General features: G+C 42.7%; 2 protein-coding genes across 7 annotated transcripts; one reads left to right on the top strand and one right to left on the bottom strand.

Moving 5' to 3' along the window:
• Positions 1-9343: 9343 nt before the first annotated feature.
• METTL21C (methyltransferase 21C, AARS1 lysine) lies at positions 9344-17320 on the top strand. Its single transcript, XM_044250697.1, has 4 exons — positions 9344-9547; positions 12805-12956; positions 15559-15676; positions 16635-17320. Exons 1-4 carry the CDS (start codon positions 9415-9417, stop codon positions 17027-17029), a joined length of 798 nt encoding a protein of 265 aa, XP_044106632.1. The 5' UTR covers positions 9344-9414; the 3' UTR covers positions 17030-17320.
• A 6487-nt stretch (positions 17321-23807) lies between these two features.
• TPP2 (tripeptidyl peptidase 2) lies at positions 23808-93734 on the bottom strand. 6 transcript variants are annotated; one of them, XM_044250055.1, is made up of 31 exons: positions 93502-93734; positions 86395-86523; positions 78577-78672; positions 76728-76832; positions 74164-74288; positions 69385-69548; positions 66300-66454; positions 65596-65672; positions 63160-63287; positions 61026-61125; positions 57572-57720; positions 55828-55943; positions 55105-55273; positions 54242-54399; positions 53877-53953; positions 51909-52015; positions 50160-50314; positions 48686-48802; positions 48346-48446; positions 47653-47749; positions 46653-46790; positions 44446-44690; positions 44114-44192; positions 41947-41985; positions 36225-36376; positions 33960-34056; positions 32602-32732; positions 28097-28304; positions 27932-28003; positions 26762-26881; positions 23808-24790 (listed from the first exon to the last, which is right to left on the bottom strand). In XM_044250055.1, the coding sequence occupies exons 1-31, from the start codon at positions 93664-93666 to the stop codon at positions 24701-24703; spliced, it is 3861 nt and encodes a 1286-aa protein (XP_044105990.1). In that variant the 5' UTR covers positions 93667-93734; the 3' UTR covers positions 23808-24700. The 6 variants fall into 6 exon arrangements, 4 of the variants coding, with proteins under 4 accessions (XP_044105990.1, XP_044105992.1, XP_044105991.1 ...); XM_044250057.1 differs by lacking the exon at positions 27932-28003; XM_044250056.1 differs by lacking the exon at positions 41947-41985.
• Positions 93735-144179: the final 50445 nt, after the last annotated feature.

The following is a 144179-nucleotide window of genomic DNA, read 5'->3' as shown; positions in this document are numbered from 1 at the left end:
AACCCACAGCAAATATCATTCTCAATGTGAAAAACTGAGAGCTTTTCCCCAAAGGTCAGGAACACGGCAGGGATGTCCACTACCACCACTCCTGTTCAACATTGTACTAGAAGTCCTAGCCTCAGCCATCAGACAACAAAATAAATAAAAGTCATCCGAATTGGCAAAGAAGAAGTCAAACTCTCATTCTTTGCATATGATCTGATACTTTATGTGGAAAACCCAAAAGACTCCACCCCAAAACTTCTAGAACTCATAAAGGAATTCAGTAAAGTGGCAGGATATAAAATCAATGCACAGAAATAAGTTGCATTTCTATATACCTTACCAATTACGGGTTGTAAAGATAAATGTTATCAAAGTATCACTAGTTATAATAAATTTAAATTAACCATGACAATAGAAAAAAACTTAATTTATGGTTTATCTTTCTTACAGAAATAGGATAATATGTTGTTTCCATCTAAAGTAATCAAAAAGTAGGGGGCCAGTATTTTAGGAAATAATATTTTTAAAGCATTGCAGAAAGTTAATTGATATAATATTTAAAATACTATTATATAATCATTGTTATATTGTAATAATCATGTGATACAGTTATAATAATTATTGGTAATATGTTATTAACATTATTTTTAAAATATAATTTTGTATCTTTCAAAATTTTATTTTTGGGATTATTTCTCATCTTAAATAAATATTACTTTTGTATCCAATTCTTTATGTTTTTCTTTAAAGAGGATACTCCCTGCTGATTTATATAAATTTCAGACTTCCCAAACCTGAATTTACTTTGGCCCCAGATCTCATGTTCTGTCAATCCAAGGACATATCTTTTGTCCCCCAAGTGCACCAAAATCCCAAAGACTTTGGATTCCAGAGCCCCAACCCAAATCTAACACACCCCAGGCTTGTGGTGACATGAACTCATTCACTCACTAATGTGGCTCTAATTCTCTCTTCTTTTATGGTAGAGAGGAGGGCCTTACCTCCTTTCAAGAGTAGACAAGCATTTTCTAATGTCAATTTATTTTTTAAATTTCTTTTTTAATATAAACTCAATTAACATATAATATATTATTAGTTTCAGAGCTAGAGGTCAGTGATTCATCAGTCTTATATAATACCCTGTGCTCATTACATCACATGCCCTCCTTAATGTCCATCACCCTACCCTTCTTACCCTATTCCCCCATCTCCTTCCTCCAACAACCCTCAGTTTATTTCCTGTGCTTTAGAGTCTCCTATGGTTTGTCTCCCTCTCTGATTTTGTCTTGTTTTATTTTTTTTCTCTTCCCCTATGATCCTCTCTTTTGTTTCTTAAATTCCAGATATGAGTGAGATTATATGATTATATAATATACAATTATAGTTATATATAATTATATAGGACAATTATTACATACAATTATATATAATTATATAAGACAATTATATAATTGTCTGTCTGATTGACTTATTTCGCTTCGCCTTATACCCTCTAGTTCTATTCTTGTCATTGCAAATGGCAAGAGTTAATTTTTTTTATGGCTGAGTCATATTCCATTGTGTATACATACCACATCTTCTTTATCCATTCATCTGTTGATGGACATCTAGGACATCTTTCTATAGTCTGGCTATTGTAGACATTGCTGCTATAAACACTGGGGTGCAGGCACCCCTTCAGATCACTACATTTGTATCTTTGGGGTAAATACCCAGTAGTGCAATTGCTGGGTCATAGGGTAGCTCTATTTTCAGCTTTTTGAAGAACCTCCACATCGTCTTCCAGAGTGGCTGCACCAGCTGGCATTCCCACTGGCAGTGTAAGAGGTTTCCCCTTTCTCTACATCCTCGCCAACATCTCTCCATTCCTGACTTGTTAATTTTAGCCATTCTGACTGGTGTGAGGTGGTATCTTGTTGTGGTTTTGATTTGTATTTTCCTGACGCTGCGTGATGTGGAGCACTTTTTCATGTGTCTGTTGGCCATCTGGACGTCTTCTTTGCAGAAATGTCTGTCCATGCAGAAATGTCTTCTGTCCATTTCTTGATTGGATTATTTGTTCCTTGGGTGTTGAGCTGGATAAGTTCTTTATAGATTTTGGATACTAGCCCTTTATCTGAGAAGACATTTGCAAGTATCCTCTCCTGTGCTGCACATGCATTTTAAAAGCATATTTGAAAACACTTGACCCAGTACCTTATGTGTTCAGAGTGGGGAGGAACATCTGTATCACTTTGTCAGCAAACATGGATGGAGTGAGCTTTTACTTTCTTCTGTAACTTTATGGATGCACACATATCCTAGGGTCCAAATTCCTCTCAAATGAACTAATGATAACGTGGACACCGTCCCTGTAATGTCCAAAAGCGTTGCATGTGCTCTGCCTTTAAGACCTTTAAGAGAACCCGGGGCATGGTAGAGGGGTTCTCGCGCCCCCACCAACAGACCAAGGCAACAGAGCCTAGAGATGTGGCTTCCCTGCGATCCCCCAACTGGAGCCCAGGAGGGCGGGTTTCCGGTGGAGCTGCCCTGCCCTCTCTGCTGCTTTCCACCCGCAAGAGACCGAGATACCTCCGCATGTTTTCCCCCATCCATGACACCACAGCTGCAGATGAAAACATGCATTTCTCAGATTAGCCCGCCCTGGAGTGGGGGGGGAAAGAATGAAAGGAATTCCCTCTTTGTGCCCCATCCCAGAATAGGGCCACCAGGTAAACATTCTTTCCTAATAGAAATCTGTTGGGGAAACATTATTAGAAACATTATTACCTTCCTGAATGCCAGTCAACTGCTGTTGCTAAAATCGGAGCATGATTCGTTACCACTAAGTCCCTCTAAAAAGTGCCATTTCCAAGCAGCTGATGGCCATGTGGAAGGGACAGCTGGCGTTGGAGGCGCCAGTGTCTGGGGGAGGGCAGCTGTCAGGCTCCTTCTCGGTCACGGTCACTGGTGCCCGGTGGGCCTGACTGGAACCCTGGAACCGAGGGACTGCTTCTCGCCCTCACTCTCCAAGTTCAATCACTGTGAGCTTTTCTATGCAGATAGATTCATTCGGTTCCCTAAGCCGTTATTTATTAAATTTTCAATTAGGAGGAATGTTATTCGCCAACTAAACCCAAATTCCTAGACGTTCCAATGTCGGAATCCGTGATCTAAGCCCGTTTCCCAAGTGTGACATTCCTCCCTGTAATTAATATCACAGGCTTATGACTCAGCTCCAAGGCGTTCTTGGCTGTGTTGACGACATGACCCCTGGCCATTACCAATTGTGATTTACACATGGCTGCAGGGAAAGATGCTTCTAAAATAACAAGAAGTTTTCTTTGAGGGTGCAATCTGTTTGGAGAACCGGCTTGGGAAAAAATTAAAAATAGCAACAAACACCTAAGTTCCCCTGCTCTCCAAAATGCAGGTAAGGCCCTGGAGGCTGTTCCCAGGCATCCAGCGAGAGCCGCTCTGTAAGGCCGTGATTTATGCCCTGCTGCTGCGTCTTTCCGTGTGGCTGGTGGGGGAGCAGCCATGTGCTATTTTTAAAATGAAATGACTACAGCTTCACTTGTCCTTTCCGAACAGGTTGGATACTTTCACTCGTGTTCTCCTCCCTCCCTGGTAACGTTTATTTATGGAGAAGATATTTAAAAGGAAAAGGAAGGAAATTCTTCTATGTCCACAAGCCTGGCAAAACTTAAGTGGTGCTTGAATGGTTTCTGAAGACCGACTGTAACTTTCTGATGGTCTTTCTTTAGCATGAGGGGAAGCCATCGTGTTCGCAGCCCAGCCAAACCCCGACGAGAAGGGTCGCGTTCTATCCCCCGACATGGGCCGGCGGGCCGTGTGTGCACCTGCGCCTCTGGGGGCTCTGAGTCCTTTCATTCCCCCCAGGCAGCCCTGGTGGACGCTCTCCCCTGGCATCTCAGGGGCGGCCCCCGGGGTCTGGCCAGTGAGGGGGTGTTGAAGCAGCCTACAGTCCTTTGACGGGAAGAATTATGAACTTGGAGCCGCTGTGTTAGCAGAGAGCAGAGGGACCATAAATTAAGGAATTAGGTTTCACTCTGACCAAACACACTGGAAACCCCACGCATCCCTGACTGTCGGTTACCAGGGTGTTTAGAAAACATCTAGTTCTGCAGTGACTCCCCAGCCCCCTGGAAGGGAGTCCTCACACAGTCTCCCCTGTAAGCAAGTACAGGGGACACATCTTCTATTTGCCCGAAGAGCAATCTTTCCTTTGTAGAATTTTGGTGACAGTCATGTGAAAAGCAGTGAGCCTCCCCTTCCCAGTCCCGGGGAGCAGCAGAGCACGGTGAGCTGTGATGAAACAGCCACGCGGGTTCTTGTCCGCGGTCACCTGGGAGCACATGCCCACTGAGGGAGAGGCATGAACCTCCTCTGCTGCTTCCCAGTTAGAGAGGAGTAGCTCTCCTCCCTCCAGAGGCGACAGCCGGTAGGACTCAGGCCACCCTCCATCCTAGAGAGATGGGTGTCCATTTTGAAATTGTGTTGATGAAAATAAGAATGTACCCACGGGGCGGCCAGGATGGGGAAGAAGGCCATCCAGTACGCTTGCTTGTTGTAGGGCCAGCACACCTCCTTCAGTTCCCAACCCTACTCCTCATGTTTCGGTGGGATATTTCTCACGTGCTCCAGCCCTACCTAGAGGGCGAGCTCATGATCAAGTCAGACCACTCAGAACTTGCTCCCCAGGATCCTGACGCTGTTGGGCATCTCACCTCTCTCGGACGCATCTCCATCCTCCAGCTGCTGGTTTCTGCCTCCGTGCTGTAGTGCTGGAATCCTCCGGAAGCCCTTTGAACCTGGAATGGGATAAGTCTGAGCTGTGTATTTTGCCTCATCTCCCAGCCTTGCCCCACGGGTGCAAGTTGTCTTGCCCTGGCAGTGGCTGGCTGGGCAGAACACCTCTTGCTGGCTGCCCGCCTTTCCCGGGATGATTCTTCTCCTCCTCCCCCTCCCTGCACATCCCAAATCCTTTCTCAAATCCTTGACTCTGGGTCTGCTCCCAGGAGGCACCTGTTGGAGCCAGAGGGTGTCACGTTGGCTCGATCTATAGGACAGTCTGGAAACACTAATCCACTGCATTTTATAGGCGAGGACACTGAGGCCAAGGAGGCAGTGATCACCCAGCTCGCAGACAGCATGTGCAGGATGGAAATTAGAATTGACCCTGTGGCCCCTGACAGGCTCAGGTGGTAGAGCATGGGACTCTTGATCTCAAGGTCATGAGTTTGAGCCCCATACTGTGGGTAGTTTACTTACCAAAAAAAAAAAAAAAAGAGAGAGACAGAGAGAATTCACCCTGCAACCCCTATCCTGCACAATACAAGCGTTTTTCAGGCTCAGCCTGGGTGACATTTTGGGCAGGATCGCTCTTTGCTGTGAAGGGTTGTCTTGGGTAACGCAGAATGTTTGGTAGCCCCCCTCACCCCCACTCGGGCCTCTATGCACTAAATAACAATTGCTCTCTGCCCTCGCTATGACAAGCAACAAGACCTCCAAACTGCCAAGGGTGTCTGGGAGGAGGGATGGATTCCTCCATGGTGAGGACCACTGGCTGAGTTAGGTTCAGTTGGAAAAATGCCGTGAGAGATCAGAGGTCTACACCGCTGAAGAAAGGCAGACAGACCGCACCTGGCCTGTTTATTGACCCTGTATAAACCTTTGGTCCAAACTGGTGTCCTCTAACTCCAGGTCTGGCCCATTTTCCGTTACGCCGGCTCCCTGAGATCAAGTGTTCCATTGTTCTGCTTGTTGAAAAGTTCTTTCCTGTTGAGACCAAATGTCCTTCTCAGGCACCTACTTCATCCATGTGTGCTCCAGAGCCGTGCCCGAAGCCTAATCCCTCGTCAGGGGCTGACATTTCAACTACCTGAGGATCGGTCGTGTGTCCCCTGCCCTATAGGTTGGCGCCAGCCATGTGCCAGGCGCTGAAAACACACAGGGGACGGCTGTTGCACTTGGAGCTCGAACCTGTAGGCTCTGTCCCAACCTCTGAGCCAGAATTTCCAGAAGCCCAGAGTCTCTGTGTTCTAAAGCTTCCAGGTAATGCTGACGTAGCCAGTATTTAGGGACACATTCATGTCCATTCCAATCAGTTTTTAGAAGTTATTTACACAATTGTAATGATGACCACCTTTTTGCTATTTCTTATATCTAGGGGTGCTTACATAGTGGTGCTGACCCCTGGTGGAAACCAGTTACCCACGTGACACATCAGAGGCCCGGGCCACTTGGGGAGGATGACAGCGTCCTTATGACAGATTTGAGCAAGGCTCTGTGTCACCTTCCCTCATTTAAGGGAATGGGAGAGCAAACCTAATGGACACGGGATCACAGCGCAGTCAGAGGAAAATCCTAACTTCAAAGAAATGCACATAAAGAAAAAAAAAAATGACAGCAGCAAAGAGAGTACCAGGCTGGAGTAAAAACACAAAAATAGGCTCTTGTATCCACTCAGACTCAGTCGCTATTCGCTCAGTCCCCCACAAACACGAGTGGTTGTTTACTTCCCATCTGCTAAGGTTTTAATTAACATGCCCTATATTCTATTTTAAGGGTTTCCAGGCTTCCCAAATGAGCACACTATTTTCCTCCTTTTTAAACTGCCCTTTTCCTCAATGAAAGAAATTGCAATGGCTTCCTTTTTTCTTGGAAGAGTTTTTCGGGCTTCCTATTCATTGTTGCACCAGCTAAATACTCCTCATGCAAGCTGAAGCCTTTACCTCACGTGCCTTCTAGCTAGGTGTTCTCCTCTCTTAGCAGGTAGAGTCCTGTGTTCCTTCCCGCTGCTCGGGGCAGGGTCCATCCAGGACCGTCCACGGCAGGTGTGACTCCTCCCTTTGGCCACAGCAGTCCGGCTGATGAGCACAGAGGAAGTCTGCGCGTCTGTATGAAACCCCAACCGGCCCCACCCCCACTTCTTTTTAAAGTGAAATGTGTCTACATTTTAAACTCCATCACGGCAACTGCACACCATAGAGGAGAGCCTCTGTTCTGCTGGAGGCATTTTCTGGATCTTTTGAGGGTGATTCCATTCCATGTTGCAAGGATTGCATGTGAGTATGTAGGGAAGAGAGAGAGAGAACATTGAGAATTGAGAGAGGGAGAGAGAACAGATATTTTAGCAAGGTAACGTGCCTGAGTCCTGGTGGGTCATGCTACCCTAAATAACTTGGGCTTGCACTGGCTGGCTTTTGTTCATAAAATGTTAATCTTTTCAGGTGCGGATCTATATAAAACATTGGGGATTCAAGGGTGCACAGAAATCTCACCCTCTCCTCTGCTACATAAGGTAATGTGTAAACTAACAGTTTGAAAAGATTTCGAGGGGACTAACCTTTGAAAAACTTCCTGAAGCTTTATCAAATACTAACACGGGCCATATGGCACATGCTACATCAGACTAAAGGCACCAGGCAGGGGGCACGGTCACTGTTTTCTAGATTGCCTTTCAAGGCACACGTGTCAGGGGGAAAGTTGCTTTCTCACGTCAACTATGATGATGGGAGAGGGAGTCGTTTGCTTTCATAAGGAAAAGCGCATCCGGTATTGGAAAATAATTCACCTTCGCTTGCAGGCAAAATGGGAAATGTCTGAAATGTAATGCCCAGAGTCCCCAGGTGCGGGAGGCGTGTGGCTGGCATGACTGCCCTCCTGGCTTCGGACAGACGGTCGCTGCTGGGCGTGAGATGCTTTGCATGGCTTCCCTCCCCTCGCTCCCGCAACCGCCGCCGGAGGTAGATCCCCACGATCTCCAGCCTCCACGAGGAACGCACACGGCCGAGCTGAGATTCAGAGGCAGGGTCCTCCCCACCGCGCGGAGGCTTCCTTCCTGAAGTCCCTGTTGACTCCTCAGCAACCAGGCTGCCATCTTTCCGGGGAGCCGTTAACCTCCTGGCGTTGGAGGATGCTCGAAAGGAAGGAATGGGTAAGGATCTGCCAGAGAGAGAACTTGCGCGAAGCACAGACCCGCACGGGAAACTCTGGCTGGTTTGGGGAGTTGGAGAAGGGGGCCCAGTATTTGATCATTCAGTTCTGGAGCCGATGAAGAGGTTCAGTGGCTTTCGCAGCGATCTCAGTCGTTCGCAGTCCTGTTGAGAATTAACGCGAGGGACGCGCGACCTGCCCAGGTGTGCAGTGGAGTGACATCTGCTTCGGGGGCTGCGCCTTCTTGCATTTTGTCTGTTCGCCACTGGAGTGAGCCAGGGCCCGAATGGCTGTTGGTCAGCCGGGCAGTGACGGAGTGGCCGGCGTGTCTGGTTGCTCCCCCCGCTTGCCTGGAGAGATGGGATGGGGCGGCTCTGGGGTGTGGAGACTGAGGATGGTCAACGCAGGGGGTGGAAAATCATTCACATTTTGTAAACAAACAAACAAACAAACAAACAAAAAACTAGGAAACATCACTACGGTGGCCAAGTATTTTGAGTCATTTCAGAGGAAAGTAGGCAAGGGAACCCACGGCTGCCCCAGCCCACCCAAGGTGCACCTGCCGGCCGGGCGAGAATGTAGGTTCTGCAGCTGGACCTTCTGGGTTTGGCCCCACCAGTGTCTCGGGCTGCTTCTCGAGCTCTCTGGGCCTGGGTTGCTCGCGTCTGAGAAGAGGCACAGTAACAGGCTCTATTACAGAGGGGCGATTGCTGGGACTAGATGAATCGCACTTCCGGCAGAACAGGGTTTGGCAACGGTGCCCGCCCTGCAGTGATGTCATGTTACTAATTTGGTACCGATCAGTGATCCCTACAGCCAGGTCTCCTTTTCTAAATCAGGTGCTTTTCCTCATTTTCACTCTCCTGCTTTTCACTGTGGCCCTGGGAAGTGGACACATACTATATTATCCTTTTTGCTGATGAGGAAATGGCGCAAGGGGATTAAGTGAGTTGCCAAGTGCCCCAGTGGGGAGCCAGGTCAGGCTCCTGGCTCAGCCCCCAGCACTTTCTATGATCTTGCAATAAAGCCTCAGATGGGAAGGGAGCAGCCCGGTGTTTGGTCCAAATCCTGCCTTCTCATCCACGAGATCATTAATCCTTCCATCCACACGGTGTCCCCCTGAGGGTAGGATATGCTCCTGGATTAGAGTCTCTTCATTAAGATTCATTTCCAAAAGCTATTAGACATTTTAGACCCCAGCCACGCCGTGCCTGTCCCCTGGCAATGCTTGCTCTGTTTTTGCATTTCTTGATGCCCAGAACAGGTGCGATGTTGTTTAATGGTCCCCCTCTCCTTTGCTCTGCAAAACTAGGATGGCAGCTCCTTAGGTAGCTGCTTTAGTAACGGGCAGGGGGCGGGGAACTAAGCTGAAAAGCAGGGATTCTTTTCAGCTCAGCAGATGCTAAGGCGATAAGCTGCACCTTTTAGAGCCTCTGGGAGGCTCAGCCAGCCTGTCTGGTTCTCTGCTCTCCAGCGGCTGCGGTTATGGACGTGTGTCTGCACTCCGGGCAGAAGCAGCCCAGGCGCCTGCGGGAAGCAACGTGCGCCCCAGATGGGGGCTTAGAGCCGGCAGCGGAGGGGGCTCTCCAGGAGGATGGCACCGGCATACCCCCAGGAGGTAACCTCCGTCCTCACCATGACACCTTGTCACTTGCTTCCCTGGCCATGGCATTTACCAGTTAACTTCAGTGACAAGATTTCCCATCTCCTTTTAATTCTAGATTGTTCCTATTAGTGAAGCTTAGTGGAAAAGTGCCTGTAGGCAAGCGTGAGCAGAGCATTAAAAGTAATTCCTATTTTTTCATTATTTGCTTATCTAAATTTGTCTTGTCCTGTGTATAAATCTCAAATGGTTATATTTTTGTCACAAGAACTTTTAAAAAGAAAGAAAATCTTGATTCATGTTGTTTTTCACCGACATGTTCTCCTGGCAGCTGTGTTGTATGTGGGTTGCATTTCTGGACAGGGGCGCGGTAGTAATAAATAATAAACCGAACAAATAATGTCAGAAAAGCCAATGTATGGCATTTCAAACATTTATCATCATTTAACACGATAAAATTATATTCCAACTCACTAAGACAGGATGCTATCTATTTTTACTAAACTAGTTTACATTAAAGGCAATTCTATCTCTAAAATCTGATCTCTCTAAAACTCTCAGACTAACATCGATAAATGAAAACATTATGTGTAATAAGCATAAATTTCTTTATCTTTATCAAACACGAAGGGTCTTATGGGAGAATATTATTTATTATTTATTATTATATTTATGGCCACGTTTCTTTATAATGTGGGTTGGTAAAATAGATCAGCTCCTTTGCCTGTAAAATGATGAGCCATTCCAGATCAGCCCACTGACTTTTTCTACCGTCTTGAGAGAAAAATATGTCCCCAACTGGTGCGCTGTGGAAGGGGAGAAGGGCGGACAAAGCCAGGGTGGGGGAGGGAAGTCTGGAGGGGCTGGCACGGGTCCCGGCTAGTCTGGCTGCTGTGAGTCACATACCCAGTGATGAAACCTCAGAGGAAAAGGGAGCAGCCCTGTCCCAATTCCTTGCCCCAACCAGCCTGCACCAGCCCCTGAATTTCAGGGACTTTTTTTTAAGGGTCGTTGTTAAACACGGCCATTATTGAAATGTAAGTTATGGAAACTTACTGCTAAATAGATGGTATAAAACACAAAGGTAGGGACGCCTGGGTGGCTCAGTGGGTTAAGCCGCTGCCTTCGGCTCAGGTCATGATCCCAGGGTCCTGGGATCGAGTCTCACATGGGCTCCTTGCTCGGCAGGCAGCCTGCTTCTCTCTCTGCCTCTGCCTGCTTGTGTGCTGGCTCGCTTTCTCTCTTCTTCTGTCTGACAAATAAATGAAATATTTAAAAAAAAACCGCAAAGGTATATTTAAAAACCAAGGCGATGAATACTCACAACTCATCACGCCTTACTTTACTACGTTTTGAGGTTGTCTTCCTGGAGCTCTTCTGCTTCCTGGCGCCTGCTGCGCTGCCCGGTGGAGAGCGGGGCGGGGTAGGGGGGAAGCACCCGTCTCGGTGGGCAGCCTGTGTCGTCTCCCGGGGTGGGCAGTTTGGAATGGGAGCACTCCCACCGTGGTGATCACCAATCTTACAAATCAGTGCTTCTTCCCCTCGCCCCGAGCTGGTGGTTGAACATTTCCCGGCCGCTGTCTATTCCTCTGCCTTCTGACCGTCTCTCCAAGGGGTCTGTCAGCCTCTCAGCTCGAGGGGACAGGCTAGGGCCTCTTTGATCATTCACAGATAATGAGTTGGTGGTACTAGATGTTAGTACCCCTAATAAGAGGTGGGTGAGGGCCAGAGTCTCCCTCCTGCCCCTCCAGCCTCCCCACAGCCCCTACCAGCACAATGTCTCCCGTCTGACTTGCTCACTGTTTATGGGCAGGTTCCGGCACGGTCCGTGAAGTCCTAGGTCTCTGGAAGCTCACCTTTTAGGTCGGGGCCCAGGATTCTCCCCCGCGGGTAGATCTCACACTACATTACACCGGTGGGGGGGTGGGGAGGCGGCAGCTGCCCCTCCAGAGCTGTGGACATCTGTCACGCTTCTTGACAACCCTGTCGCTGTGCTCAAAGACCGTTTCTCACTTTGCTGCTCAAGGACACTTTTTGGGTAAAATACAACAAAAATTCACGTCTAGAAAAACCCAATGAAAATGCATGTGAAGACGAAACACAAGCGCCGTGTTTCGGTAACGGGACGTGGTCAGATTGCTGGAATCGTTTCTAGGAGGGGACTCCGGACGCCTGCTCTTCTGCGAACCCGTGCGGGTGTGCAGACCCGCAGCCCAGGCTGGCTCTCGCGCGGGTGCTAATCAGCAGCCCCCGAAGTCGCCTGCCCCCAGTTAGGCTTCTGCAAACACCCTCCACCCCCACCCCAGATCTGTGCCCCGGGCCACCTCCTCCTCTAACGCCTGCCTCGAGGGGACGTTTCTGATTAGAGCAGCTCCAAGGTGGAGCGACCACTCCTTGGGGCTGCCGGAGCCCGCCCTCCACCTGCGGCTAAAGAGGTCCCCGGCGGGTCCCAGGGAGCAAAGGCAGGTTTCCTGCCGGTTTCCCTGCAGCCCCTCCCTGCCCACTCCTGCCCACCGCGCCACCCGCCGCTTCCCTTCCGCGACGGCCGTGCTGCGCTTGGGCCCGCGCCCGCCCCTGACACGCCCACCCGCGGCTCGTCTTCTCCCGAAGGACTCGGCAAAACCCGCACAGGCTGCGCTTGCGTGACGTCAGCCGCCATCAGGTGCTCTTTCCCACCCATTTGATGTGCTGCTTGAGAGCTGCTCCTGACTTTCAAGGGTATTTAAGGCAATTGTAACTTAATAGGCTGGGCTCATCGGACCGCCTGCCCCGGGACCGCGGAGCTGCCTAGTCTTTGGGTGACCTGCGCCTTTTGAGGAGCAGTTGTAGGAAGGGTTTAAGGCACACGCTCCAGCCAACGTGTGGGAATGTTACTTTGCTTCAAGACCTAAAAATAGTCAAGTCTGGGTTTGCCCAGGGCCTCCGCCAGACGGCTCACTCTTGCCCTCCTGCTGGCAAGCTGGTTTTCTCCGGGGGCAGAACAGAGGGCTGGGCATGGAGCCGCACCTCTCTGGCCTCCGCCACGCAGCCCATCGGACCCAGAGCATCCCCTGGTGTCTCACCATCTGGAGGAAACATCACACCTGGACTTCGTGTCCCTGTCGTCCCGTGTCACTCTGTTTCGTGCTAGTTTGCAGCCACGGTCACTGCTGGCGTTACCCCGTCTCCGTGGGAAAGCCCGTTCCCTCCCCATCTTACCCGTTGTGCCCCGTGTGTGCTTGATCTGGATCAATAAATCACAGAAACCGTTTTACTCCCCCCCACCCCCGCAGGTTCTAACAAGATAGAACCATCTCTTCGTAGCCTCCAGAAGTTTGTTCCCACCGATTACGCCAGCTACACGCAGGAGCACTACGTGTTCGCAGGCACAGAGATCGTCATCCAAGAATCCATAGAGAGCTACGGAGCCGTGGTGTGGCCAGGGGTGAGACAGCCATTACCTTTGGGATGTGGGGCTTCTGGGGCGACAGTTCCACTCGGCAGGGCTGCCATGGACAGGCTGCTGAGTGCTCTCACTTTGGGCTTCTGCAGGGGAGGGTAACTTGTTGGCCCGGAGGTTGGGGGTTCACTTGGCTTCGCAAAACCCCAGCATCTCTCCCAGAAGCCATCATCCCCTCTGGGCCATGTTTCCTGAAACATTATTTCTTTTACATTAAGGTCAGCTTGACTATATCAGGAAGATGAAAAATTCATATGAATTTTAAGAAAAAAACAAAAAACAACAATCAGAGCCATGTGCTGGCTTCCCTTCCCCACTGGGGTGTCCCCAGGGAAGCAGGTAGGAAGTTGCCTTCCTCTCCTCCCAGCAGCAGCCCCGCAAGGGGGTGTATCGGGAGTCAACCTGCTAGCTTTGGCTGCTTGCTGGCCTCCCTGACCTTGTTTCTCTACGGGGACGGTGGGCGGTGTGAGCACGCGTGGAAACGCTCACGCCACTACCTGGGATTACTCACACACACTGCACCTGCCCGCGGGGAGGCAGCGGCTCAGAAAAGAGGACTCATTTGGGAGAGCTGTGCCACCGGCTTTGGGACAGCGGCCCTCCGAGGCCCGCTGTTGTTCTTTGAGACGCTTCGGATCCAAGCTGCTCTGTTGTTGGTGGGGGCGGCCTGGGGTTGGGGTTCGAATACAGACGGGGGACTCGGAGGTGCTGCCACTCCTGGGGTGGGAGTGGGGGGGCAGACGTGCCATGGAGCTTCGCGGGGGGGGGGGGCGGGCGGCCTGGGTACCAGTGGCAGGTGATGGGGGACAAGGAGGGTGGCCGAGGGGGGAGTGGCCGACAAAGGGCTCCAGCTCCTAGAGCCGCAATCCGCCCTGCCCGGCATTTCCCCCTTTGCCGGCAAGTAGGATTTCCTTCACGGGGAAATGCTCTTTGGTGTAGTAACAAGTTTGAAAACCACCACACTGCTCCCAGCTTCCTGTTGTAATAGATTTGGCGAATCAATGACCACAGCAGGTGCCAGACCAGGAATGGAAGAGTATCTGTCCACAGGACGGTTTTATTCTCACTGAGGCCTCCATCGTTCAGGCCCCAAACCCCGGCCTCTCCTGGCACCTCAGTGTCCCGACAGCTGCGAAGGAAGGGTTCGCACGAAGTGGGAAGACACCCCTCCTGGGGGGACTCCGAGGGCAGCGGTCTGAGCAGGAGATGGCTCTCCCACGTCTGCTCCCGGGGCCGGGAAGGTGGGGGTGTTCGCAGGGCCCTGGTTCCCGAGAAAGGCTTTGTCTCCAGGCCGCTCACCAGGCACGCACTGACTTGGGAAACCCTCCAAGCACGTCTTCTTGGTGGCTCTCGGTGAAACTCTTCGTCATATGGAAACCCTGTCATCACAGATCACTGTCCTTTTTCTTCTCCAGAAGCTCCTTTCCCAGCGCCCGAGCTCTTGCTGCTTGTTTCGCCCCCGTCCCCCGCCCCCACCCTCCAGCGCCCAGGACACCCCTCGCTGCCCGCCCCCCGCCCGCAGCGTGTGCCTCCTTGACGCCCCTCACCTGTCTGAGCCCCGGCTACAGGCCCTTCCCCAGCCCGGCCTCAGCCCCCGGAGCGGAGACGCGACCGCACGGTGGGGCCCGTGGGCTCTTCACTGCGAGCACCCGGGGATGACAGGCAGCACCCGGGGGCCGGGGCTCCTGTGGCGTCCCCACAAGTTCAGAGCAGCCACGAGAAGACCAGAGGCCGGCTGCTCTGTCCTCTCGGGACTCACGTCCTCCCGCCGAGCCCCCCCGGGTCCCTCCCCGGCAGCGCGGCTGAGACCCGCGGGCGCACACGTGAGCGGCCCGTGCGGCAGCGCAGATCCACGGCCACCGGCTCTCCCGAGAAAGGTCGGGAGAAGGCGGAGGCGGAAGACCATGAAGGGAGAAGGAAGGAACGGCTGCGCTTCTGTCTACAGAGTTATCTTAACTCGTGCACCGCCTTTTTAGCATCTCCTTGCTGCTCCGCGGAATGCGGTTGGCCGTCGCCCCGGGGGCTGTAGAAACGCCTTCTGGAACCTCCCCTCCCCCGCCGCGCCCCACTGCCCCGAAGGGTGCACACCCCTCGCAGCCCTGTATTGATAGGCCGTATCGATCGATGACCGCCTAAAGGAATCAACTGCCCAGCTGTCCAGGGTAGCAGACACAACTTTGACCCACTTGAACTTGGAGGAAGGAGTCGGGAGGGAAGCGGTGAAGATGTACCGCTGTGTTCTGGAAGCAGGTGGCAGCTAGTGAGACCAAACCAGAGCAAGAGGGGGCTGCTCTCAGGCCTCCTTCCTGGACTTGGAAGAGCCGAGGGCACCTTCCTCTTCCTGGACCCCGACCCAGGGCCTTGGCTAGAGGCGAGTCAGCGACTCTGTGTCTCCAGTTCTCTGCTGCGGATCCCGCCTTTCCTATGCCAGAGGGCCGCATAGGGCACTGAGGGCATAACTTCTCATGAGCCCCTCAATAAACCGCAACTACTGTTAACATCTCTTGCAGTAGGGAAGCGGGGCTCGGGTCGCCACTGTTTTCCGGTGTTCCAATGCTCGGTGACAACTGCAAATACTTTGTTTTAGGCCACGGCCTTGTGCCAGTATTTGGAGGAACATACAGAGGAACTGAATCTCCAAGATGCGAAGATTCTTGAGCTTGGTGCTGGACCAGGCCTCGTCTCCACTGTGGCCAGTATTTTAGGTTTGTCTCTCGACTGCTGACTTTGTTTCAAAACACCCTGGCTTGGGCAGCTTTCTGTCTGGCCTGCTGCGACTCGGGTGCTTGGCCATGATTTCACTCATGGAATTGCCCAATGTGTCATGAACTAGGAATTGGTACTGTTGGCCCCAAAATAAGATAGTCACCCGTGAGAGCGGCTAGGAGACCTGCCTGGCCCAGCAGGGACCGAGGAAGCTGAAATTCTGGAGCTGTGACTCTCCTGTTGTAAACAGCCACGTTATGCTGTCTCCTGGTTTTTGCTGCGAATGTCATAACCAACATTTTGAAGAAAAATAAGTGAGCTAATCCGAGGTAAAGGCAGGTTTATACAGTAGACGTAGGTTGCGAGCAGGAGGTGGGCACAGCTGAGGCACACCTGGGCCTACCCTATCACAGAGCTTCTAGCAGAGCAGTCTAGACATGGGGGATCTGCTTTGTGAACTCCTGTCACGAGCTTTAAAATGCCTAACAACGAACAAATCTAGGTTGGAGACAGGCAGTCCTACAAAACAGATCCGATCTTCAGATAAAGAGTTTTACAAAGAAAAACATGATGAAGTATTAGGCAGCTAATTATCCTGAAATCTCCCAACTCCACTCAACTGTTTCTTAAAAAATGATAACATTATTCTATTCCAGTGGTTCTCAGCCAAAGGTGATCTTGCCCCATAAAGGACATTTGGCCACATCTGGAGATATCTGTGACTGCCACGAGCTGGGGGTGGAGTCAGGGGGGAGAGACTTGGGACACGGTCAAACGTCGGGCAGCGCACAGGGCAGGGCTTGCACGGGAAGTTATCCTGCAGGACTGGGTCAGGGATGCCCAGCCCACATGTCAATTCGGACAAAGCTGAGAAGCCCAGTTCCATTTCTGAGCGTCTGTGTCCACTATGCTGCCTGCACATTTCCAGGTAATAAATACAGTTTTTCTATCTCTTAGGAGCTCAAGTCACAGCAACGGATTTGCCTGATGTCCTAGGAAACCTGCAATACAATCTTCTGAAGAACACGTTAAAGCGTGCGGCGCACCTGCCGGAAGTGAGAGAGCTGGTCTGGGGGGGGAGCCTGGAGCAGCACTTCCCCAGGTCCACGTTTTACTACGACTATGTTCTGGCCTCGGACGTGGTCTACCACCACTACTTCCTGGACAAGCTGCTCGCCACCATGGCGTACCTTTGTCAGCCAGGAACAGTATTGCTTTGGGCAAACAAATTCAGGTTCAGCACCGATTACGAATTCCTAGATAAATTCAAGCAAGTTTTTGACACAACACTCTTGGCTGAATTTCCAGAGTCATCAGTCAAAATTTTCAAAGGAATATTAAAATGGGATTAAATTAAACAGAATGCCTTTTGAAACATCAGTGTGTCTTTTGAGCAGTTTTAGAAATCATACTGTTAACAAAGGACTTTTTTGAGATGGGGAAGGTAGTGCGTAATAACGACGTGTATGCCAGAACAAACATTTAGTATTATGGCAGCTTTCTAAAATAACCTGCTTAGGATTATCTGGTTAATCTAAACATCTACAAAGAGTAATATGCAAACTTAAAAGTAGCTGTGTTGGCTTCCAAAAAGTCTCAATTGTTTAGCAGAGTGTACGTGAATAAATTCATAAACAAGTGGATTTCACCCTTGTTCTTTCTACTGCAAATCTGTCAATACTATACTTTGGTCACATGCTTTTTGAAAGTGAGCTTGAAAGCGTTCTTCAGTCTTAAGTTTGAAGAATCTACTTACACAGATTTTAGTTGTAGCAAAAGGAGAGGCTACTGAGTGACAGAAGACAGTAACATGGACTAAAAGTGAAAAATACAGGGAAGGTAAAGGAATATGGAAATTTTAAGGATGTTGTCTTCGGAACCTCCTAGGAGAATCCACTCTACAAATACCCTGCTTCCATGCCAATGAACTGTTGGGATCATTTCAAGTTAGATTTCCGGATTGTCTGTTTTTCTCTCATAGATTTATGATTAAAATTTCTAGAAAAGTAGGAAAGAATGGAATTTTTTTTTTGTTCTGATAAAGGAAGGCTACAAAAAATCTAAAGCATCATGATTATAAAATGTTAAAAGCTTCTTCTCTGATAGGGGAAAACAATAAATAATTCAGCTACCACCATTTCTCAGCATACATACTTGAAGCTTTAGCCAGTGTGGGAAAGCAAAGGAATAAATCGTGCACATTTAGAATGTAAGAAAAGGGACACTATTTGTGGATGATAAGACTGTTGAATGTAAGCCCGGGTCAGCAAACCTTTTCTGTAAAGGGCCAGCTAACCAATATCTTCAGGCCATATACTGTTTCTACACAATATGTGCATTATATACATATTTACAGCCAATTACAAAAATTCAAGACCTACTCTTAGCTTGTGGACCCTGCAAAAAACTGGCTACGGATTGGATTACATGGCGAGGGCTCTGGTTTGCTGACCCCTGGGACTGTGGACAAGCTACAGTGGCATTACTGGAACTCATGGGTTTAGCAAGGTTGTCCAATATCAATATAGAAAGCTCTTGAATCATTAGAGCGCGGAACCTGACCCTTAAATCTCTTCTTAGACTTATAAGTGGATTTCTTTCACATTTCCGGGACAAAAGGATATGATGATCATATGCTTATTTCATTATGTTCTAAATGGACACAGGTCTGCTCTTTTAGAAAAGCCAGACTGTTTACAATCATAGAGACTGTTTGTTTTCAAACTTTTATAGGAAAGTTTACATATATTGAAGGTAGATGAATCGTACACTTAAAACACGTGCAGTTTATTGGGCAGCAACTACAGTTCAATAATGCTGCTGAAGTAAGTAGATGAAAAAATCATGAAGCACCCCCAGCCCCGCCATGGATTTTAAACTCCTGGCAAATCTTATTTTATTTATACCTCCACCTACTTCTCCAAATATGTGTTAATTTGAAGAAATAAGATACACTTTCTTCTGTAGATTTGGCATATATATATATACACACACACACGCATATATGTATATGACACATAACCATAATAACCACCCTAAAATTGTTTTATGTAATATGAAATTTTATACTAAGCAATTTAATATTACATATTAATATGTTTTAAAAGCCAGCGTTCCAATTCCCATTTGTCTCTTAAATGCCATGACATTAGTTCTAGAGTTTGTCTGAATCGGGCCCCAGGGGAGGTCCACGTTGGGCTCACTGGTTGGCCGGCATGTGTCTGGAGTCTCTCTCAACCTGCGGCTTCTCCCTCCCTCTTGCTTTTCCCTCTGGCCATTTATCTGCTGAAGAATCCGCTGTCCGTCCTGTAGCGCTTCTACCAACTGCGCTATGCTGACAGTGTCCCGAGTATCTTTCAAGACGGCCCTCCACGCTGTCCTTCCTGTAAATTCTACATTTTCATGACTCAGCTTTGGGACCACCCAGAGCAGCTTGGACCAAACTCCAGCCAAGTTGGACTCATGAGTGAAATGAAATGTTGCTAGAAGCCCCCGAGTTTTGAGGTAGCTTGGTAGATCACAGAGGCATATAGGTTAGTACCTTTTAGAATCACAAATAAGATGAAAATGCTAGAAGAGATTTCCAGCTGCTTTATATTCTACTCACATTTTGGATAAGACTTGGTATAATCAGATTCTAGAACTTTCATGTGATGACTGGAAATGCAGGCAGTCTTGGACATCTGTCCTTGATCCTAGAACTGTCATTATTCATGTTTGACCCTAGAGAAGACATGGCTTCAATAAATTATACACTTGCTTATTGAGTTTTTGGAAACCTCTCACAAAAGCAGGGGTTTGAAGCGAAGCGCCAGAGACAAGAGACCTTCGGGGGAGGGTGCAGCTGGCCTGCTGCCAGGCAGTGCGCAGCGCCATCGACTGTCTCTGTCCCTCGCCCCGCCTGCCGCCCGCCCTTGGGCTCCCGGAAGGCCGCTCTTGTGGCTGAGACACCCCGGGTGCTTCATCGGAGAGCAGTACTTCCACCTCCCCCTTCCTTCCTAGCCTCCTGCTTCACTTAGGACTAAGGCAGTTTTTTCCCTCTTGTTAACCATGTTCAGACTAATCAAGTTCAGTTCTTATTCTTACTTTCTTATTCCTTAAGGAAGTCTCTGTTCAAGAGTGTTTTTGAAGATTGGGGGAATGAAAAGGGTCCCTCCTTTCCATCTCTGCAGGCTTCTTTTAGATCCTACAGAGAAAGACAAAAACATACCTTTTATTTTTTATTTTATTTTATTATTATTTTTTAAAGGTTTTATTTATTTATTCGACAGACAGAGATCCCAAGTAGGCAGAGGCAGGCAGAGAGAGAGGAGAAATCAGGCTCTCTGAGGAACAGAGAGCCTGACACGGGGCTCGATCCCAGGACCCTGGGACCATGACCTGAGCCGAAGGCAGAGGCTTTAGCCCACTCAGCCACCCAGGCGCCCCCAAAACATACCTTTTAATTGCTGGGCCACTGAGAGCAGAGAACGGAACACTGCAGAGGAAGGCGCAAGTTAATTCAGATTCAGTCAATTTTGGGTTGGAACAGACACACTGAATATACTGCCTGAATTTTCTGGATGAGACCCATGAAGGTCTAGTGACGGGGCACATCAGGGCCTGAGCCAGGACGAGAGAGCAGAGACACAGACTGGCAACCCAGACATCCGACAGTCAAGAGTGGGCAAGGAGGAGAGGGACTAAGTGGGAAGGAGCGGACCAGGCTGTGCTTTTCCAGAGCGAAGACAAGTTCCCCGAGGGAGGGGTGACAAATCCCAGGATGCCAAAGATGGCAAAGCTCCCGCTGATGACAACTGGGGAGCTGTCATGGGAAAGGCGCCAGAGACCTGTGCCGAGCACACGCTCTGTACCATCTCGAATGTTTCTTTAAGAAGTACCTATTTTGTTCAGTTATTTTCAGTGGATGTGGTACAAAAATTGGCTGCTATTATTGGAAACAGGAAAACTGTCCCTGGTTTTCTTTGCTTTTTTTTTTTAAAGATTTTATTTATTTATTTGAGAAAGAGACCATGCACATGAGAGAGAGAGAGAGAGAGAGAGAGCGCGCGCGCGCAGAGGGGGGAGGGGCTGAGAGAGAAGCAGGCTCCCCGCTGAGCAGGGAGCCTGGATGTGGGGTCCCATCCCAAGACTCTGGGATCATGACCCGAAGGCAGAAGCTTAACCAACTGAGCCAGACAGGAACCCCTGTCCCTGGCTTTTTTGAGTACTATTTTACAACCAATATGAACAGTAATGATTTTATCGAGGACACTTTCTTCTAGAGCCTATTCAGGTACAGCTGTCATCATGGCAGCAGCACGGTAAGGACAGAAGCAGAGGCTACAATAGCCAAACTATGAAAAGAACTTAGATGCCCATCAACAGATGAATGGATAAGGATGTGGAAACACACACACACACACACAAATGGAATACTATGCAGCCATCAAAAGAAACGAAATCTTGCCATTTCCAACGATGTGGATGGAACTAGAGGGTATTATGTTGAGTGAAATAAATCAGAGAAAGAGAACGATCATATGATCTCTCTGATATGAGGAATTTGAGAGGCAGGGCTGGGGGCCGGGGGGTTAGGGAGGGAAAAATGAAACAAGATGGGATCGGGAGGGAGACAAACCATGAGAGACTGTTCATCTCAGGAAACAAACTGAGGGTTGCCGGGGGGTCGGGGGAGAGGGAGAGGGTGGTGGGGTTATGGACACTGGGGAGGGTATGTGCTATGGTGAGTGCTGTGAAGTGTGTAAGCCTGACGATTCACAGACCTGTGCCCCTGGGGCTAATAATACATTATATGTTAGCAAAAAAAAAAAAAAGCAGAGGCTGACAAGACAGCCGCCAAGTCAGGGCTTCTCACCACGTGTTACACTGATGGAGCTGATCGTTCTAGATCAATGCAGATTTTACCAGTTTATAGATGTATATGCAACTTCCACAGCAAACTAACCAATATTCATTCTAAAATTTTACCATCTGCGGAAGACTTTAGTCCCAAAAGAGAAAAGTAGTAATTAGAGACAGAAGTTTTTCTTACAACCGAGAACTAGGATGTGGCTTCTTCAACCTTTAAAACAAAACAAAAAATTTGCCTGAAAATATTCATGCTTTATTAACTGTACTATTAAAAAGCTCCAATATTTACTACCTCCTCCTGAAAACACAACACAGGTCACTTGTTTGCTTTTCAGTACCGGAGAGAGGAGGGCCGGGAGGCCACTGACTCACGGCATCACATACCCGCAGGGGCCGCCAGCCGGCCTGTGGGGAGGGCCCAGCTGCTCCTGCTCCTGGACCTCCACACTGGTCTTGAAGCGAGTCTCCAAAACCCACCGGCGGCTGAATTCTTCTTCCACATTAAAAAATTTAGCACAAAGACCAAAACCTGATGTAGAAAGTAAGAAATCAGGGAGCTCTGGAGCAACGGTGTCTTTACAGAAGTCATATTTGAAGGATCCTAGAATTAATTGTATCCTCACCTAACTCAGAAGACAGTCTTTCAAAATAAATGTACTACCAGAAAGTTTCTAACCTTAAATTTATGTTAAAATTGGATGCGCTTAAGAGAAAGTGTGATGTCCTAGAAAATGGGGGACGTAGTGTGTCAGTGAAAAAGCACTTGTGAAGATTTTCTACTTCCTAAAGAGTAATGAGAAAACTGGCAAAAATTCTCAAAGGCAACTCTTTTCACAAGTGTGGGAACTGGGGCGCCTGGGTGGCTCAGTTGGTTACACGGCTGCCTTTGGCTCGGGCCGTGACCCCAGGGTCCTGGGATCAAGCCCCACATTGGGCTCCCTGCTTGGCGGGGAACCTGCTTCCCCCTCCCCCTCTGCCTGCTGCTCCCCCTGCTTGTGCTCTCTCTCTCTCTCTCTCTCTGTGAAATAAATAAATAAAATCTTAAAAAAGAAACGAAGCAGTAGTGTGGGAACTAACCAAAGGCCTGGAGCAAGCGGAGGTGAGTTGACTCAAGTCAGATGGCCGTTCTGGGACGTTCCCAACTGTCCTGTTCCATCCCATCTCCAGCTCCACGAATTGCCTGGAAATCGCCCAGCCTGGCAGTCCCTGGAGGGAGCCCCGCAGGAGTGGGAGCTCCTCCCACGCTTGTAATGGTTGTTCTCCCGAAAACCAACCGCAGCGGCAAGGCCACCTTCGTCTTACCAGACGCCGCTCTCTCTCAGGCCGAGGGGCCTTTTCCCGAAGGAGCGTTTGTCTCGACGATTACAGGCAACTGTGTAATTTTGTGGCTACCCGAGATGGTGAACAGTTGGGGCTAATCCAAAGGCTTAAAAGGAAAAGCTGGGGAATGAGACTTCACGGGGGCTTTGAAACCTGACGTCCGGAAGGCCACGCACATCCTAGGGCTACACATCCTCACGAAGAACCTAAGAAGGACCCGCGCTTTCGCCTGCGGCTGCCCGAGGAGCTCCGTGTGAGCAGGCGGCGCTCACTGGGAATGGCAAAACCTGCGTCACGGAACACATTCTATAATCAATAACCCGCCAGCCAGTCAGTCGTCCTACCCTTTTCTAACCCTCTCAATCTCCCGACTGGATGAACAGGTATACACGGGAACCTGCGTGACCGAGGATGAAAGTACGTGTGTTTGTGAGAGAACACACGTGTGCTTGTTCACGGACGGGCTCTAAATTCTGGAATGCTCAGAAACTGTATGCAAAATGCTGGCATACGTTATCTATTTTTTGATAAAGGCTCTAATGTTTTTATCATATCAAAGGGTCAACTAACACAAAAAACAGTTACCAGCGATTAGATAAGATTAACTGGGAGGTCTCTTATAACTGCAAATTCTAAGGGAACAAGATTTGAAAACCACACACACATACAAACAGGTTTGCTGTCAGTGAGTAGAGGCTTTTCAATATTATCTACGTGTGTCTTTTTATTTTATGGAGGAAGGATGAGAGAAGCAAGTATAGTAGCCAGAAAAATAATAATAAAAAGCCAAAAACATACACAAAAGTTAATCACATAAGAACTGGTGATATATTCAAATAATTGCATGCCTATCGGAAATACAAAGTAAATTACCTCACACTGAATTTTTTGTCTATTGATTTAATATATTATTTCTGTTCTAACCCCATATCTTATTTATGAAAAACTAAGACCAACTTTAAGAAGCTTCAATATTCACTTTTATTATTTGTAAAAAAAATTAAGGTATCAGAATGCATATGGTATATACGGTGATCTTGGTTTTGCACATTTATTCACGTGTTTTACATTATTTCAACTTTAATAAACATACCATATGTGTATCTTTACAATACCTGATAAAGATTTAGCTGTCTGGCACTTATACATGTATTATTAGTTCATTCTGATGCTCTGCATGTCAAGAGGATGTTAAAAATGACCTGAAATAACGCCAAGATGAAGATTTAGATTTAGTGAAGCAGTTACACTCCAGCAACTGCCACATATTTATCATTTATTTGTGCCGGTTTTATTTTATTTTTTTACCCTTAATTGAGTGTAAACTTTTGCAAAAAGAAAAAAAAAAAAAAAGATAAAAAAAAAAAAAAGTAAAATCCGGAAATGGAAGTTGTGTTACTTTTTAGTCCAATAAATAATTTTAGCTACGCTTAATGTAGCTTTTTAAGGCCTTCATACAATTGAAAAAATTAAAGTAGAGCATGTTAAAACCCTGTTCATTTATAAAATAAAAAATAGAATTTTACAGGTTTGCAGTTAAAAGTCACTGTTCAAAACTGATCATGCATGTATTAGCTGCAACCCAACCGAAAGTCCTTGGTGCCGGCAGGCAGGGCACAGCCTGCTGCCAGCGATGTGAGGCATTAAAAAAACACCATGATGTCAGCGGTCTAGACTTACATGTATTAAGCCACACGCCAGCAAATTCTCTGATAAATACACATCATTTTAATAATCAGTATTTGATAGCGGATCAAAACATGCATTAGACTAAAAATGCCACAAATTTGTTTTTATATCCATTCACTATAAAACTTTCTTTTTTAAAATTTAAAGTCTTGGTTCCTATTTTAGAATACACAATAATCAGGAGGATACATGATGGGGAGCCAGTTTTCAGTAAAAGACGCACAATGGGTCCATCCAAGTAACTTCATCAGCTATAATTAAACACAAAAACATATTATTAAAGAACAGATTTTTTAAGCTCAATATTCAGGGTAAATTCTGCATTTGAGAATAATAAAGTGGTAGCATGCAAAACTTTCCTTCCATCCAACCCACCCACCAACCACACTTCCTACCCCCTGATCCTCCTTACCATCAACTAAACTACCCAGTTTCCTACCAACCAACCTCTACATGCGATTATGACCATTCCGGCCAACCTTCCTTCTCTCCTGTCTTTCTACCAACCTTTCTGTTTTCCTTTCTTTCTTCCTTATGCCTAACTTGCTCCCTTTCTTCCTATTAAACCAGTTGCCTTTCTTTCTTTTCTTTCTTTCGTTCTTTCTCAGTCTGACTGTAAGCCAAACACTGTTCTAGACACCGGGAAAACAGCACTAAACAAAGTCACTTCCCACTTGCAGGACAGTTGTGTTCTATTCAGGGGAACCGAAGAATAAATAAGCTAATCAATGAACAGACGACCAAATGAGTATGTAGTTAAGCTGAATACATCAAGTATACAATAAGAATGAAACCTGATGAGACACCAGAGCCATTAGGAAATGAGATGGTCAAGAACGGGCTCTCCGGAGAGGTGATATTTATGGGGTAATTTGGAAAAGAAGAAACCTTCTATGAAAATCGGGGACGAGCTCTCCATACAGCTAGACTAGTTAGGTTCCTGGCAGAAAAGGGCAGGAAGGGGCATGGTGGCTGTTTCAGCCGAGCAGAGGAGGCACATTTGAGGGAAGCAGAGTCAGCCTGGGAAGTGTGACAAGGGATGCAGCTGGGAAGAAATGCAGGAGCCAGATCCTTTGGGGCCTTATGGGCCAAGGAAGGCGTCTGGATTTTAATTCAGACTTAATGTGATGGGGCTTCACCAGGAGGTGTCTTCAAGCCCTCTTTTCCAGCTGTGGTGTGAAGAACAGACAGGACAGGAACAGAGTGGAGGGGACACCAATTATAAAACCCCCTGATAGGAACGTCTGGGGCAGTCACCGGTTTTACCAATGTAAGAGCTCACAGATCACAGTCGACATGATGAGAATCACACTATACACATTAACAATTAGTTCCAGAAAGAGTTCTCTTAACCCATTCAAAGATCTGAAGACGCTAATTTAAAATGTCTTACAATCTCAACGGACCAGTGCACGGAAAGGTCTAAGAGGGAAGATAACCTATAGTTTACTCTAATTAGAAAATATTTCCCCAGGAACTTACTGATTACTTTTACATCCAAAGAATAACCTTAAATAGAGAGACCAGACCTTGGCCACACTTGGCATGACCGAGCTGCCCACCGGATCTCATATGCCCTTTAGGTACAAACTGTGTGTGTCCAGAGACAAGATGAGGCTACGATGATTTCTGTGGCGTTCATTAAGTTTTTGTACTTGACCATTAACTTGTCCAGAGAGACCAGAATTTCTTATCTAGTGTTTCTAGCATCGACCACAGAATTTCTCTGCATGTAATAAGGGATGGGGTAAAAATCACAAAATGGCCTATCATTTCAAATGAAGAATAAAATCAAATAGAAACTCTAAAAGTTCAAAACATTTTAGAATTGAGCCAACATGTATTTGAAAGGAATGATTTCTGTCTCCTTCAGAAAGACAACTCAGTCTTCTGACTGTAATTCTAAACTTCCTAATGTACTTTTTGCCTATATCGAAAACATTTGAGGCTAAGTTTAGGTTCTCTGGACAGGAATTTTAAAAATTTAATAATAAGAAAAGTTTAAAAAATGTAAGGAGCTTACTGGTTGTCTCTCATGCTTTTATTTTATAATTTGCATTACATGAATGAGAGTAGGAATCAGTCATCGTAAAGTCAGTATCGCTAAGTCACTACAAGAAGGCTTTTAGCTATTTGATCACTATGTGATATCGAGGTGACATGCAACAGTGAAAATTTATGAGACTGATTATGAGTAACAGTGAAAATTTAATACCACTTACTTGAATACAATTTTTCCAGTTTTCTTTTGTTGGTTTTTCTTCCACAAGTTTAGTTGCAAATTTAAGGCTTCTCCCATACAATTTATGTACTAATGCATGCTTGTATGCAAATGTTAAAACCTATAATGTAAAACAAGATAAGGCTTATCCATGAAATATTTACATTTTATGGTTTATAATTTTAATAATGAAAAAATTAAGGCCTCAACAGAAGTGCAGCTTTTAAAATGAACATTTTATATCAAGCAAATTTTAAAGATGTCTTGAAAGAACAAAAGCTGAATATCGCACCAATCAGCCTCTCTGGGAGGGGGGATTAAAGTGTGATAAATCACTAGCTCTTGGACTCTATACCAAACACCTCTTTATGCAAAGGAGAGCTAACATAAGTGATCATAAAAATGCAAATAAGGATAGAAGTACAAAACTATAAGGAGTCATTATAAATTACCAAAACTGCAAAGGGGGATAAAGTAAGAAAAAAAAAATTAAAATTAAAAAATTATATCGTATAAGCGTACTCTGACCCTGACTCCCTTTCTTCAGCATGAGCATGACTACACTGCGGTGGGAACACCTCCAGCACACAGGAAACCTTTTCTCCCTTCTCAGAGGTCTTTACTATAAATTATCGTAGTTCATCTAGAAAACAAGCATCTGTCTGTAAGACAAAACTAATCGCTTATGCTGGGTTAGGAGAATTCTATTTTCTTTATCTTCAGAAGAAAGGAAGATTGACAAAAACTTGTACTTACATAATCCCTACTGTAAGAATTACAGTAGAGAGCTAAAAGAAATTTGACTTTTTTATATAACCCAAATCCAAAAAGTTCGTCAATGTTCCCTTTTCTAAACTGGGTCTGAAAACTGATAAGCCATAAATCCAAATGATAATTATTTAAAAGTCAAAGATCTCCGAGAAAAATACATCTAAAGTAACCAGAATGCCCTCCTCCCCCAACAGATCAGTACATAAACAGATATGGGAAGGCATAAACGCAATTTCTAGATGTTCTTAATTCTAGCTTCATACATAACCGGCTTAACCAAAAGGCCACTACACACATTCTCAAACTGTTTTCCAAATTAGTTTGGCTAAAGAGCCACTGTGCAGACAAAGGAAATGATAGTAAAATGGTTCTAAAACAGGTAAGACAAAGGAGATCTCACTAAACACAATGTCTTCTTCAGAGCCCAGCTTAGCCACACTCCATATATTTTCTTCCTCTTCTGGCCAGGGAGCTGGGAAACAGTAAAGAGCAGGCAATGGGGCACAAAGGAGGTTTGTGAAGTAACCCCCAAGAACTGTGCCAGAGCAAGAAGCACAAAGATTACCTTATTGTCAAAAAGATCAGTCCATTTTGTAGTTTCCCAAAAAGTTTCCATCACAGAATCCAGAGTATTTTCTCTTTCCTCGTCCCTTCCTTCGGTATCGCTTGAAACAGCCCCATCTTGATCTTGGGCATGAAGAAGGTGGTCGGCGAGGGCGCATCCTTTTCTACAAAGAGCGTCCACGAGGGTAGACTTCTGTTTGTCCATGTCACTGTGCGCCAAATCAAAAAGCAACGCCCAGATCGGTAAAATTCCTTAAGAAGTAGACTTGTCTGAAACTAACAAACTCATGCACTATTTGCCTCAGATTTACAACGCAGAAATATTATCGTACATCAAATAAGATTCCTTATTTATAACAAACACCAAATGAGCCACTACCTCACACATACAGATTAAATGTGTTAGGACAGCCGTATGTGGTTGAAACAGAATGCCGTAAAGCCAAAGAAGGGAAAGTGTGTTCAGCTCTCAAGTCCGTCAGCTAAGTACCTCTTCCTCAGAACAGCATCTTTTAGAAAGGACTTAGATTTCTCATAAAGAGCAATCATCACACATTTATGCAGCGATGTAGACACGTTCTTTCAGCAGTGAACGTAACTCTCACTTCCAAACAGAGCAAACGCTGGCAGACGCTTCCTCCGCGCCAGAAACTGCTCTGGCACTTTTACATATTAACTCATTTACAGTCAGGACAGTTCTGAGTAAGAGACTTCATCATCGCCATTTGCAAAGGAGGAAGTTGAGGCACACAGAGATTCGTCCGAGGTCCCATGGTCAGGAAGCAGCAGATCCAGGTAGAGTCTGCTTCTAGAACCCCTGCTTTTAATCGCTACGGAAAAACCGCCTTGCGGCAGGGCAGGAATCTCTGTTCTGATGTATCCAAGTGCCCAGACAGCGCCTGGCACGGGAGAGAAACTCGGTACATCACTGCTGAATGAAACGCAGTCGCAACCTGCACTCCAGGGGACAGCGGTACTCGTTAGGACACTTGCTTATCTGAGGCATTTTGTCCAACTCATGTCCCACACGTGTGGAGACAAGTGCGGAGAAGGTGCCACGGGCACTCGGACATGGATGAACGGACTAACGGTACGAATGACTCTGAAGGACTCGGGACTGGAAAATGCACGTATGACATCTGCTGGCGCTACGAAATCAACAATTTGTACAAAAGATAATGAAAATGAGAAAACAACAACTTGTCACAACCCAACAAAATTACCCACCTTAATACGTTTGCAACGTAGATAAATTTAGGCCAAAAAAGAGGCGTGAGATTTTCAGCAAAGAGTTTCAAAGCTTGAAAGAACCAATTTCATTCTCTTTTGGGGGAAACGTGTCAGGGAACTGCTTGGTTACTTTGGACTCAGGAACAAAAGAATTTCTGAGCTGAAGGACAGGTGCCCAGCTTCTCATTTACTGAGCGCTCCCCCACCCCACCCCACCCCACCTTCTAGATGCCAGCCACCTTCTGAACTGTCTTACCAGTACTTCACTTACACATTACAGCATACAGCCTAGGAGCTGGGCACAATTATTGTCCCCACTGTGTGAGGAAGAAGGCGGGGCCTTGGAACAGAAGTGGGTCGGCAAAGGCAGGTGTGATCATTCAGGGCAGCTGACCGGTCCGAGCCGCCCACAGAAGGGCCGGCGGGACGCAGAGCTTAGAGGGCGACCCAAGCGTGCCGTCCGTGCCGGTCCTCGGTCCAACTACCTGCCAAACCCCGTAACCCAGTTCTCGGATCCAATAACCTAAATTCCACATATCTGGAATATTCCTTCCCTACCCTCATCTAACTCAGAACGGATCAGCTCAGATCAAATATTTTACCAATCCACGAGGCTCTCCCCAGTCAAATGAAATCGGCTCTTCCTACAGGCTTTCACGATCTACAATAGTTATCGTAACTCTTCAATCACATCCCAGCCGGCACCTTCACCTTCTGCATCAGAGCACGCGCTTCCCAAGAGCAGACCGTGTCTTGTTCCATTTTTTCCATCCTCTCAGTGATACTTGACCTACAGTGTTTGCTCAGTCAACATCCGAATCAAATCTAGTTAGAGGTACTGATCAAAGTGGTAATAGCTGTATTTTAGGAAGAGCCTCAATCAGATACTTCGATGGCCTAAAACTGCAGTTCAGTTTAATGGCAACTCCATACTAGATCACGCACAAAAGCTACTATCACATTTGAGATAACAAAGCGGCCGCCAGAACTTCCGATGCACGAGGGACTAGAGGAAAAGCAGCTTTGCACGGAAGCGAGAAACAGACGCTCCACGGCTGCTCCTGGTCAGCGGACGCGGCCTCCGGCGAACGCCGGGCCCCCGAGACCGCCTCGCCCCAGCACGGCAGCTCCAGGCCCGCACCGGCCCTTCCGCCCAGCACGGACAGCCGAGCCCGCGCCGGCGGGGCCCGCGGCAGGCGCCGTCCCTGGAAGTGCCGACAAGGCGCTCCAGGGCGGCCAGAACCGAGCCAGCTTCTCTCGGCATCTTCACGGGCTCGACGGCCCCTTGCTAGCTTTACCCCAGCGTGGCCGGCCGCCTCCGCAGCCGCCGTCTTTCAAGCCAGGACCCTAGTTACGGTTACTTTTCGACAGCCGCTGGAGTCAGGCTTGGGGAGAGGAACTGGGACGGGAAGAGGGACTCACGAGACGGACACCACAGCTGCTGGTCTGCGGCTCGCCCTCACCCGGAGTTAAGAACCTCCTCTGTGGCTAGAAGCCTCGGGAAGGACAAGCCCGAACAGCAGCAGCGCTAGACGGACCTGCACATTCACCGACATTTCTCATGTTCCTCCTAGACAGGGGAGTCCGAAGAGAGGACACTGCTTTCACAAACTAAGCAGCAGCCCAGCTAGAAGGGACGCGGCGGCTACCAGCGGAGGCCGCGGTGAGGTCAAGGAGCCGCAGCAGGGCCACGGAGGCCGCAGTGAGGTCAAGGAACCTCAGCAGGGCCACGGCTCCCGGCAAGAGTTTCTCATGGGCCATCAAGCCCGGACTCCTCCTGCAACGGGATTAGCACGGAACGGAATTCAGGAAGGAAGCCGGTGTAGACTGGTCCAGACTGGTCCAGCGAGAAACCAGGCGGCCCCCCCGCCCCGGCCACAGGAGATGCATGAAAATGACTGTGGGCTGAGGCGCAGACCCGCAGACCCTGAAGACCCGGAGAAAGGGGCTTGTCAGCAGGGGGCGGCCATGGAGAGGAGGACTCAGGCTGAGACAAAGGCTGGCCTCGGAGGGGGGTCTCTGCCTCCTGTGACACTCCTATGTCCTCCTAGGACAGCATGGCGACGGGCAAGGCGGAGCGGATGCCCTAGCTGTCTCTGAGAAAGAAATGAGGCAGGGAATCCTCTCAAGATGGGCGGGAACGCAGGGGCTGCTCACAAGAAAGAAAAGCCGCAGCTCGGACAGACCCGGCCTGAAGCCGGCTCTCCCGTTTGCTCTTCGGCAGCCGCCGGGTAAAAAGGCCCCTACTTGGCACGTTATATAGAAGGTTCAGTTTAAATGGGGTAATATACTCAAAATATCCCAAATAATTCCTTGCACGTCCCTGGCGTGTCAGAAATGGACAACGACGACACAGCCACGTTTGAATGATTCCCGCAGAGGGTGGGGAGGGTGCAGGTCACGCGCACAAGCCAACCTGAAAAACTTCATTCTGCCTGAAAACTACCACTTGCAGATTGCCAAGAGCTGCGGTGCCGGTCGGAGCGACGCGACACCCAGAGCTTCGGCGCTTCCACTCAAGGGCTCCACGGAGCAGCGCCTGACTGAGGCCGAGGGAATGGCTGAAGCAGCTCCAAGAAGACGCGCTCTTTCTACCCTCGCAGGTGACGGCCTCCGAGTGAAAATAAAGCAGGGGCAGGAGGGAAAGCTGCTCCCGGGAGCGCTCCCGCCTTACGGTCCTGAGAATTCCAGGAAGGCGGAGGCTCCGGTGGCTGAGGGACTGTCACACCACGTGCGGAGCCATAGCTCGCCCACCCGCGCCCGGCGACGCCGCTCTGCTCCACGCCCCACGCCTGCGCTGAGCTTCTTAAAGCTCAACCATAACCCCCTGCCCCTCACCCCTGCAATACCGGGACACCGGCTCCTAACTCGAGTTGCTGGTGACGGTTTCAACCTGACTTTACTTCTATTTGTGTTGCCGGACATTACAAACTAAATCTGGGCTTTTCATGCTTTTGGCCAACGAACAGTTTAGAAATTAATCTTTTTTGCCTTCTCCGTACGTCCGGCTCCCACAAATCCCCAAGGGGCGGGACTGTCTGATCACAGCTACTCAAGTCTCTCCACACAACGGACCTGGCGGCCGAGAAAGCAAGCTTCTTCTCTTCTGCTTCATCTCAAACAACTAAGAAAATTATCACGAAATAGCTAAGGGTGGAACATCCAAATACTGATAACTCCAGGGACAGAACAAGCCGGAATAGAAGAATATTCTCATTAATTTTAAAAAAGTAACTAAGAATGAGATGCAAGAAAGATTATTTACTGGTTAGGTACTTTTTTATAGTAGCTGCATCGGGCCTGGGGTCAGTCTTCATGGCCATATAAACCGCTAGGGCCGTTTGGTCTATATGAGAAATAACAGCATCCGCAGCTTCAACAATTTCATTAAGTCTTTTCATCCGCTCCTAGGGAGGAAAAAAAGAAGAGATAAGAAATGGATGTTTCGGGGTGCCTGGGGGACTGTCGTTAAGCCTCTGCCTTTGGCTCAGGTCTTGATCCCGGGGTCCTGGGATCGAGCCCCGCATCGGGCTCCCTGCTCAGCTGGAAGCCTGCTTCCCCCTCTCCCACTCCCCCTGCTTGTGTTCCCTCTCTCGCTGTGTCCCTCTCTGTCAAATAAATAAATACAATCTTTAAAAAAAAAAAGAAAGAAAGAAAGAAAAGAAATGGATGTGTCAACGAGTACACCAAAGTCCCTTCATTTCTGTCGTCCCAACCATGACAGTCCCAACCCAGCAGAGGGGGCGGGGCAGTCTGCTCTCAGCCCAGGGCGCTCGGTGCTGCCCCCCCGTGACTGCCACAACATCAGCATCACCAGAAAACCTGAGCTCGGATGGGAAAATACCCAAGACACATTCCCCATTGGGACTAGAAGGCGAGGGTAAACCAGATAAAGGTTTCCAGAAATGCAGTGTTTTCTACCAAGGCAACCGCTTTTCTGGGCATCTTAGAAACCCAATTGGCTAGATTACTCTAGTCACACACCACATGAAAACAGAAGGGAAAAAAGCACCTGCAGAGGAACATTCTCCCTCGTTTATTATTAAAACCACAAAGATGAGAGCAGACAAGAATAGACCCAGCAGAGTCGAACTACGATCACTGCGTGCTTGAGGTGCTCCCCTCGTGAGTCTTGGAGGTTTTCTTTCAACTTTCAAATTCACTCTGAACCCTTGATAATTTCTAATTGTTTATGGCTTGCGCTTCCCTACTGGCCAACATTATTAATGAGAGCTGTTAAGACAGTTTGGAACGATGGCCAATTCTTGAAAATTAGAACAGCAACAAAGTTAATGCAAAGTAGAGGTTGTTCCTCTGCTGCAGGTGTTTACATCTGCCGCATGACCCTGCCCTGGAGGTGAATGTCAGAAAAGCAACCCTGGGTATATCTTCCCTGCTACTCCTCCCACTGACCAAAAATAGGAGCGGGAATTCTAAGCTGAACTCATAGTAACAGCTACGTTCTATATTTACCTTAATGAGAATAGTGAACAGAACATTCAATGTGACGGAATGTTTGTGTTTGACAAGAACAAAGACAAATATAAGGCTGCACTTTTAGTCAACGTATAAACTTTTATCTAATGTTACAAACAAAATGAAATACTCAAATATTAAGAATGGACATGTCCCACCTTTTCAGCGTCCAACTGATGAAGTCTTGCAACATACAGAGGAAGATAATTAGGATATGTTTCTTTCAATTCATTATAAATGTCACTAGAATCCAGCCTATGTATATAAGAAAGAGAGAAATGTTCTATTTCGTTTCTGTTAGAAAGAAAACAATTTCCGTCTTCCCTATTATTTAACATTGCTTTAAAGTTCCCGTCCATAACATAAAGCATCAGTCTGAAATACAAGTTTCTTTACTGACAAGAATTATCATTATTTGCAGGTAGTATAAATATGCTTAACCTAGAAAAAAAAAATCAAACTGGAGGCATCAAGTTTTCATAGATGCCAGGTATAAATGTATAGAGAGGAGGAAAAAACAATCAAATAGCAAGAAAGATGAAAAGCTCTAGAAATGTCTATAATGTATAAGAAAAATGTATACTTTTCTGAAAAATCTGAAGTTTCAGATGAATGAAGAGTCATTCCATGTTCCTGGATGGGGAAGCGGAATAAAGCTGACGCCATGGGTGAGGGGAGCAGTGGCCCAGGCTCTTCCAGGCTTCCCTCGCCTGCCCTGAAACCACTTCCTGGGCTGGGGTGACAGGGGCCCTAGTGGTCTCAGCAGCGCCATACCCAAGGCAGGCCCTCTGCTCCCCTCAACCCCAAACATCCGCTCATCACTCCGGAGGTCTCGGCGTGAGGCTCCCACATGCCCGGCAGCTCCTCCCCAGAAGAGAGTCCTCTGTCCGGGAGCCGGGGGGCGAGGGAGCCCCGTGTTCCGGCCGTAAGCGGCCTGGACCCTGAGCTGCAGTGGGGAAGCAGGGAGCGGCCTGGGCTCAAGTACCACAGACTCTCACTTTTCTCCCTGAACTACAGGTGTTTCTTCATCCTTTGCTGTATGCCCTTACATCAACTCCGGAGGTTTTAAAAGGCTGATTTAAAAAAAAAAAAAAAAAAAAAAAAAAAAAGATTTTCACTGGTTTCCAGAGAAGTGGGCTCCTGGGACCCCTCACACTGCCGTGCCAGACGTCAACCTTTGCCATTTCGCTTTTGAAGGATTTACACGGTATTTTCAGCTGTTTACAACATCCTACAATCGATCAGAGACTGACTTACAGACTTTGGTTTCTGGTGGAGATACAGCCTAGTTTTAAGTGCAAAGGTCAGCCTGAATGTAGACGGACCCTGGAACTGCTCAATCCCTGGGAATTATTTTCATGACACGATGACGTCTGTTCTCTAGAACAGCTCAGGACTGCAAGGTCGCACCCGTTCAGCTGACGAGGATTCCCACAGGAACGCGGTGGTGACAGAAATACCGCATAACACAAATGGAAAAAGCAACCCCTATGACTACAGAGAATAAATTTCTACCATGTAAAAAGTAAGCTAAAAGTCAAAAAATAAGCTGAGGGAAAATGTGTACAAGTACAGCAAAGCCTTAATATCTTTTATGTTAAAAAGTTAAATGAAAAATCTGATGTCCCAATAGAAAAATAGTACAAGACATGCTCAGCTGACAAGAATGCGGTGACAGTTTTTAAAAGCCTCAAGTTTCGTAACTTAAGAAATGCAACTTAAGACCACGATAATGGCTTTTTCTTTTCTCGCCATCTATCAGCAAGGCCTCGTTTCCAATTCCACGGCATCACAGGCTCCGCCATACACCACTGGAGGGAGTAGAAATTCTGATATTCCCTCTAGAAGGCAATATGTCAAAACATAGCAGGGCAATTTTTAAGTGTTAATAATACTGATTCTCAATAATTATACTTTTAAGATGTGATCTGATGGATATTTAAAGAAACTACATGTGTAAAAATGTCCATCACAGCACCACAGAGAAAAGATATAAAAGTGAATGTCAATTAGAGTATTTAAGCGGGTTACATTTCATCAACAGGACTGCAAACCACATAGTCATTAAAATGGTACTTTAAAGGACTATTAAATGACCTAAGAAATGCCAAAAATCACATAGTAATTGGAAAACTAGGACACAACATCATTCACACTGCTACATGCATAACTACAGAGAAATAATCCTAGGACAATGATTACCTCTGGAGAGTAGGCAAAAAGGTGATTTTTATTTTTTTCTTTATGCTTTCCAGTAAAATTCTCTTCCAAGAGCAAATCAGAATTAAGTGGTTAAAATGAAACCCCCTGTAACCCTGCCACCCACTGTTAACATTCTGAATACAGTCCATGCACATATACACCACACTGCTTTAACTGGGAAAATAAAAGTAAATAGAGGCCGAAAATCCACTAAAACTTACTTTGTCATCCACTGAATTTTAAGATCTCGTAATGCTTCAGTAAACTCTTCTTTTAAATCTTTCTCCTTTTCTGAATCTTTTTCTTTGTCTTTGCTGCCATTCTTAGTCTTTGTTGGTGGAGGTATTAAGTAGTAATGAACAGGGATCACATCCTATGAAAGTGGAGAGAGTCTCAGATTAACACACTTAATTTTACATATTTTAAAATCATCTTCAATACTGAGTATCTCAGAACACACGTTGCCCTGAGTTGTGCTACATCATATTCCAGATCCTAAGGGCTACAACACATGAAAAATCCCAATCTGTGATCAAAGGAATTTTCTCCCAAACTTTAAAGTACTCTTGCTTTTAAATCCTCTTTAAAATAAAGATTTATGTAAGGGGCATCTGGCTGGCTCAGTCAGTGGCATGTGTGACTCCTGATCTGGGAATTGTGAGTTCCAGCCCCACACTGGGTGTAGAGATTACTTAAAAATAAAATCTTAAAAAAAAAAAAATAGTGGAGGTAAGAACAAACTTTCCTCCATGAGTGTATGCGACATTCTTAGCTTTACTTGCCACACTGGATTACAGAGAGTACTACCTACCAAAGACTACTACCAAGCTTTCACTTGTTCTACTTGAGAAAGGAAGGAAATAACTTGGAATTTTAAAAAAGATCCTCTTTTCTATATAAATTTAAAGGGAAGTTTCTTCATTTGATCAAGAGGAATTTCTGAGGGCCTGAGACATGCCACGTAATGCTCTAGGAGGTGCAGAGAGCCAAGCAGGCCCTCTCTCGCCCCTGGGGAACATGTCCCGGTGGAGGAAGACAGACAACATCAGGTGCTCGGGGTCTCAGAAGACACCGCGGATGTGCAGGAAGTGGAACGGGAGGCAGGGACAGAGAGTGGCTACTCGGGGAGGTGGGAACAACGCGGACAAAGTGGTGCCAGGAATTCCCGCTGGACAGGGAATATGCGACCTAAGTGAATGAGGCTCGGCGGCCTTAATTAACCAGACTGAGGAGAGGAAGTGTGTGAAGACAGCAGATGGGCGCATGCAAAGCCCTGAGCTTGAGCACCCAGCACGCGCGGCGGGACGCACTGGGCACGGAGGCAGCAACCACAGGCGGCGGGGCTGAGACCATCGGACCGAAATACAGATTTTACTCTAAATGCAGGGGGGAGTTGTAGGCAAGGCCGTGAACATGATTCAAAATTTCTGCTTTTTGTTTCATGACTCTGCGACCTATACGGATGAACAACGTTGGTTTGTTTTTAGTAATTCTTCCTACTATTCGGAGAATGGACGGTAGAGGGCGGAAGGCGAGGAGGAGGAAGACAAGTGAGGCAGTGAGCCTGGATTCCCAACACTGCTCGGACTTAAGAGCAGGCTGTACAAGAGGAGGAAATGGACGGATCGGGAAATCCATGAAGGCAGAGTCGACACTGCCTGCCGATGATGCTTAAACCGAGGGGACAAATGAAACTGGGCAGGACGGGGGAGGGGAGGAGGAAGCCCAGGCTTCGAGCCAAAGCATTCTGCGGTCTCAGAGAATGCCGGGGAGTAAAGGAGACGGACACCAGAGGGGCTCCCTGGACAAGCCAGCGGGACGAAAGAGGAGTGATCAACCAGTGACAACAGCGGAGGGGGTGCCAGGGGCAGAAGGACACGGTCGCAGAACTGTGCAGCAGTGGCTGGTCCCTGCCACGAGAGACGTGCAGTCTCCGTGGACAGTGGGGGTGAGGGCCGCCCGAGAAAGATGCACAGAGAACAGGAAGTAAAGCAGCACAGATACCACCTTTGAGAAGTTCTGCTTTGAAAAGAGCAGAGAAATGTGTATTTATAGCTAATTACATCTATTTTGATCTATTCTATTAAAGCACGGAAGTCTCCACTTGCGAAAAATAAGGCAGTGTCTGGGAAATGAAATCCTGTATCAGACTGGCTAGCTCTGGTTCTGGCACCATAACCAGCTGCCCTTAATTAAAAGACAAAGTCAATTTCACCAATTCAAGCTTCAAGTTTATATTAAAAATGTTTAATTAAAACCTTTTGTTTAAATTAATATTTCTAAAATTGGGGAAAAATATGTTACCAAAAACTTTTATTTTCCTAATCATAGTAATTTCAGAAAAAAACTTTATACAGGTGGAGACAAAAAAATAATATTTCAAGTCCCACCTTGCCCTAAACAGGATTTTTAGATGTAAATACAATGTGCATATGCCCATGTTAACAATTTTCGCAACTATATTTTATTTTGGGGTATAATTATAATAGCAAATATAAGGAACCACTGATGCAATAGTTTTAATAGCATTCCACCATCAAATGGTAACTGTTCCTTCAGTCTGACTCAGGTAAAGCGCCCATAAAACCTCTCATGTGACAGAACCACACAAACCCACTTTCAGCCACCTCAGCACCATGCTCGGAGGCCAGGAGCCAGCGCGCCTGCAAGCCGAGGTCGCATGTGCAGCGTGGGACGGGACAAAGCTGTAGGGCTCTGCTTGGAAAAGCTCCTTAGGACCCTGCTACCCATCCGTCTTCCTTCCTCTTGAGTTCACTTTTCTAGGTGGGCACTGCTGGGGTGAAAAGCGTCTGCAAGATCAGAGTTGCTGAAGAACCACGAAGCTCTTACGGGAACAGATCATTTCAGTATCATCTGTGCAGCACAGATAATATACTGAAGAATTCGAGGGGCAGAGACAGCCCCCAACAGTTACCCTCTGTTCACACAGTCCTGTACTTCCACTGTACTTGCGTGGGGATGCCGCCTGCCTGGAAGACGAGTCCCCACAGTTCATGCTGATGCTAACCTAACGTGAGCCTCCCTTAGTTCCCCTGCCTCCTTGACTGATTAGGGAGAGAGGCAACTTTCAGGATGGGAAGAAGTCTCATTGTGAGGCAATGCCTCTTCTGAAGCTCAAAGGTAAGGCATTTGCTATTATGTTTGAGTACAGAAGAGAGAACACAGAACTGAATTTAAAATAAGCAATCCATTAAACTTAATTTATGATTAACAATAAACTCTAAGAAAGATCTATAAACAGAAAGAAAACCTGTACCACGATAGTCATAAACTATCACTAAAGATTAAAAGCATAAGGGACAGGGAGAGTTTGTGATGAATGATCTTAGGGAGGAAATCAGGGTTTTGTGACCAGCATTTTATATATTAAATATCTCAAGTTAGCAATGATAACTGTTACTATAATCCTAAAAATATTTGAGGACAGTAACTTTATTACTATTCAAAATTACAAACATGGTAATTTTAACTCCTAATCAAAAGAAAAATGGAGGGTTTTTTTGTTTTATCATGTTTGCCTCTTTTTTTGGTATTTTTTCAACTCGCTTCTCAAGGGCTTAGTATAGGGTTAATTTAATGGAAATCATTTTGTACCATTAAGTCTTGAGCAACTTTGATTACGATTTAAAAAGCGAGTCAAGAGCAATCTTCAGATCAGAAATGCTGAAGTTCTCTATAGTAGATACTTAACAGTAAGTTTTTCTAAAAAACATATTATTTCCGCTATTCACCAAGTATTTTGACAGTGTCTGAACAATATCCTTGAAAGTCAAATCTACCTGCAAAACTCCAATTATTCTTTGGATAACATACTGCCTTTTAATTTTTGGTTCAAAAATTATAATTTCCTTAGTTCTTAAATTATTAACTAAATTCAAAACTTTAATATCTTTATACAAACTAAAACAGCTATTTTAAGGATCAAGATCATACTGGAATGCTATTTATCATCTGTTAAAAGTAACTATATTCTTTCATATGAAAATGAACTTAAAAAAGGTAACCTGCATTTTCCAAATGAAAAGTCACTGAGACCCAAAGGACAAACCCATGGAGGATTATGCACCAAAAGCTGGTTGGCATTTTGTCTGGCAATAAATTAATATATAGATCTTTTTGGTAATGAAACTGTAAGACCAGGAGAACCAGGAAGAGGTAACTCCAGTTGCCCAAGTTTGTTATATATAAAGCTTTCTTAACCATCAAATAATAAATTTCTTATTCACTTAAAATAGCTTCCTATCTTATACAACCTGATCCAAACAAAATCCACCAAAACGCCCCAAAAGATCAACCCCAAAATATACAATAGGAAAAAAAACCCCCAGCTATGCTTTTGTGATAAGCATCTTCTATTTTTAATGGGCTCCTAGAAAACCTTTTCTTCATTTTCTAAAGCAGTGGCTTTCAAGCTATTTTCAGGATGACCCAAAGATAAACAATCTATAAATAAAAAGAAATTTGTTTTATGAGTCTGATGAGTGACATTTACTACTTTATTTTGTTTTCATGTTAAAGCTGGTTATATTTCATTAAATGAATGTACATGGCTCAGAAACAGGCCGCAACGTTCAGCCCACAGCGAAGCAGATATTCCTTTAACTGGAAAGAGGATTCCCAGTGGGGCATTTTGTTTGAATAAAGTGTTTACCATTACATAACAATACAGACATTACAGAAGTTCTCTTTAATAAAGGCACTCCATCTGTTCTAAAATGGTGATCCCTAGTTTCACATCACTGCGAATTAAGAAAGAGCTATCTTTTATTTATACCTTAAAACACAAAATCTTGGGGCACTTGGGCGCTCAGTGGGTTAAAGCCTCTGCTTTCGGCTCAGGTCATGAGCAGAGGGTCCTGGGATTGAGCCCCACATTGGCTCTCTGCTCAGCAGGGAGCCTGCTTCCCCCTCTCCCTCTGCCTGCCTCTCTGCCTACTTGTGATCTCTGTCTGTCAAATAAATAATAAATAATAAAATCTTAAAACAAAACAAAACAAAACAAAACCAAAACAAAATAAAACACAAAATCTTAACGATGCTTCTCGTCTGAACAGGAGAAAGCAGTAACATGCTGAATGAAGCCAGACAGCTGAGTATGTATATCCCTTCCACTAAGTACCTAAGAAACAGAATTCTGCTTTTGTTTTGAGTGAAATTTGGCTCTCGCAGTCAATCAGAGATTGTCTAATAAGTTGTAGGGAAATTATGGTCTTAAGCCTGTTCGTATTCTTAGAGTCAATTTTAACCTGGGGTGGAAAGTCCTTCTTTCTGTTCCCACCACGCACTGCTCTGTCTCTGCTCCTCCAGCATGATGACGCAAGAGTAGGGAAGAAACTGTTTTCAAATTTCTTCATAGTATTTTAATAATCAAATCATCCAATTTAAGAATGTTTTTGGGGCGCCTGGGTGCTCAGTGGGTTAAGCCCCTGCCTTTGGCTCAGGTCATGGTCTCAGGGTCCTGGGATGGAGCCCCGCATTGGGTTCTCTGCTCAGCAGGGAGCCTGCATCACCCCCCCCAATAAATAAATAAAAATCTTCAAAAAAAAGTTTTTGGACTTTAAAAAGAATTGTTTTGACTTATATAGCTAAGAAAAAAATTACATTAATTTCTCTGTAGGATTTTAGATATGTAAAATTTCAAATACTATTTGGCATATCTGTAGCTAAGAAATGAATAGCATTAAATTTTTTTTCTAGACACACATAAAACAGGGGTCCTTCCAGCAGTTTATGGCAGGAAAAAAACTTCAGGAAAGCAGTACGTCAACACCGACAAGCTAAAAGCACTATACTGCAGAACTTAAAGAAAGGAAACTAAGAGAGAGATGTTTTTAGCAATTTATAATAGATGACAGAAAAAAAGTTTAACTAATATGCAAATAAGGCTTTAAGACATCTTTTTCAAGAACTGACAATCAGTACCTTTTTAAATTTTCCTTGTCGTTTTGCTGCAGACTGCCCCTGGGAGTTAGAAGGACATTCTGTAAGAAAACATGCACAATCTACACGGGATGGAGACACCGTCTGTCTAATTGTCTTCCAGTTTATATCCCACCTGCATTTGTCTCCGTAAGAAGGGTCAGGTCTACGATCAAAATGGCAGGCTTTTAAAGAAAGCGACATTGCCACTTTCACTTTAATAAAAATGTAATCAAATAGGTTATGCCTAAGGGCAAATGTTTTCAACTCTGTATTTAAAAAATTGAGCACAGCAAAATCTGTTAGTTATCAAAAAAGCTTTTAAAAACATTAAATTGTAGCTGACAGTCCAGAGTCTGATTTCAAGGAAGTCACAACAATCACACATGACCGGGCATCATCACATTCAAGGTGACCATGAAAAGCAGAAGTGAAAAAACACTCACCTTCCCAACTACCAAACCAGTGAGAAATGCACAGTATGAGGTAAGATTAAACAAACAAGGTGCTGACAAGTGCAATGAACTCTATGCCTTTAGGTTTTGCTCTCTCTCAAGAAAATCTATGCGGTGAGTAGTCACCTGGTAAATAGCAACTACAGTTAATCCCATTCTTTTACAGTTTACGCCTCTGGAAGAACACTAGGAAGTAGTAACTACCTCTGACTTGCTAAAAGTGTACTTTTAGTGACAATGCTTTTCTGTCATAACCGTCACAAGAAGTAGACACCTGAGAAGAGTTATCTGGGTGAGAACCCCATCTCCCCATCCAGGGCGCCCACAGTTGGAAGCAGCCCTGCTGCCCAGGAAGCGAAGCCTACAAAAAAAAGACCAGGACCTCTTAAATCTGTATGTCTATGAATTCCAGTGTCGTTGACTACTGATTAACTTCAAATGACACTAAAGTGTATCTATACATAAGTACAGTTGACCCCTAGACAACATGGGGGCTGGGGACACTACTGTCCCACCCAGTTGAAAATTCTTGTACAGACTCCCCCAAAACTTAACTACAAACAGCCTACGGTTGCCTGGAAGCCGTAACAATACATACACAGTCAAGTGACATATTATTTCATATATATTCTTAGATTAACAGTAAGCTAGAGAAAATGTTATTGAGAAAATCACAAGGAAGAGAAAATATATTTACAGTACGCTACTCTATCTACTGGAAAAGAGACCCCACAGGTAAGTTGACCGCGCAGTTCAAACCCGTGTTATTCATGGGTCAACTGCAGTATCGATTGAAATGACACTCAAGAAATGTCAGGGCAAACCGTTTTTTCAAAGCACAGAATTCCCAAGTTACGCCTCTAAGACAGCAGTAAGTGACCTGTGGTTCAATAATGGCAAGAAGTATACTTGTTAAGATGTAAGAAATCTATTCCATCTTGGTGTGGGTATTTATGATTCCAGAATCAGGTAGGAGACCACTATGTAAGATCTGATGCTAAGGAGAAATGTAAAACTGTAAGAATGACAACTTCTATCTGCATCGAGCTAGCGTGTGACAGAACATGACAGATCCACGTTAACACTATTCCCATAATAAACGTGCAATGAAAACAGATGGAAAAGTTAAAATAAGTACCTATCCAGTTGTGATGTTTATCTCTACTATGTAACAACCAGAAACGTGTTTTTAATGGCATAATTTTAAAGCTATAAAATAAAAGGCAATGCCAAAAGAAGTATCTCCTAATTATCTACACAATTACGGACAATTCCAACTAAGAGAAAGGTCTGTACAAGTGAGAAAAATACTGCTCGTTAGAAATGTTTTGACTGGTTTTCTAGAAGTAACCCAAGACCCGACTTATTTTTATATCCACGATATTATGTTGGTTAAAATTCCATAAAATGTTTTAACTTCAAAGATCCCATTCGCTTAAGCCAAGTTTAATCTGCACCTACATGTTTCAAAGGGAGCTTAGCCATGCAAGGTAGGACCAGTTCAAGGCCCAAGTACTTAGGCCTGGAAAAAAAATACTAAATATTTTAAAATACAATCAAATATTAATTGACCTTTGGGAAAAAACTACTCAATTTTTTTTTTCCCCCAGGAAGAGCTTCTCTTTTATGCGTTAAGTGTGGGATTAATTCCCATTTTTTAAAGGAATGGAAATTTTGGAATAGGTAATTTCAGTGTTAAAAAAAAAGATACTTACAGCTTTCTTCCCAAGTTCAGTCTTGGATAATGTTAAGGATCCTGCAAGGTAGCATCCAGGTCCCGCCCCTTTAGGTATTCTAATAAGAAAGTTCAAAAGAGAAATAAAAGGAACTAAAGAGAAAGTCTCAGAAAGATAATCAAGGGGCAAAACATCAAAACAATTGCATTCTGAAATAATTCCCATAGCTCGGTTTTCAAAAATCAAAGGGAGAAACAATCTTACTCTAAAATGGTTAAGTGACAACATAAATAAACTTAGCTCAATGTAATGAGCTCACATGAAAAGATTACAGTAGAGACACATTAAGTGTAAGCAACACTGTCACTTACTTGTCATCTGGTAAGGAGGTAACAAAGAATGGTTGGTTATATTTGGGTGGTAATGTCAAATTACTTGATTTCTTCTTTCCTAGAAGTGCAAGACTATGATTTTCATGAATATCTAAGCTCAAGGTATTAGACAACCTATGAGAAACTATGAATGGAAGATCTTTAAGACGTTCCAAATCGCTGATCTGCTCATGACGAATCTGTAGTCGGATTGTATAATCTCCTTTCTCCAGTTTCAAAGAATACTAAAAAAGACAAGGAACATTTGGAAGAAGAAAAGTCAACAGAAATTATAGCCAAGTCAACAGAAATTCTAGGAAGAGGATAAACAGGAACAGTCACCACTTACACTATGTGAGCACTTACACTATGTGAGGAACAGTGTGCGTGTGCACGCACACACGCACACACCTACACACAAGGGCCTGAACGTGCAGGTGAAGAAGCAGTCCCAGGAACATCACTTGAACAGCCCAAGGCCCCGTGCAGAATAAAGGATAAAGGAGCTGAAGGCAGGTATGGCTCCCAAGCCCTCAATTTCCCACATCAGGCCACGCCCATACTCTCAGCTAAGTCAGTGTCTTCTCAAGACTCATAAAAGCAATGTTCCTCTAGTTCGTGAGTCCTCAGAAACATGTAAAAACCACCACCAAAGGGGTGCCCAGGTGGTTCAGTCATTAAGCATCTGCCTTCGGCTCAGGTCATGATCCCAGGGTCCCAGGATCGAGGCCCACATGGGGCTCCCTGCTCCTCCCGCTCCCACTCCCCCGTTTATGTTCCCTCTCTCTGTCAAATCAATAAATAGTACCTTTGGAAAAAAAAAATAAAAAATAAAACACCACCAAAACGAGCAAAACTGAAGTGCCATATAACATCTAAGACAAATATATACACGTGTGTATACACAACTGTTCATCTTTATGTCACAACCAAAGTGCCACACACCTCTTTATCACAGACGGGAAAAACGGAACCGGCAAGGTGGAGGAGTACAGACCTACGTGGCTCCTCCTAGCTAACCTGCTCAGGAGCACGGCACGCCGTTTCCTCTGAGATTTTAAAAGCAACAAAGTAATGGCACTGCAATAACCCAGTCTGTACTGCGATGTGACCGGGCTTGAAGGGAATCATTCCCTGACTAGTTAACTGAAAAAAACCTGCACAAATTATTTTCACTATTTGGCATAAAATTATACATGTTACAGGAAACACCTCATTTCTTTGTAACAATGTATTAATCAGGGATGAAACTTCTATAAACTGCATGAGTCAGGGGCACCTGTGTGGCTCAGTCACTTGAGTATCTGCCTTTGGGTCACATCAGGATCCCAAGGTCCTGGGATCAAGCCCCGCACTGGGCTCCCTGCTCAGTGGCAAACCTGCTTCTCCCTCTCCCTCTGCCCCCTCTGCTCGTGATCTCTCTCTCACTCACTCACTCACTTTCTCTCTCAAATAAATAAAATCTTAAAAACAAACAAACGAAAAACCCTATGTGATTCAAAGTTTTTCTCCTTTCATACAACAGTGCCAAACACTATTGAGTACACAGCTGTCTCAGGAGGAAATCAATTTGGAAGGTCTAATAAACACTAATAAACACTTGGCACTGCCATACAGTGCGTTTCATCCCGTTCAGACCTTGGATCATTTCAAGATGCTAATATCATCTTAGATGATTTGCTCTCAGCCTTCATGTGGTGGAAGCAGTGGGGAGGAAGTAGAAATAATTAAAATTAAAAGCTACACCAGGGGTGTCTGGGTGCGTTGTCAGTGAGCGTCTGACTCTGGGTTTCAGCTTGGACCTGATCTCGGGGTCAGGAGACTGAGCCCTGTGTTGGGCTTTGTGCTCAGTGCATAGTTTGCTTGAGTTTCTCTCTCCCTCTGCTTACCCCCCTCAAATAAATCTTAAAAAAAAAAAAAAAAAAAAAAAAAGCGGCTATACTGTCTAGTGCTCCCAAGCTTCATCCATGCACTCCTCTATCCCACAACTTGATTTAGCTGACTTACATAGCTGAGAGGCTGTCAAGACAACTAACTGAGCTTCTAGCAGTTGTCAAAGAACCAAATACAAAACTATAGCATTAAAAAAAAAAATCATCAAAACACCTAAACCCACAAAACCAAAAATTATCATAAATAAGAAATCAGAGATTCATTAGTTCAGGGAAAGCCTCAGTTAATTCCAAAAATCACTGCCAATTTTATACCTGATGTGGATAGGCATCTCCTGAACCCATCTGTCTTTTGTTCTGGTCAAATATAATCCACAGTTGGCTGTCAAACTCGGATTCATACAGTAGTTCACAAAGTAGCGGGCAGCTTGGAGTTACTTCCCCACTCTTGGGCTATAAAAAAATAATAAATAATATGATTTATATGGTTTTTAATGTAGATTTGTAATACTGTTATTGATGAGATTTTTACAAGTATTAAAAACATTTTCTTCTGGTAACCAATTTTAAAACGTAGAACATCCAATACTTTGGCATTAATTAAAGGCATTTTTCTTTCACAAGATTTTAAAAATATAAACCTAGCTATTTTTAAGCATTAATAAATATTCTTCAGAACCTCTAATCACTTCATAAAATTGAAATTTGACAATTCACTGAAATCAATCATCTCAACATTAAAACCAAATTCATATTGTGCTTCAATGAGTTTCACCGAAATCTTACTGATCCTACAAAACTCTTGGATTCTACACTTACAAGTAGCCTCAACTACCTTTACTGCTCATTCAACTCAAGGTTATTCTGACTTCTCATTGTTTTAGCGCCTGCCTCAGAGGAAAACCACCAGACCCAGTAAGGTAATCAGACAGCATCCGGCACTGATGAGACATCGACCACTGGACAGCTAATACTGGACAGGTACCTCTGAATAGGCGAGTACAAAAACTAAGGCTCAAAGGCCCAAAGGCCAGGTCGCCACTAAATGAGAGTCAACGACTTCAGACCCGAATAGTTCCCGGACCATCAGAGAGTCAACGACTTCAGACCCGAACAGTTCCTGGACCATCAGAAATGATAATTTCCCAAAGACTAATTCCAAATTAACCAGTGTTAATTACTTGACTCTATTTTATACATATATATACACACACACCCCTATACTAAATTCCTTATCCTTCCGTTTTTGACTTTATGATTCATGAACAAAATACAGAAGTTCATTTTGAGGCTATTCTTTCTTACATAAACCCACCTGATGAAAGTTATATGTCAGGACCATCTCATAAAGCTGACGATTATTTGGCAACACATCTCTTGATCCTAAAGGTTTTGTTTTTGCACTCAGTGGGCTGTAATTAGACAAATGCAAAAGTAATGTGATTCAGGAGTTCATTTACTGAGAGAAATAAACATAATCAACAAAACCTATAACACAGCACAATAAGTGAAAATGTGCATCTCTAAGCTCTGTCCTTCTTGGTAGATTTTATAATATTTTAATCATCAGCTTCCAGAATTCTTTACTGACTGAACCATGGCAATACGCGATCTTTAGTTTAAATTCTGCAATATTATGGAAACATTTTCAAGTGTCCACAAATAGCTCTTAACATAACTGGATCCCAACATTAGGGAAACAAGCACTAACAGTGTTAAGGCCAGGCAGGTTTTGACTTGCAGCCTCCTGTCCACGAACTGCAGATGGCAAGGACATGTCACAGGAGGGGTTGTGCAGATGCCACACTGAGAGCTTCACGCACTTGTCTACCTAAGGCTCGAAGCTACTGCTGGGGCTGTGTCTTAGAGAGCTGCCAAGATGCCTAGGCTGCGAGTCGGAAACTGCATTTTCATCTCCAGCACTGAGATGATGTACAGAGCGTAAGAGATGGCCCCGCTCCCACCACGCCGATGCGCGACACCGGCAGCCCTAACGCATCAATGATACCGCAGTGTCTGCACCCAGCTCTTCAGGGTGATGCAGGGAGCCAGATCTTCATACTTCAGGGAGGACTGAACATCGAAACGATTGATGCCTTCCGATGCATGCTACAAAAGATATTTATCAAATTAGGTTCTCAAACTTTACTGATAATAAACCACATTTAAAAAAAAAAACATTTGGACCTAAAATAAACCTCTGTAATGCCAAGTTTATAAGCGTCCATGAGCAAAGACTACTGTTATTTCAGAATCACTGCCCTGCTAACGTTTAAATAAAACCAGTGAGATTATTTTTCAATAACACCAATAACTGACATTAAAAATGATGGAAATGTGGAACTTACAATGTTTAGCTGAGGAGCAGTACACACTATTCCGTGGAAAGAAATGGTATAATCAATATTGACATCACTGAGACTTGCCCACCAGCGGGCAATGCAAAACTCAATTGCTTTCCCACCCTGTAAAGAACAATAAAAATTACAAATATGTCAATCTGTTTTCTCATTTTCCTTCAAATTACAGAATATAAATAGTAAGTGTTTTAAAGCAAGTCTAGCTTTCAGACTTTTCCTATTGGTACAGCTGTGCGTGGAGTTATACAATTACAGTTGCAAAGACAGAGTACAGGCGCTTAAATACACAGCTCTCTGCTCCTACGGTGCTTGTCATCGAAGATCGGAGGCAGCTTTTGGGAGCACACAACAAAATAATAGTGAAAACAAACTGCAATAAAAACTTCAGACCAAAGGAAAAATGGTAAGAACAACAATGATAAGGAAAGGTGCACCACAGCTCCATGAGGCACAGTCAGCGCCCACAGCTGAGTTTGGGGCTCAGAGCCGCCGGGCAATCAAAACAAAATGAAATTATGCTCCTTTACATCCTTCTCCCTATTACAAAAATTAAAAACAAAAACTGTTTTTAGTACTGAGTTTTAAATTAGGTTTTGTAGTGATCAGTACATTATGGAGTCTGAAGACGGGTCAGAGGACACTAACAGACCAGAGCGCGAGCAGCAGTCATCAGAGACCTAAAAGACACAGGAAAGATGCGAGCACTGCGCGACCACAGGAAGCAGCAGGCTTAAGGAAGAACATCAGGGGCGCCTGGAGGCTCAGTGGGTTAAGCCTCTGCCTTGGGCTCAGGTCGTGATCTCAGGGTCCTGGAATTGAGCCCCGCATCGGGCCCTCTGCTCAGCAGGGAGCCTGCTTCCCCCTCTCTCTGCCTGCCTCTCTGCCTACTTGTGACCTCTCTCTGTCAAATAAATAAATAAAAATCTTAAAAAAAAAGAAAGAAAGAAAGAAAGCAAGAACATCGGTGCATTCCACTCCCATGAAGGAAGAATACAGCCCAGGAAAGGGTGGGGACCCGCCACACCGAGGCCATTCTGGTGGGAAGCAGTGGCGGCTTTACCTAGACAGCAGGACGGCCTCCGGCAGTCTTGACAGCTGGGCATTAATAAAATAACAAGTAGAACAATCTTAAACAAGGAAATAGTCTCCTGTGTGATGAGGAAACAGTTCCAATCACGCTTTGCAGTGTAAGCCATCACAATCTAGCAGACCAGCACTTTTCTTTGACTATGTTTACTGAAGAGTTCAAATGATTCATATTGACCTCCAACTTGGTCTCAAGTATCCCACTGAGACTACCCACCTTCCTACTTCACTTATTCAGCATTAATAAAAATATTCAGCCCCAGTACAGTCTGAATACAAACTGTGAAATCAAATTCCAATACTCGGGCTTAGCCCATACCAAAAATAAAAGAAAGAAATCATTTTGGGGATTTCAAATTGGTAATTAAAAACTTACTAAGACAGGAAAAGCTTCAGTCAGTGTTCCTTTTTCTGGAAGGGAACAGAACTTATAGAACTCATGACTTCGATATGCTCTTTGCTTCACGAGCTGTACCGCGTGAAGAACAAACTTGGCTGACACCTCCGAGGAACACGAACACACGGTGACTTCTAAAATGAGGGGAGGAAGCCAAGTTGTAAACGGACACGTGGCTGTTTGCATTCCAACTCTTTAAAAAGCAACATCTCAAGAATAAAATGATACATTCAAAAGAAATCTGCATATTTCCTTAAAAACAAAGAGTCGACAAAACATTAATCACGATGAAAGGGGAGGAAGATAAACAAATCAGTATCAAAATGAACAACCGCTATGCTCCAAACACCACGGAACAGCAGGTGTCCATGGACAGACACAATGACCCTAATCAGGTCATTTTTATAACCCTTTGCCCCTCTGTGCTATGGGGAAACTTGCTTTTAGCTAGAAACCAACCAATTCCTGATAAAAGAGGATGCCTAAATTCCATGTCTATTTATTCAATTTCATTCGTAACTTCCTAGTCTCTCCCTCCTGTCTACTTCTAGAAAGTATGACCATCAACTACACATTCTCAGCTTTATTCTGAGACCGAGCTGGAGACAAAACCAAAATCACTGTGAAGCAGAATCAGCATCTTATCTAATGCACACCCACTCTAATACAGGGAACTTAAAGCAAGGCTTACGTCTCTGGTTCACAAGGTCAAGTGGGCGCAGAGCTCTGTGAACCTAATCAATTGCTAAGAATAAAAAATCTAGTGTTAGGACAGTATTTCTAATTATTTGAAATAGGATACATCTGTAGTACTTTTTTTTTTTTTTTTTTTGCTTTATATCCCCCATTTTACTGACACACAACTGACAATGTTCAGTAAGCTTAAGGTGTACACTGTGAAGATTTGATATATACATAGATATTGTAAAATGATTACTGTAGTAAGGCTAGTTAACACATCCATCACTTTGCATACTTACACCAATTTTTCTTTTGGTGGTGAGACTATTTCAGATCTGACTTTTAGCAAATTTCAAACACATAATTCAGAATAGTTAACTACAGTCACCATGCTGGACATTAGAGTCCTCGAACTTACTTTATAAGACAAAGTCTGTACCCTCTGAACACAATGTTCCCATTTCCTCCCCCTCTCCCGGTACATTTCTAATCTAAGACTGCTGAAAGCTCTGAGCTACATCCACTCCAGATTATTCTATAGATTCCTATTTTAAAAAAGTGAATTCTTTTCAATACCAACCAAGTCATAATTAGAGCATTATAATTACTGGCATTTACTGTTGAAAAGATATCAGATTCAATATTAATTAATCATAGATTTTCCTTTAGTATTCTTCATGTACATTTTATCAGAGCTTATTGTTCAACAATTCCATGGGGCCCTAAATGCATTAGGTAGCCCAGAGTTGTTCAACAATACAACTCTGACTCTGATCATTAACAGATAAGGTATTATTCTAAACTAAGTTAAAACCTTGAATATTAAAACATCTTCAGATAACTTGGATGATTTGATGTATGAACCAGTGCAAAGGAGTATGAGATCTTAGAATATTTCAAACTTAACAGCAAATATAGGGTGTCAGATAAAGTACTGTTATGACAAAAGCACAGATTAGAGACATACAAACGTCCTGTGGTCATAATCCTAGCAGAGATAGAAGGCAGATAAAGGAAGTGGTCAGGACAGACTCAAATGTTACTCACCAGCCCATGTTGCACCCTCAGGAACCTCAATAAAATGCCTTCGAATTTGACCAGGTTTAAAATGTACATCTGTCAAAGCTAGATCATAATGTGATGATTCATTTACTCTGAAAATTAAAAAAAAAATGGCTAAATGAGAAGCTGTCACCCAAAAAGGCTTTATTATCAGAAGCCCACTGGTACTCTAGATCGTACCGGTTGATCAGAAAGAAACACAGGGATTTAAAAGCTGGTTACAAAACAGTGTGCACAACATTATCTCATGTTTACAACATGTCAGCAGTGACATTAAGTTCTGGATAGCCCAGTGTAGATTATTTTTCTTTTTGTCTATATTACAATTTGTCTAAAAGACACAATTTACAGCTCCCTCATTCACTGGATTTCCCTATTAGAATCTGAACTATCATGAGTCCTAAATATTAAAATCAAAGGTAATGTTTCATATCACTGATACTGTCTTCCAGCTCTGAGACTGGCAATAAACCCCTTGTACAGCTCCAGAACACCTCATGCCATAAATGACAAAGGAAAGAAGAAAACTATTTTCATAGCACTTTTGTAGGAAACCAATGACACACAAAGGTCAAACGTGTAACATTCTACTACGGAAAACGAGAGAATATGCAAAGGACAAATTCTAATCAGTATGACAAACACTTAATGAACACCTTGTGTTTACATGAAGCACTGTTAAGAGCTACAAATACAACAGACAACAAATACAACATACAACATACAACACAAATACATACACAACATATACAAATACAACACAAATACAACATTCTCCGCTGCCCTGGCCAGTTTCACGAGGACAGGAAACCACCAGAAACATTTAAAGTGATATGCTCTGGGTGGACAGGAAGTGTTCATGGAAAAGACATAAAAGGTACTTGGTTTGTGGAAAAGCTTCCTGAAGGAGACGGTATCTCAGCGGATTAATGAATCTTAAAAATTATCTTGTCTAATATCCTACTGGACTTCAGGAAAATCTGCCTGAGATTTTCAGCATTCTACAATTTCTCATGTGTATGTCACTCTCGATCTCCTGAATTTCACCCCACGTTTCCTACGGGCTGACACCTGCTGCGCGATGATGGCTTTCCAGCTCACCCACCCAGGACCGACCGTTCACTGAGAACTCCCCATCGTCCTCGGGATTCTCATCTCACTCTCGTCCTTCACCTACTGGACAGTCTGGTTTGTTCTGAAGATACTGTATAACGGGCTCCACGGAGGAACTGGTAGGACACAGGCCCTGAGCCTTGAGCGGCCCCACACGAAGGGTAAATGAAACCTGACAACGTCTGGGCTCACGCTGGTGCCACTGGCATGTATGACGCGCCATGAAGGAGCAGGAAGGGACTCCCTGCACCGGGGAGGACTAGGAACGAGCCAGCCTGAGGAAGCCCAGGTGCCAGCACCAGTGACCGAGTGCAAAGGTGCAGTCTGGCGGGCAGGTGACAGGAAATGCTGGCTCTCGGGGACCGCTGTTCGCTATCTGAGAGAGCACGATCCTGGGCAGGATGTACTTTAAACAGGATGACAGAGCAGAGTTCCTTGGTCCTGGGGCGGAAGACCAGATGGGAAGGGAGAGTCTGGAAACCGACAGGAGAAGTGCAAGAACCAGAGAAAACAGGGATCCCACAGACAGGGGTTACGACGGTGGAGGGGGGTGGGGGATGGAAGAGGGACGAAGTAATCCTGTCCAGTACTGCGGGCGGCCAGGCAGCTGGGGGCACCGTCAGCTCCATGGAGTTTCGGTGCAGGCACAGGGCACGGGAGATGCACAGTCAAAAAGCAATAGAAAGACCACATGGCACCTTGAACTTTGTAAGCAAGAAGCAGAACTAAAGCCCAGGTACCTGATTCTGCTCTATCCATCTTTAAAAGTTCACACTATTTCCATAAATAGCCATTAAAAAATTGCACGTGACAGTCAGCTGTTGGCATCTCGTTACTTACTTGGTTGCTATAACGGCAGTGATTGGAACTCTGAACAGAGGACCTGCATTGGGGGATGCTATATCGTAGCCACAGACCTTGAAAAGAGAGTAAGTTTCAGTAGCCGTACACTTTTACGAGAGAAAAAAAACCTGACACGTATTCACAGAGTAAGTTAATCTGACTTTAAAACGTAAAGATCTTCAACACAAGTTGATGCCATTTTTTCTGGCGTTGGGTCACGTGTTTCACAGCACATAAACGAGTGCATGCGTAACCACCCCTGACCAATTCAGACCGACGGGGACACAGACTGCCTGCCACACCAGGTGCTTTTACACGCTTTAAAGAGTACTTAGAACGTAGCAGTGAAGATGCACCAATACCTCTGTGTAATGCAATCCTTCTCTTAAGCCCCTGGGATCCACACGTATGTTGATGTGTCTACATTGATTCATGAGTTCCAGATGGCTGGGACACTGGACCCAAGATGAATTTGAAGTTAAAGCTAAATGGAGCTGAAGGGATATTTTTTCGGCATTTTCTAGCATGAAAAAGACCAAAAATTAAAGATTAGTACTGTTTTCCTTTTCTTCCATTTTAAAAAGTTCAATCCTCTCCTAAAATCTAGCAGACGAGTTCAATCAGCTGTAAAATGTACTTGGGCCTGGGGTTCCAAAACACAGCTTAAGTAAAGTAGTCACAGAACCTTCCCTACATCTTAGGGCACTTGTGACCCATTCACACGTTTATCCAACATGGCTGTAGCCTTAAAATAAGGCGTTTTCGTGAGTATCTGTCATTACTGCACGCAGATAACAGCATCTAACTGAAAGGAAGACGCCAAGTACGCAGTGGTGACGACTTTGCTTACAGCTCCTTGAGCTGTGGTTCTCCCTGGCTGCTTCTACTTCCCAATCTCCAAACAAAACTCTCTCTTACACCCAAGTAGTAAGAGTGGTAAAGAAAAGGAACTGGAGATTTGACTACCCCAAATTCGGTAAAACCCTAGGTCACTGACAGCCCAGGCTATGGTTTTCCTCAGTGGTTACCAGGCTGAGCCATGAGGACACTGGGACCCCTGCTTTGCCACCACATCCATCCCCCTTAAACTATGTAGGATTTTAAAATAATACTGTCAACTCATGTTTCTCTATAGAACATGAACTCAAATGGCATTTCTCTCATACCACGGTATTCACTCAAACCACAAATGTACACTTCAGCTTAAAGTCCATTTATTACTCACCAGTATTTTCTGGAAATACAGGTTCAATGCCAACGCCATGATCTGAAGGTGCAGCCACCTGAACAGGGTCTCGGAGGTAGATGCCACGGTTATTTCCAACAGTAACAGTGAAACCTAATTTATTAGCAAATGATGTATTCTGAACGAGGTAGTCATAGGCTTTATCAACCTAATTGAAAGAACACAAACAATAAAGTATCAATGGTTGGGTCAAGAAAACATTGCTATAAATTACTAGTTTAATTTCAGTTGTGAAAAGGTACAGGTGAAAAGCTAGTTTCTACATTTGCCTCTAAACATGGTAACCCCAAGTAAGAGGGCAATTCTACCTTTTCAAACAAGACACCAGCCCAACCACTCACCCCTAGCTCCACACCGCTAGCCCCAAGTGACCAAAGTCAGGAGCTCCTCCATACACCATGACATTCACAGGTTTTGCCCTCGACATCTTCGCTTCGAATTCCTGCCCTCCACACGTCTTAGGTCTATTGTAGTTCTCTACAATAGATTTGTCTTAACTACAAAATTTGTAGTTAACTACAAATTTGTCTTAACTACAAAATCAGATTTCATATCCTCTTTGCTTACCAGTTCAGAAACTATTATGATCATATAATGTAAAATTAGATAAACTCAATCACCATTATAATAGGAAATATTATCCAGTAATAGCTAAGACCGAATCTTGATGACTTAATCCATTTTTCATAAAAACAACTCTACCTGAATAATACCATGTCCTTGGGCAAATACTTCTATATTGTCAGCCTTTACTGCAGTGTTTTCTAGAGCTCTTCTGACTGAATGAACCGTGTAGTTAACGTTATTAGCTTTCAGACCTGAAATGAAAAAGCAAAAGCAAGAAAGGAGTATTAGAGAGTTTGCTCCTTGAAACCTTTTCCCCCGCACCAGCAGAGATAACATGTACATTCTCTGGCTTTAACATCCTGTGTTTCAACCCTCATTTCTTAATGTTTTTGGAAAAACTGAACTACAACAGCCTGACTCAAACTGCTGGCAGAGCACATGGATTTCATTAAACAAAAAACGCTGTGTGCGCATTACGTAAGGGCACTAGTGAGCGCTCTGCAAAGGTGACGGAGACATGTGAAGCAGATACCTGAAGGCATTCAAATGACATTTTCTTTAAAAACACTGCTAGTCAAGGGGGCACCTGGCTGGCTTGGATGGTAGAACACGTGACTCTTGATCTTGGGGTTGTAAGTTTGAGCCCCACGTTGGGTGTGGAGATTACTTAGAATCTTAACAACACAGCTGGTCAAATGATATGGTCGCCGCCTACTAATCAACCTGGCTCTGCTATAGACACCAAGGGAACCTGAACCAGCAAAAAATGTGCCAAGGCCCGACCACGGCTCAATTAATTCAGCATCTCTGAGACTGAATCCCAGGACTGGTACTGATTAAAAGCTTCCTGGGTGATGCCGGGAGTAGCCAGAATGGGAGTGACTATTCTGCGGGAAAGATGTGAAGCCACCAACTTGTCAACTGTGTTGAACACTGTGGTTAGAGAGAAAAGATGAGGAATGCCGCACTCCTGTCCACTCCAGAGTTCATCAAATGCACGCGCATTTATGATATTGTAAGAAATGAACAAAACAAACATGAAACTATGGTGCTTTACGGTCAATCAAGAAAGTGGCCAATTTTGTCAGTGAGAATCCGAAAGAAGGTGATGCTCTATCAGGGAAGGAAAGGAGTCTCATCTTACCAGAATGCACAGGGGTTTGCAAGGCCAAAAAATGGCACAAAAGAATTCTAGGCAGAAGAGACTAAGCTGTACAAGGATGGAAGCAAGGAGCAAGGAGCAAGGAGATCTGGTGAGGTTTAGGAAAACCAGAAATGAAGGCAGAGAGTCCTGCGGCCTCACGAGAGGAATGTTCCTAAGGTGGAATCTCTGCAACAACCTGGTGACCGTAACTGAGGTCCGTCAATGCCGATGCCACCTGCTCAATTCCGTGAGCCGCCGGCACGACACCCCAGAAACCCCCACCTCCCTTCCCACCTTAGCCATCCCCACGGCATATTCACTGCCTTTTAACATGTGATATAAACTAGTTTTAGATTCTATTCACAGTCTGTCTCCCACCCCTATGATATATTCCACATGGGCAGGTACTTTCGAGCCAAAATAATGCTTGAGAGTCATTAACAGCAGATAAACGTATTTGTTAAATGAATGACCACACATTCAAATCCTTATTATCACACAATTATTCTCCATCTTAAACAGGGACATGACCAATTCCACACATTTTCTAATCATGCGAATTTCAGAAAACACAAATATCTGTCTGCAATAAGGTAAGAGAAATTTATTCAACTATTTTTTATGGCTACTGTCTGACCGCACATTATGCTATACACTGAAAATTCACCATCTGTTTCCCGGAATTTAGAAACAGTAGTAAGTCAGACCGCGTAGAGCACTAAGCAATGTCCTTACCTGAAAGTATCAGGGCGATGCCTCCACATGCATTGGGAGAAGACATGGATGTCCCGTTCATTAGCTGAGTTCCTCTCAATGTCCAGTTGGGAACAGAAGCGATGGCTCCGCCTGGTGCACTGATACTTACTCCAAGGGCCCCATCAGCACTGAATGAAAAGCCATTCAAGTTTGCTTACGAAGGTGAGAACCGGATAAACACGGGCATTCAAAAAAAGGCCACTGGTCACGTATATTAGAGTCCAATACCGTGGATAATTTGCAGTATTGCAATTAGTTAGGAAAAAAACCCAACACAGCTATTTCCCCATATGTAGCAATTATCTTCCTTAAAAGAGAACAGAATCTTGTATGTTTATATAAGTGCAAAAGGTTATCAGGTATATTTTTGGAGGGAAATAAATAAATGTCATTGCTTAGATTCCTTGATGAATCCACCTTGTCTTGTCTGCAATAAGTAGAAGCTTTGCCTTTGTCTAAAGTTCTAGCATCGTCTAAGAGAAATATGTGGGACACAGAGGGCATTTATTTTTTTTTTTAAAGATTTAATTTATTTGGGAGAAAAAGCACGCGCTTGCGTGTGTGCGTTGCTCCACAGGGGGAGTGGCAGAGGAACAAGGAGACACCCTGCTGAATGCGGGGCCCAACTCGGGGCTCCATCCCAGGACCGTGAGATCATGACCTGAGCCCAAGGCTTAATCCACTGAGCCATCCAGATGCCCCCAGAGGGCACTTAAGTTTCCAATAGCCGCTTTTTAAAAAAGTGAATGAGAAACTGGTAAAACTTATTTTAATAATGTATTTTATTTAACACAAAATAGCCAAAATATAATATGTAATCAGTAGAAAAAATGAGTTAATTTATATTCTTTTTTTGTACTAGTCTTAAATACGTGATGTACATTTCATACTTAGAGCACATCTCAATTCAGATGAACCTCACGTGACTCACGGCTGTCATACTGGATGGCTCAAGTCCCCAAGTCCCCCTCGTTGAGGGCTCTTGTCTCCATAGGACTAATGAGATAATGTCCACCCAGCACATCACCATTTTAGTCACCGAACACAAGCTCTGCCCTCCGCCCCAAGGAATAAGATGACGACACACTAACTTCGCCTTCCCTGAAGAGTGGCCGGAAGTTCCCCACAAAAGCTGTTGGCCTCTCCCTTCTACCACTCTTCTCCAACTGACTGGACTATTCCTCTTACTGGCTAAGAATACTAGTGCAATGTGGTTTCAGATTTTCACAGAGAGCTGAAAGCAATGTAAATCAGATCCTTCTCCTGCAACGGGTTGGTGGCACACCGTTTAGTGACTATCTTAAACACTGTTAAAAATATGTTGACCTGTAAAGATATTCATACAGTATTACTGTGTGACAAAAGGTTACAAAGGTGCCTGAACAGTGTGATCTCCCATTTACGCACAGGAGAATGCCTAAAAGAATGTGCACCAAAATGTCACTCAAACACATCACAGACAATGAGATTTAGGGTAATTTTTTAAATAAAGATTTTATTTATTTATTTGAGAGAAACAGAAAGATCACAAGTAGGCAGAGAGGCAGGCAGAGAGAGAGGGGGAAGCAGGCTCCCCACTGAGCAGAGATCCTGATGTGGGGCCCGATCCCAGGACCCTAAGATCATGACCTGAGCCGAACGCAGAGGCTTAACCCACTGAGCCACCCAGGTGCCCCTAGGGTAATTTTTACTTTCTTCTTTGCACCATCTATATTGTCTAACAACGTTCACCATAAGCACGTGGTATCTTGTAAGTGGAAGAGTCATAAATTCTACATGACTACATTCCATTGCTCTTTATTCATTTACACTACTCTATTAGTGATTATCAAAAGCATTTAGTAAGTGCCCTAAAAAGGGTTCCATGATATATAATTTTTATTAAAGAATAAAATTTGGGAGTGCTTGGCTGGCTCCGTCAGTAGAGCTGTGACTCAATCTCAGTCTGTGAATTCAAGTCCCATGTTGGGCGTGGGGCCTACTCTAAAAAAGTCATATAATTTAAAAATTTCCTTACATATACCTTTCATATTCCTTATTTAAAAACTTACATAAGCATTATGTAAGTTTCCTTTAAAAAGCTAACGATGTTTTTCTTCTAACAGTATATAATAAAAATTCAAAACATGCTTATGTAGACAGTATTTGGCAATCTGTCTTTAAGAACTATGCCAGGAAGTAAACACCAGGAAGTCAAGTAAATTCTGTACGTCTGTCTGACAGTCTTTCCTGACAAAGAGGATTTTTCAAATAGTACACAGAATATGCTCCATTCAGTGATCACTAATCAATGTTTTATACCCTAATAATTAAACCTAATAATTACACCATGTATTTGCAATAAAACTCCATGTTTATGGCACAGTAAACATGAACAAATTCTCTCAATTCCTAGAATAATTGGTTTGTGAATCAGTATCTCCTTAATCCAAGCTTCCCCCATAATGCATGAACTCATTTTTCTTGAAATAAATTCTTTAAATGTTTAACATTTAAACATTAAACCAATGGTGGTTTAAACATTCTCTGACACTTTGGGCTTATTCTGACCGTAGATAAAATGTTTCAAAATCAATCTTAGAAGAGAATCAACAAATTTAATAATTAATACTTCTATTAACTGAATCTATAACTTGTAAAACATTGCCAGCTTTGACTCTGAATCCTGGCCACTCTTATTCAGATGTGGAGTTTGAAGCAATTAGTCGGGCTGATGTGGGCAGTATATGGTGCTGATATAGGTAAGGCTTGATGAACCACACGGAGATCTATAGCCTGGATGTGTAACAGTTACAGTAAACTACTGAAATAAGTTTATTTTTTTAAGAAAGTATCTAGGAAAGAGTAGAGGCTATCTATAACTCAGAGGATTAAATTTGGCATTACCACATTGACCTGATTTAAGTCAAGCGGAGAAAGACAAATATCATATGATCTCCCTGATATGAGGAAGTGGTGATGCAACATGGGGGCTTAAGTGGGTAGGAGAAGAATCCAACCAATTTCTCTAATCCCCCCCCCTTTTTTTTTACGATTTTGTTTGTTTATGTCACAGAGAGAAAGCGAGCGAGCACAAGCAGGAGGAGTGGCAGGCAGAGGGAGAGAGGGAGAAGCAGACTCTCTGCTGAGTTGGGAGCCCGATACAGGGCTCAATCCCAGGGTCCGGAGATCATGACGTAAGCCAAAGACACACACTCAACCAACTGGGCCACCCAGGTGTCCCAATTTTTCTAACCTTATACTCAGAACAGTTATGTCATATATCTAACTATAAAATATCTAATTTATTCCTTTAATTACATTTCCCTGAAATTAGATTGTTCAAAATGAAAATGTTGAAAAGTAAAAACAAAAAAGTACCTGGTAAAGTTACCAAAACTTTGTCCCTCCCCACCACGAGTTGCGAAGGAGCCACGTAACACTCTCCACCTACCTGGGGCCCCTTGAAGACCATGTGTACTGATTTGCCGGTAATTTCTCTCTCAGAGAATACTCAGCAACCATCATATCAGGAGAAACATACGCACCAACACCTGTGGGATGAATTTCATCATGAACAAATGAAATAAAATTAGGTCCTATTTCTAAATCCACTGTTCACTCAGCTGTGTGACCGTGAGCAAATCACTCAATCATCCTGTACTACAGTCCTTGTTCATAAATGGAAAGAGAAAATTTAGTAAGCAAGGAAAGTTTACTATGTACCAGACATTAAACTAGGTACTTTGGTTTTAAATATAAAAACATCTACCAGGATTATCATGTAGATTAAATATAAACACATACCTAAAACTGTGTGTGTAAAAAAAAAAGAAATGTGTTTTAAACTATAAAATATAACTTTAGGAAAATAAGGGAATTGGTTTGCCTTCATTCTTAAATACCACTGTATCCAAAATTCTACCCACAAAGTAGGCAGTATCCCTCTTACCCGAAATAGCTGTAAAAACAAAGAGCAAAGATATTTCACATGCCACAGTCTTTCCGATAAATATGTAAAGGCAGACCAGCCAAAAAGGCTCTAAATTCACAGACTTATAGGGATCAAACTCACGTTCTTCATTCTAGAAATCTGGAAACAGGGCCCGGAAAGGGCTGAAAAAATGTACTAAGTGCACAGTGACCGGCAGAGAGGAAACTTAGAACCCAAGCCCGCTGGCTCCTAATTCCTCACAACATTGTACATACATGCGGAACAGGAGACTGGAGAAAATACATGAACTACGAGGATTTAGGTGAACAGTGCTGCCACATTAAACTGTAATCATTTTGTACAAGGTAGTTTCCATTTTTCAGTGAGTCTGGAGATAAGAAAATGCCAAAATACTGCGTACTGTGGCAGAGGGATAGGTTTTGATCTTCAGGTACCTTTCAGTCCTATTTTCTGTTTCATTTTAATTTGTGTATTTAAAGTATCTAGAGAACTGAAATACAAAGGACAGATTTCTGGTAGGCACTGTTGTTTCAACACACGATTTAACGGAATCACTTCAGCTCGAGGTTTTCAATTACACAAAGCAAGCTACACCTTGCTTGAGACTCAGAAGCTATATGCCCATAGTATGTCCTATAAGCTAAGATCACAGTTACTTAAATTTTTTAAAGGACCAGTTTTCTAGACTTGGATACCCAAATGTTATTACATATCTGTAAGCCTTTAATAATTACTATAATATGTATACATTCAAGAAGTTATTGATGAACACACCAGAAAAATTATTTGGGACCAAACAGCATTTCCTGTCACGTATCCAACTACAAATGGGAAGAGGTTTTAGCCTTACCTTGCTCTCAAAAACTTAGAAATAAAGGCAAAAATGCTAGTAGGCATCATCAATTACTATCCATTTGTTCCCTCAGTTCATTACCCTCCTCATTCATGCCTCGTATTAAAAAAACAGGGCTGGGTGTTATGTTCTGTGGGTGTTTTCGCACAAGTTGGCAGCCACAGCTAATTTTATCATGTTCATATCACGTTGCAGCTCATTCTGATTTCCCCTCACTCTTGTTGCCGGGCACCTTCCCCACTGAGAACCGTGAAACGGACACAGCATCTCACCCTCCAGACCAAAGAGGGGAAGAGAAGCCACGTTCACAGAGTAAATGTGTTTCAACTGCTTTTCTTCTCATAAAGCTTCCTTTATTGACATCTGATTCTCTCTGTATGTCCCAAGAGAAATTAAAGGAGCAAACTATATTATAAATAGTCATATTCTATAAATAAGAAGGGAGGCACATATCTATGTTTACGTTGTTCACTTAGTCTGGAAAACTCCTTCCATGTTCATTTCTACCTCCCTAAGTCCTCACTGGCACCAGAAAGCCTCGCCTGGATCCTTGAATCGGAAGTAACTGCACTTCTGCAAACACAGACTGGCCCTGGCCCTGCCTTACACCTCCTCCCCTAGTCCACTTCAGCCAGAGGCTCTCCACCAGGCTTCAACTGAGGGCACACACTCAAGGTTCACAAGGGCTTGCATACGGTAGAGATACAATTAACATCAGATTCGTGGAGCTTCTTGTTTGCTTGTTTTCAAACAAGTCTATTTCTAGAGCAGGACACTAACCTATGACACTGGATGTCGTTCCCCCCGGACAGCCGACTGTGGAAAGGCAGGGACCGTTATTCCCGGCACTTGAGACGTAAATGATGTTATGCTTCCACACGGCTTCACTGATCACTTCACAAATTCTCCTGAAAGACAGAGAGAAGTTCTTTGAACACACAAAACAGTGCCATTTTTCAAAACACGATTACACTGTGAAGAGATTTTCAAATATGGCTTTCATAAAGACCAAATGAAACTATGGGTTCCACGTAGAAGAACTGAAACAGTGGCTACAAGTGAGAGGTGTGCATTAGAAGCCGGGACATTCACAGACTGTCAAGGCTCAGCCTTGTTCCCAGCCCAGTGTGTGTAAGAAATTACCGTTCGAACGTGCGGCTGAGCACACTTTGGCACATCCACCCTTGGTGGAACACGACACAGCCAAGCCAAGAGACAGACCTCAGCTGGGTTTTAGTGTCAGGAAGGAGTGTTGGGACCAAGGTTATGTGGGAAGAACGCTAGATTTCACGTGGAATGTATGTAGGCAAAAGAAACCACAAAGGACTCAAGGCAAATACTGAAATATAGCAGGGACGGATTAGATTGGTGGGGAACAGATAGTGTGACTTGTACCCTCCCCTTAATATCATGTATTCAGAAATGACTCTGCAGAGGAATTCCTACATATATTTATGATTAATGGCAAAGGTGAAGGGGAACTAAGGCCAACAGGAAGAACTCCAGAGTAGGATTTAAAATACAGACTCTGGTTAGAGGTTGACAGCAAACAAGAAATGTACTGGTATTAAATAAAGGAGATGAAGTTAGACCATCGAGAAAGTGCAGTCAATAGAAAAAAGGCACAAGGTCAAGAACACCCCAATCCTGAGTGTGAAGGGAAAAATATTAGGGAAAGATGACCTTAAAAGTATGAATGTCAAAGGAAGAGAGAAAGAAACACACTCAGGTAAAAAAGGTACTGCAGCAAGAGAAGAGGGCAAGATTACATTCGCAAAAGAAATGAGTGAGGACGACAGGGTCATTGCCACAAGGGCAAGAAAGCGACGGGTCACAAGAAACCTAGTACCACTCATCTGAGAAAACGGAGTTATTTGAAACTGCAACTATAGGGCCTGGCTTGGTAATATTTTCATTTCGGCAGGGCTTTATTAAAGAGCTTCAGAAACTGGGTGACAGGTAGCTATGGGTGGCCGGTGTATGCGGGAGTGCTGGGAGTCCCATCTAGTGTAAACACACGAAATGAAGTCATTTCAGTTATTATTATGGAGAAAAAAAAGGTGAAGTAACATGATTTCAAGGCTGAGCCACTGAATTTAGCAGCAGCAGGACACCATGACACAGACAGGCGGGGAGTTGTGTGACACACATCAAAACGCACCAAGGAGCCCCGGAAAGGGTGACTAGGGCAGCCAGCCGCGCTCGCTGGGAGAATGAGGGAAAGCGGTGTGAAAGGAGGCGCTGTCTGTCTGGGAGCAGTTTTTAAGGACAGGAAATGGCAAACCAGAAAACCAGTGCAGGAGTGACTTTTAACCCTGAGCACGGCACTTATTTTTTTTAATTTTTAAAGATTTTATCCATTTACTTATTTGAGAGAGAGAGAGAGAGAGAGAGAGAGTGAGTGTGTGCATGTGCGCGTTTGAGTGCGGGATGGGGGGTTAGGGATGGGCAGGTTGGTAGAAGGGGAGGGAGAGAAAGAGGCAGAGAATCTCAAGCAGACTCTGTGCTGAGCGCAGAGCCCAGTGCGGGGCTCCATCCCATGACCCGGAGATCGTGACCTGAGGTGGAACCAAGCGTTGGACACTTAACCAGCAGGGCCGCCCAGACGCCCACGCAAACACTTCATTTACTACACTAGAAGCGAAGGCAGAGAAGGGGTCAGAGTAGGTTGTAGGAAGGTCAGGAGCCCCCTAGGAGGGCTTTAATCTTCTCTGGGAAAGGAAGAGGTGAGAACACCAGCTGAGGGAAGAAAAGAAGTCACGGAAGGTCTTCGAGGAGAAAAGGTGGCGTAAATGGCCACCAGGAGTGAAAGAGCCAACGCAGATGATGGAAAGCAAGGCTGAGTGAGCATCTGAGATTCCCGCCCGGACTCAGAGTGCAGCGTGAGTGTGTGTCTGCAGCTCATAAGAAGTTCAGGAGGCCGGTGGGGTCACCGCAGAGGTCAGCAGGCTGCCCCCAGTCTAGCGCTCTGTCAGGTCGGTGCACCAGCCAGAGTCCAGGCCGCTTGTAAGCAACGGCCTGTAATGAGGGAAGGGCCAACGAGTCTTCCCGGCTACGAGGGAATCACGACATCACAGACAGGATGGTGGGAACGGGGGCCGGAGGTCCACGAGACACACACTGTCATCTAAGCGTGGCACTGCTCGTTTTCAGTTGTGGTGGACAATCCCGTTATAAACACACTCGGTACCCGGCTAAGTACCCGGGAACACTCACCCAGAGTTCGGCCAGTGAGTTGCTTCTCCATAGCTGTAGTTGACAAGATCACACTTATGATTTATGACTTCTATCATCTATCAAAGAGATGAAGAGTCTAGTTTAGGCAGCAGTTTATAGAAAGATTGGCCAGTAAAATAAAGGCATGGAATCCCAGTTTCTTAACCAATCATCTTCTATTTCAAATCCAAATGTGTATGTTACTTTCAACTTTTAAATTGGAAAACTTAAAAAAAAGCAGAGACACAGAGTATAATAAGTAGTCAATAAAAAACACAAACAGCATGTGCAGAATGGAATGGTTCTTACTAAATTCTAAAATCACTGAAGTTAAAGTAAAATCCAATTCGTACATTAAAATGAAATGCAGACTGTAAGTTAAATTCTTCTTAGACTGATGAAACAAGCTGGCTAAAAGGTCGGTTTGGGGTTTTTTAAAGTATCTCAAAATAGTGTGCCGGGGGCTTAACAGAAATGAGAAGTATAATATAATATTTCCGTATTGTCTTAAAAATTACATCTTAATAATTTTTAATAAAAATACTTTAAAACTGCATTAAGAGTTTTTGCTTCCTAAAACAAAGCCCAGTATACCAAATACAGTCCAATATTTTCTTAGTAAAGTCAAGAACACTTCGTAAACCTGGAACTATCCACAGTTACCCATCATTTATCTTCTGAATCAACACCTCCCGAACACTCACAGCGCGTATGAGGCCCGTGCCCGTTTCCATTGTGCTCAGTCGGGTATCACCAATCTTGATGGAAAGAATTTGAGCACCGGGAGCCACACCATTCCGTTCAGGTTCTTCTGGAAAATGCCCAGCAGCTATACTAGCTACATGGGTTCCATGAGCTCCTAGAGGCGAAAGGAGGGGAACACGACAGCATATTTTCAGAAAAGTTTAAATCATTCAATTTACATATTATTAAGCATGATAAAAATAATCTAATAAAAATATTCCCTCACTTTAACCCTACCTGTGTATTAGCAAGTCCCATCAATAATTACACAAAACACAAAACTTTCTGAACTACATATACTGTCCTGCTACCCTGGATTCTGTCCTGTTCATTGAAAGCACAATGCAAGTTACAGACGCGACAGTATCTGCATCGCACACAACTGACAAGGAGCTTATATCCAGAATATACGCTTCCCAATCCAAGAGCAAGAACCCAGAAGAAAAGTGGGTAAAACACTTAAAAAGCATTTCACAGAAGGGGATAACCAAGTAGCAAATCAACATATGAAAAGATGTCCAACTTCATTAGTCATCGGGGAAGGCAAATCAAAGCCAGGGTGAGCCGGCTCAGCGCGTTCTCAGAACAGCTGCACCTTTACGGCTGGCAAAGGCAGCTACGCAGGAGGGCGCGCACGCACTCCGACGCTACTGGTCGTAGAGACCAGCACTGTGGAAAGCTGAACACAGGTGTACCCTATGATCCAGCAATTCCACGCCTAGCCTTACACCCAACGAAGAGCGCACAGGTACGCTAAAAGATACATGCAAAAACATTCACAGCAGCCATCGCTTGCAGAATTCAGAACTTGGAACAATCCCAAGATCCATCAATAGTAAATAGGCATATGGTGCATCTGTGGATTAATATGATACAACAATAAACAGGAACTCCTTCTAAACATTACGGATGCACACAAAACTAAGGTTGATCTAAAGAATTCACAAACAGAAGGATTATCTATAACCCCATGTATATAAATGGGTTGAACTATGTGAAAGTGCCCCTATTGAATCATTTCTGACCTATTATTATTGGGTGCTTCAAACTAATGCAGTCATAGAAATCGGGACCAGATGTAACTCTCAGAGGACCGAGGGTAGATGTGTTCAGGGAGAGGCAAGATGGGCTTTGACAATGATTTATTTCTTGGTTATACAAAAGTAACCATTTTCTGAGAATTCAATGTGTATACAATTTGTGATTTGCATACTCTTCTCTAGTATGTCATATTATCAATAAAGCAAAAAGCAAAACTAAACAGCCAGGGTTTCTTTTTTTAAGTGAATTAGTTTTTTGAAAGACATGGGTAGACAGAAATCTCCCACTACTGTCAGATAACAGTCAACACCTACTGGCACTGGGCCCTAATGTTTGGGTGACAACAGAGTCGTCGTAGCCCCAGAAGAAATGGGAGCGCATGACCCTTCTGTCTGCTGCCACGCTCAGAGTCCCTCGCTCTAGACAACTGCTGTCACGGAAGAATATGGACCCAGGACCCATTCTTCCTTTCTTATTTTTTCCAATGAGAAACAGGGCAGCTGGATTTTAACGTCATCCCCACCCCCCAAACTACTCGCCACCAACAGCGACCAGTCCGAGGGGCGAAACATGGAGCTCTGGAGTGCTCGCAGCCGGCTGGGGGCGGGTAAAGGGGGCAGCCACTGTGTTTCTTAAAAGGTTAAGTACGTACCTGCCACACCCAGCCAGTTCTCCTAGAAACCAGTCCAAATTAAACAAAAACATACTTGCACTCAGAGACTTGGACCCAAATGTTGGAACAATGCAAATGTCCACCGACAGGTGAGTGGGAAAATAAACCGTGGTGCAGCCACACGGTGAAATATGACCCCGCACTAAGGGACAAGCAATGTATAACAAGAGGGATGAATTTCATGCCATAACTATTCTACTTATACAAAATTCCAGAAAATGCAGAACCTGGACTGACAGAAGCAGTTCAGGAGCTACCTGGGGCTGCAGGTGCAGACGGGGCTGGATGAGAAAGGAAGACAAGCAGACTTACAGGGGTGTTGGCTATGTTCATTATCTTGGCTGGGATAATGGTTTCCTGGGCGTACACATCTATCAAAACTTACCAAATCGTGTGTATATGCATGCAGTTTATTGTACACAACTGTAACTCAGTAATACTGGGACAGGGAGTGGTAAGAGTTAAAGCCATCCTTGCTTCCCCCCCAGAAGTAACCACTATCCGGAAGCTGGTGTGTATATTCCTTCCATCTATATTCTTTAGCATACAAACACACACATCCATGAATACTGTATAGTATAATTTAGCATGTTTTACAATTTTACATAAATGCTTTATCAATGCACGTTTCACTAAAATTTTGTATTTGAGATTTATAAATACAGCTATATGTAGATTTATTCATTTTGTTTGCTATATAATATTCCACAATGAATACTACACAGTTTTAAATTAGCCTGTTCTTTTGTTAATGGATATCTGGATAGTTCCCAACTTTTTTAAAGTGACACTGAATGCCACATGAGGAGCTTTTTACCTGACTTTGTATTTGGAGGTGAACTGCTTAAGAGGTAGTATGTGGAAGTAAAATTCCTTCCACAGGAATTTGCATCAAATGAATTATACCGACTTTTTAAAAGAGTATTTTTATTTACTTGACAGAGATCACAAATAGGCAGAGCAGGGGGCAGGGGCGGGGGGTGGGGGAAGCAGGCTCCCTGCTGAGCAGAGAGCCCAATTCGGGGCTTGATCCCAGGACTCCAAGATCATGACCTGAGCCAAAAGCAGAGGCTTAACCCACTAAGCCACCCAGGCGCCCCTATATTGATCTTTCTTTTTGGTGGCCGGACCATGCTGTACTCTTGGAATGGATCCTACATGGTTTTGACTTTAAAGAAAACAATACCTTACTAAGGGCATCAAATCCTACTTATTATCCCATACCTAGTTCTTTAGATAGAATTGCTGAGTAAATTCTCTATAAGGGTACTTTATGGCTATAGTAGCAACACCTTACCATGTCCGTAACTAGTAAATCTGAAACAGAATACCTCCACTGGTCACAATGGAGAGCAGGTTTCCATCATCATATATATTAACAGAGTAATTTAACATCTCAGCTGTGCCAAAGGAACCGTATTCTTGGGCCTCTTTGTAGTTTCTTAATACTGTAGATTTACTCAAATCCCCATCTTCATTTGAATCAATGCAGGCTCTGTAAATTGAAAACAGATAGTGAAATTTATCTATTTTCTTTGGTTTTCTAAAAATAACATTGTATGGTTTACCAGGTACCTTCTTACTGCCTTGTTTATTTTGTCACCACAAACACAGTAACTGCCAGGTTTCGAGTCCGCTGTTTCAAAGTCACCAGTAAAGATTAGGAAAGAAGCTTAAAGGACCAGCCTTTAAATGAAGGCATATATGAAGGACTTTAGGAACACCGTCCACCACAAAACTCCAGGCAGAAAACCATCTAGCCACTTAAGAAATTAGACCAAAACTTAGCTTCCAGCTTTAGACTAATTCAGGATGATTATGACATACAGCCTAGGCCTTACTCCTTTCTGCTTCTTTTAAAATTGGTTTCATGAATCCAACAGTGTGTGCAGCTCCTTGAAACTAGATGAACTATAGACGGTGTCCCACTCCCACAGTTTAACAGTCTCAGGCAAACATCGTTTACAAAAGTACTTTCTACATAGTTTTATGGTTATCCTCCTGTTTGTTCTTTCCCCATGTTATTACTGCTATAATTTTTAAAATATATAGTCCAAATACTATGAAGTATCTGATTAAAGCTAAATAAATCTAAAACAAAAATCATAAATGGAATGCACATTACTTAAAAGTCAACATTATGTTTTTAGCTATTGGGTCTTTGTGCAGATTTGCTAGATAAGAAAAACTGTTTTAACAAGTAAAAGTTAATCACAATTGCAACAGTGAGTTAATGGAAGCCCACTAGAATAGAGAGAACATTTCTTATAAATGCTATCTCATTAACAAACTATGACAGTTGGGACAGAAGGGTCTCTGAAACTGTTCATTTGATTATACTCTAATCAATTTGGGGCTAAAATGATTCATGGCATTTGAAAAAAAGACATACAATATAGGAAAATATAGGAGACTGACCACTAGTGGGGAAAATGAGACAAACAGAAAACGCGTAGCGTATCAGACGGAATTAGGACCGAGATTAACAGGTTAAGATGTATTCCACCAGATCTCCCCATCTGCTAGACAGAGCAGCACTTTTGTTCCTGAAAGCATTAATCGGGCCGGTATCCATCCTGGCAATCATCTCTGAGGTCCTTGGTTTCTTCCATCCAGCCCAGCAGATACTTGAAATTCCTGGCAGTCCCTCCAACATCTTCCAAACGTCAGTTCTCCTCTGCCCTAAACCCTGCCCCTATCCTCTCTGCTACTTGAGCTGATCCTTCAACGAAATCTTTCCTGATGCTTCTGAGATGGGCTCAGATGTTCTCACACTTGCTTCCACAGTCTAGAGTTCACGGAATGGTTTCTCTACAGTCTACGTGGTAAAAAGAAGGTACAAATATTCGCCAAAGGATGAAACAATGAAGGAATCAACATCATTCTCACAGCAATTACACGGACATATTCCAAGATCAGTTTCCTGCAACCACGATCAGTATGACTCAACATTCAATCGCTGTATCAAAACACCAATATAGAATTGAGTGACTTCCTTAGTAACTCCACAGAGGCCAAGTATGTGTACGGTACAAGAGCATGACTTTCTGAAGTTGGCTGGCTTAGTTTAAGGACAAGTGTCAGAACACCAGAAAGGAAACACGGATATGAGGTTCACGGGTAGGATCTGAGTACGTGTGTGAGGGGGGACAGAACAGGGAGGTTGGGTTATAAATTTCCAGACTCTGTAATATATTTTTTCGTCTAAATTTTCGGTGGAAAAAATCCAAAGCTTTCATCAAACTCAAAGGAAATCTGAGATAACAAGGTCAAAAACCAATGGAAAAAAACCAGTTAATGGCCTTTTCTTCATGGAATCTATAAATAGTCTTCTCAACCAGTGTTAGCTCCATATTGAGTGACAGTGAGTTTGACCCTTATACGCCCTGACAAATACTTAAGGGTAGCGTTATGGTAGGTTACGGGCTAGTGCAGTGATATGGGTTTAATGGTGGACAGTCTTTGTAAAAACAAAGTCAAGGCACTTAAGGTCATTTTACCTCTCCTCAGAAATGGCTGGCATTTCTGCAATGACAGTGCCTAGATTTGCCCTAAGTAATTTGGGATCTCTGAGATTCTCCTTAAAATATTCTGGCTCTGAGTTTATCTTTGTGTATGGTGTAAGAGAATGGTAGTAAAAAGAAGGGCCATCTGTACCCCAATGTTCATAGCAGCACTGGCCACAGTTGCCAAACTGTGGAAAGAACCAAGATGCCCTTCAACGGCCGATCGCATAAGGAAGATGTGGTCCATATACACTATGGAGTATTAGTCTCCATCAGAAAGGATGAACATCCAACTTTTGTAGCAACATGGACGGGACTGGAGATTACGCTGAGTGAAGGAAGTCAAGCAGAGAGAGTCAAGTATCATATGGTTTCACTTACTTATGGAGCATAAGGAATGGCACAGAGGACATGGAAAGTTGGAGAGGAGAAAGGAGTTGGGGGGAATCGGAGGGGGAGACGAACCATGAGACTGGACTCTGAGAAACAAGCTGAGGGTTTTGGAGGGGAGGTGGGTGGGAAGTTGGGTGAGTCTGGTAGTGGGTGTTATGGGGGGCACGTATTGCATGGAGCACTGGGTGTGGTGCATAAAGTGAATTCTGGAACACTGAAAAAAAATTTTTAAAAATAAATAAAAATTTTAAAAAAAAGAAGAAAAAAATATTCTGGCTCTGAGACAGGATGGGGGAATCAAAGCCCCATTAAATATACAGTATCATGCAAACAAAAAATTATTTCCAATAATACCTGACAGCGTAATTCTGCTTCATTTTTCAGGGATTATAACATTTTCTAAATTGGTACCCCAGTAACTTCCGCTTTTGTTTCCTTTGAGTTTCATTTCCAATGCAAAAATTATAAAACTTGTCTTAGAAGACTGCTGACAATCTGTTGCAGTGTGTCCCTTGCTTTGTCAACTGTCTTAAAGCTCTTGAAAACACATACTGCCACCCTGCACATCCTGACCCAGATTCCTTTCCCTTAGGGCAAAGTTGGCAGTGTTTTCAACTCAGGTAGGAAACGTTCTAATTGAAACCACCTATTGCCCCACTACCCTATCCCTGCTAATATTAGAGTATCTCTTTAAGCCCTTGTGGTGTATTTGCCCATTTATACTGTTTTTGTATCTAGTATTCTCCTCACATTTAACCTTAACCTTGCATCCTCTCCAACGCTAAAAATCTCCTAAGGCTTATCACTGGGAATGACTATATCATCCTACACCATGTGGTGGATGTACCAAATTTGCTAAACCATGCATCTGAACACTTTTTACACTTGATCTTAGCCAAAAGACCGAGAAGTGATTGAACACATTTTAATATTATACTCTGATCCAAGCTTTCTGTGAAGTTTTTAAAGAAAAATAAAATAGTTCACACACATGTGCACACCTGCATCTATACAAAAAAATACCCGAATACGTACAAAAAATGCATTAATATTTAATATCATATGGATCAGAATGTTGCTATAAGCAAATTATCTTATTAACATTTTCAGTTCTGAATGGAATGGGGATTTCTCATTCAGCTGAAAATGTTATATACCCATTATCAGAGATGAGTCAGCACCCACATCCATGGGAGGAAAGCTCTCCTTTAGGAATGGTGCACTGCAATGTAAATGATCTGAGAAAAGTAATCAAGTCATTACATCTTGTTCTGTGTTTGCCACATCTTGGGAAATGATCCTCTGTGTATGAGCAGAGGCCCCAACTACAAAAACAACTGCTTGTTGATTTCGAGTTTCAGGGAGGAGTCTCTGATTTATTGTGGAAACCCTTTTAAAACATGTATGTCTAAAGCCCTATATTAAGGCCATACTCCCAATTCCATGCAGACAGTAATGCAAGAAGACATTTACTAGCCAAATACAAGAAACGTGCCTGCTGTGTACAATACACTGAGAAAGAACATGACAGGTGTACATGACAGGTAACCTGGTCCACACTATTGCTATTAGTAGTAACAATGGTAGCAGCGGGGGGAAGAGCTGACATTTATCAGGTGCATTATGTGTCTAGAAACATCAGATTTAATTTTCCCAAAACCCTCAAGGAGGCACTACGATTACTCTAATTAACAGACGAGGAACAGGCCTGGAGGGGTAGGCAGTGTTCAAGGTCACACAGCTAGGATCCCATCCCAGAGACTGAGCTCTTCACAGATGTGTTCTACTGCCCCACTTCAGCTTAGCTACCTGGGCTCTATTTGAGAAACCTTCACTCAACTGTACTCCTTTGTCCTTAAAACATTAATAGCAGATGCTCTGTAGAACTCTTTCCAAATTGCCCTGCCCTAATCAGGAACATTCCTACGTCTACGAATAATCAACCTGCTAATGTTTGGTTAACAGTTATTGTCTGTTAATGCAACAAGCTTCTTTAAAACACGTAAGGGTCAGGTTTACTATCTAAGATACCAAGAAGTTCAAAGGGTTTATCCAAAACTACCCAGAAGCCAATTTGGCTCTCAAATATTTCTGATTGGTGATATTAATGTCACTTAAGGAACTCTCTGGACAGTTCTGGGAGCTTAATGTTCTTTGGTGTAGATAAAAGCATTTTTTTAAGTGAAGATCAATGCAACACATGAAGCTTACCTCCAGGTTTCACCATCATGCCACACCAAGCAGTCATACACAGGGCCAGGATCACTATATTTTTTCTCAAAAGAATTTAGCAATTCCACTTGACTTTGAAGTTCCTCCTTGATTAATTTATTTGCCTAGTCAATTAGAAAATATATTAATATTAGTACATTTTGTGCTCTTGAAAAGTTCTATTAACATATAACCAAAGATACAGTGTCACCAAAGTAAAGCCATTTTACCCTAGAAAAATGTAAAAAAGTTTTCTTTTTATATCTATGCAACTTGTAGTTCAATTTAATGATGTAGATATCAATTAATATATCAAACATTTTAAGAATACTACTACTTTTAGTCAATCTCTCATTTATTTATTTATTCTACCCACTTTGGGAAGGACACTGTGCTATGTGTTGATTTTATCACTTGGCCAAGATGTGTTACTCACATATCTATAATCTATAACTAATTTCCAAAAATAACTCTAAAATTACTACAAAGTAGATTATCTATTGACTTTAAGATTTTTTATGAGAACTGTTTCTATTTAAATCTGTTTAAGAATCTAAGTAAGAAAAACCATGAATTATCCTCTGCCCTTTAGAATATGCTAATAAGTTAAAATACATACTATATTCATGACCTTGTACAGGTAAGCTGCTATTTAACTATTTTGATCCAAAAAAATGAGAATTGTATACACTCCAACCTGTTTTTTTCCCCCAACTACATGCTGGGGAAGTTCACCTGAATAGTCTTATTGAATTAAAACTTAATTTCCACATTCAAAAAGTCTTATTATACTTCATTTTTGTTATTCAACATTCATTCCTCCTTAAAGGAAAAAAGACAATAATATAGAGATTTTTGGTAAACAAAATGAAATAAAAGGGATAATTCAGTCCAGACCCCTCCTGCTATAAAACTGGCTGAAATAGCACCTGAAATACGACACTTAACGTGTCTAGTAAGAGGCTGAAAGCCAAACAGTGATCTAAAAGAAAATAATACAGCTCAAGAGGATGAATTACACAGTTAAAAAAGAGATGCTGTACACAGATTAAATAAATGCAAGTTAAATGTGTATGTAGATCTATTCAGGGCAGGAGTTCTCAACCCTAACTGTGCATTAATTAAAGCTCCTGGGAGCTTTTAAAAATGCCAGCCTTCCTGCAAGGCTTTGATTTAATTCCTCTCTAGGGCATAAGCACTGGCGGTTTAAAGCTCTTCATTTGATTCTAATATGCAGCCAGGGTTGAAAACCACCAATACCATTCCACTTTTGATTTTAAAAAGGTATATGCAGGGGCACCTGGGTGGCTCAGTGGGTTAAGCCACTGCCTTCGGCTCAGGTCATGATCTCAGCGTCCTGGGATCGAGTCCCGCATCAGGCTCTCTGCTCAGCAGGGAGCCTGCTTCCTCCTCTCTCTCTCTCTCTGCCTGCCTCTCTGCCTACTTGTGATCTCTCTCTGTCAAATAAATAAATAAAATCTTTAAAAAAAAAAAAAGGTATATGCATGCATTAAAAGAAAGATTGAGAAGGATAAACATCAAGGTGTTGGTACCATCCCTGGGGTGGGGGGGTAGCATTTTAGAGGCTCTCAATTGCTACTTTGTATGCCCGTGTGATCAAAAATTTCTGCAACAAGCATGAACTATTTTCATAATTAACATTATCTTCATTTAATTAACTGATTAAAAAAAATGTAATAGCTAGGGCACTTGGGTGGCTCATTCGGTTAAGTGTCCGACTCTTGATCTTGGCTTGAGTCATGAGCTCAGGATTGTGGGATCGCGCCCCATGTCGGGCTCAGCACTCAGTGGGGGTCTGCCTGAGATTTTGTCCCTCCTCCTCTGCCCCGCCCCCTGCTTGTATTCCTTCATTCTCTCTGCCACTCAAATAAATAAATCATAAAAAAACAAATGCAGCAGCTATTTAAGGATGTGGAACAATGGGAGCTCTCATAGTACTTCTCACAGAAATATGAATGGGTACTACCACTTTGTGCCCCACCAAAAACATGCATGAGAATGTTCAAAACAGCACCTTCCATAGGGCCAAGAACTGAAAACAAGGCAAATGCCGATCTGCAGGATGGACACATCGACCGTGGTGCAAACATCATACGCAACAAGAGTGGACAAACTACAACACCCACACACGGATGAATCTCGCCAACACAGGACTGAGTGAAAGCAGCTTCTCATGAGAGAACACACTGTAGGATTCCATTCTACAAATTCCAAACAGGCAAAATCTTTCAACAATGTTAAGTCACGATGGTGGTCACTTTTGGAGGAGGCAGAGAGCAATGACTAGGAAGGGGTATGGGAGGGAGTGTTCACTTTGTGCTAACTCGTGACTACACACACTTAGCATTTATGCACTTTTACATACATGTATGTTCACTGAGAAGTTTTGAAAACTATGTAAGTTGATTTCAGAATAAAAGAAAAATTAGTAAAATTAAACAATTTAAAACTTGTGAAAAAAAAAACCAGTCTGTTAACTCTCTAAGAACTCTATGCTAATACAGGTCTGTGGCAATGTTTAAATAAAAGCGACTAGCACCAACTTGAGAAGGGCAATTGTTGGCAACATCAAATTCTTCTTGTTTTCTACAGGCTTCTGCAAGGGCCACCCTATGAACAGGATCCCAGATTTTTTCCTTTCGTTCTTTCTGCAAAGACAGAAAAATTACCTTACAATGAGGATGACAAACATCCTGGTAAACCCGGACAGTCTTGTATATAAAGACCTAGATGTCACCAGTCATGATGCCACACAATTTTCACACAGGAGCTAAAAAATCATTTATAATCAAGTGGATAAAGCAATAGATCAATAATTAACAACTAGTTAACTCAGTGCACCTGGGTTTTAAGAGGACACATATATCAAGGCACATCCAAATGTATTTTGATACATATGCCCCAATTTTAACCCATCCAAGAATAAAAATAATAGTGTGTTGCATAACACATTGAGTTCCCAGTCACTTACAATAAAAGCAAATACTGTGCTGTGGGCCCTTATGCAACTGAGAACGGCCTTCAGCCACATGCAAGCGGACGGCAGGGTTAAGACTAGCTGTCAGGAGGGGCGTGCAGGCTTCTTCAACCTCCTCCATTTCTGGCTTATTTCTTCCCTACCCTCTCTCATTTGTCAGAGTTCTGTCACTGAAATTGGTTTTACCTTCATCTCTATCTTTAACCCATAGTGCCACCAAGTGGAGGTCGGCTAGATACAAAAAAAATCCTTTCCAATACAACAGCTCCACTGAGCTAAGGAGGGGGTAGACAATAACATACTCTATTTGCATGTTCATTTGCACTTTATCATACAGTGGATGAAATTTAATATGGTGCATAAAAATACTATGCTATGTGTACATCAGCCTGAAATTTTAAAAATAAAATAGCATCCAATAAGTTATATGCATTTTTTGTCATTTTTTTTGCAGAATGATTAGAATCTGACAAAAAAGTAAAGGTCTTATATGCAGTGTGCTGAGTGGCTCTTACGGTGCAGACCCCTGGAGAAGCAAGTCACAGTGCTAATGATTAGAGGGAAGCACCCACAGGTCTTACCCTTTGGGCTCATTTTCAAGGATCACATTATCTTTTACAGTTAAAACTCGGAACCTGTGTCAGCTACCAGCGGGACAGTAATCCTCTAAATCGGTGCCGGCAAATATGGGAGCCACGGGTTGCTGTTTAGATCTCAATTTTAAAATATTACAGAAAATTAAAATTTCACACGAGTCACATTTCAAGTTCTCAACAGTACTGGTCGCCGGTGACTACCGTAACGGGCAGACAGAGAACGTGTCCATCATCCCCGAGAGGTCCACTCAGCAGCGCTGCTTTAAAGCGGCTCCTTCTTCCTCGATTTGCGACTTACTTTCTAGTAACAGCCGTGGGTCTGCTATACTGCAGCTGCTTCAGGTCTGGGTAACCCTTTCCCTAGTACTGAATGATGACTAGCCAGGATCAAGAAACCTCGTCAAACAGTATGAAAAGTGGGACAAATCATCATAGAAGCTATAAAACTGGGAACAATTAAGTTAGCCAGGACTTTACATCAACTTTAAATAGTCTTTAGTCTTTTGGGGGTTAAAAAAAAAGGTCCCTCAAAATCCAATGAAAGCTATATTCCATCTCCCAGAAAAATACACATATATAAAAACTTGAAGATAATTTCAATGTATTCACAGATTTTCTAAACTTATCCGTGTACACAAGATTAAGAACTGTCACTTTAAATGGCTAACATTCCGCTGAACAGAGCCCTGAAGCAGTCATTGTCTGAAAGTCTCCCAGCCTCCACAATCATTAAGAGTTCATGGGATCTTATGAGAAATGTTTTTCTTTGGTCGGGAACACATGTGAGGAAGAAGTCATTGATTCTAGATTGCACATTACCTGTATCCTTTCCTTGAGTGCCTTTGGATAGAAGTCATAGCCATTTTTAATGCCAATATGATATTTGCCTGAGGGATTTGTCCAGCTCACAGGAATCTATAGAAAAAAAATACATTGTCAATTCCCTAAATGCTTCCCAATTCCAATGATTTACTACTAGGGAAAAAAGCTATTTCAATTCTATTCCGATGGCTCAACTTGCATGAGCAAGGTTCTGTATCAGAGCAATATTTCTAATATTCTAAGGTGTCACATAGTATCTGTCTGGCTTTTCTTTTCATCCATAAATAAGGTGGTTCACCTAGGATGCCTTTCATTTACACAATGCTTCATAGCTTATAAAGTGCTTTCAACATCTGCGACCTCACTAAACTACTACAATCTTTACTTCTCAAGCATCCAAGGACACATCACCTCTCCCTTCTCAGACCTACTGCCAAACTAGGGGTGAGGGGAAGAGATTTACAGACCCTCTGGATGACACTTAGATTTCCTGTTAAGAAAAACATTCCCTACAATCAACAGGGATAATGCCTAGATACTTAAAATAGCTCTTTAAGAAAAAAGTTCTATAAAATCATGTTAATTATATATAACATCTTATAATAGTCTTTCCAAAAATCGGGAAGTATTTTAAAGCTTCTAATTAACAGAATGATGGAAAGAGCATGCCTGGTGACAAATGGAAAAAGCAAACAAACAAAATAAATAAATAAATAAATAAATAAATCAAACTGCTTGTCCAAACTGCAGGAAGGGTGAAAAGAAAGCTAGAATCTAGCTCTATCACAGATACCAAAAAACTCAGTGTAAAGGTCATGTGCTGTAGGTAAACCTGGCTATGAATCCAAACTCTCCCACTAACCGACCCACAGGTTCCTACTTCATGTAAAAGGAAGAAAATGATCCCTACCTTATGATTTGCACATATACTGAGCATTAATCCACTTCAAATGTCCACCAAGAAAATGTGGAATATTCACACTTTTTGTAATCACAGGACCCGCGATTAGAAACAGCTTTCAAACGTGTATAAATCATGAGGTTGAACTATCAACCACTCAGACTTAGATGACTCATCAATTCTCACTTGCGCAGTACTTTTAACTGGCTCACCTCCATGTCGCTCATCAAATTATTCCCCAGGTGAGAAACTTATGGATGAAATTTTCTCACAACTAAGTAGAGATAAAAATGCCATTCACAGAACTTCAAAGATCTACTGATTTTTTAAAAGCCTGCCTATATCAATAATTATTTCTGGAATCAAATGGATGTCTGGAGTATATGAAATTTTACATATTGTTGGCATATAAACTACTGCTTTTCATTCAAAACTTACCAACCTCTTTTAGAGAACAATCCCTGTTCTCTAACTTTAATGTCCTTGCTATAGCCTGTAACATAACAACAATACAGTGTTGCAACAACAACAAAAAGGTAAGTAGTCACTAGCTGGCACATTCAAAGACTATTTCACCACACGTGTCCCACTACACAGATCAGGTAACTCTGGGCTAGTGGCAACTTCTTTGCACAAGGAGATTACAAAAGGTTGTGAAATGCTGAAGGAGTAAATGGAGTAACTCATTAAAACAAGTGTAAGATAAGCAGGCGCTAACACATATTTAACCAAATTACTTACATTATATATAATACAATGAAAATAATCCATGAGACTTCATGTATATTTAATTATAAATGAGATCAATCAAAAAAACAAAGAGGCAACCCACAGAATGGAAGAAGATATTTGCAAATGACCGTACAGACAAAAGGTTGATATCCAGGATCTATAATGAGCTCCTCAAACTCAACACACACGAAACAGGCAAACATATCAAAAAATGGGCAGAAGATATGAACAGACACTTCTCCAATCAAGACATACAAATGGCTATCAGACACATGAAAAAATGTTCATCATCACTAGCCCTCAGGGAGATTCAAATTAAAACCACATTGCGATATCACCTTACACCAGTTAGAATGGCCAAAATTAACAAAACAGGAAACAACAAGTGTTGGAGAGGATGTGGAGAAAGGGGAACCCTCTTCCACAGTTGGTGGGAATGCAAGTTGGGTGCAGCCTCTTTGGAGAACAGTGTGGAGATTCCTCAAGAAATTAAAAATAGAACTTCCCTATGACCCTGCAATTGCACTCCTGGGTATTTACCCCAAAGATACAGATGTCGTGAAAAGAAGGGTCATCTGTACCCCAATGTTTATAGCAGCAATGGCCACGGTCGCCAAACTATGGAAAGAACCAAGATGCCCTTCAATGGACGAATGGATAAGGGTGGTCCATATACACTATGGAGTATTATTGCCTCCATCAGAAAGGACGAATATCCAACTTTTGTAGCAACATGGACGGGACTGGAAGAGATTATGCTGAGTGAAGTAAGTCAAGCAGAGAGAGTCAATTATCATATGGTTTCACTTATTTGTGGAGCATAACAAATATCATGGAGGACAAGGGGTGTTAGAGAGGAGAAGGGAGTTGGGGTAAATTGGAAGGGGAGGTGAATCATGAGAGACTATGGACTCTGAAAAACAATCTGAGGGGCTTGAAGTGGCGGGGGGGTGGGAAGTTGGGGTACCAGGTGGTGGGTATTTTAGAGGGCACGGATTGCATGGAGCACTGGGTGTGGTGAAAAAAATAATGAATACTGTTTTTCTGAAAATAAATAAATAAATTTTAAAAAATGAGATCAAAATCTCTAGGGTCCACATACCCAGATACTTCTCAAATCACTACTATGTATCTTCCTCACAGTAAAGGCAGACTGGTTGGTTACAAAAAATTAAACTAAGGAAAGTAAAAAATAAATGTTATAATCACGGTTCTGCTATCTAGCATTAACCAATTTTGAGTAAAGGTAATTTTACTCTATGAGGCAACTATGGAATATGTCATTTCGCCTATTTGAGTATTTCATACATACGAACTTATTTTCAGTCTCTTTTAAGTTTCAAAGCTTTATATTTTGACCATCTTAAGCAGATATCTTTAAAATGATTTTATTACATGGTAACTACTGTGAAAATTGATGAAAAGAAATCTTGGTTCGAATACAGTCACAACAGCCAGCAGGGGGCGCTCTCATGCCCTACCCTCCTCATCAGTTGCTGACCCAAGAGAAGGAGACTGGGCCTTGCGAGTGGATACTACAACACCGCCTGAACAGGAGACAGCAAACCCGAGTGGACTTTCTGTTTGTAAAGCCCTTCCAGCTTCCCCGCTTTCCTCTGTCCTCTGTATAAAACAGTGGTCCTCTCTTCTGTTCTGGGCGGGGACTTGCCTAGGACTTTGCCCCAGGCTACTTGCTTCAGACTGCAATTCTCTGCTATTCCTCAACAAACTCATGTTTGCTGGTAAAATAACTGGCAGGTCTAAGGTTAATACCATAATGGAATCAGCGGATTTTCATATGAGAAACAGAATTTTTTTTATTACTAATTACATCTCTTTTCCCAGACTCTTTTAAAGAGGGGATGCCTAATGAATTGAGCATTTTCTTAACAAGCCAAATGCCATCATGAGTGCTAATGTTCCAGGCAGTAATTTGTTTTGTTTTGTTTTTCTTGACTTCAAACTATGTTTCAGCCGGTCAGCCTCATGGCAAAGCCAGCACACTCCTTTAGCTACCCCTGCCATCTAAATATGGGACCAAATTCAGTCAAGTCGTTCTTATGCCTAGACTTGATTTTTATATAAGACTAAATATTGATGATTTAAAAACCAACTTTAAGTTGGATGTGGTAGAATTTAAAAAGCACCATGCTCCCTTCCAAATGTCTACTAAAATTAGAAAATTACAAAAGGAGAAAAAAAAAACAAACACCCAAAGGGCACAGAGAACTGGAAATGATACTCAGAAGCTGTATCACCCCTATTTTAAAGGTTGCAAAGTAAAAGGCACCACTGAAAATTTATGGGAAATTGTGGTGGTGGGTGTTGGGGCAACTGGTCTTCAGATGGAAAAGAGGATCCAGGATTCCTGTTTTGAACTAAGCCTAAAACCAATTCCAATGAATTCTGGAACATGAAATGAAATATGGTGAAAGTATTCAAAAAATTAAAGAGGATCATATCTTCATGCTCTCGGGGTCAGAAGGATGTTTTAAGACATAAAAAGTCCTCACCAAAAGGCAAAAGACTAATATCCAAATATATTAAATTTAAGAACATCTGCTTATCCAAGGACACCATAAGGGAAGTGAAAATAGATATACAGAATGGGAAAAGATACCACACACATCCCATCAGAGGACAGGTACTTAGAAAGTGTAATGGAATCCTACAATGTAGTGAGAAAGAAAACAGCTCAGGAGCAACAAAGAGGGCAAATGGACTTAACAGGCACTTTACAAAAGAGGAAATCTAAATGTCTAATCAACATAGGGAAAGCAGCTCAATCTTATTCGTCATTAAAAAAATAAATATTAAAACCACAACATCATATACTCAGATTCCCAGCATATTCGCAAAGATTAAAGAGCCTAAGAATACGAAGTGTTAGCTGTGCAACTATTGAAATCCTTTTACACTGCTAGTGGAAATGCATTTTAAGTGCAAATACTTGGAAAATCTGTTAGGCATCACCTGGTCAAGTTGTATCTCTATGAGTCAGCAATTCCACTCCTAGGTACACATCCTGGAATTACCTATACACACATGCACAAAACATGTACACAAGAGTATCCTCTAAAGAGCTGTTAGTGCCTCCCGAACTGGAAACAGCTAACTGTTCACGAGCAGTAGAGTGGACGGAAGGGGTGCATGCACACCACGGCATCTTGCACAGCAGTGAGAGGAAAGAAGTCACTACCGCATGCGGGGCCATGGCTGCATGACAGTCTTCTTTTGAGGCTTCAAGACCAACAGTCTGCAAGACTAATGACAGTCTGCTTTTTAATGACCACTGTAACACACCCGAACATCTGCACATCCTTGAAAAAAATGAGCTGAACACTTATTGGGTATGTTGTGTACTGACGGAGATGGGAGCTGACACCAAAAAGACTGGGGGAAAGAAAGTCTGTATGAGGAACAACCAGACTCCTGCTGCCCGTCCCACATCCTGCCCAAACCGGACAAGCCAGGCAACTGGACATGGAACCAGAGAGATGTTGAAATGTCAGCTTTCTAGAGAGGTTCACACAGCAGAGGGGTGAGGGGAGACATACAGAAGATTCTGCAAGAGATCTGGGCACTAAGTGTGAGCCCCTGAATACAGCCAGGCTTCTCTCTCACTCTCTCCTCAAAACCCAGGCCAGACAACCCACTGGGAATACGTATGCTGTAAACTGCCACTAAGGGTCCACCACGACAGCACCGCTGCCCTCACCCCAAGACCCCGCACAAACAGAGAGCACTTCCATCATTGTCATGCGCCCTGCTAACCAAGGGTCAGAGAGGAGAGCTACATAACATGGGAAAAGCTCTCAGGTAGAAAGCAGAGCACAAGGAAGGAGGAGGCAAAGAGGAGGAGAAAGGGAAGAGGGAAGAGGTAAAGAAAAAAGGAGAAAAGGAAAGGGAAAAACGGAATGGGAGGAAGAGAAAGGTGCATAAAAAGTAAACTAGAAAAAAAATTTTAGACAATATTCTCACAGATAAAATGTTGCATACATGACACAAAAATACGCTAAGTGAGTATGAGCGGAATTTCATTTAAAAATAAGAAGCAAAATTTAACAAAATTCAATATGAGGGCTAGAAAAGAATACTGAGAAATCTCAGAAATCTTTCAGGAAGGAAAAAAGCAAATGAAAGTAATGAAGAAAAGGTGGAAAAACACAAGAAAATTGGAAGACCAACTCAAGAGGTCCACTGCCCAATTAACAGGAGTTCTAGATGAAAGAATGGCAAAAGCAGTGGGAGAAACTAGCCTGAGAAAACACCAGACTCAGGAAGAGGGGAGATTCTTCCTGACTTGCAGGTGCAGTTTTCTCACCAAGTCCTCACACGGCAGAGAAAAGACAGCAGAGACTAACTGCCTCACGAGAGCCTCACACTCATGACCTCATCCAGCCCTAACACCATCTCCAAATACCACAGAATCGGGTATCAGAGCTTCAACATATGACTTTTGGGGTCATACAAACAATTCAGTCCATAACACATGGAAAAGGAAGCAAAACCTGGATGTTAATGCCTGCTTCCTGCCCGTGGTAGACAGATTCTAAAGACACCCCATGCCCTTGTACAGTCAGTCCTCTCCCCTCAGTGAAGGCCGGGTCTACGACTATTGGAACTGTGACTGTGTTATTATAATATTGGAAAGGAGAAGGGATTTTGAATATACAATTAAGGTGTCTAATCAGGTGACCAATTTAATCAAAGAGGACATTACCCTGGTGGACCTGACCTGACCTAAGCAGGTGAGGTCCTTAAAAGAGAGACTAGGGCCATCCTGAGGATCAAAGAGATTCTCTAGCTGGCCTTAAAGCAAGCAGTTTTGAGTTCTACGGGTGCAAGAAAAATGATTTCTTCCAACTATCAAATGAACTTGGAAGAGGATCCTGAGCCTCAGTAGAGAGAGACCACAGTTCTAAACAACACCTCATTACAGTCTTCTGAGAAACAGCACAGAGCCATGAAAAGCCAGATTCCTGACCCAAGGACACAGCAAGATAATAAATGCAGGATTGTATGTGGCTCTAAGGCACTGAATATGTGTTAACTCATGATGTAGCACAGAAAACTAATATGCTGCCACAACAATCTTAGCCAGAAGACAATGCCTAAACATGATTCAGATAGATGGTAAAAGATGGGCAGAGTTTCATACAGCTCTTTAGACACAGATAAACACAAATTCATCTTTCAAACTAATTCTGCTTATTGGTTTAAAAGATAAGATGAATCACAATCAAATTTTTGACATCTGACAAGCTCATTAGTTAACATCTCATCAACTGCTTTTAGTATCCTTATCATTTTTCAAGTTAGCTTAACTTTCTACCCAGTACAAAGAGTAACACAAAGCCCATCACTTAAGTCCACAATTATTAAAGCCTAAATATTTCATGTTCCTACTTCTCAGAAGGACCAGGAAAAGATGAAGGCAAAACTACAATTGGTCAATTTTCCTACCTTTCTATCCGAAACTTAAAGTTTTTAGAATTTGGCAATCACATTGAAAAATATATCCCAATTTTAGGCTCACTATCAAACAAACAAACAAACAAAACAAATTTTTCTAAGATGGCCCCAATGACCTCCACTTCTTGGTATTCACGCTCTCAGTTAAATCCCTTTCCTCTTAAGCATGTGTTGGATCTCATGGCTCATTTCTACTGAAAACAAAATGGCAGATGTGATGGGATGTCAATTCCAAAATTAATTTGTGAAAAGACCATGGTCTCCATCTTGGGCACTCTTTTTCTTGGATTACTCACCCAGGGGGAAGACAGCTGCATGATATGACACAGCCCCATGGAAAGGAACCAAAGCCTATCCGTAACTACCTGAGCAAGCTTGGAACAGACTCCCCTTCCCCACTTGGGCTGAGCCCTCCGATGAAACCACAGCCCTGGCCTACAGTAACCTCAGGAGAGATCTTAAACAAGAGGCACCCAGCTAAGTCACACCCAAATTATGGACTCACAGAAACTGTGAGATAATAAATATTAGTTAATTTAAACCATGAAGTTTTGGAGGTAATTTATTAAAGAACAAGCTAACATAAGCTAAACATAAGCTAAAACATAAGACACCAAACATAAGCTAAAACCATAAGACACTTTGAGGCAGTAGTATAAAAGAAGGTAAAAAAAAAAAAAATCAATAAAAAAGATTAAAGTTCTAACCTTGAGCACTCTTCCTGAAAGACCAACAATCTCACCATCTTTGGGTTCTACTACTGTAGCAGTATTCACATCACCACTTCCTGTTGTATCAATGATATCAATGATTTTTGGTTTTCCATCGGTTGTAACCTGAAAATTAAAATAATTAAAACAGAAATTACAGATTTAATTTTTTAATCCTTAAAAAAGTAATGCTAACCCCATGTGTGTGCAATGTGCATACACATACATAAAATACTCTATGAAATCTGCATCAATTAAGAAAGAAAAGTGAATTGTTTTAAGTCAAAGTGGGATAGATACAAAAAATTTAGTCACGGAAAGCATCACAGAATCCTTCAAGTGATTTTATATATTCAGTTAATAAATATTTACTAACCATTTACTAAGGCTGCTGTAGGGACACACATAGAAGTGACCAATACTCATAAGTCCCTGATCTCACAGATCTTATATTCTACTCAGTCAATAAACATGTCAAATACATAACATGCCAGATGGTGATAATTAATATGGAGAAAAATCGGGCAGAAAAAGGAGGTAGTGTGGGGATTTCAACTTTCACGAGGTTGGTCAAGAAAGAGCTCACTGAAAGTAACATTTGAGAAAAGATCTGAAGAAGGTGAGCTTTGGGCCGGACAAGCACAAAACTTTAGGGAGAAAACATGTAATGACATGTAATTATAGGATGTTCACTGGCATTGGAACTTAGTCCAAAGGTCAAACTTAACACTCAAACTTCTTTCTCTCAAGGCTTTGTCATCTCAGGAATTGATACATTCCCAGTTGCTCAAACCAGAAAGTTAAAAGTCCTTCTTCTCTGATCCTTTATTCTAGTTTACTCTTTACATCCAATCTGTCAGGAAGTCCTCTTCATTCTATCTCTAAAACACAGCTCAAGTCCACCTTCTCCCCTTGATTTTCGCCACCAGGATCCTGACTCTCTCCCCACCCCACCCCCTTGCCTTCGTAATGGTGACGCTCCTTGCAGGCCTCCCACGGCCCATTCCTGGCCCCCATCCCAAGCAAGTCAAACAAGCGGTACAAGGCCCGTTCTCCACGCGGTACCCTGCAACGGATGCCAACACGCTCACTGCAAAAGCCTCTGAGAGACCGGGCCTGCCCATCCGGGCCTGCACCACTCTACCACACTGGCCTCCTTTCATTTCCTGCCACGCGCGAAGCTCTTCCCTGCCTCCCACTTGGCACGCACGGTCCTTTCGCTTGGAATCCTATGGCCCTTCAGCTGGTCCCCAGACATCCCAATCTCATCTTCCAGTTTTCGACTAAAATTGTCACTCCTCAGAAAGGCCTCCCTGATGACCTCTTCTGGAGCTGCCACCCTAAACCTGAATCTTATTCTTTCTCCCCATACCTTGTTTCCTTCACAGAATTTGCAATTATACAGCTAGCTGACTTCTGATGTATTTCCACTATTAGAAGATAATCTCTTTTAAGGGGAAGGGCTATGTCTATTTTACTCACCAAATTCCCCCAAACCTAGCACTGCCTAGTTGGTACTCAATACATATTCAATGATGAATGATCTGACACCAATTTATAGTATTAAGAGTGATTTTCTTACGGCACGATTTCTTGGTCAGTCCTCAAATTTTCATTTGGGCCACGCTGACTGCTATAGGTAACAGCAGTACTGTATTTTCATACTGCTTTTGTTGGAAAAATCACTTCTGGGCTAGCCTCGCAAAGGAAGTATCTAGCATTCAAGATATATATACTGAATTATTAGCAGGAAATCAGGGATGGAGACATAAAGACTGAAAAAAAGACGACCAAGAAGACCCTTACCCTCAAGGAAAAAAAAAAAGGCAATGGAGAAAATGCCCAGAGTATCATAGAAGCATAGGATCTTCCAACTCCTTTGCCTCCTGGAGAATTCACACTCCTAAGATCAAGCTTAGTGTCCCTTTCTGTGTCTTCCTAGGCATCGCTTCCTCCCACCCACACCCCTCAAATGCAGTGTCTTTAAAGATCTGCAGTTTAAGGGTTACCCAAGACGGGAACAGGGGAAGTCACCATGTGGAGGAAAAAAGGCAAACATGTTTTTCTTTATGAGGCAGAAGCAAAGGGGTTCTTGATGGGTCCCAAATCTTATTCCAATAACACTGTCATAGAATTACCAGGGGTCAGAGAGGCCTTCCTGGGGTAGCTGTTTTTTGTTTTCAATGTATAGTAATTTTTATGCTAATGTCTATACTAGTAACAAAATAAGTAATATATTCCGGAGGCTCAAAATCATCACCAAAACATTGTTGTGGAAGTCATACCAAACTATGATAAGATTATGATGAAACTTAAATCAGTTACTGATTTTGAAGGGATTGGCTAAATATCCTTAGAAATAAAATAATGAAGGAAAATGTAAGAAAATCTACCAAAATAAAAAATGGAAACAAGAGGAAGCTAATATTCCCCCATAAAATTAAAACTAACTAAATCAGGTACTAAGAATTTAAGAAAACAACTGAGTTCAAAAAGTAGTCCAAGGTAGTATGTAATTTGAAAGCTAGGCCATAGCACCATGAACACAATCACCTATCTCTATCTCCTCATTCAATGAGCAAACAACTTCAGTGACCTGAGATCAAGAATCACAAGAGATCACTAACAAGCCAGACATAGATCTCTCTCATTAGAAACCTCATTATCAGTGTATGAGCAAAGGAAGAAAGCCTAACGGGATTTAGTGACTTATTTACTATCCATTATTGCCACAAGCTTTACTTGTTAGCATCTCTCTTTCATTAAAGATCCTTATATATGCAATTTTCTATCTCTATGTCTCTTTCTTTACCATTAGGTAAAGGCAACCACTCACTGGAGACAGTAAGACAGAAGAGGGAGTTTGGGGTTAGGAAGAAGAGGTTTTAAAAAAGCCAAACCAGCTGAGGAATTTGCAATGGAGCTTTGGGAGAAGGAAACTGAACTACCACCATCCAAAACGAAATCCCTCATCTTTTGTGCCGGGGAAGCAGGGGGAGGGGGATTATATTACAAGGCAAAGAGGGACTGAACCACTGCCAGAGCTGTGAGTAGAGCTAAGGTAGTAATACAGTCCATGTACTGGGGTGGGGGACTGAGAAGTGCTTACAGGGCTATGCTGGCTGGACAAAGCAGAAACTGCCCAAAGGTTTTCCCCAAATGTCAAGAATCTGAATTACTTTGTGTCTCCACTGAATTGATTATGGTCCAGGTGCTGGTGAGGTGGGAGAGAAATAGTCATTCAACATTAGAGGGTCAAAAGAAAGGGGGGAGGGGAACTGCAAATCATCCCCAACAAAACAAAGTGAATGTATAAGTATTTACCTGAAAATATTATTTTAAGCAAGGGAAGATATTTCTTAAGCAAATACTATTATTATGACTATTATTCTCAATAACGGTCTACCATCAGAGCACGTCTACTGAATGAATCGGACAGGCTCTACTTTCAGAGAGCTTACAATCCAGCTGGAAAACAAATGAGCAAAGCCATAACTACAACATAGGACAATAAATAAAAAAGGTAAGGACAGTATCTATGAAAACATTTAGGACACAAAATGCAGCTTGGGGAAATTCAGGAAGACTAACCAAGAGAAAGATAATAAAAATTAAAATCAACTGCATAGCATCTAATATTAGCAACCAATTATATATATGTGATAACTGACTTACTGTGCTCAAGTATTTTACTAAATGTAAAAACAGAAAAATTTTTATAGAACCACTTGTAACCTTCTTCCCCAAAACATTTTTTCTCCATGAGGAAATTACATATACTGTGCACACATATAGACTTTTTTCCATTCAGCAAAAATATTTAATGTTATAAGTACATTTCATACAAAATGAATCTGGATATATGCTGTCAAAGAATTTGAACTCATGTATGAAAAGAGGTTATGTAAACAGAAATACTAAAATGGAATATTCTAGGTGATGTGTGGGGGAATCTGGACACATTGCTAGGAGAGCAAAAAAGAAAAACACGCAAATAACTGTGGGCACGAACTGACCCTGTTCATCTCGAAACCTCAGGGCCTAACACAGTGGTGGACACACACATGTAAATATATGCTGGGGGTCTGAATGAAATCAGCAGATATCCCAAAAGCTAAACCCAGGTGGGTCTTAAAGGATTAGGCAGGAGTTTGCAGGTGAGGGTGGAAGTCTTGCAGGCAGATTAACTTAGATGTTGCGGAAAGGGTGGACTGTTCAAGGTGGAAGCAAAGGGTTAACAGTGGGGTGGACAGAAGTGGGGAGGGGAAAGGCAGAACCAAAGCACCATGGGGAGGTCAAGCTGGAGGGTGAAGCGCTACACGAAATTCAGATTTTGGAATATTTAAGCAAAGGCAACGAAGACATCAAAATTTAAAAAGTCTTGCTTTGTATTAAACAAGGGTGTTACAGAAGGTGTTTCTTTTCTTTCTTTTTTTTTTTTTTAGGAAAATAATTTGGTAATGTGAAGGACGGAGCAAAGAGAAAACTGGTGGCAGGGAACCAACTGCCTACTGCATATTCTTTCCGAGGGCAATGTAAGTGCCACCCTGGCCCCGAAGCCAGCTCTCCCCACTCCCTCCCCCTCCCCCAGTCTTGCTGACACTTGCAGAGGACATCCTTCAACTCAACCTTAGACCCCTGGCAGGGGCCTGGCTATTTGCTGAGGAAAGATGTAATCATTTACCTACTTATTACTCCTTTCATGCTGCCCCCCCTTGACTTTTAACAAGCCCAGGTGGATGTCACAAAAGGGCGCTGGAGCCAAAGCAGTCACTGAAGAATGACACCCCACTGCCTTCTCTCAAGTGTTTCATTGGGCCCCGAATCCTCTCCGCAGACCCATCTGGCTTTCCAAAAGTCCGCTTTGGCCTCTTCTTCTTTTTTCATTCTTTCCTTCCCTTTTATTTCTATCCACCTTCTTATCTCAATAGTGTATACAGAGAGCTACAAAATACATTTGCTAAAGCAGGAAAAAAAAAACTTAACAATTCCCTCACATGTGCAATCCACCTTGCTAAATTTCTTTTAACTGGCCATATTTATGTCAATATTTCCGTTACAGTTGTTAGAAGAGATATTGCTTGAACATTTGTTATTACATGCGAATACCTAATGTGTATTTATCCTTTAGACAGCTGATTTAAATTCCAGTATCAACTCTTTCTAAATAAACCTGCTTAAAAAAAATTAGTGTTTACTTAACACTTTCCTTAAGCACTTTTTTTTTTTTTAAGAGTTTATCCATTCCCTTGACAGAGAGCACAAGCATGGGGAGCTCCACGCAGGAGAGGGAGAAGCTGGCTCCCCACTGAGCAAAGAGCCCCATGCAGGGCTCGATCCCAGGACCCTAGGACCATGACCCAAGCTGAAGGAAAGCGGAAGGCAGACGTGCAACCCACTGAGCCACCCAGGCGTCCCTCTTGAGCACTTAAAAAAATCACATGTAAATAATCTTCTCAATCAACTTTCATAGCAATACTGTGGATGAGACCTGCTACCACTTTACAGAGAATAATGGAACAATATGATACGCAGATTGGGAAGTTCTACAAAAGCATTTTTGCGGAGACACTCCTCCTCCAAACTCTCCTGATCCTCTTATTATCCTGACAAAAGAACCGGTAAACACTTAGCCCAGCTGTTCTCCTCCTACTTATCCCTATAAAAAGTAAATACACACTACAACAGAATGGAAACCATTACTGCTCTGTAATAAAGGCTCAATGAGGGGATAGCTGTCACTATTAGTCTTCAGTGTTATTAATACAACCGTGCCACTAGAGCTACCGGCAAGGAACACACCACTTGCTCTTCTGATTCACCAACGCTTCCTGGCCCTGCCAGCCTGAGGTGTGTGGCACTCCAGAGTGCAGCTCAAGAATTAACAGGAGGAAGCAAGATTCCTAGACGGATTCTATACTGTCCGCCAGAGCGGTTCCCTTTTCCCCCCCAGCATGACATCCTAACCTCCAAAAACGCTACCTCAATTATGAGAAAGCACCATAAAGGATCCAGAGGCCAGAGGGTACTGGGGGAGGAAGAGAGTTATTAAACTTAAGCGTTTAGTGTAGAAAGGAGGATAAGATACACAGATGAAAGACTGACAAAAAGGAGAGCAGCGCACCATAGGATTAGCCAGGTTAGATTTTTTAAGAGAGGGATCCTCCACGACAGTGATCTTTTACTGCATCTCACTAAGAGGCTAAGGCTAAATTTACAAAAGTCAGACTTAGAATACGTTTCATCAAGAGACACATTTTTTTTCAAGTTACCTTTTGATATGGTACTTTATAAAGAATTCAAAAGGTGCCTAAGGCAAAATTAAGTAATTTTTTTTTAAACCGTAAAGTGTGCTGTCTTACACTTTGAGGCTAAAAAAAATAAATACAGAAGCCTAATTTAATAATGCCTGAAGAGTTCGCCAAAACCAAACTAAATTAGGTTCTTATGTAAAACAAAGACGAAGCCATGCGTTTCAATGACCCTAAACAAGTACATTGCAGAAGATGGTTTAAAAATAGAACACACAAAACTACCAGAGGAAACAATTCCGGAAGTTGACCGAGTTATCTTCTCGAAACCCGGCTTCCATGTGGAGCACAAACAATTCTGCCCCAAACCAAATCTCCCGGACGACACCAGTGAAAATGAGGTTCTGTTGGGTCATCTGTCCCTTCTCTGTTTCCTCCCCACCCCCATCCCCACCAATACTAAAAACCGTAAAAATCCCCGCTTGAAAATCGCAGGCAGGGACCGGTGCCCGAGCGAGACACGAGGGACCTGCGGAGGAAGGCGGCGTGGTGCAACGGGGCCCGAGGGCCCGGACCTCGCACCCCTGGGCAGGAAGGGGATTCCTGGGCAAAAGGCGGACCCAGGCGCCCCGGCCAGCCGCGCCGGGCACGCCGCTTTTGTCTGGGCCGGGATGACGGCCCAGCGCGAGCCCCCCGCCCGCCCTGCCCGCCGCCTCCTCCCGGCGCCGGCTCCCGCTCAGCCGCAGAGCGGGGTTCGGCCTGGCCTGCGGGGCTCCGAGGCGGCGTCCCCTCCGCGTCGCCGGCCGACCCGCCGCCCGCGCCCCCGCGCCCGGGCCCTCGGCGGCTGCCGCACCTGCATGCCCGGAGCCCCCGGGTCGACCCCAGTGTCCAGGACCGCGATGAGCACCCCCCGCCCGTCATACTCCGGGTAGCGACAGAGGAAGGAGGCGGCCCCGGTCTCTTTCTTGGGCAGGAGGCCGTGGAAGGGGAAGGGCTCCTCGGCCGCGGCGGTGGCCATGGACGCAGGCTGGAGGACGAGGAAGAGGCAAACTGCCAAGCTGCGCGCGGACGAGCGGCGCGAGGACACCCGGGCAGCCGCGGGCCTGGGCGGGGGCGAGGGGCGGGGCCGGACGCCGACCAATCCCGGCCCGCCAGGGGGAGGCGACCAATCACGTTACCGCTACGTAAGCCAAAGCGCCGCTCTTAGGAGCTGGGCCCGAGTGTTGCCCTGGCCGCAGTGAAGGAGGCGGAGTCAGAATAGCCTGGTGGAGATTTCGGTTCTGGAACCCGGGGGTGTTTAGGAGCGGAGCCGGCTGCGAGTGAGGGCTCCGTGTGTCCCGAGCTGGGCAGTCTCCGAGGGGCGGGGAAGGAGGTGAGCCGCCAGCCGGGAGTAGCTGGAACTCGCTTGGGGCGAGTGATGGTTTCCGGACTTGAAGTCGTGGACGAAAGTTTCGGGTCACCTGCTGCAGGAGCCCCCGCTGACCCGAGGAAGGGAAGCGGGCTCTCGAACGCCGGGGTCCCTGGAGCCGTGGGATATCGGCGATTTGCCCAGACGTAGATTTTTTGAAAGTTTCAATGTGTCAGTGGTGTAGGGTTTGCGTGTCCCTGTAGGTCTTCCTGTTTACCCCTTTGATCGCAGCCTGTGGGGTGGGGATAGACCCGAGCTTCGGGCGACAGGAAGTGGCTTCTTGGGCGTTCAGTTGGCCTCGTAGGCAGTTGACGAAGTGGGAGGCTGAAGTGGGCCCCTCCTATCCTCGCTGATTACTTACCTTTGACTTCTGAGATTTCTAAAAAACAATTTTACCCCTTAAATGGAAGTTCCTCGTTGTTCCTTTAAGGTTCACTCACTTATCGAGCCACCGTTTGCCGTTTTTCAGGTGGACGGTGACTATCAATTGCTCCAGGCCGCACGGGTGGGGTTCCGTAGTGATCTGTAGGTCTGTATTCACGCCCGAGTAATCTTTAGCCTTTTCGCCTGTGCCAAACAAAGACTCTTTTCGCAATCTGGTGAGGCTTCGGGACCCCCTTCCCAGCAGTGTTTTTAAACAGATAAAATGAAATACATAGGAGTACAAAGGACATTACGTTGACATATAGTTGTCAGAAATATTAAAACCAATAGCAGTACTTTTATATATGTGCATATATAGTAATAACATATGTGTTTCCTTCCATGAAATAACAGGAACTAGCACCGTAAGCAAATAAGCTCCCATAATTTCAAAATGGTGAAGAGCATAAACGGTATTTTGAGATATCTAAAATAACTACTGTGATGGGAAACTGACTTGTATTGGTGAGAAAGTAACAAACAGTAACTGCTAATACTACTCTGTTTATTGCCTACATCTATAATTGAAGAAAACAAAGTTAAGGGGTTAGTAAAATAAAGATAATATTTTTTTCCCTTTTTCCGACACAAGTTTTTGAGCCCCTTGGATTCTACCATGGACCTCAGTTTTAAAATGCCTGATGGAAAGGGAAGCCCTGTTTTTGCCAGTTTCCAGTCCGCAGGATTTAGAAAATCCTGTAATGGCTGTGGGGTTGTTTTAATGATTACTTGACCATTCACTCATTTTATAAATCTCGGAGTGTTTTAATGATTACTTGACCATTCACTCATTTTATAAATCTCGGAGAACCGTGTTCTCTTTAATGGAGAGGAAAAGTAGAAAAGTCAATGCTTTCTTTCCTATTCCCGGCTGTGTTTATGTTGCCTCTAGAGAAGAACTTCAAATTGATAGGAAAGAAAAGGGACAAACCCTAAGAAGATAACCAATGTAGAGCATATAGTGACAGAATGAAATAGGCCCATTTAAAATGAACCGTGGTCTAGTCATGTCCTTTTACAAATGAGCAAACAAAGCCAGACAAGTTAACTGACTGCAGTGAGTTACAAAAAGAGTTCATGATGGGTTGCCAGGGAGTCTTAGTCCATCGAGCATCCCGCTCTTGATCTTGGTTCAGGTTGTGATCTCGGGGTCCTGGGATGGAGCCCCAATGGGCCTCCATGCTCAGTGTGGAGTCTGCTTGAGATTTTCTCTCTCCCTCTGTCCCTCCCCCTGCTCGCTCACACATACTCTCTCTGAAGTAAATTTAAATGTCTAAAAAAAAAAAAAAAACAAAACAAGTTTGTGGAAAAGCTGGCTTTCTGTTCTCACAGTCCCCAGTATTTTCTACCCTATCACATTGGGCTCTGCTGTAGCACCCATCAAATAGATTAGGCTCCTGTAATCGTGTTCTTTAAATTTTTTTCCTTATGGATCCCATAAAAAAGTTTTAGAAAGATTATGTATCCTCTTGTACAGTTATAAGATGTTGAAAATTTGTCATGAATTTAAGAAATTATGAACAATATAATACCTGGCATGTGAAAATATTGGCATTCTTTTAATTTATGATCTATAACAAAATGTGTGTTAATATTTAACTTTTTAAAAATTTTCCTGGGATCAAAGTGTTAACATTTTTCTTTGGGATTAACTTACCTCTTAATTATTAGAAAGCTGATCAAAACGCTGTGGGCAAATCTTAAACTTTAATAACAAATTACAACAGAAAAAAAAACTTACTTAAAATGTGGCTTTTAAAAAGATGCATGAGATTCACATAGGGCTTTTATTAAAGATAGTTTTACTGACAATATTCCAAATTGTCCCTTTATTTGATGCCCCAGGAGCTATTTCACCTGCAGACAGTAAACAATAGCAAGATGCCCTTTTTGCCAAAAAGGGGGAGACCCAGATGTGACAGGTGCAAAGGAGAGTAGGTATATCCTTCCACCACACACATGTCTAAGACGATTAGTTTAGAAAAGAGTAGATATGACATTGAATGTCTGGGTATTCATTATCTGTGACTTTGTACCACAGTTTTAACCACTATTTCTTATAACCCCTGAAATCACTTTTAACTCATAATGAAGTCCTTTATTCTTTGTCTTCAAACCATAGCATTCACACTCTGTGTTTACATTCTTCCTTCTTCGATTTAATGACATTCTCCGCTAAGAGGAATCTTTCAATGCTGAGTCAGTTTGCAAAACTTGACGAACAGCTTGACAGTTCTTTGGATATGGGAAGGAAACAAGTAGAGGATACTTGGAGGGAACAATGAAGATACAGATAAATAAAAGAAGAGCTTAGGAATGGGAGGAGGAGGTGGTGGCGGAAGGGAAGGGGAGATACAACAGGATCACACAAAGGCGTCACCTACCCTATCTGGGGCAAAGTAATGGGCCGGACACATGAAACCTTCCCACACAGCATTGTTCAAAGCTCAAAGTGCTGCGCCAGGTGTCCTTGATGTCCACCTCCCATTCCATCACCTGCCCATTTGAGAATGCAGGCCAGTGCAAAGGGGCTGGGAGAGGCAATAGCTTCCCACGAGTCACCTTCTTTGCAACTATTGTGGCCCCACATCATTTAGAGAATATTTTTTAATTGGGTTTCCAAAACTACGTAGGAATTTTGAAAGCTGCTCCTCCCAGGGACCCAAACTTGGAGTGCCAGAAAAACGTGTTGGACTTAGGGTTCCAATGAAAGGCTAAACCTAATAATGATACTGAGTACTCTGACTTGAGCAAGCGCTAGTAAAAGCACTTAGAAGTTAAGGCAGTTTGTCCTTTAGGACTAGTTCTGCCACTAATTAGCTCCATGACCTTTAACAAAACCTCAGGGTACTCAACTACAAATCTGGAGGTTTTATCAGAACTAGATGGGAAAAAGGATCTCTCCCAGTGGTAATCAAGGACTGTTAGTATCGTGTGGCTGGTACGCGGTGGAGATTCACTGCTTCAGGGCTCGTCATCTCATTTGGTGTCCTACTCCCTAAAGTTTAGACCTAGATAAAGTAGACAAAGTGATATTTTTCAAAGAATTATTTAGTTTGCAAAAAATCAATTTAGCATATAGTAAAACCTTAAAGCCTGTTTCCTTGAGATAAAGAGATCAAGCAGTTTGTGAATTTGTGAAACATAATATGGACAGATAAGCTTTTACTATTTCTAAAACTTAATATTTTAAACAAAATATATCTCCAATCTTGTTGAACTATTCCTTTTCCTTTAATAAGAGAATACAAATGGAGAGCAGTTTATAATAATCTCTATGTGTATATGTATGTGTGTGTGTGTGTGTGTGCACACGCATGCACCCACATATACTGGGGTGGTAGTGTTTTGAGGTGCCAAACTGATAATTCTTTGAAGTCTTCTGAAACTGGCTAAAATCTTCTGGGGGAAGAAAAAGCGTTTCAGTAAATCATAAAGCATGTTTGCTCTTCCGGGCTAGCTTTGGGGAATATAAAAGGCATTGAGAAGTAAAAAGGAAGAAGAGACTTTAAAAAAATTTAAAGTCTTTCAACCCGTGGAATGGGAGAAGATATTTGCAAATGACATATCAAATGAAGGGCTGGTATCCAAGATCTATAAAGAACTTCTCAAACTCAACACCCCGAAAACAAATAGTCCACTCAATAAATGGGCAGAAAACGTGAACAGACACTTCCCTGAAGAAGACATACAAATGGCTCACAGACACATAAAAAAATGTTCAACATCACTAAACATCATGTTTAGCTGGGGGTACCCATGAGAACTTGTATTTTTAGTAAAGGCCCAGGTGATTCTTCTCATCAGGATGTTTGGGAAACTACTCTTCAGTGCAGACTTGCCTACTCCGTTCTAAGCTCTGTAGTGCAGAGAATTGAAACTGGAAAGTTTCTTTAAGATGTCTGTTCCAGGGGCGCCGGGGTGGCTCAGTGGGTTAAGCGTCTGCCTTTGGCTCAGATCACGATCTCAGGGTCCTGGGATGGAGCCCCGCATCGGGCTCTCTGCTCAGCAGGGAGCCTGATTCCCCGCCCCCTGCCTCTCTGCCTACTTGTGGTCTCTGTCTGTCAAATAAATAAAATCTTTAAAAACACATGTCTGTTCCACTGGGTAAGGTGCTAGCTATCAGTCCACGCTGCTGTGCCTTGCTCTGTGATACAGGAGCTGGAGCCCAGAAGTCTGTCTCCCTTGCCGGTTGCCATAGATTTAAGCCTTGCCAGATTTCTAGTTTGTCGTCTCTAAGTTAAGTCCTCCCATATGCTTAAGAACCCACTAGGATTAGGAATCCCCCCTATCTTTGAAACTACATTCAAGGACCTCCATGATGCTAACCGAAGGTAGATTCTTATCTTCTTACTTGGCCATTATCAGCAATACTCCATGCGGCTGACTACTGCTTTTCCCCGGACAGACTTTGGTTTTGTCCTTCTTGTTTTCTGGCTTCACTCTGTGTCTCCTTTGCTGAATCCTTCTTTGGTCCTGACCTCTGGCTTAGAGAGGCCCGACAACTCAGCCCATGGATTTCTCTTTTCTAACTACACGGAACTCCCTTGATGATGAAATCTTGTGGCACGGCTTTCAATATCATCTTTTCACTGAAGAGTCCCAAATTTGAGTTGCCAGCTTGGTTCTTTCTTCTAAATTCCATCTGCCTGTTTGATGCCTAACATCTGATACCTACTTGGTTATGGAATACAAACATCAAAACTTTACATGCCCCCAAACTCCATTGCTGGTCTTACCAGACTGATTCTAGTTTGTCGTCTCCAAGATCCCAGTGATCTTCTTCTCATTTCTGGAATCATCATACTTCTAGTTGCCCAGGTCAGAAATCTTGGGATCTTCCTTTTCTCCTCACTCTTCATCACACACCCAGGGCAGCGGCAGACCCTGTTGGCTCTCTCTTCCAAATGCAGCCAGAATCTGAGCCCTCCTGTCGCTTCCATTGCGAACTCCTTCATCCAAGCCAACAGGATGTTTTGTCCAGGTTGTACAATCGGCTCCTCTATCATGATAAGCTAGATTATGCTATTGTCATCCCTTCCTCATCTGTTCAGGACGCTATGACAAAATAAAAGAATACCACCGACTGGATGGCCAAGGACCGTCTCTGGTAGCAGCAATGGCTACAAAGCTGGGGTAGTGGCGTCACACTTAGTGGATGCTTAGAGCTCATCGAGAGGAGAAAGTGTCACTATTGGCAGTGTGACTCTCCTCTAGCCTGGCAGTCTAACCCTCCACAGAAAATGCTTTACTCCGAGTTAGATGCTGCACCTAAAGCAAGACCACATTACCTGAGAGGTAATAGGTGCTCAGACAATGGTAGTTATTACTAATGAGGGAGTTAGAACTGAAAGCTACACCTGCTTTCTACCGTCACTCCTTGTGAGCCACCCTATGCATCTCATTTAGAGCTGCTGAGAGGATCAGGCCTTTCAACAAATATTACAGCGCATCGACCATACGCAAATGTTCCATTAGACACAGCAGGGAACACAACAGTTCCTGTCCTCGAGAAACTTCAGTTTCATGTTTCCTGCCATACAACGTGAGGGATCTGGGGCTGTGAATCAAATAAACTGTTCAGCAAGACAGAGTACTTTTCCTTCCTTCTGTCTCAGCCATCAGAAGGTTCTCTGTGAGACGGCTCTAGGAACAAACCGAAGGTGCTCTAGACGAGCTCCAGAGAGTGGCTCAACCGTCTTACCAAATCCAAGAACCATATTGTACAGCACATCCCTGGAACATAGGCCTCTGGCACAGCTGTAACTTTGTATCTACTGAACAATAGCTCCTCACATCCTCCTACTCCATCTCGTAACCACCTTTCTACTGCTTGCTTCTCTACCTTTGACTCTTTTAGCTGCCTCAGATGAAAGGACACATGCGCTCATGCAGAATTTGTCTTCCTGTAGTTGACTTAGCTCCTTTGGCATAGTATCTTCTAGGTCCATCCTGGAAATGACAAAATGCAAATGACAGAATTTCCTTCTTTTTAAAGGTTGAACTACATTCCATTGTATGTACATATTATATTTTCTTTGCCTGCTCATCTGTCAATGGACATTTTGGTCATTTCCATATCTCAGCTGATGTCAATAGTGCTGCAGTGAACATGGGAGTGGAGACATGTCTTTAAGAAACTGATCTTAGTTCTTTTGGATCTATACCGAGAAGTGGGATTCCTGGGTCAGATGGTGGCTCTATTTTTAATTATTTTGGGGAAACTCTGTACTGTTTTCTGTAGTGGCTGCGGCATTTAACATCTCCATCAAGAGTGTGCACGGGTCCCATCCTCATGCACGCTGGTGGGAATGCACACTGGTGCAGTCACTGTGGAAAACAGCATGGAGTTCCCTCAAAAAAATTAAAAATAGAATTTCCATACACCCAGTAATTCTACTACAGGGTACTTCCCAATAATACAAAAACACTAATTTTTTTAAAAATTTTATTTATTTATTTATTTGACAGAGAGAGAGAGAGATCACAGTAGACAGAAAGGCAGGCAAAGAGAGAGAGAGGGAAGCAGGCTCCCCGCCGAGCAGGGAGCCCGATGCGGGACTTGATCCCAGGACCCTGAGATCATGACCCGAGCCGAAGGCAGCGACTTAACCCACTGAGCCACCCAGGTGCCCCCCAAAACACTAATTTGAAAATAGACAAGCACACCTATAATTCGCAGCATTATTTACAATAGCCAAAATATGGAAGCAATCCAAGTGCCCATCAATAGATGATTGGATAAAGAAGAAGTGGTATGTATATAACAATAGAATATAACTCAGCCGTAAAAAGGATGAAATAATGTCATTTGCAACAACATGGATGCATCTAGAAGGTATAACGCTAAGTGAAATAAGTCAGAGAAAGGCAAATACCATACGATTTCACTCGTATGTGGAATTTAAGAAACAAAACAAACAAACAAAACCCCAGACTAAACTAGAGAGAACAAACTGTTGGTTTCCAGAGGGGAGGGCAGTGCAGGAAGGTGGGGTGTGTGTGGAATGGGTGAAATGGATGCAGGCAATTAAGAGTGCACTTGCCATGATGAACGCTGACTAACATAGACTTGTTGAATCACTATATTGTACACCTGAAACTAATATAACACTGTACATTAATTATGCTGAATTTAGAAGAATAAAATAAAATTCTAAGAAATGAAAGATTATACACTGGTTCCAACTCTCACCATCTTGCCAACACTTATTTTTTTTTTTTTAACATCCCAAGAGGGATGAGATGATACCTCATTGTGATTTTGACTATAATGAAAAGGATCCTAATTCCATTTCTCTGAAATAGAACCCAATGACCAGAATTAGACTTTTTCCATTTCCAGAATCTCATACAAAAACTTTTCACTTAACATTATATTACTCACATTTTCAGAGTTTAAAAACTTACTTATAAACAAGATTTGTATATAGTTCAATGAATACATCAAAAAACTTTTAAGCATTTCCCAATTTTTGAATACATAAATTGCGTCTAAGTAATGCTATAACAAACATCCTTACAAAACCAGAATCTTTGATCGCTTCCCTGATTGTTTTTTTTTTTTTAAGTCCCAGAATTGTGGAGTTTCTCAAGGAGCATAAACATCTTCATTTCTTAGTCAAAATGCATGAAATGTTTTCAGATTTGAATTCTGAAAACCTGACCATGTGGGGAAAAGAGTGTTCATGAATCAATAAGGCATGAATATGTAGGCAAACAGATTCTAATTAGGTGACTTGATCCAAATAACCGTGATGGCCAGCTTTTTTGAAAGAATTTCAAGCCAAATGAACCAAAGTCACTCTTTGATACTAGAATACAGCTCAGCAGGTAGAATGGAGCCCTTGGTAGAAGAATGAGAGAATGTTCTCACAAAAGAGAGTCTTCAGCCATGGTCCATCCTGAAGATGAACTGGTTTTATAAAAGATGATTAGAACTATTCCTGGCACATGGGGAGAGATAGAGAAGGATTTGCTGCTTTGCTTAAGTCCTTGTCATATTTACAACTGAAAACTGGCTACAGTGGAAAGTAAATGGCAAATCTACATATTGTAGGAAAGTACACTCTTATGGTCATAAACTTACACTATATGTTCAGTTTCACAATTATAATTCCATCATGATTATCCTTATCAGTAGTAAAAGTTTCTCAGCTTCTTATCTAAACTTTGGTTCAGGATCTGTTTGTGTGAGTGTGTGAGTAGCTGCTAGAAAAATACGGGGTATCAAAAGTTATCTGTTCAGGGTTTTTCTCCTTGGGATTGGTTTTGCAATAGTGCCCCCTTCTGGTTAGAGTTTGCTTTTACAAGCAGGCATCGCGTGCAGACTCCTTCCCATCCTGTCTGGTGCGTTGTGATTTTGTGCCAGGGAATCCCTTGAACAAGCGGTGGTAAATCAGTCTCAGCATTACCTGCTCAAGGAGTTGTCCCGTTGGGTGCGATAGGATGGAAAAGCATTCAGAATACAGGAAACTAAGAAGCAATGCTAAGCCTGTAAGTAAACTACTACTGGGTCTAAACTTGGAATACTTCCTGGCATCTGTTGGAATGATTCTCCTTTAGAAAGTTACAGTGGAAATTACTGCCAGTGTTCTCCTCTAGGATTTTGATAGATTCCTGCCCCACGTTGAGGTCTTTCATCCATTTCGAGTTTATCTTTGTGTGTGGTGTAAAAGAATGGTCGAGTTTCATTCTTCTATACACAGCTGTCTAATTTTCCCAGCACCGTTTATTGAAGAGGCTGTCTTTTTTCCACTGGATGTTTTTTTGGAGATATACTTTTTGGAGATATACTTTGTTGGAGATATTTGACCATAGAATTGAGGATCCATATCTGGGCTCTCTACTCTGTTCCATTGGTCTGTGTGTCTGTTTTTGTGTCAGTACCATGCTGTCTTGGAGATCGCAGCTTTGTAGTAAAGCTTGCAATCAGGTCACATGATGCCCCCAGCTTTGTTTTTCTTTTTCGACATTTCCTTAGTGATTTGGGGTCTTTTCTGGACTGTGGATTCTGAGACACAAACTGATGGTTTCGGAGGGGAGGGGTGGATGGATGAGCTTGGTGGTGGGTATTAAGGAGGACATGTATTGCATGGAGCAGTGGGTGTGGATAAACAATGACTCTTGGAACACTGAAAAAATAAAATTAAATAAAAAAATAGAAAGTTACAGTGAAACTGAATAAGTTGCTGAAAAAGCCTGATGAAGTGATTGTGTCCAAAAGTCTCTCTCTCTCTCTCTCTGTTTCCAAACCTGCTGTGTGCACAGGTCAGAAACCACCTAAGAAGGGTCTTTGGGCCACTAGAGTGCCTACTTAGTTTTAATATAAGCATTTGGATGTAACCATATGAGTCCATCTACAGCGATGGTTGTCAAACCTACGCCTCACCCTGTCCCCTGTAAAGTAGGAAGTTAAAATTTGAAACAACTGCTGTCCGCACACGTGGGTTTTCACAAAAGCTCCTCCCATTTTTATTTTGGTAAAAATAATGCCTTACAGCAATTTGTATTCAACAGAACACAATTTGTATTCAGATCCAATAGTAAAGATCATTTACAGCTCAATTCGGGTCCAAGACGTGTACAGTTCCCCGCCTTTCTCACTCGTTCACTTTCTCACTCAGAGAAGCTTGTAGAAGGAATGGGAGTCTTTTTGTTACAGGAAAACCCTTGAATTCCCTCTAGGGTGCAAAGCTCAAGGACTTTTTCTACTACGTTTGTTCTTGGATCCAGTCTCAGGGTAAAGATAAGAAAATCCCCTCCTATCAAGCAGCTCCTGGTTAACATGAAATTGACAATTTGTTAGTAGCAACAACTTACTTGCGGCAAATGTCAGACATAATCAAGACAATTCAGACTGAGCCCCTCAGGCTGAGAATCTCCCATCTCAATGTTCCCAATTCAATGGCTACACGCAGGTACACTCTTTGTTTATTCAACCTTTCACCACGGATGAATCGAAAGCAATATCTTCCCATGGCAAGGCCACAAACACCTTACTGGACTAACATCTGGGTGTGTGAAGTCCTTTGTTGTAGTATGATACTTCTAAGCAAAAAACATACTAATTCTCAGTTATAGATAATAATTCAGAGGTCTTTCCTGAGAGAGAAAAATGACACCTAAAAGAGTAACTGGCTTGTTTTTTGTTGTTTGTTTGATTCTAAACTTGTTGAACAGACTTCTCACCAGAAACTGAAGCTGACTCAAAGGGCCTGTTCTCACTTGAGGCACACAAACCAAACTTTAGTCCTGAATTGATACATGAAAATTAGGAAAATGATAATAGTTATTTCTCTTTTTTTTCCAATTTATTTATTTTCAGAAAAACAGTATTCATTATTTTTTCACCACACCCAGTGCTCCATGCAAGCCGTGCCCTCCATAATACCCACCACCTGGTACCCCAACCTCCCACCCCCCCGCCACTTCAAACCCCTCAGATTGTTTTTCAGAGTCCATAGTCTCTCATGGTTCACCTCCCCTTCCAATTTATCCAAAAGCACATACCCTCCCCAATGTCCATAACCCTACCCCCCTTCTCCCAACCCCCCTCCCCCCAGCAACCCACAGTTTGTTTCGTGAGATTAAGAGTCACTTATGGTTTGTCTCCCTCCCTATCCCATCTTGTTTCATGAATTCTTCTCCTACCCACTTAAGCCCCCATGTTGCATCACCACTTCCTCATATCAGGGAGATCATATGATAGTTGTCTTTCTCCGCTTGACTTATTTCGCTAAGCATGATACGCTCTAGTTCCATCCATGTTGTCGCAAATAGCAAGATTATATTTCTTTTGATGGCTGCATCTTCTTTATCCATTCATCTGTTGATGGACATCTAGGTTCTTTCCATAGTTTGGCTATTGTGGACAATCAAGTCAGGAAATGACAGATGCTGGCGAGGATGCGGAGAAAGGGGAACCCTCCTACACTGTTGGTGGGAATGCAAGCTGGTGCAACCACTTTTTTACGTTGCAGAAGGATGGATGTAAGGAGGAGGAAATGCATTCATTCCGTGCTGTTTGTGGTACATTGTGAAAAGGGTAAAGGATGTTTGATTTTCTCATTCATTGCTGTGTGTTTCCTTTGTCCTCCCCTTGTTTCTTTTGTGTATTGTTTACTAGAGGTTATGAGATCTGCTATTTAATGCCCCTCCTCCTTTGTTCTTCTGCCACAAGGTGTGAAGCCATTTGCTTATTTGTCCTTTGCTCAGAGCTACCTTTCAGAAAGTGGTTGTTTTTCTGTTTCTAGAATTGCTGTTCTTCTTCTCTTCGATCTGCCGATGGATTTGCAGGTGTTTGCAATCCTTAGATAAGCTCTCTAGCTGATCTCCTGCTAGCTGAAGTAGTCTCAGCCTGCTACTTCTCCGCCATCTTGACTCCTCCCCAATAGTTATTTCTCTTTATTCCTTCTCTAACTCTCTTAAATCTGTCTCCCCACGCCCCGCCCCCCGAGCCCATACACTCTTGTGAAAATTGCTGCTGTAATCCAAATCTCCTGCTATCCCAGCTAAGAGTAGATTTGACAGACTAGATCTGGTGGCTTGTAAATAAAGGTTTCCCTCAAAGAACCAAGATCTGAGTGCTGTTCCAAACAAGGATGAACCTACAGACATCTCCAGTTCACCTGCTATATTAGGATTTGTGAGACCATTAGTCAGAGACTTACTTATCTCCTACACAAAAGTATTTCAAGGTCTGTAGGAGTGTTCTTAAGTCAGGCTTGATCAATCTTTATTATTTTCAATTTATAGCTTCCCAGATACTCAAGTTGGCAAAGACTTCTTTTTTTAATTTTAGAAAAGCAAGTTCCTTGATTAGTTAATAACACTATTCTATACTTGAGAGTTGCTGAGAGTAGATCTTCAATGTTCTCACCACAAAAAGGAAATAGTAATTATGTGATGTGATGCAGGTGTTGGCTAATCTAGGGTGGTGATCATTTTGCAATATATAAGTGTATCAGACCAACACCTTAAAGTTACACAGTGTCATATGCCAATTAAAAAAAGAAAAGAAAAACAAGTTCTTTATCTGCCCTCGTTAGCCATTTTCAATGATTTCATGTAGCTATCAGAATTAATAACAGAGAGACTTAAAGAGATCTTCTTTGTCTCTGAGAACATGTACAGTATAGCATGATCAAATAAGAGGCGGCTGAGGGGAGGGGGTTGGGGATGGGCAAGATGGGGAAGGGGAGTGGGAGGTATGGGCTTCCAGTTTTGGAAAAAATATATAGCTAAAAGCTACAGCACAAGGAATATAGTCAATGGTACTGTAATAGGGTTGTATGGTGACGGATGGTAGATACCCCCCGTGGTGAGTATAATCATGTATACACTTGTTGAATCACTATGTTGTACACCGGAAACCAAGGTACCATTGTGTGTTAGCGATGGGTGGGAGGTTGGGGTACCAGGTGGTGGGTATTATAGAGGGCACGGCTTGCATGGAGCACTGGGTGTGGTGAAAAAATAATGAATAATGTTTTTCTGAAAATAAATAAATTGAAAAAAAAATTTAAAAAAAAAGGAAAAAAAAAAAAAAAACCAAACCCAAGTGTTGATAGGTGTAGGCTTTTGAACCCAAGATGGCTGCCTTGAACCTTTTGAAAACCCATGAACCCTCTATATTTAAACTGAGGGGAACTGCAATTTAATTTGTTCAGCTAAATAAATCATTCATAGAGGAGGAGAGATTTGGTGCTTAAGACCTAATTGACCATAAAACAAAGAGCTAGATTTAATATAATCGTGTTTCTGCTTATAATAAAATCTCTCTATAAATGTTATCCTAAAAATGAATCCTTAAACCTGTCGCTGGCTTCCATGTGACTCTGGCTTGTTGCTCCCCAAATGCTTCACACCACCAAACTGCATTGCTTTTCTGTACCTGCACATCTGGTTTCCCCACCTTGCATTGTTATCCTCAAGCAGTACCTCTGTCAACATGTTCTTCAACATTCCCCGCCCACTAACGCTGCAAATGTCTGTGATTCATGATTTCTCCAGCAGTGAACCATCCCACCTGTGGGTCTTCGCCTGGTCCTTCAGGGACTCCCAGGGCGTCGTGGCTTCTGTTGGTTGGTTTCCTTCTCCAACTTTGGCTGTTGGATTCTGGTCTCTGACTCTGGTGGTAGCAATGCTATCGCCCCCCGCCCCCCTCACCCCTGCCTCCCTTCCATTGTCCTCCAGCTTGTCTCCAGCAGGTCCCTTTCAGGACCCTTTCTCAGTTATCAGCCAGACAGCAGCAGAGGAACCTCAATTTTTATATCTATGCCTGACCCTAATATCGCTTTGCAGCCATCCCTGGTGTTTGCCTTAATTAATTAATTAATTTTTTAAAGATTGTATTTATTTATTTGACAGACAGAGATCACAAGTAGGCAGAGAGGAAGGTAGAGAGAGAGGAGGAAGTAGGCTCCCCGCTGAGCAGAGAGCCCAATGCGGGGCTCGATCCCAGGACCCTGAGATCATGACTTTAACCCACTGAGCCACCCAGGCGCCCCTGGTGTTTGCCTTAATTTAATATCTACATTAATCTGCTTAAAATTTTTCCGAAGTTACTACTTGCATTTGCATTTATTCTGCCAATGAACAAGTATCCCACAGATTTGGCATTTAAAACCTCCTGCAAATGCAACTCGAATAAAAGGTTCAATTTAGGAAGAGCCTTCAACACACCATCTGGAGAGATCAGTAGTCAGCTCTAATGGAATAGACATCCGTGCAGTCCGTAGTAACAGTCCCTGTTAGCAAGCCTCTTTGACATCTTCAGACTGAGAAAAATACTGTATGTGTAGAATGATTCTTTTCCATGACTCTCAAGGAAAAAGGAACGGCTAATATTTCTGGAGAAATTAGCTGTAACCCTCAATGAATGAAGATGAGAGGAGATATTTTCTTCCAATGCAGCAATTCAGCTGGAAAAGTGTGATTTTGAGGGACTTTTCTTTCCTTTGAAAAATAAGATACTCAGACACTCATAAAGCAGGTCCATGGGTAGGTGTGAGTTAAGGGCTGAGAGCTGGGGAGGAATAACGAAAGCAGGAGGTCGAGGCACTCTATTTTCATTTTAGTATTTAACAAGTAGGGGTGCCCCAGGGTGACCGCACTGGGTGAGGCCAGCATCAGACGGAGGTGCTCAGTGTCAAGAACAGGTGGGACCCACAGTCCTGGAACCGGAGAGGGACGGCCTTGTGTGAGATTTGCACATGTAGCTTCTGCACGTGCTCCTTTGTAGACTGTCAGCCGCTGCAGTTCCAGTGTCTTTTCTGTCACTGACAGCCCTTCCCTGCTGAGGGATTTCCTTTCCTCTCCCCCAGGTTTGTCCATTTCACTAAATTTCCGGGACATACAGGCTCCTTAGTTGAGGACAGAGGAATGTGCCCACACTGGGGGACATGCCTTCCAAGGCAGAGGGCATGCACGGGAAAGTCTTCTTTGCTGTTAGGCAAAAACCATACACTGTAGTAAGAGTGACTGGGAACTGGAAGAAGTCTTTGATATAATAGACTCTTAGATTTCCTTCCTTCCTTCCTTTCTTTCTTTCAAGATTTTATTTATTTGTCAGAGACACACACAGAGAGAGAGAGAGAGAGAGAGAGAGCACAAGCAGGGGGAGCAGCAGAGGGAGAAGCAGGCTCTCAGCGGGGCATGGAGCCCAATGTGGGGCTTGGTCCCAGAATCCTGGGATCATGACCTGAGCCAAAAGCAGATGCTTAACTGACTGAGCCACCTAGGTGTCCCATTTTTTTAAAAAAGATTTTATTTATTTGTTAGAGAGAAAAAGAGAGAGAGAGGAGAGATTGATTTAGATTTTCTGAGCAAAGTGATTCAAGCAAAATAGATATTTCATAAATATTTATGAATAATGGTTGTTAGGACTTACATTATCCATACAAGCCCCACCATTCTGGTTGAAGAGATGGATATTCTGAGGAAATAAGCCAACCCCATATTTCTAAGTATGAAAAAACCTAAGGAAACAATCTAATATCATAAATTCCCTACCAGACTGCTATTTCCCAATTGTTTATGCTGAATTCTGTTGAGCATGCATATGTGGCGACTGCTCAGACGACGATCCCCCATGACGCCCCCTCAAATGGGAAGGCATCTGTTTGGTCTCGGTTGGGAAAGCTTGCTAAAAATGTCTTCAGTTTGGTGTGAAATCAGCTTATTGGAACAGGGTATACTCCAAAGTAAACGTTTCCTACTTTTCTTTTTTAGTAAGATATTTCATATTTATGATCTATCTCTGGAGGATCTAGGGACTTCACACATTGCATTTTTTAAATGTGAAGGTGAGGACATAGTCTTGGTCGTGAAAAGTAGTAATTGTGTTAATTACCAGAGATGAGAGTGTAACTAAATATTTTTAAAAATGTATTCCTGAGATCATGAAGACACATGGATGTATTTAGTTAAGAAGAAAAATCAACTCCCACCCTAAGCCAAAAATATGACATCTAACAAAATTTACTCCAAAAGGAGGATTTTCGTAGTTGGCTTGGTAATAAACTAAAATTTTATGTTCTAGACAATAGAGAACGATTCAAGCTCTTTGTGTCTTCAAAAAGTAACAAATTCACTTCCTTAGAATATGTAATACTCTTTGACAGGGGAACACTAACAGGTCACTTTCCAATGCCTTAGTGACACGTGAGAATTTACTCCAAATGGGTATCTGCAATAGTAACACTGGGGCTTAGTGCCCAATGATAGTGACGTGGTGACAGGGAGATATTCGTGAGCTTGAAACTGGTGACGTCCTAAGTGTCAATGACGGCTAAAATAATAGTGTTGGAGTAACAGGTATCTTCATACCAGAAGGTCTCTCTCCAAGGTAACCCTGGTCATCTCTTTCTGTTTGCTTCATGAGAAAATACTCATTGACCTAAAACCGTGACTTACATTTCATAATTGGGCGGGTGATTTCACACCCTTCCAGTGTCTCTACCAGATTTGTTCCTTCAATACCAGGGTGAGTGTTCTATTTACTAGAGTTGAGGTTTAGGGACCATTTGCAGCAATAAAAGAAAGGTCCAGGACTGGAAGCGGAATGTTATGGTCGCGGTGGAGGAGTGTGTTGAGATGAGGGGAAGCAGTGACGAGTCTGTGGGAAGACATCGTTGGGGGGAGGCCAACTTGTCTGTCACTGCTGCATGGGGCGCAAACGACTTCTGTAATCCGTGGTGCCTTCAACCATTCTTGATTTCCCCAGCCACCCTGGGTGTCACGACCATGGTCAGTCACCTCTGGACATGTCTCTGTTTCCTGAGATGCACACAAGGGGACTCGGAGTTACATAGGACATCATTAGATTAAAGATACAATGGATTTCTATGGCTGGTTGAAGGCTGCAGGCCCCAGAGGAATCGAAGGAAGTGTCGACCACATTAAACTGGGAAAAAGAAGCGAGGCCGTGCAGCCTGAGACCTGACTGGAACCAGGGACACAAGTGCCACAGGGGCCCTTTCTTCCAGCTCTGGACTCTGTTTTACTCAGGATGTTGGCTTCATTCTCTTATTCCGTGCACTTCCTGCATTTGATGGATGTACAGCCCCTGAGTTTAATGCCTTATGGTTCCACAAAGGGAAGATTACCCTTTAGTGCTCTTCAGCATCAGGTCAAATATCTTTATAATAGTGCTGGGGGGATGGGAAGGTGGCATTTCGTATTTCCAAGTCAGTCAAAATCCCAAGGAAGTCCCACTGGAACAGCTCCACTCACGGACCCATCCTCCTGCATCAGCTGGGGGCGGACGGGTGGGGTCACTGGGAACAGGGAGCCACCATTCCAAACAGGGGCACAGAGCGGGCCTGCTCTCAGGGAGAGGGACATGCGCTTGGAGGACGCATCATGGATTTTGAGCACAGGAATAGGATTGTTCCCTCTAGTTGGGAGTCAAGAAGTCAATTCCTTTCATTATTGCTCTGTGAATGTCCCCGATTTTATTTCACTGAATTCCAAGCTTAATTTCTTGTTTCTCTTGTTTTATTAAGCACCATAATGCCTAAAAGATGCTCAAAAAGATTTTTGCTAAATTGAATGGGGTTTGTTTTCATGTGAATGATGGCATGCAAATACATTTTACAATTTTCAAATATGGAGTTGAAAGTTCCAGAAATGAGTATTCCCACCTGTCACAAACGTTTCATTTTGTAAGGAGCTGTAGTCACAACCCTTGGTTCTTGCTTCTCGTACACCAGTGAAGTCCAGAGATTAAGGGGAATATCTACCTACTTTCTTTTTAAAATTCACAGTAAAGTGGCTGTACAAAAGTGCAGAAGGGCTAAGGTGGTGTCACATATTGGGTGTAGCTGTCATACTACAGGGCTCATAATGAATTACATGATGCACGTCCTACAGAAAAGGCTTTTTTTTTATTTTAAAGATTTTTATTTATTTATTTGACAGAGAGAAATCACAAGTAGATGGAGAGGCAGGCAGAGAGAGAGAGGGAAGCAGGCTCCCCGCTGAGCAGAGAGCCCGATGCGGGACTCGATCCCAGGACCCTGAGACCACGACCTGAGCCGAAGGCATCGGCCCAACCCACTGAGCCACCCAGGCGCCCCCAGAAAAGGCTTTATTAAATAAAACAAGGCAGAGTCATTGCAAAGAGAGAGCGGCGAGTCTCCCATTCTTATTTCTCTAGTTATGCCAAGAAAGATGTACCAGAGTCCATTGGACACACACTGTGGGTTTGAAGTTCAGTGGAGAGACCATCCCACTGTGTGTTTTATGGGGCCAGATTAAAAGCAACCAGGTCAATGAGGAACACAGCATCTGTTTGGAAACCAAACAGCCTGGATTTGGGTGCCAGGTGATTAAAAGGATACCAGTTACTCAGAACCTGATAACTTTGGAAGACATGGAGGGATAGAGCCACCAGAACTATGGGAGGATATGCTTAGAAACAGCTCTTCCTGCTGGAAGAAGGGGGCACTCTTGCTACTTGTGGAAGCTGGCCCATTACCCTTGAGTCATTTTTTGGGGTAAGGAGTATAGGGGTACAGAGAAGAAAGATTGTTTTTAAACTAGGGGGCCAATATGAACTGGATATTTTCCATTTACTCCTACAAGACCACTTTCCATTTTTCTTTGCCCTTCTCTGTGCTCCAGATGATGGCCTTTCTATATGCCCCTTTCCTCTCTCTTTCTGCCAATGGGAGGCCTTGGTGGGATGGGATGGGGAAGGTGGGGAAGGCCAGGGTGTCTACTTCCCAAAACTTCAGTCTTTCTGTGAGTTGGGCTTGTCCCTCCTCAGTAAGGCTACATCTCTTGTTGGTTGTCACTCTTCTATTATAGCTACTGTCTGGTTTCCAGTACCTGCTCCCTGACCTTGCCCCTTGACAATGGTGATAGCTACTCCTAAAATGTGACAGCAGCCCTGCCCTTGGCTGGACCAAAGTTTCTTCACTGAAATGGGACCTTGGTGACACATACTATGTCCATCACAACCTTACTGCGTCCTCATCTATATTCAACTCCACCGTCCCCAGTCTTCCAAGTCTTTTCCAAATTGAAATTTCAGTGGTTCTGATTTTAACTCTTTATTCATATTTAATAAACTGAACTTCCACTGTAAACCTGAACAAATTTAAGATTTATTGAAGATATATTGAAGATTTATTGATTCATAAATCGTTGTCTTTTGTATTTTTCACAGTAGCTATGTAAGATGTATTATACGTCTCATTTTGAGTCTCAGAAAGACTGAGCTCAAGACATCATGTCTGTTTGGTGTGGATATCTACATCATAACCACTACGCCACACTTCCTAAATCCTTCATGAAACAAGGCAAACTAATTTCCTAATTCAAGTAGAAGCAAGAACATATCCCACTCTATTCTTTGTCAGCTCTGTGCATAAAATGAAGATGAAGTTAGGACCAAACAACCGTGTTAGAATCAGTCATTTGTAAGCTACCCATTTAAACATGCTAATTTTTTTCTTAAACTCATTCTGAGTTTTGTCCCTAGAGAGTCTTCAAGCTGTTGCTTCTGCCTATCTTGGCTCTGTTCTGACCATCTACTCATTTGTCTTAAAATCAATTCACCATGGCTTCTGGATCCTTTCCTTCTTTTTTCATCATAAGCCCCCATCTGTTTGCAGTTGGTTCCAACCCCACTCCCTTCCTTGGCTCTGCTCTGCTTTAAAAAAATTATTTAAATTCAATCTAGTTAACATATACTGAATCATTAGTTTCAGGGGTAGAGTTTAGTGATTCATCAGTTGCATATAACACCCGGTGCTCATTCCATCAAGTGCCCTCCTTAATGCTCATCACCGTTACCCCATCCCTGCCACTCCCCTCCAGCAACCCTCAGTTTGTTCCTTGAGTTAAAAGTCTCTTATGGTTTGCCTCCTTGTCTGTTTTATATTATTTTATTTTTTCTTCCCTTCCCCTACATTCCTCCTTTTTGTTTCTTAAATTCCACCTATGAGTGAAATCATATGATTATTGTCTTTCTCGGATTGACTTATTTCGCTTAGTTCCCTCTAGTTCCATCCATGTTGTTGCAAATGGCAAGATTTCATTTCTTTGGATGGCTGAGTAATATTCTAATGTATATACATATATAATATATATAACATTCTTATATATATATATACACATATGTGTATATATGTATATATACACCACATATTTATGCATTCATCTGTTGATGGACATCTGGGCTCTTTCCATAGGTTTGGCTATATTGAACATTATTGCTATAAACATTGGGGTGCAGGTGCCCCCTTTGAATCACTATGTATCCTTTGGATAAATACCTACACAGTTGCTGGGCCATAAGGTAGTTCTATTTTTAACTTTTTGAGGAACCTCCAGTGTGGCTGCTCCAGTTTGCATTCCCAGCAACAGTGTAAGAGGGCTCCCCTTTCTCTGCATCCTCACAAATATCTGTTGTCTCCTGACTTGTTAATTTTAGCCATTCTGACGGGTGTGAGGTGGTATCTTTTTTTTTTTTATTATTTTATAAACTAAGGCTATTCTTTATTTTTGATGCCTTGACACAACCTTAAATTTCAACCTGCATTTTAATTTAGATTCATTCCAAAAAGTATGTCATCTTAAAATTTGACAAGTGGGGCTTTATGTGATTATTTCAAACTAAATTAAGCAATCTTGTTATACATGCAAAATAATATATGTATAAAGTTATTCATTTTAGCATTGTTTTTTCTCTTTTTTTAAATTTATTTTTTATTTATTTTCAGCATAACAGTATTCATTATTTTTTCACCACACCCAGTGCTCCATGCAATCCGTGCCCTCTATAATACCCACCACCTGATACCCCAACCTCCCACCCCCCGCCCCTTCAAAACCCTCAGATTGTTTTTCAGGGTTTATAGTCTCTCCTCCCCTTGGAAATTGGTTCACCTCCCCTTCCAATTTCCCCCAACTCCCTTCTCCTCTCTAACACCCCATGTCCTCCATGCTATTTGTTATACTCCACAAATAAGTGAAACCATATGATAATTGACTCTCTCTGTTTGACTTATTTCACTCAGCATAATCTCTTCCAGTCCCGTCCATGTTGCTACAAAAATTGGATATTCGTCCTTTCTGATGGAGGCATAATACTCCATAGTGTATATGGACCACATCTTCCTTATCCATTCGTCCGTTGAAGGGCATCTTGGTTCTTTCCACAGTTTGGCGACCATGGCCATTGCTGCTAAAAACATTGGGGTACAGATGGCCCTTCTTTTCACTACATCTGTATCTTTGGGGTTAATACCCAGTAATGCAATTGCAGGGTCCTAGGGAAGTTCTATTTTTAATTTCTTGAGGAATCTCCACACTGTTCTCCAAAGAGGCTGCACCAACTTGCATTCCCACCAACTGTGGAAGAGGGTTCCCCTTTCTCCACATCCCCTCCAATACATGTTGTTTCCTGTCTTGCTAATTTTGGCCATTCTAACTGGTGTAAGGTGATATCTCAATGTGGTTTTAATTTGAATCTCCCTGAGGGCTAGGATACAAAGTCAATGTACAGAAATCAGTGGCTTTCTTATACACTAACAATGAAAATACAGAAAGGGAAATTAGAGAATCGATTCCATTTACTATAGCACCAAGAACCTTAAGATACCTGGGAATAAACCTAACCAAAGAGGTAAATGATCTGTATCCGAGGAACTACAGAACACTCATGAAAAAAATTGAAGAAGACACAAAAAGATGGAAGACCATTCCATGCTCTTGGATTGGAAGAATAAACATTGTTAAAATGTCTATACTGCCTAGAGCAATCTATACTTTTAATGCCATTCCGATCAAAATTCCACCTGTATTTTTCAAAGAGCTGGAGCAAATAATCCAAAAATTTGTGCAGAATCAGAAGACACCCAGATTCACTAAGAAAATGTTGAAAAACAAAAATAAAACAGGGGGGCATCACGCTACCTGATTTCAAGCTTTACTACATGATCACCAAGATAACATGGTACTGGCATAAAAACAGACACACAGACCAGTGGAACAGAGTAGAGAGCCCAGATATGGACCCTCAACTCTATGGCAAATAATCTTCGACAAAACGGGAAAAAAATATATAGTGGGGCACCTGGGTGGCTCAGTGGGTTAAGCCGCTGCCTTCAGCTCAGGTCATGATCTCGGGATCCTGGGATCGAGTCCCACATCGGGCTCTCTGCTCAGCAGGGAGCCTGCTTCCTCCTCTCTCTCTCTCTGCCTGCTTCTCTGCCTACTTGTGATCTCTCTCTGTCAAATAAATAAATAAAATCTTTAAAAAATATATATATAGTGGAAAAAAGACAGTTTCTTCAATAAATGGTGCTGGGAAAACTGGACAGCTATATGTAGAAGAATGAAACTCGACCATTCTCTTACACCGTACACAAAGATAAACTCAAAATGAATAAAAGACCTCAACGTGAGACAGGAATCCATCAGAATCCTAGAGGAGAACATAGGCAGTAAACTCTTTGATATCAGCCACAGCAACTTCTTTCAAGTTATGTCTCCAAAGGCAAAGGAAACAAAAGTGAAAATAAACTTTTGGGACTTCATCAAAATCAAAAGCTTCTGCACAGCAAAGGAAACAGTCAAGAAAACAAAGAGGCAACCCATGGAATGGGAGAAGGTATTTGCAAATGACAGTACAGACAAAAGGTTGATATCCAGGATCTGTAAAGAACTCAAACTCAACTCACACAAAACAGACAATCATATCAAAAAATGGGCAGAAGATATGAACAGACACTTCTCCAATGAAGACATACAAATGGCTATCAGGCACATGAGGTGGTATCTATTGTGGTTTTGATTTGCATTTCCCTGATGCCCAGTGATGTGGAACACTTTTTCATGTGTCCGTTGGTTGTTTGGATGTCTTCTTTGCAGAAATGTCTGTTCATGTTTTCTGCTCATTTCTTGACTGGGTTTTTTGTTTATTGGGTATTGAGTTTGATAAGTTCTTTATAGGTCTTGGATACTAGCCCTTTATATGAAATGTGATTTGCAAATACCTTCTCTCATTCTATACGTTGCCTTTTGGTTTTGTTGACTCTTTCCTTTGCTGTGTGAAAGCTTTTTATCTTGATGGCATCTCAATCGTTCATTTTTGCCTTTGTTTTGGTTGCCTTTGGAGACATGTCTAGCAAAAAGTTGTTGTGGCCAAGGTCAAAGAGGTTGCTACCTGTGTTCTCCTCTAGGATTTTGATGGATTCTTGTGTCATATTTAGGTCTTTCATCCATTTTGAGTCTATCTTTGTATATTGTGTAAGAAAATGGTCCAATTTCATTCTTCTACATGTGGCTGTCCAATTTTCCCAACACCATTTGTTGAAGAGACTGTCTTTTTTTCATTGGGTATTCTTTTCTACTTTGTCAAAGATTAGTGGACCATAGAGTTGAGGATCCATTTCTGGGTTCTCTATTCTGTTCCATTGATCTATGTGTCTGTTTTGGTGTCAATAGCACTTGATGATTATAGCTTTGTAATAGAGCTTGAAGTCTGGAATTGTATACCTCCAGCTTTGGTTTTCCTTTTCAACATTCCTTTGGCTATTTAGGGTCTTTTCTGGTTCCATACCAATTTTAGGAATGTTAATTTCAGCTCTGTGAAAAATATTTGTGGTATTTTGATAAAGATTGCACTGAATGTGTAGATTGCATTGGGTAGCATAAACATTTTAACAATATTGATTCTTCCAATCCATGAGCATGGGGGTGTTTTTCCATTTCTCTGTGTCTTCCTCAGTTTCTTTCATGAGTGTTTTATAGTTTTCAGAGTACAGATCCTTTACCACTTTGGTCAGGTTTATTCCTAGGTACCTTATGGTTTTTGGTATAATTGTAAATGGGACTGATTCCTCGATTTCTCTTTTATTCTGCTTCATTGTCAGTGCATAGAAATGCAACTGACTTCTGTGTGTTAATTTTGTATCCTACAACTTTGCTGAATTACTATATCAGGTCTAGCAATTTTTTGGTGGAGTCTTGCTCTGCTTTTGCAGTTCTGGATTTTCAGATCTTACATCATAGTCAGCTTGACTAGCACTCCTCAAGTTTGGGGGGAAAGAAGGCACCTTACAGGGGAAGATGCAGTTCCCTTGGCACTGGGCTTAACTAGTAGATGTCGCCTTTGTGCAAATAAGATACAGCCCTGAGTTTGGATGGCACATAGTTTGGCTGGAGGATCAGGAGCTGAAAGACCATTGATATACCTGGGGAAAGGCAAAGGATTTAATGTGACCAGAGCCTACAATGTGGGATTGTGGGGTGGAGTGTAAGGGTAGGCAAAAAGAGCCATAAGTAAGTATAATTACAGTAAGATCATTTTTAACAAAATGCTCAAGTCGGCAGGGATATGGATAATTAAGCATAAATCCCAAATACATTTGATTATGTTGATAAAAGTTATCTTCAGCACCCATTGCCTGTGTTGTGCCCCCTTCCCCCCACCTGTGTTTACACTGCTTTTGTAACAGAATAGAATTTCTAGTTAATAGTAGGAGTTTCTGAGTCCCACACAGGTAACAGTTTGCTATTATTTGAAACTTCAGGAAAATAAACACTCAATGTTTTAAAGAAGGCATATATGAATAAAAGCAGTATGCCAAAGTTCACTAGAAATGACTTGTAGTGGGTTCAGTAGTGTTCTCCTAAAAGATAAGTCTAAGTAGTAACCCTTGAGAACTTGTGTTTTTCACCTTATTTAGAAAAGGGTTTCTGAAGGTGTAGCTTAGTTAAGGATCTGGAGATGAGGACATCCTAGATATGGGGGGGGGCAATTCAAATGGTAGTATTTTCTTTGCTGTTTTTTTTTGTTTTTTGTTGTTGTTGTTGTTGTTTTTATAAGAGATAAGGGAAGGAGCTGTGACACGGAGATATATGGGGAACACCATGTGAAGACAAAGAAAGAGACAGGAGTTAAATAGCTACAAGCCAAGGAATGCCAAGAAATGCCACGACCACTAGAACCAGGCAGGTGCAAGGAGTGACTTTCCTTCAGTCTTCAGAGGAGCACGGCCTGTAGATACCTTGATTTTACTTCTGGTCTTCAGAACTGGGAAAGAATACATTTCTGTTATTTTCAGCCACGAAGTTTGTGATAATTTGTTATAGCAGCTCCAAGAGAGTAATATATAGCTTTTAATTGAGTAGGGCTAGAGTCTTATCCATAATCATGTCTCTCTAAAATAGAGTAGAATTTTCAGAGCTATATGGATTTGTCATCATCCTGGCCATATTCAGAAGGTATAATCTCATGACTGAAGTCATTTTCTCAAGTCTTTCAATAATGGTCTAATATTTAGCCAAATTTAGGTACACATTTAGACAGTTTAAATCTTTGATCTTTGCAAAGATTTTAAGGTGGTAATGACATTTTTTTCCCACACGAACTATATAGCTTTGATCAGGTTTCCTCTCATGTGTTCGTTCATCAAGTCTGCTCAAATTTCCAGCCACCATGGATCTCTTCTTCCCAATGGCCTGTACCCCTGCAGTGTCTGAGGTTGCTAAATAGTAAATATTTTGGCATATCAATTAAATTTGACTCCACGTTATATAACCTGGTACAGGTTAATCCTGATTGTCTAACAGTAGGCAGCATTTTTGAGCATATAGTTGTGTGTGCATAGTGTGTATCATTTCTAAACCCTTCAGCAATGCTGCAAGGGAAATATTAACCATATTTTGTAAAGAAGGAAGCTGAAGTTTGGAGAACATAACTGACAGCGAATTCAGGGCAGAATCACAGCTGGAATTTGCTGTCTCTTCGACTCCAGGGCCTAAAGCCTTTCTACTGGGTTATTCTGCTTTTTCAGAAATTTCTATAAGTCAGCAAGTTGACATTAAAATTTTTTTCAGAGAAACAATATCTCCCATATATTTAGCTTACAGTGTATCTGTACAACAATTTGTACAGCCTTAAGTGGATGTTCACAGATGAATTCCAACTGGATATAGTTTGCCTATATCCTTTCCAGTTGGAACAGCAAAATTTGGGAACTTGGATCCTGGATTACTGGAGCGCACCTGAGAACTTGGTGGGACTGACTTAGTAGGACTTCCGATGAGGTAGGGGCTTAGAAATGAGAAGAAAGAGATCCAAGGGTTTGGGGAGCAAAATGCATTGTGGAGGCACTTCATGTCCTTTTACTAAATCGGACAACAGATGTTTTTCCTTCTGCTTCTCACTTTAAGAAGAGTTTCAGATGAAGAATGAGAGACTGTGGACTCTGAGAAACAAACTGAGAGTTTTGGAGGGAAGGGGGTGAGGGTATGGGTGAGCCTGGTGGTGGGTCTTAAGGAGGGCACGTATTGCATGGAGCACTGGGTGTGATGCATAAACAATGAATCTTGGAACATTGAAAAAATAAAATAAAATTTTAAAAAAATTAAATAATGAAAAATTATATATAAAACAGTGTAGGAGTTATGCATAATTGTATGTTGTTTTTAAAAAAATAAAGTTACAACATTATTCAGCGTTCCATTTCAAACTATATACAGAAAATAAATCAGTGAAGTTAACAAGTATTTGCATGCCATGTTTATACTGCCATTATACATATTACCCAAAATGTGGGTACAACCCAAGTGTTCATCAATAAAAGAGTGGATTAATAACAACAACAACAAAATTATCATGAGCACTGCCTCAGACTAATCGGGGACATTATGAAATAAAATTATAGACATTGCCTGATACTTCTGAAGTCCAAAAAAAAAAAATCTGAATTCTAAAACTTATCTGCCTCCAAGATTTTCTGATAAGAGATTTTTGAATTCTGAGGCTGATACCTTGGATTTAAACCTTATCCCTGCTATGTAAATGGTGTGATATGGATTAGTGTAGTCAACTTCTCTTTAATTCAGAATCTTCTTCTATAAAATGGTTCAATGTCCATACTTACCCATAGAGTAGCTAACAGAACTCTATAAAAAATGCATGGAAATTGCTTAAAAAAAGAGAGAGAGAGAGAAGAGTTTCGTGGTGGAGAGTTTTTGTCTGCAGGCTTTCATTTCCACTGTGGATTTTGTTGGGGGGTTTCCTTCCTTGGGCCTCCTGCTGACTAGAACAGAATCCCACAGCTTTTACTAAATGGTTGAAATAACCACAGAGCCCTCCAGGTATGTTTTATGGTTGCTGACCATTAGCATCCGTGGAGAATTAAGAAGCAGAAGCAATAAAAAAGTAAAAACTTTCAAGTTAATAAATCTACCCCCCCCCCCCGCCACACACACAAAAGTTGCCTCTGGTGTTCATTGGATGCAATGAGCAAAAACTTTCTCTTGTTTTTCCTTTGCTATAAATCTTTCTCCACTCTTAGGAGCACAGATAACCTTCTCTTCCTTTTTTTTTTTTTTCCTTCCAGAATTAACAGGCTTGGGTCCCACTCCTTAAAAAAACAAGGCTCCATCCTGCATCTTTCCCTCTCAGTGACTTGGCTCTTGAAATGAAAAATCTTTTTTTTTTTTTTTTTTTTAAATTTTGGAGTTTTCTGATTAACCTCTTGGGGGCAGCAACTGCTTAGTACTTAATGTCATTTTGCCAGATGGGATGATGTAAATTTCCAGTGAATCGTGATAGTTTATTTGTTCTATCTTCTCTGCTGAAGTGTGTTATGATGTCACTGTTTCAATTCTATGCTTCCTTCCATTAACTAAAATAGTAAACATATGAATCAAGGTCATATGTCTTTGCAAATTAAAAGGGGACAAATTTGCATGTTCAATGAAAGAAGCAGTTGATAAATTGGCTCATAGCTTAATTTAGCTCACTTTCATTTTTCTGAAAATCATAGTGAAAAATTCATTTTTTCCCACCAACTCACCCAAAATTGGATTGTTCTTTTTTTTTAAGTTTTTATTTAAATTCCAGTTAGTTAACATACAGAGTGATATTAGTTTCAGGTACACAATATAGGGATTTAACCCTTCCATACATCACCCAGTGCTCATCATGACAAGTGTACTCCTTAATCCCCATTACCTATTTATTTATTTATGTTTTAAATATTTAATTTATTTATTTGACACAGAGAAAGAGATCACAAGCAGGCGGAGAGGCAGGCAGAGAGAGGGGAGGAAGCAGGCTCCCTGCCGAGCAGAGAGCCCCATGCAGGGCTCCATCCCAGGACCCTGATCATGACTGGAGCCAAGGGAGAGGCTTAACCCATTGAGCCACCCAGGCGTCCCCACCCCCCATTACCTGTTTAACTCATCCCTCCCTCCTCCCCACTGGTAACCATCAGTGTGTTCTCTCTAATTAAGGACCTAGTTCTTGGTTTGCCTCTCCCCACCACTTATTCATTTGTTTTGTTTCTTAAATGACACATGTGAATGTAATCATATGGTATTTGTCTTTTCCTGACTGAATGATTTCATTTAGCATAATATACTCTAACTCCATCTATGTCGTTGCAAATGGCAAGATTTCATTCTGTTTTATGGCCAAGTAATATGCCGTCGCCTGTATACACCACATCTTCTCTATCCATTCATCTATCAGTGGACACTTGGGTTGTTTCCATAATTTGGTCATTGTAGGTAATGCTGCTATAAACGTTAGGGTGCATGGATCCCTTTGAATTAGAATTTTTGCATTCTTTGTATAGATAAAAATTGGATTGTCCTTTAATTCTTTTATGTGTTTTGTTTTCATACATGATTGTAACCTCCATTTGTAGGTCAAAGGCTACAAGTTACATTTCTCATTTGTTTTTTAATTACCCCAGTACTTATGAATGTATTTTGGTAGGTATTTAATAATGTGAAAGCTATTGGCTTGAATTGGATTAAATAATTTTTAAATTTTTTATAATATTTATTTATTTATTTGAGAGAGAGAGTGAGTGAGAGAGAGAGCACAAGCAGGGGAGGGGCAGAGTAAGAGAGAGAAGCAGGCTCCTTGCTGAGCAGGGAGCCTGATGTGGGGCTCCATCCCAGGACCACCCCAGCAGAAGGTGGACACTTCACCGACTGAGCCACCCAGGTACCCTGAATTAAATTATTTTAATGAATATTTAAGGGTCTGTTTTAAAGAAGGCAACATTTCAGATAATGAAGACACAAAGATAAATAAGACAATCCTTTTATTCTCGAGGACCTCACATATCTTTTTCTAAATCTTTATGTTCAAGTCTTTATGTATCGTTTTGAATAGGTAGTAGAGACATGTGATTCCAAGTTAAAGCAATTGACATTGAGCAGTGTAATTCCTATTTATGTCTCTGCCCTTCCTCCAAGTCCAATCAATCCTCAGCTGGTAATCATTTTCCTTAATTCCATGTGTCCTTTGATGTTTCTTTACATAGGTACAAGCGAATACACAAATACCTATACTTTCCTTTTTTTCTTATAACAAGTTAGCACATAAGCCACTCTTACTTTGCTTTTTCCACTTAATGTCTTCTGAAGACCTTTTTATTTCTGTACATAGGGGTCTTACCCTATTTTTAAAAAATGACTACTAGGGGCACCTGGGTGGCTCAGTCCTTAAGCATCTGCCTTTGGCTCAGGTCATGATCCCAGGGTCCGAGGATCGAGCCCTCCATTGGGCTCCCTGCCTGCCTCCTCTCCCACTCCCCCGGTTGTGTTCCCTCTCTCCCTGTAATAAATAAAATCTTAAAAAAAATGACTGCTTATATCCCATAAAATGTTACTATCCAAAATATATAAAAAATTTTACACAACTTAATACCAAAACCCCCCAAATAATCCAATTAAAAATGGACAGAAGACATGAACAGTCTTTTTTCTGAAGAAGACATCCAGATGGCCAACAGACACACGAAAAGATCCTTGACCTCACTGATCATCAGGGGAATGTTAATTAAAACCACAATGAGCTATCACCTCTCACCTGTCAGAATGGCTAAAATAAAAAACACAAGAAGCAAATGTTGGAGAGGATATGAAGAAAAAGGAACTCTCATGCACTGTTGGTGAGAATGCAAACTGGTGCAGCCACTGTGGAAAACAGTATGGAAGTTCTTAAAAAAATTGAAAATAGAATTACCGTAAGATCCAATAATTCCACTTCTATTTACCCAAGGAATATGAAAACACAAATTTGAAAAAAATGTATGCACCCTTATGTTTATTCCAGCATTTTTTACAATAGCCAAGATATGGAAGCAACTCAAACGTCCACTGATAAAGAAGATGTATATACACATACACAATGGAATATTATTTAGCCGTAAAAAAGAATGAAATCTTGTCATTTGCAGCAACATAGATGGAGTTAGAGTGCTAAGTGAAATAAGTCAGAGAAGGACAAGTACTATACGACTTCACTCACATGTGGATTTAAGAAATAAAACCATTTAAAAAAAAGATAAAAAACCCACTAGAGAACAAACTGATGGTTTCCAGAGGAAAGTGGGGGGGTGCGGAATGGGTGAAATACGTGGAGGGGATTGAGTATACTCATTGTGATGAGCATTGGGTGATGAATGGAAGAGTTGAATCACAACACTGGGCACCTAAAAACCAATATAACACTCTATGTTAACTATATTGGAATTAATTTTTTTTAAATGGCTGCATAATATTCATTATGTGTATGATTACTTAACCCAGGATTTTCAGCCTTGACACTACTGAAATTTGGGCTGGGATAATTTTGTTATGGAGGTTGTCCTTTGCCTACCAGAAGCCAGGACCATGCTACCCCTGGTGTGACAGCCAGGGATAAATCATCCTAGTTGAGAACTGCTAGTTTAAACAATCTTCTAATGAGGAACGCTTGGGTTCCCTCCAATTTTTTATTTCACAAACCATGCAGGAATGAGTAATCTTATACATGTGTTATTTTGTATGTGTTTAAGATATAAATTACTAGCCATGAGATTGCTGGTTCAAGTAGAAGTACCCTTGTAAATTTGGAAATATTGCAAAATTTCTCCCCCTAAGGCCATGCCATTTTGGAGACCCAATGACAATGTATGAGATGGTGACTTTCTTTCTATGTAATAGTCTACAACAGAAAGAAACATGGAGAATCATGACAGGCCTGCTATACTCCGAGCGTCAGTGTGGCAGAGGTGGGGCTTCATTGGGAGAGCATAGCCTGGGAATGGTCTCCTATGACAAAGAAGAAGGTAGGATTTTATCAACCAGAACACGGACCTCACAGCTGCTGGTTAGCAGGAGAGTGGGGATGGAGCAGAGCTCGGTCTGTGTTAAGACAAAGCTGGGGGCACATGGGCGACTCACCAGAGCTGGAAGGGATTTGTGCCTGGACCTCAAAGCCACCGTGGCAGTCATTCAGAGAGAGATGGTGGGGAATGGAGTGGTACAGGGAACAGACAAGGGCAGAGACCACATTGGGGAGGTTCCCCTAGCTCTCCACGCTCTGTCCTAGATCCTGCTTCATCTGAGGTTAACCATAAGTCAGATAACCTCACTTCTCTGCTTATACCCTCCGGAGGCCCCCAGTGCATTCTGAGCAAACATCTAATTGCTTAGAATGGCCTCAAGGCCCTATGTAATCTGCTAGGCTGTGACTCTGGGGGAAACTGAGGCTTTTCAGGAATTAGGGAGGCACCCAGTCTCAATTTCTCACCCCCTCCCCAATCCCTGAGCCCCCTGCCACCCCCACCCCCTGCAGCTTCTCTCCTCTCCCCTCTGTCTTTCATTCCACAGGCTCAGCAAGTACCGGGGGCTGGGGGGTGGGGCTGGATTCTGGGCCAGTCAAGGCAGAGGCCCACATGACTTGTCAAGAGGGATGGTGTGTGGGAATTTGATGTGTGTCTACAGTTCCTACCCTAGCCTTTAATGTAGGTGGCATTGATGAATGTAGCAACTAGAAGCAAGCAAATTAATTCTGCTTCTGTAACTGTTGAGTTTCTTGGCACGTTATTGTAGCTAACATAATACATTATCTTCAGCCCTTGATTGCTTCTAAGTCGCCAATATACATATGTTTATTTGTAGTAAGCTTCTTGCCCAGGTTCCTTTCATATTTATCTTCTTTCATTCTTGATGGTTTATGATCTCTTTTATCTTCCTTGTCCTTTTGTGGTAGGCTGAATAATGGCCTACCAAAGATGTCCACCTAATGCCTGCAACTTGTGAATGTTACTTTACATGGCAAAGAGACTTTGCAGATGTAATTAAGCTTGTTGAGATAGGATTGTCCTGGGTTATTTTCATGCACCCCGTATAATCCCAGGGTCCTTAGGAGTTGGATGAAGGATGAATCAGAGTCAGAGAGAAGATGATGTGACCACAGTCCCAGATATGGGAGTGATACCCTCTGGTGAGGAAGGGGCCATGAGCCCAGGAGCACAGGCAGCCTCCAGAAGCTGGAAAAGGCAAGGCAAGGGATCCACCCCACATCAAAGTCTCCAGAATAAATCAGTCCTGCTTTAGCCCAGTACCACTAGTCCAGTGAAACTGACTTCAGATTCCTAGCCTCTAGAATGTAATGTGTTGTTTTAAGCCTGCCTTTGTGGTAATTTGCTAGAGTAGCAATGAGAGACTAGTAACTATTAAGACATCTTTTATTATTATCAATCTCAGGAGCTACAGTCTGGTGATCAAGAGCCTGGGATTGAGGGTCAGGCTGCTGGCTCTTATTTCCTCTCTCATACACTATCCAAGTGGTTAAATCCCACCAAGCTTCATTTTCCTCACCTACAAAATGGGCATATTTATTCCTGACCTTCAGGTATTGTGTGAAGGTTTTGCCAGGACACGTGTAAAAACACGTAACACCGGGCCTCATGTAGAGTAGTTTTTTCATAAAGGTTTGACAATAAGCACTGGACACCTAACCACCAAGTACCTTCAGCAGTTTGTATCCTGCCTGCCATGCATTCAGAATAAGGTTCCACTTATTAAAAGTCCATTTGGTTCTATGTTTGCGGGAACCCAAGTAACTTGCTGCCGTGATACGTTGTCAACTGGGCACCTCATCATTTCTTCTTCTCTCCTTCCGCTAATTATGAAAATGGAACATTTCAAGTTACACATTATTCTGGGGAGCTATACTCGCTCCGTCTCTGTCCAAGATGAGGGGCTGGTAAACAACAACCATTGATGTCTCACAGTTCTGGAGGCTGGATAATCCAGGATCAAGGTGCTGGCAGATTCAGGACCCGGTGAGGATCTGCTTCCTGGTTCAGAGATGGATGCCCTCTCACTGTGTCCTCATGTGGCAGAAGGGACAAGGTCTCTTTTCTAAAGGCTCCACAGTCATGATCTAATCATCTCCCAACTCCCTGCTGTTAGTACCATTACCTTGGTGTTAGGTCTCAACATCTGAAATCTGGGGGGACACAAACACTAAGTCTATAGCTTTGGTATGTCTTCATTAATAGCTTAAGAGAGTTTCATTTACAAGATCCTTTACATAGAAACAAAAACATTTAATGAAACAGACTAGTTTGAACATAATTTAAATGAAACCATAATAATATCTATTATCTTTTTGGACTCTTTCAGCAACAAGTAACGGAAATTTAATTCAAACAGTATGTATGGAAATCTATGATCTGATCCCAACAGAATGTTCCAAGGCAAGGTGGCTTTCAAGATTTGGTTCAGGGATTCTGCAATGCTTGGTGTTGGCTTCATCACCAGCCAGGTAGCATGGTGCCTTCTCCAAACCTCACCTTAGTCCCACAAAAATCAGAATCCTGAGCCAATTGCTGGCAAAGAGAATGAGATGGTACTGGAAGAGAGTTGTAGTCAGCCCGCCTGGTGGCTCCGGCTGTGGGGAAATGGCCTGCATAGGGAATACTGTGGAGATCTATTAGGGAGGGTGAACAGGCAGTGGCTGCTGGCTAAGCAACAATGATCATTATAGAGTTGATTTTTTCCCCCTTAAATTAAATATCTCCAGAAACTGCTTCAAGATTTTCTTAGAATACCATCTATATGTCAAAAATGATGATATTTCTACTTGGATATTTACAAACGGCAAAGCACACAACTTCTGAAGTCAAAGTTTTAAAGATTTTTATTTATTTATTTGACAGAGAGAGCGAGAGAGGACAAACAGGCAGAGCAGCAGAGGGAGAAGGAGAAGCAGGCTCTCCACTGAGCAGGGAGCCCCATGCAGGGCTCAATCCCAGGACCCCGGGATCATGACCCGAGCCGAAGGCAGTTGCTTAACCAACTGAGCCACCCAGGCACACTTGAAGCCAAAGTTTTAATCTTTAGGCTTTCTTTTCATGGAAAAAGACAACCATGTTTTCCAAAATTTAAAAAACTTTGGGTTGAGATATGCTGTAGAAAATTTCGTGTGAGCATGTGATTTAAAAATATTAAAGAGCTTAAAAAAATATTGAAGGGCTTGTTGAGCAACCTTTTATTACTGGAGTCACAAATCTTTGATAGCCATTGTATTAAAAGAATCCTACTGTTTAATTAAAAAATCTGTAAAATTTTCTCTGTGCAACTGGTAAGTGACTGATAGTGAGGTATGTGTATATATATATATATACCCACATTATATACAATGTATATGTATGATGTGAATAACGTATATGTCTGTGTATTATGCATAGGTTGTAATATAATGTAAATAAATGTGTCTATGTACACATGGGTATATGTATATATAGTTATCTATCCATGTATGTGTGTCTAGGTAGAAGGTACATATGTATGTTTGTATCACTATAGTTCTACTAGAATATCAATAGTACTCTATGTTCTCATGTGGAAAAAATCATATTTATTCTCTCACAAAGCTCCCATAAAGCTGGCAAGTTTTAATTTTCTACTTTATGATTTTTTCTGGAATTTCTCCTCCTATTGCTTCTGGTCCTATTTGCCCCTATCCCAGTGCTTGCTCTCTTTGGACTATATCCCAAGGCTGTTATGATCCTTGTTGTTCCATTTATTTTAAAAAAGACAACATGGCTATATTTCACTCAGAAAAATAATGTTAAAATATCAGGAAACAGTAATGGGAATTGAAGAGATGTAAAACAAAAAAACCCAAAAACCATGTCTGAGGATATTGTTTTGCTTAAATTTGCTAGCAGGCCCAAATTATTCTTCATTTTTCTGTAGAGGGATTATTTAATCACCATAATTGAGATTTTTCATTTCCAGGGCAATTGAAAGTCTTTTGTGAAGGTTTCGCATTGACTTATTATTATTAACCTCAGGGAGCAGAGACATAAAGAGAAACAACGTGTGAAGGGAGAGAGCTCTTCGGAGGCAGAGAGACTAAAACAGGGGAGAATATCAACCATTCCAAAAATAAAGTGTTTAATATAAACAGCCTTGGGAAATTCATAAACACAGAAACCTGACACCTAATAAGACTCACTAGGGCCTTCAATATTAAGAGGGTAAAATTAATGTGTTTAAACACCCCTCAGGTTCAAAGATGTCTTTAAATCACTTTAAGTGTACTTTCTCTTCTTAAAAGGAATTAGTCATGTCAATACATATATGATAGCCCTTTACAGTCATGACTCTGAAAGCCTCTAGGCTAATTGTGTAGTATCTATATCCTGACATCTTCAAGCTCTTTCCTGTTCTCTACCCAAACCTCATTTTCCTCGACTGCTGCACCCCTCTCCCCCCTGCAGAGAACTTTATGGACCTCCAACTCTACTCCTAAAGCTCTCTGGGCATTTTTGTGTATAGCTGTAGTCAACATCTCCAATGATTGATGTTTTCCATGTCCATTTTTTCCTACCAGAGCACGAGCTATTGGAAGGCAAAGGCTATACCTCACTTTGTGTCCATCATCATGGGCACAGTTTGTGACTTGTCGTGTTCTATCCACACAAAATAAAGGAAGGATCATGTACTTTTCCCAGCTCAGTTTTCCTTTAACAACTTCCATGGTTATCTTAGAAATATTTGCATGTTAAATAGTGCCAGAATTTCCATGTCACTTTCGTCAGTGCTGACAATGTGGCTGGCTCTTTCTTGTTGAATTCCTGTGTTGCAAGGAGACAGATGGAATGGGACGCCTCTTCCAGGGGGTCCGCAGTCCCAGCCAGAAGTAGACAAGGAAGGGGAATTGTGTAGAAGGTTTAAGACAGAAATGAACTCCTTCAGATATTCAGACAATGGAGTCTGAGTGCATGCAATATGCCAGGGGGAATTGTAGATTAAGCATTATTGGTTTAATTTAGATTAAATAGACAGGGAAACTGGCTAATTCAAGATAAAATCCACTTAGGGTATTGTAATGCCCAAATTACTTACTTTTTTTTTTTTTTTTAGCACAAAATCACCAAGTCCAGTCTCTTTTCTATTAGGTGATACAACAGAAGCATTTGTTTGTCTGAGTCAAACAGGTAACTGTCGTCAGGTTCTCTTTCCTGATCAGTAAGTTTTCCGGGAAATTAAACTCACTTTCCATGACTAACGGATAATAAGCCAATCGGTCATTTGGCAAGGGGATAAGGAGAGAATTCTACAACAGACATTTCAGGGGAAAAAGAAGCAGTTGAACGATTTGTGCAGAAATACTGGCCGTGAGATTGGACTCCAGGCTGTTATTGGAGAGCCTCATGGTCACAGGTGTTGAGGGTCTCTTTGGCTGTCCGAAGTGGTGTGAGGCTCAGTTCTGTGTAGATAATGGGCCAAGGAAAAAGCCAGGGAGAGCCAGGGGTGGAAGTGCTTCCTTTAGTACAGACCATTGAAGACTAACCTGGAACATGTCCTTATTTCGGAGAGCAAGCTTCAGCGACTAGTCGTATCTCTGATACCTCTGGTGGATCAGCTAGCTGACCGGAGGGCTGGTGCTGTCACGTAGCCTCCTGAGCCATCTGGGAATGAACGCCCAAAGGAGCAGAGAAACTGTGAAACACGTGCTGAAAATAAAATTTGCGAGGAAAAAGCCCTGGTTTTAAATCTTCAGGTCAGCCTGGTTATATGCACAGTGGCAAAGGTAGCTCTTCTTTTGGATGAATAAGCCATAGAGTATTTGCTTGAATTAGCCATTTCACATTTCTATCCTTCCTACATTTATAGAGTTCAATGGAATACGCAGTGAATTTATTTAAAAGACAAAGAATTTTGCCATTTCTACTTGGAGGGCCTGTGTGGCTCAGTGAGTTAAGCGTTTGCCTTGGGCTCAGGTCATGATCTCACGGTCCTGGGATGCCGCCTCCCTGCATCGGGCTCCCTGCTCAGGGAGCATCTCTGTCTCTCTTTGCCTCTCCCCCAACCCCGTGCACTCTCTTGCACCTGTTCTCTCTCTCTCAAGTAAATAAATAAAATCTTTAAGAAGAAAGAAAAAGAAAAAGATTTTGCAAGTTTTCCTTGTTTTAGCCTTGAGTCATTTTGCTATTTTTTTTCCACATAAAACATTCAATTAATTGTAAGATATTTGTCCTGTGCCCTTACCCTTTCAATCGGGCGTGTAAACATACACAAGCTGTAATTATGTAATTACTGGATGTTAAAATGCGAATGCTTAGTTTTTAAAATGTTAAATTTGATTGAAAAAGTAAGATATGCAACACAAATATATGTGTTGTATTTCAATTAGCACCATCACAATAAAATAATTTCTTGTCTTTTTTTAAAGTAAAATAATTTCTTATCATATCACACAAACTTTACTTTTTTCCCCCTCTTTGATAATGAGCAAATAAAGCAACCCTTTCAACAATTATTCTCCTTACAACTTCAAAATGTTTGAAAATCCATGTGACTGGCCTACTGACTATCACTTTCAAAATATAGAGGAAGGGAAATAAACCCCAGTGAAATAATATTTTAACAAGAAAATAAAAATTGCATTGCCGGCTTGCCTATGTGAATGAATCTAGTTAATTAGCTGTTCAGTAGCCAAAACTGAATCCCCAAATCATCTAGACTCAAATTCTAAAGCAAATTTTGTCCTAAATAAGATCAGATCTTAAGAAGTCTCTTAACTATGATATTCTCTACTTTTAAGCTCAGGTATAGCTTTTATATATTTTTTATTAAAAAGGAGTAGTACATAGGAAAAGAAGAAGTAGAATTGCTTTACAGGCCACCCCTCGATATTAATCATTTTGTTTCTAAAAATTCAAGCAAGTTTTATATACGTTATGTATTTTCAATGATATGGTTTAAATTGAAGCTGAACATCTGTGAGTTTCTTGAATAGGGCTGGTTTCCTTCAGTTTATGAAAGAAATTGATTCTGGCCTCTTTTGCTCTCTAAATTTGTTTCTATTTAATAACTGTGTTTTGAAGAATTGCCAGCTTCATCCAGGAGATGAATTCTTCTATTCTATTCTATTCTGTTCCATTCTATTCTGATGAATGTGACTCTCCTGGGAATCTTAATAAATGGTAGGTTCTGATTCAAAAGGTCTGGTTTGGGCCCGGGCCTCAGCCATTTCTAACAAGCTCTCAGGTGTTGCTGTTGAGGCAGAACCACACTTTCAGCTGCAGGGACTTGGAGAAATGTTTTATTTTCAAACCCTCCGTTGTCTCAGTGTTCCTTGAAAACCTGCTCCCAGGGAAGAATCGAGGCGCGTCTATAGGGACTGGCAATGATGTGCGCATTATAGGGGATAATTCCCCTTGGCTGATCTTCCTACTGTTTTGAAAGTGCTTACTATGGACACTTAAAAAAATTATTTGAGAGAGAGAGAGAGAGCATGAGTAGGAGGGGCGGAGGGAGAAGGAGCGAGACTCTCAAGCAGACTCTATACTGAGCGTGACCCCGACATAGGGCTCTATCTGAGGACGCCAAGACCACCACCCGAGGAAACCAGGAGTCAGTGGCTCAACCCATTGTCCTACCCAGGCGCCCCCTATGGACGCTTCTCTTAGTATTACAAACTTTAAAATCTTTGAGTAAAAGCCAAGTCATTCTTTTCATGAAAAATAATCTTCCTTACAAAAAAAAAATCTTATTTTAAAATACAAAATTCTAAAAATGAATCGCAGAGTTTTAAAACAAATACTTTAAAATAATTCAAAAATCTATTTTAAAAGAAACCAAGGGGGTGCCTGGGTGACTCAGTCCTTAAGTGTCTGCCTTTAGCTCAGGTCAGGGTCCCAGGGTTCTGGGATCGAGCCCCACATTGGGCTCCCTGCTGGGCTGGAAACCTGCTTCCCCCCTCCCACTCCCCCTGCTCTGTTTCCTGTCTTACTGTGTCTCTCTTTGTCACCTAATAAATAAAATCTTTTTAAAAATAAAAGAAACTAAGAAGGTCATTTCTGTACATCTTGAACGACACACATTAATGGTTCCTTAAAATCCAGGAGGTAACAAAATAGAATCTTTTCTTCACAGAAACACATTTGTTTTACCTTCTCAGGATCAACATCTATCAAGAAGTTCTATGCCCAGGACTTCAGTATTTCTGTTTCTCTCACAGAGGGAGTGTTTCAAAGTCATTATAGAATAAGATTTTTTCTTACGATCTTATTCTTAAGATCTTACGAAGTTGTAAGAGGGAGTTGTAAGAAGAGTATTATTCATTTTAACTCTTGATCTGGCCTGTTAACTCTCACAACCGTGGTAAGCAAAAAAGAATGAGAAATGTCAGCTTTCCTGTATCACAAGAGAGATTTGAAGGTCTCATAAATTTTAAAATTTCATAAAGAGATGTGGGAAGTAAGAAGTATGAGGGATTTTCCACTCAGCAGCATAAGAGTGTTTTTGTTTAAATAACATTCAAGGGCCATGTGTTAATAATGGAAACTTCGGGTGCCTGGGTGGCTCAGTGGCTTAAAGCCTCTGCCTTCCTCTCAGGTCATGATCTCAGGGTCCTCGCATCAAGCCCTGCATTGGGCTCTCTGCTCGGTGGGGAGACTGCTTCCCTCCCCACCCCCCCACCTGCTGCTCTGCCTACTTGTGATCTCTCTCACTCTGTCAAATAAACAAAGTAAAAAAAAAAAAATTACAATGGAAACCTCGTCTGAGCTTCCATTTCAGCTTGGGTGTGTATACACTAGAGGTTCTCAGTTCTCATACGGAACTCCTATGCCATGGATTTGCTTGTTTTGATTAATCATGTTTTGGGGTGTGATGAAATACTTTCAATAGCAAATATGCGTTTTGGGGATATACTTTCCGACTTCACAAATGGTTTAAACAGGTGGTTCTCAAAGTGGGGTCTCCAAACCAGGAGCATTAGCATCCCCTGGGAATCATTACGGATGCAAATTCTCAGATGGCGCCAGATGGATCGAATCAGAAACCCAGGGTGGGGCCCAGCCATCTGAAGTTTACGAAGGTCTCCGGATGAATCTGATGGACGTTTAGTTAAACTACATCAGCTGTTCCCAACTGGGATGGATTTGCCCCCCCAACCCCTCCTGGAGACCTTTGACAGTGTCCGGAGATAGTGTTGGTTCTAACGACCGAGGGAAGGGTGCTACTGCCACCTAGTGGGTAGAGGACAGAGGTGCCGCTAAACATCTTAACAATGATAGGGGGAGGGGGAGAGGGGGAGGGGGAGAGGGGGCGGCGCCCAAGGAAGAGCCCAGCTGCTCAAAATGTCAATAGTGTCGAGCTCGAGAAACTCTGGACTAAATCCGCAAAGAAATCAATAAAGAAAGTAGCTAAATTTAGTCAACAGAAAGGCAGGATGGATTAGCGAAGGAGCAAAGGTGTAGAATTTAGGTTCTGGCTCTGTTAATTAATAGTTGTGTGATTTCATGTAAATCTCTTAATCTCTCCAATTCAGTGGTCTCATTTAGAAAATGGGAATAATCCCTGCCTATTGAATGGATTACTATGGGGATCAAGCGAGATAATGTGTCTGAACACACCTCCTAAACTGTAATGCTCGACGGATTGAACCCAAGGAGTTTTCGGGTGGGGGGAAAGGCACACCAGGAGGTGGGAGGGAGCCGTGCAGGTGCGAGCGTCGGGTCCAGCCGCCCGAAAACAGCCCGACGCCACCTCCGTCTGAGCTGTGCCGCAGACCTTTGCCTCGGCGTTTCTTAACGTGCTTTCCTGTAACTGCTTCAGTTGACTGTTCTTACTTCCAGTCGCTGCAACATAGAGACATCGCAGGTTCTGGGTGCACTAGAGGTTCTCAGACTTGAGCCCGCATCAGCCACCAGGAGATTTCTATTCTGTTCTGTTCTGTTCTGTTCTATTCTATTCCAGAGAACACTTAACCCTCTTCATAGATTTTCAAGTGTTTTTAGCAATACATTGTCTGTTACCCATACCGTGTCCTACCCCAGATCTTTAGAGCTTTTTCATGGTACGTAACTGAAACGTTAAGCTCATTGATTAATAATCTCGATTTCCCAGGCCCTGGTAATCCGCATTCTGTGCTCTGCTTCTGTGTTTTTTTTTTTTTTTAATTTAAAATTTTTAAATAAACATATAATATATTTTTATCCCCCGGGGTGCTTCTGTGGTTTTGACCTCTGCGGAAACCTCCAGGGAGTGGAATCACGCCGTATTCATGCCCCTGGGTCTGGCTTGTTTCGCTCAGCATAATGTCCCGCAGGCCCATCTGTGTTGCCATGTATGACAGCATCTCCTTCTTCCGCTGTGTGTGTGAGCCCCGCTGGCGGGACCCATTCATCCGACCGTGGGCTTTTGGGGTGTTTCAGCGTCGCGGCTGTTACAATTACCGCAGTGAACAGGGGGCTTTGCCGACATCATTTTGAGATCCTGATTTCAGTATTTGTAAGACAAAGACCCAGTTGTGGGGTTGCCGGATCGTGTGGCAGGTGTACCTTCCAGCTGAGTGACCTCCGCGCTGTGTTCCCTAGCGGCTGCCCTGTTCTAAGTTCCCACCTCCAGGGCCCAAGGGTTCCGGTCTGCGCACCCTCCCCCCCACCCCCAAACGAGCACCGTCTCTACCACGGGAGTCTTGTCAAAGCTCATCCAAACACGGCTTGATGGGTTCAATCTGCAAAGCTTCCAACTCGGGGGGTCAAAGTGGGGGGGGTGTGGAGCTGAGAAATTACATTTCAACAGTGTCCCAGGTGAGGCTGCTGTTGGTCTTGGGACCACATTTTTTTTTTTTTTTAAAGATTTTATTTAATTAATTATTTCACACACACACACACACACACACACAGAGATTACAAGTAGGCAGAGGCAGGCAGAGAGAGAGAGGGAAGCAGGCTCACTGCTGAGCAGAGAGCCCGATGCGGGGCTCGATTCCAGGACCCTAAGATCACCACCTGAGCTGATGGCAGAGGCTTAAGCCACTGAGCCACCCAGGCGCACTGGCGCCCCCTTGGGACCACATTTTATTTTTTATTTTTTTAATTAATTAATTTATTTTTTAATTTTTTTAAATATATATTTTTAAAGATTTATTTATTTATTTGACAGATAGAAATCACAAGTAGGCAGAGAGGCAGGCAGAGAGAGAGGGGGAAGCAGGCTCACGCTGAGCAGAGAGCCCGATATGGGGCTCGATCCCAGGACCCTGGGACCATGACCTGAGCCAAAGGCAGAGGCTTTAACCCACCGAGCCACCCAGGCACCCCGGGACCACATTTTAAAGAGTAGCTTCATACCCCAGCACTCACTGGACGACAGGAGACAGTCGTTAGAGCTAATGGGTAAGAGTCGTGGTAAGTTTAGCTTTAATACTTTTTTTTTTTTTTTTTTTTGGCCAAACTTCTTCTGACATAAGAAGGCATGGCTTTTATTTTCTTGGCAAGTGAAACCGTCTCTCTTATTAAGCCCTTGCTTGGAAAGGTCCGTTTATTTCTCTTTCCTATTTTCAATGATGTTAACAATTTTAGCAATTTAGTGTTGATCGTGGCTCGTGGCTGGTTAATGGAAGGCACTTAAGCAATCATATTTAATGGCAGAAGATGCACACTTGGCTTAAGCAAAGACAGGATGTCCTAATGTATTGTATTGTATTTATTCACTTATTTATAAGGTTTTATTTATTTATTTGACAGAGGGAGACAGCAAAAGAGGGAACACCAGCAGAGGGAGTGGGAGAAGGAGAGGCAGGTTCCCCGCTCAGCAGGGAGCCCGGTGCAGGACTGGATCCCAGGACCCTGGGACCATAACCTGAGCCAAAGGCAGATGCTCAATGAGCCACCCAGGCACCCCTATTTTTTCTTAAAGATTTATTTATCTACCTGAGAAAGAGAGAGAGAGGGAGCAAGTGCAGAAGGGCAGAAGGAGAAGGAGAGAAGCAGATTCCTTGCTGAACTGGGAGTCCGAGCCCTGGGCTCAATCCCAGGACTCTCAGCAGAGATCAAGAGTGGGGTGCTCAACTGCCTGAGCCACCCAGGTGCCCCCCTAATGTATCTTAGATAAAGAATAGTTTTGTTATTCAGTGTTGTCTTTAATTCAGGAAACACTGTACTATCAAAAAAGCAGAAACATGAATGTGGAGGGACAGGTCTGAACCGAAGGCTTTGTATTTGAAAGGATTTTTACAGTATGGCTCAGGGACTTTTTGTCTCAGACTAAGCTGGGATATTTGCTTAAAATGCAGTTTCTGGGGCTCCACTCCAGAAGTGAAGGTGCGCACATTTTAATTGCTACAGAGGGACTCTGAGGAGGGGCCCCCGCAGGGTTCTGCACAGAACGTCAGCAAGATGGCCGAGTTTCCTACCACCCTCCGCCTCCCCCAAGAACACTGATGAACCTACAGCGACACCTCATTATCCCCTCAAGTCCATGGTGTACGTTAGAGTTCAGCATTGGTGTTGGACTTTCTCTGGATTTGGACAAATGTGTAAGGACACACAGCCATCACTACAGTATCCTAGAGAGCATTTCACTGCCTTAAAAATCCTCTGTGCTGGTTTCACTCCTGAGTCCCCACCGTGCTGTGTGGAGTATGACGTAACACACATTTGCAGAAAAGATATTTACCGTGTGTGAAGGTACATTTTTCATACTCATGTCCCTTTAACACCGAAAAGATTATTTGCCTTCCCTTGTTTTTGTTATAGTTGAGGACGCTGAAGTACAAAAGGTTGGTGGCTTGTTCAAGGTCCTACATCTAATTAATGACAGAGATAGAACTAGACTCTGAACATTTTCCCTCCCCTATCTTTCTTTGTCACTTCACAGACTACACTTGGGGCAGAACCCGTGCAATTTATATCAACACGGAGTTACGCACTTCTGTTCTGAGTAAGACTTTTCTTTTTGTCATCCAAGGCGTTAACAATTGTTTTACTAATCTATCACCCTTTCTCCTTTTTTCTAGCCACCTCAGATGGCTCACATCCAATCCCCAAATAAAACACATTTTCTTTTTTTTTAAAGATTTTATTTATTTATTTGACAGAGAGAGATCACAAGTAGGCAGAGAGGCAGGCAGAGAGAGAGAGGGAAGCAGGCTCCCTGCCAAGCAGAGAGCCCGATGCGGGACTCGATCCCAGGACCCTGAGATCATGACCTGAGCCGAAGGCAGCGGCTTAACCCACTGAGCCACCCAGGCGCCCATTTTCAATCCCTCCGTATCTCTGCTTATGCTGTCCCTGTTCCCTAGAATATCCTTCCTTTCTCCTACTCAGTTTTCAAATCCCAGCTTGGGAAAGACTTCCTGATCTCACTCAACGTATCACTCTTTCCTCTGAGTTCCTGGAGCCTTCTAAATACAACTGACCAAACTGTATGATACACGCTGTCTCCTCTCACAGCCTCCTGATTGGTAATGATTCTAATGAGAAGGTGGGGGTGTTGGAGGGGACAGATGAAGAAACAATACTGGACACTGACTTGTTTACTTGGAATCATTCCTTTAAAAAATATTTATTTATTTGAGAGAGAGAGAGAGAGAGCGCACATGAGCAGGGTGGGGAGGCAGTGGGAGAGGGACAAGCAGGCTCCCCACTGAGAGGGAAGCCTGGAAGCAGGACTTGATTCCAGACGCTTAACCTACTGAGCTACACAGGTGCCCTGCTTAGAGTCATTCTTCTGTAGAACCAGGACCACCAAAGATTCTCCTTTGTAACTATACATAACGTATTCAGTCCGTGGACCTTCCAGGGCTCTGGGCACAGTACTGTCTACGGAATTCTGCCCAACTAAAACCTCCTCTTCAGTTCTGATTTCTAAGCTCAGAAAGACCCCTTTTTCACGTTAGTGACAAACTGAATGACTTCCTGTTTCCTGTGAAATTCTGCCTTTTATATGCCGGTCTTCCCTCTCCCCACATTGCAGTTCCCACCATAGAACAAGATCTCGCTGATTCATTAATCCCAGCACACAGACAAGGACCGCTGGTTATGAGCTTCCCTCACACCAGCTAGTCGGTGCTCAGTAAATATTGGTTGAATAAATACAACACAAAATAAAGGAAAATAAGGTATAATTTTGCATGGCAGTGAAATACTAACATATTTTACTCTAGACAGCAAGGCCCACACAACATTGTTGTAACACCTTAGTTGACAAAAGGTTTGCCCTTCTCAAGTGAAGTGTAAAACTAATAATATTTATTTGTAATAGCAGTTAGCTTCTTAATTTCCTCCCAATTAACTGGTCATGGCCTACACCAACCCAACCTGCATGCATTTCCTTATTCCTACGTTTTCTTAAATATATACTTAATGTGTCGTACATTTCCTTATTCGTACACTAAAATGAATATAGACACAGGCATAGGATATATTTTTGTGTTAGGAGTCAGGTTCTGGTCAGTTGGAGGGGATAGTGAGCTAGGATCTAGAACTCATTGTACTTTTAGTGGACGAGTGTCTTGAGAATCCCTGAAATATGTGAACTGTTCCCTGATTACATTTCCCATTGAGGCGTCTATCAATATCATTCGAGAATGATAAAGAGTAGGTCTTTGCATTATTAGATGTCTAGCTATTGGGACTATTGTGAGTCTTTCAATCTAATTAGGGTAGTGTGTAGAGTTCATAAAATCTTTTTCTGATGTGATATTAATGTGTAAAGAAAATGCTCAAGTAAACTTACTGCCATTAATTAATTAACTTATGGCGGGCAATTATTTAAAAAAAAAAATCCATTGCAAGGCTGAGATAACTCTCTCTTCAGCCATTTCCCCATCTTTCCAGTCAAATATTTGTTGAATTCCTAAGACTTAGAAAGAGCTGAGCATGAGAGCTTACTATGGACCTGCATGAGCTACATTCAGTGTTTCTCTGAACTTTTATTCACTTTTCATAAAGGACTGGCATCGTTTTAATTCTGCATGGTCTACTTGAGAAATGAAACAGCCCATGGTCTACATGCTCTTTGTAAACTCATTTAAAAGCAAATCACATATTTGCTTTCCATTTCAATGAAAGCAACAGTGTGTTCCTGAGGACCTAGTAAAATGATTTAGAGAAAGAAGGATCTGTATAATTTACGACCACAAAGGTGTTATATAATCTGGTCGGTTACAAATAACAACACACAAATATCACAAAGCACATTCATGCACCGCATGCGTAATTTTGGGAGGAATTCAAAGGAAGGAAATAAGCATACAGGATTAGGTAATCCAATTGGCTGTCTTCTCAGGTGTTGACTGAATCCACAGTGTTGTCCTGGAATCATAAAGCTACACCCGGTGAAGGCTTTATTTCAGTAATATGAGTAAAACACGAACAAACCTCACTTTTATTTCTAATCTGGGCTTTGGAGCATACTTTTCATCCACTGGCCTACCAGGCTTGTTTTAGCATTCAAACAGAAGCTGAAGACCAGAAAGAGTCCAGGTGGCAAGTGCTTGCTTCTAACTTACAGGGGAAAAAAAAGCAACAAGAAAAGAATTTAATTTCCCTGTGAAAACATGGAGCAGCTGCTCTTTGCAGGAAGAGTATTGGCTTCCGTAGACCATTATACACAGTGTGCATTATGTGCAAGGCTGAAGTTCTGGAACCTTATAATTTGAGGTGTGTGTGTGTGTGTGTGTGTGTTTCTACAATCAGCCTCCTTGCTGTATGACTCACCATGGAGTTGTCATGGGGGAAAGATGGAAAGATGAATCAGATGAACCAGCTCCTTTAAGAACCAGTATTTCCACCCACAGACATGCCAGTAATGGTGGACCTCCTTTCTCCAAGCTCTTCTGCTCTGGAAGGAACTCTGGCTACCCTGCAGTGGTGCGTGACGCTATGGTCAAGGGAGACTTTTGAGGAGAGCTCTTGAGCGGAGACAATCCATGTTTTCATGGAAGGTAAGGGGATGTTTTTGACAGAGTGAAAGGCTGGAATGAAAAAAGAATCCCTTGCCCCTCTGATGAGACAGGTTCAAACGTCACAGCCAAGCAAAGCGTTGAGGACTAGTTAGCAACCTAAAATCACTGGTGCTAAAACTGAGCAAGCTAGACTTTTCTTTCCTCTTTTTCAAGATTTTATTTATTTATAAAAGAGAGAGACAGGGAGGAAGGAGGGAGGAAAGCATGAGTGGGAGGGGCAGAGGAAGAGGGAGAGAGAATTTAAGCATACTCTGAGCCAAGTGCGGAGCCCAGTGTGGGGCTCAATCTCCTGACCCTGAGATCATAGCCTGAGCCGAAATTGAGAGTTGGATACTCAACTGACTGTGCTGCCAAGGTGCCCTTTTTTTTTTGTTTTTATATTCTCTTGCTTCATACATTTTTGGTTTATTATGCTAAATGAAAGTCAGTTTTCTCAAATTCTAATATATTCCAAATTTGCTCATTATGAAGGTGTTATTTTCTTTGTTTAGTGTTTTTTTATTATATGATTACATTATCCACCAGAGATCAGTGAAATCTTACCAGTTAGACAATAAAGTTTAAATAGCTTTTATTTCCTGTAAGCTTAATTTATAATAAATGATAACATTAGAGTGTGATTTCCTCTATAAACTAGTCCCAAACCCGAGCTGTCGCAGACACTATATATGATATTATATGATATATAATATTTAAGAAATATATGTATATTTAAAGATATGAATAGCTCCTAGACATTCATAGATATAGAGTTGTTAATCTGAAGTCTGTGAATCACCAGCAATTTTGGGCACAATTTTGTGTGAATATGCATTTTCCTGAAAATTGGATCCAGAGCTTTCATCATTTCCCTCAAGGGATCTGTGATTTTAAAAAGATCATGAATTACTATATTAAATAAATGACCTAACTTATCTAGTTTATGTATTGACAAATAGTACTTAAATACTGTCAGACGGGGTGCCTGGGTGTTTCAGTCATTAAGCACCTGCCTTTGGCTGGGGTTATGATCCCAGGGTCCTGGGATTTAGCCCCACATCCGGGTCCCTGCTCAGCAGGAAGCCTGCTTCTCCCTCTCCCACTCTCTCTGCTTGTGTTCCCTCTCTCACTGTGTCTCTCTCTGTCAATAAATGAATAAAAAAATCTTAAAAAAAATTTAAATACTATCAGACCTACCAGATAATCTAACTGGAATTACTGTGATTAAAGAAAAATACATTTTTCCTGTTAATAAAATAAAAGTCTTTCCTCTATGTCTGTGTTGCAGTAAGCACTCATACGATGAAAAATGTATAAGTGTATTTTCATCCTTTTTCTTCTGGTGATTCTGATACCACATGGATTCATGATGTGTGCTGACATTTTATAAATCAGAACTGGAATTTTATGGCTCAGTAGTTATTTAAAATAGAGCGGGTTTGCATCCATACATTTCATGATTTTGAATCCACAATTTCCTACTAGATTCCTTGTTGTTTAACTATATTAATGATGGACCACTTAAAAAAATTTACCAGGGTGTATATGCAACTTATCTGGTTCTGTCATTAACATTGCCAAGAACAAAAGGTTTTCAACTTGTTCCTCAAAGTAAATTTTGTCAATACGCGAACTCGGGTAATTTTTTTGAAATGCAATTTTTTTCCCAAGGCAGTTTCTTAGTAGAACAGGCATTTGTAGAATCGACCGACTCATTTTGACATTTAAAAATGGTCATAAAAAAGTAAAATTTCTCCATTTCAAAATATCGAAAGGCTCAGACATTTAAAATGTTTTTCAAAATGTGGGTTCCAAGTGTGTTGCTAAGCATGGGGTACCCAGGCTAGTGAAAATGAAAGGCCTCAGAGTCCGAATGACTCACTGGATACATAATGAAACAGAGACTATTCTGGATGGCTCCTAAGTAGGCCAGAGGAATCAGAGACCACCTGTTTGGTTCTCTTTAACCCACTCCCATGCTCTGACAGGGTTGAAGTCTAACTCCAGGCACCCATAGCATAAGGAAACAAGACCCCTATGTTTTGTGTGGTAGGTGACCTTGGGAATGGCACCACCTAGACAAGCCATATTTCCTAATCCTTTGTCACAAAGCAGGGCACTCATTTTTCAGGCATTCTTCCCCCCCCCTCCTTTAAGAAGCTCCATATCCAGTGTGGAGCCCAACATGGGGCTTGAATTCATGACCCTGAGATCAAGACCAGGGTTGAGATCAAGAGTTGGATGCTCACTCAACCGAACCACCCAGATGTCCCCCTCCCCCATTCTTTCCTTCTTAAGAGTCATAGCCATCTGGCCATGGTTGGCCTATAGCAACACCTCCCTCTACCTGCCCCTACTGGGACTCAAGTAAAACTGAAGTGGAATGCTTCAAAAGTTTACAACTCTGATGTTTGTGAGTTGAGAGTCTTGGTCATTAGAATTGTTACATTCAAGCCCAATGGAAGAACATTCCAATGCATGTACATGTGACTAGAGCTTTAAGAAGCTTATTAAATTTGTTTCTCATCTCCTTTCAAACTATAACTTTAAGACCCCCATCTCAGGACACTTGGGTGGCTCAGGTCATGCTCTCAGGATCCTGGGATCCAGCCCCACATTGGGGCTCCCTGCCTAGCAAAGAGTCTGCTTCTCCCTCTGCCCCTCCCACCAATCATGCTCTCTCTTTCTCTCTCTCAAATAAGTAAAATGAAATGAAATGAAATAAAATAAAATAAAACCAGCATCTCATAAGATAAAATATAAAGTCTTCACCTTTGGAAGGATGGCAACATCTCAGGCAGGAAGGACGGCAACATCTCAAAGTTTTGGAGCCATTTGGGAGTGGGTTGAATCTACTTGGGGATTATGTTGTCCTTGGTCAAATTACTTAATCTACCCAAACCTCAGTTTCTTATCTGTTAAACAAGAAACTGAGGGGATGAGTAGCATTTATATCAAATGGCTTTTGTGAGTATGAAATTATTATATGATATAGAGAAGAAATATAGCTCATGGTAGGTACTCAATGGACAGAAGTCACAGCTCCCTCCACACACCCATACGGCCACAGTTTTTCCCGGGATGGAGGGAAAAAAAATCTTTAATGGCATTTATATATAGGTCATAAATTCAAGTCAAAACTGGAAAGGCAAGGGAAAGTACTAGACTAGTACTTCCA

The sequence above is a fragment of the Neovison vison genome, chromosome 5, assembly GCF_020171115.1.
Source record: "Neovison vison isolate M4711 chromosome 5, ASM_NN_V1, whole genome shotgun sequence".
NCBI classification, from domain to species: Eukaryota; Metazoa; Chordata; class Mammalia; order Carnivora; family Mustelidae; genus Neogale; species Neogale vison.
Note: the sequence above shows the minus strand (reverse complement) of the source record. Positions and strands in the feature narration are given on the sequence as shown.

Coding starts and splice junctions, on each gene's coding strand:
- METTL21C (XM_044250697.1), top strand. CDS start 9,415: ATGGACGTGTGTCTGCACTCCGGGCAGAAGCAGCCCAGGCGCCTGCGG. Junction 12,957..15,558: donor GAGCCGTGGTGTGGCCAGGG/GTGAGACAGCCA, acceptor ACTTTGTTTTAG/GCCACGGCCTTGTGCCAGTA. Junction 15,677..16,634: donor CACTGTGGCCAGTATTTTAG/GTTTGTCTCTCG, acceptor TCTATCTCTTAG/GAGCTCAAGTCACAGCAACG.
- TPP2 (XM_044250055.1), bottom strand. CDS start 93,666: ATGGCCACCGCCGCGGCCGAGGAGCCCTTCCCCTTCCACGGCCTCCTG. Junction 63,288..65,595: donor ACTCACTGGCCGAACTCTGG/GTGAGTGTTCCC, acceptor TCTGTCTTTCAG/GAGAATTTGTGAAGTGATCA. Junction 57,721..61,025: donor TGGTCTTCAAGGGGCCCCAG/GTAGGTGGAGAG, acceptor CTTTTCATTCAG/TGCTGATGGGGCCCTTGGAG.